The sequence below is a fragment of the Hemiscyllium ocellatum genome, chromosome 3 (genome assembly GCF_020745735.1).
Source record: "Hemiscyllium ocellatum isolate sHemOce1 chromosome 3, sHemOce1.pat.X.cur, whole genome shotgun sequence".
Lineage (NCBI taxonomy): Eukaryota > Metazoa > Chordata > Chondrichthyes > Orectolobiformes > Hemiscylliidae > Hemiscyllium > Hemiscyllium ocellatum.
In genome coordinates, this window is record NC_083403.1 from 34,925,206 (window position 1) to 35,069,384 (window position 144,179).

The window sequence follows — 144,179 nt, forward strand, 5'->3', positions numbered from 1 at the left end:
AAATTAGTGACTCCTCAAAGTTTGAATGAAAATAACAAGGGAAAAGTACCAAGAGTTGAAAATTACCAGAAAATAATTCTGATACAGCTACTCCCTAATTTACTGGCTCTCCCATTTCTAATTTTATCTTCAGACACTAAGGAAAATCAAGATTAATGCCATTTGACAACGTTCAGACATAACATTAGTCATATAATAGCAAAAAAACAGCTAAATACTCCTTGATTAGGTTTGTGCTTTGATTCTCAAGTGGTTAGTATAGTTAGTTATCTCCTGTCTTTTTTACTTCTTTCTGTTTCACTTTTTATGTTTTTCCCGCTTTCCCTGCTTCTGACTTTCAACAAAGGGTTCTGGGTAATCCAAGATGGAGGAGTGGAAAAATTTCTGATTGTAACAGCTGCTCCTTTTTTGAGGTATTTTAGGTGCTGGAGGTGATTTCCTCGAATTCCAGGGGTAGCAATTACTGTTCCATATGCTGTTGCATTGTTTTGGAACTTTGGAAGAAAAAAGTCAAAACAACAGCAGTTTTAAAAGGGAGAAGAACAAACAAAAGAAATACATGGTGAGGTCATTGCAGGAGAGAGAGGGAACTGGCACAGTTACTGCCTTTGCTGTTTGAATTCCTGTATTGTTGAACATCGGAGTGCATCTTGGAAAATTAACAAACAGTGAAATTCACAACTGATCTTGGAGGAACTGTTGGGTGAAGTTCACAGCACATAATCAGGTAAGTTAATCATTGTTTTAAGTGTGGCCTACAGCGAATCTGCAGTAGTGAGTAGAGTGGGTTCTTTCCTGATTATATATTTTTGGAGATATGTCTCTTGATTAAACTTAAAATAAATGCCATAACTATTAACTTAACCTGGGGCAGTGTTTGTAGAGGAATAAGACAGTATTAATTTCTGGGTTTGTAGATTGTGAAGGAGCAAAAATGGCATTTAGTACTTCTTGTTGGATGTGGGAGTTTAAAAAGAGTTTAAGTGTTACTGCGGATTATTTCTGCCATAAATGCTGTTGGCTGCAAATCTTATCAGATCAAATGGATTGGTTGGAGACACTGATAGAAGCAAGGAGGAATTTGCAACAGCAACATCAACAGATTGTGATGGATGGCAGTTATAGGAAGGGGGGAAGTCTCAGACACAGTCACATAGATAGGTTAACTCCAGGAAAGGCAAGAGAGGTAGGCAGCTAGTGCAGGAGTCTTTTGTGGATATATCCATTTCAAACAGATATGCTGTTTTGGAAAATGTAGGGGGTTGATGGATTCTCAGGGGAATGTAGCATGAACAGCCAAGTTTCTGGGATTGAGACTGGCTCTAATGCAATGAGCCGTATGTTGGGTTCCAAGAGATCAATTGTGTTAGGGGATTCTCTAGTCTGAGGTACGCACAGATGTTTCTGTGGCCAGCAGCAAAAAAAAATGGTGTTTTGCTTCCCTGTTGCCAAGATCAAGGCTGTCTCAGAGAGGGTGCAGAATGTTCTCACGGGGGAGAGGAGCCAGCAAGACGTCATTGTCCACATTGGAACCAATGACATAGGAAGGGAAGAGGTTGAGATTCTGAAGGGAGATTATAGAGATTCAAAGTTTGTGAGAAGATTTGTAGCTCGGGTGCTTGTTGTGGTTCTGTTTGCCGAGCTGGGAGTTTTTCTTGCAAACATTTCGTCCCCTTTCTAGGTGACATCTTCACCTGAAGATGTCACCTAGAAAGGGGACAAAACGTTTGCAAGAAAAACTCCCAGCTCGGCGAACAGAACCACAACAGATTATAGAGAGTTAGGCAGGAATTAAGAAAGGAGGTCCTTGAGAGTAGTAATATCTGGATTACTCCCAGTGCTATGAGGTAGTGAGGGCAGGAATAAGAAGAGAGAGCAGCCGAATCCATGGCTGAGGAGATTGTGTATGTGAGAAGGATTCACATTTTTGGATCATTGGGCTCTCTTTTCGGGTAGAAGTGACCTGTATAAGAAGGACGTATTGCACCTAAATTGGAAAGGGACCAATATATTGGCAGAGAAATTTGCGAGAGCTGCTTGGGAGGATTTAAACTAGTAAGGTTGGTGGAGGGTGGGGTGGGGGGTAGATGTGGGATCCAGGGAGATAGTGAGGAAAGAGATCAATCTGAGACTGGTACAGTTGAGAACAGAAGTGAGTCAAACAGTCAGGGCAGGCAGGGACAAGGTAGGACTAATAAATTAAACTGCAATTATTTCAATGCAAGAAGCTAAACAGGGAAGGCAGATGAACTCAGGGCATGGTTAGGAACATGGGACTGGGATATCATAGCAATTACAGAAACTCAGGGATGGGCAGGACTGGCAGCTTAATGTCCCAGGATACAAATGCTACAGGAAGGATAGAAAGGGATGCAAGAGAGGAGGGGGAGTGGCATTTTTGATAAGGGATAGCATTACAGCTGTGCTGAGGAAGGATATTCCCGGAAATACATTCAGGGAAGTTATTTGGGTGGAACTGAGAAATAAGTAAGGGATAATCACCTTATTGAGATTGTGTTATAGACCCCCTAATAGTCATAGAGAAATTGAGAAACAAACTTATAAGGAGATCTCCGCTATCTGTAAGAATAATAGAGTGGTTATGGTAGGGGATTTTAACTTTCCAAACATCGACTGGGACTGCCATAGTGTTAAAGGTTTAGATGGAGAGGAATTTCTTAAGTGTCTACAAGACAATTTTCTGATTCAGTATGTGGATGTACCTATGAAAGAAGGTGCAAATCTTGACCTTCTCTTGGGAAATAATGCAGGGCAGGTGACTGAGGTGTCAGTGGGGGAGCACTTTGGGGCCAGCGACCATAATTGTATTCGTTTTAAAATATCTTGGAAAAGGATAGACCAGATCTAAAAGTTGAAGCTCTGAATTGGAGAAAGGCCAATTTTGACAGTATTATGCAAGAACTTTCGAAACCTGTTTGGAGGCAGGTTCTCGCAGGTAAAGGGACGGCTGGAAAATGGGAAGCCTTCAGAAATGAGATAACGAGAATCCAGAGAAAGTATATTCCTGTCAGGGTGAAAGGGAAGGCTGGTAGGTATAGGGAATGCTGGATGACTAAAGAAATTGAGGGTTTGGTTAAGAAAACGAAGGAAGCATATGTAAGGTATAGACAGGATAGATTGAGTGAATCCTTAGAAGAGTATAAAGGAAGTAGGAGTATACTTTAGAAGGAATTCAGGAGGGCAAAAAGGGGACATGAGATAGCTTTGGCAAATAGAATTAAGGAGAATCCATAGAGTTTTTACAAATACATTATGGACAAAAGGGTAACTAGAGAGAGAATAGGGCCCCTCAAAGGTCAGCAAGGTGGCCTTTGTGTGGAGCTGCAGAAAATGGGGGAGATACTAAATGAGTATTTTGCGTCAGTATTTACCGTGGAAAAGGATATGGAAGATATAGACTGTAGAGAAATAGATGGTGACATCTTGCATAATGTCTAAATTAAGAGGAGGAAGTGCTGGATGTCTTGAAACAGGTAAAGGTGGATAAATCTCTGGGACCTGATCAGGCATACCCTAGAACTCTGTGGGAAGCTAGAGAAGTGATTGCTGGGCCTCTTGCTGAGATATTTGTATCATCAATAGTCACAGGGGAGGTGCCTGAAGACTGGAAGTTGGCTAATGTGGTGCCACTGTTTAAGAAGGGTGGTAAGGTCAAGCCAGGGTACTATAGACCAGTGAGCCTGACCTCGGTGATGGGCAGGTTGTTGGAGGGAATCCTGAGGGACAGGATGTACAAGTATTTGGAAAGGCAAGGACTGATTCGGGATAATCAACATTGCTTTGTGCGTGGGAAGTCATATCTTACAAACTTGATTGAGCTTTTTGAGGAAGTAACAAAGAGGATTGATGAGGGCAGAGCGGTAGATGAGATCTATATGGACTTCAGTAAGGCGTTTGACAAGGTTCCCCATGGGCGACTGATTAGCAAGGTTAGATCTCACAGAATACAGGGAGAACTTGCCATTTGGATACAGAACTGGCTCAAAGGTAGAAAGTAGAGGGTTGTTTTTCAGACTGGAGGCCTGTGACCAGTGGAGTGCCACAAGGATTGGTGCTGGGTACTCTACTTTTTGTAATTTACATAAATGATTTGGATGCGAGCATTAGAGATATAGTTAGTAAGTTTGCAGATGACACCAAAATTGGAGGTGTCGTAGACAGCAGAGAAGATTACCTCAGATTACAACAGGATCTTGACCACATTGGCTGAGAAGTGGCAGATGGAATTTGAATCAGATAAATGTGAGGTGCTGCATTTTGGGAAAGCAAATGTTAGCAGGACTTATACACTTAATGGTAAGGTCCGAGGGAGTATTGTTGAACAAGAAAGACCTTGGAGTGCAGGTTCATAGCTCCTTGAAGGTAGATAGGATAGTGAAGAAGGCGTTTGGTATGCTTTCCTTTATTGGTTAAAGTATTGAGTACAGGAGTTGGGAGGTCATGTTACGGCTGTCCAGGACATTGGTTAGGCCACTGTTGGAATATTGTGTGCAATTCTGGTCTCCTTCCTATCAGAAAGATGTTGTGAAACTTGAAAGGGTTCAGAAAAGATTTACAAGGATGTTGCAAAAGTTGGAGGATTTGAGCTATAGGGAGAGGCTGAACAAGCTGGGGCTATTTTCCCTGGAGCGTCGGAGGCTGAGTGGTGACCTTATAGAGGTTTAGAAAATTGAGGGGCATGGATAGCGCAAATAGGCAAAGTCTTTTCCCAGGGGTTGGGGAATCCAGAACGAGAAGACATATGTTTAGGGTGAGAGGGGAAAGATACAAAAGAGACCTACGGGGCAACATTTTCACACAGAGGGTGGTACATGTATGGAATAAGCTGCCAGAGGAAGTGGTGGAGGCTGGTACAATTGCAACATTTAAGAGGCATTTGGATGGATATATGAATAGGAAGGGTTTGGAGGGATATGGACTGCGTGCTGGCAGGTTGGACTAGAATGGGTTGGGAGTTCTGGTCGGCAGGGACGTGTTGGACTGAAGGGTCTGTTTCCATGCTGTACATCTCTATGACTCTATGACTTTTTTCTCCATTTAATTGTGGCCATTTACTTAAAAGCCCAGATATTAGAAATCGCACAATAATATCAAGACTTGGAGACTGAAAAAGAACTGATTTCAGAAGATTTCCAAAACTCCTGCCCATTCAAGTTGCCACCCACTTCATTCTTGCACTCCCCAGATAACAGTATGGGGGCACATCTATCTTATGTGTCCTGAAGAGAGCTGAGAATGCTGTCCCATATGAACATACAAAATAAAAACAGAAATAGACCATTTGGTATCTTGAGCCTGCTCTGCCATTCAATAAAATAATGGCTCATCTTTCATAATCACAAATTTCCCTGATAACATTTGATTCCTTTGTTTAACAAGAATCCATTCCCCTTTGCCTTAAAAAGATTTCATGATCTTGCCTGCACTGCCTTCCAAGGCAGAGAACTCCAAATCAACACTCTGAGAGAAAAAAAACCTTCTCTTCAACTCTATCCCAAAGGGTGACCTCTAATGTCACGACAGTGCCTTACAGTTCTGGACTGACCCACAAGAGGAAATATCATTTTCACATTCAGTTTGTCAAAATGAGGCAGAATCTTATATGCTTCCGTCATGCCAATCCCTACGCTTGTCAAGTGCTGTGGGAACAAGCCTAGACTGTTCAACCTATCCACATCATACAGCTCCCTTATTCCCTCATTCATCTATTACACCTTTTCTGACCTCGTTTCATCGTTAGTGTAGTGATTAGTATCCCTGCATGTCATGCGGGAGACTGGGGTTCAATTCCCCGACAGAACAACTTTTAAATGGCTGGTGTGGTGGCTCAGTGGTTAGCACTGCAGCCTCACAGCACCAGAGACCTGGGTTTGATTCCAGCCTTGGGCAACTGTTAGTGTGGAGTTTGCACATTTTTCCTCCGGGTGCTCCGGTTTCCTCCCACAGTCCAAAGATGTGCAGGTTAGATAGATTGGCCATGCTAAATTGCCCATAGTGTTGGGTGCATTAGTCAGAGGGAAATGGGTCTGGGTGGGCTACTCTTCAAGTAAGTTAAACAAGAACCACTGCTACTTGTAAGTTCCCTTCCAAGCTACTCACCGTCCTGAGTGGAAATAGGTTGCTGTACCTTCAGTGTCATTGACTCAAAATCCTGGAATTCTTTCCTGAATGGCATTGTGGGTCAACCCACAGCAGGTAGTCTGCAATTCATGAAGGCAGCTCACATTCACCTTCTCAAGGGGAACTAGGATCGGCAATAAACTCTGGCCAGCCAGTAATGTTCACATCCCGTAAATGAATTAAAAAAGAAGCCTGTTAATACAGTACTCATTTGCAAGAATGTAGACCTCATCTTCCTAATTTAACAAACAGTAATTTCTACCTCTAAGGCATTTTTACCTCTGAGGGAACTTCATCACTAATGCTGTTTGAAGCAAGCTCACCTTGTTCATTGTGTGGGTGAAGTTATGGTTATACAGGAGTACAAATTCAACTAGGACATCCATTTCTTTAAAATGGGAGATAAAAGAAAGTACTTTAAATATGAGAAATGTACAGCAGGTGTATTAAGTTCTCGAAAAAAAGATTAGTTAAGCTGCCAAAGTCAAGGGGCAGGAGGAAGGGGTTTACTGATTTTAACTCAACCAGTGATATCTGATCAGGCAGTTGTTTCACACCACTGCCCACAATTATGTCCCAGTGAAGGAAATAAAATACAAAATTGTCAGATTTTTCATTCCAGCCAATGTGTAAACTTCAGCAGTGTGCAAAACTTCAATGTACGAAACCAATCAGTATGCAATATTGTGCAGTACCTCCAGCCTTGACCACCTTTCAGAAGCTGGTGGGGAAGTGCCTTCATGAGTCGCTGCAGTAGTGTGTTACATGTACACTTATAATACTGTTCCTTAAACCTAACTTCAAAGTGAAATAACAGTGATAAACATCAGAATTTTGTGTGACTTGGAGGGGAACTTTCAGGCAATGATGTTCCCATAAGTCTGTGCCCTTGTTTTAATTGGTAGGTAAAGTTGCCACAGCCACAGGATACCATAGGGCTGCCCTCTCACTAGAGAGACGACTGGTGGTCATTTTAACCTGAGGGTCAAAGTGTCTCAGGTGAGAGGTGAGGTTGAGAAGGGAAAACCTTCCTGGTAGATATGAAACATTTGGAAGGTACTGTCTGATAATCTTTGATGAGCAGCTACAGTTCATTGTGTAGATGGTAAACATTGCTGCAGCTGTGTGCTAGTTGAAGAAGGATAGCATATTTAAGATGATAATTTAATTAGCAGATTGCATTGTCTTCAATGGTGCTGAACTTCTCGAGAGTTGTTGGATTGCACTCATCCAGGCAAATGGGCAATATTTCATCACACTCTGATCTTGGCTGTGTAGATGGCGGATAGGATTTTTCAAGTTAGGAGTTGAGTATTTGTCATTTAGTACTCAAGTTCTAACCTGTTACTGTGGACAGTATTCATGTGGCTGATCCAGTTAAGTTTCTATTTAATGGTGGCTGTCATTGACGATGGGCTATTTAATGATGGTGATATTGTTGAAGTGCAGAGGGTTAGATATGCTCTTGTTTCAGGCAGTCATTGCCTGACACCTGTGTGGTGTGAATATTGTAGCCCAAGCTGGGATGTTACCTGGCTCTTCCTGCAAATGGTTTCAGTATCTGAGGAGTTGTGAATGAAACTCAACATTATATGTCATCAGTGAAATCTCCCACCTTATTGCTGGAGGGAAGGTCATTGATGAAACAGCTGAAGATAGTTGGACCTAGAGAAAAATGTAGAACTCCAAAAATGATATCCAGTTGCTGAGATGATTGGCCTTCAGCTATCAAGGCAATCTTCCTTTGAGTTTGGGAAGACTCAAACCAGTGCAGAGAATTCAACTGGTTCCATGGTCTTTAATTGTACTAGTCTTGCTTGTTTCCACAAGTAGTCCATCAGCAAATACCTCTTGTGACCAGTTTTTCCAACGGTGTTTTTGAGCACAGTGCACTGGACACAGAGTTACTCTCAGTGCCTCATACCAGGAATATGAAGGGTTTTCATCAAAATGTCACAGCAATCCCAATCTAAAGGGAAGCTTGATTGTGCCTTTTACGAAGGCTGAAAAAGTACACCTTTTTGCTGGCATACATCATGTGGCTTTTCTTAGCTAAGTTTGGATGAATCTTCATGGAATTATGTCTTGTATTGTGTCCAAACACATTTCACTTCCATTGGTTTTTAAGATTAAGCTTGATGTTTCCTCTAAGACAGGGATATAAATGAATGGTTGAGAAAGGAAGGACACATTGGATTGTCTTTCATTGACACAGTGTTTCAGATGGCTGACAATTCGGTTATTCACGTGCAAACAACTTTTTTGTTTAGAATTCATGATTGCATTCTCCGTTGATAGTGTGCCATTATTGAATGTTAACTCACTCCACACTTAGAAATGCAAAGGGGACCACACTTGAATTTGTTGAATGTCATGTTTATTTGATAAGTGCAGGAGGCAGATCTGCAAGTGAATAATGAGTGCGGTGTTCGACAGCTTCATTTGCAGCACTTTTTATAACGTGCATCATAAGGAAAGCATGTTGAGACAAGAGCTTGGGCTGGCTTTGATCCTTTCTGTTTTGCACTGTGTGAAGTCACCTTAAAATGGATAGGGTTTAATATCACTCAGTGAAAATATGAGCTGGCTGTTCCCAGAGGGAAGGACACTGCATATGATGTTGATTTGATTTTGTTTAGGTTCTGTTTTACCTAAGGTTCTTTGTAAGCTTGTTTTGATTTCTTTGTGCATCATCTTTGCAGTGCTGGAAAGGTATGTTTAGTTTTACTGAGCTCCAGAACACTTGAGGGTTGTCATGGTGAAGGGGTTGCCAAGGTTACCACTGTGTATTGATGATGAGATCAAGCACAAGGCTACTTGACTTGTTTTTAAGTTCTCAGCCCTCTGTAAATGTGAAAAAAAAACACACATTTCACCTGTTCTTGGCCATGCTTTGTAAATAGCTTTTGCTCATTTGCCCTCCTTGATTTTATTCTATCCGTGTATCTGGTTATTATGTGCAGGATTTATAAATAGCTAACACCTCGGAGTATGACACTCATAGCAGTGCAAAGAGTGCAATTTGTCATCTTAGTGCCTGCTAAAAGAATTGTTTGATTGGTGGCAGTCTTTCTTTTCAAGTGTTAATCCATCAGATGGTACCTTCTTACAGTGTTCATGATGTGTCCATGTATAAATAACAGCTTGGTTTAGTGGGGCATGCTTACTTCTGTGTCAGATAAGGCCAGCGCCTCAATGTGTTACTCAGGGAATGCAGCATTTCAGGATGGGTGACCTTGTGAGACAGAAGTGAAACCAGGACTCTAGCTATCGGTTCAGTTGGATGTGAAAAATCCCATGACACATGTTGAAGATACGCAGGGGAGCTGCAATGGCCAACATGCAGATTGGTGACGATTTTTACATTTAAGCAATAGCAAATTGACAACCAGCTTTACACTTTATTCATAGATATCAATGAACAAAACTACCTAGCAAAATGTAAAATAGTTGCTGCATTCCATTTGTCCATTCTTCATCCTATTGTAAAATAGAGTCAAAGAGTCATAAAGATATACAGCATGGAAACAGAACTGAAAATGTGTTGCTTGAAAAGTGGAGCAGGTCAGGCAGCATCCAAAAAGCAGGAGAATCGACGTTTCGGGCATGAGCCCTTCTTCAGAAATGAGGAGAGTGTGTGCCAACCAGGTTAAGATAAAAGGTAGGGAGGAGGGACTTGGGGGAGTCCCTCCTCCCTACCTTTTATCTTAGCCTGCTTGGCACACTCTCCTCATTCCTGAAGAAGGGCTCATACCCGAAACATCGATTCTCCTGCTCCTTGGATGCTGCCTGACCTGCTGTGCTTTTCCAGCAACACATTTTCAGCTCTGATCTCCAGCATCTGCAGTCCTCACTTTCAGCTTGGAAACAGACCCTTCTTCAACCCGTCCTTGCTGACCAGATATGCCAAACAATCTAGTCCCACTTGCCAGCACCCGGCCCATATCCCTCCAAATCCTTCCTATTCATATTGCCATCCAAATGCCTCTAAAATGTTGCAATTGTACCAGCCTCCACCACATCCTCTGACAGCTCATTCCATACACGTACCACCCTCTGCATGAAAAAAGTTGCCCCTTAGGTTTCTTTTATATCTTTCCCCTCTCACTCTAAACCTATACCCTATAGTTCTGGACTCCCCAAACAGGGAAGAGACTTTGTTGATTTATCTTATCCATCCCCCTTATGATTTTATAAACCTCGATAAGATCACTCCTCAGCCTCTGATGCTAAGTTAATATAAACTTCATGAATTAGACATCAAGATGGGTCCAGGGTTTTAGTCCTTTGAATCTTTACCTCTGATCAGTGAGATATTCACCACCCTGTGACAAATTCAATTATCTTCAATACCTTTGAATAAAAATCTATCAATCTCAGATTTAGAAATCATAATTGAAACAGCACCATATGCTGTTTTTAGGAAACAGTTCCTAATTTCTACCATTCTTTTTGGGCAGCAGCATTTCCTAATTTCACTCCTGAAAGACCTTGTTTTAATGTTTAGGTTATTTTCCTTCATCCTAACTCCCCAACCAGCAAAAATAGTTTCTTTCCATCAGTCCTGATTCTTTCTCTTAATATCTTGAAAACTTCAATCATACTACTCCTTAGTCATTTAAATTCCCAGGAGTGCAACTCCAACATGGGCGATTTTTCCTTGTATTTCAATTATTATTTTCCATGTGTCATCCTAATAGATGCCTATTGTGTTCCCTGAATGGCCAGAATCTCCTCTGTATGGGTAGTTAAATGTGAAATGCTGCATTTTGGAAAGGTAAGTCAGGGCAGGACGATTATACTTAATGGTAAAGTTCTGGGTAGAATTGCTGAAAAAGGAAGGCTTTGGAGTGCAAGTTCATAGCTTCTTGAGAGTGGGCAGACAGGTTAGTGAAGAAGGCCTTTAGTATGGTTTCCTTTATTGATCAGAGCATTGAGTACAAGAGTTGGGCAGTCAAGTTGTGACTGTACAGGACACCGGTTAGGCCACTTTTGGAATACTGTGTGCAATTCTGGTCTTCCTGCTTTAGACAGGATATTGTGAAACTTGAAAGGGTTCAGAAGAGATTTACAAGGCAAGGCTGTTGCTAGGGTTGGTAAGTTTGAGCTATAGGGAGATGCTGAATAGATTGGGATTGTTTTCCCTGGAGCATCAGAGGCTGAGGGGTGACCTTACAGAATTTTATAAAATCATGAGGGGCATGGATAGGGTAAATAAACAAGTCTTTTCCCTGTGGTGAGGAGTCAAAAACTAGAGGGGATAAGTTTAAGGTGAGAGGGAAAAGATTTTAAAGGACATAAGGGGCAACATTTTTCATGCAGAGGGTGGTGCATGTACGAATTGAGCTGCCAGAGGAAGTGGTGGAGGCTGGTACAATTACAACGTTTAAAAGGCATCTGGATGAGCATATGAACAGGAAGGGTTTAGAGGATTATGGGTCAAATGCTTGCAAAAGGGACTAGATTAATTTAGGATCTCTGGTCAGCATAGTCGAGTTGGATTGAAGAATCTGTTTCTATGCTCCATATCGCTCTGACTCTATGTCATATCCAGAACAAGATATGTTTATCTCTTTGCTGTTCTCAAAACCTTGTTCTGCATGAGTCAACTACCATGTTTGTCAATGTAATACCAGTGAATGCATTGGTTCCTTGGCTGTGAATCTGTCTGAAACACCCTAAAGATGTGCAATGTGTTGTATGGGTGCCACTTTTTTCTATAGTTCTGCAGTTAAGCTAGAGTGCACATTGAAGAATTTTAACACATTTTACATTCTGGAGCAGTGAATCATCCCAGTGCCATGGAGAAAAAAACATTCTTTTGAAATGTTAATACCATGTTGGATTTCTCAAAAGACATGTTTAATAAATTCAATGTCCAACCTAGTCAGATAGATGTATCACCCCATCAGTTATTCTAATTTCCTCTTTAAACTTTGATTATTTTTGAGTTATGATGCTCATTTTCGGGTGGAATAATAATTCTTTTGTCAACAGTAAAAAAATGTTGGTCCTTTGACACAACATATAGGGAAGTTTCCCTCATAAAATATAATTCTGAATAAAGTCAAAACCCAGATTATTTAGCACCCACATATTTTTGCTGCTTTTTCCTCTTGTCCAATATTAATTATTCCTGTTGTTCAGTTTACTATTAAGAGTCTGACACATATGAGTAGACTCCACATGTATCAGTGGGCCAAACTCTTATTATAGTAACAATACTGTTACAACTGGCAATTAATGGCGTAGATGCAATAGTTGAGGAATGCACTTCTTTGATATGAGGATTAAGGATAGGAAATCCATTCACGCGTTCACAGCAATTTTTGTTTTGTTATTTAACCTGTCTTCACCTGTACTTCTTGAAGTTTAACGCCCAGTATGAGAGTGGGTTATGTTTGGTAATAGATAACATGAGAAGGTACTTAGATGAATGAGGCTATTCCATGATTATATTGAAAGGCAGGAGGAGAACGCTGTGCTTTCGTTTGGAGACAAGAACAGTTTGCAGCTTCCAGAACGTCAGCACATTTGATACAACCATGTCCACGCATACAGCTTGATCATTCTAGAAAACATCTAATGGTCTGAATCACAACACTACAGCAACCATGATGTGTAGTGCCTTTAAGATATTACAAAATGCTGAGCCATTTGCAAATTATCAGCTGTGGCTCAGTGGGAGGTACTTGTGCCTCTGGGGATGAAAGTTGTGGGTTTTAGCCCACTTTACGGACTTAATAATAAAATATAGACTTGCATTGCAATACTGTGGGAGTCCAGCAATTAGAATTAGAATTCCTATAGTGTGGAAACAGACCCTTCAGCCCAACAAGTCCATATCGCCCCTACGAAGAGTATCACACTCAGACTCATTACCTGACATTTTCTCTGACTAATACACCTAACCCATGCATCCCTGAACACTGTGGACAATTTAGCATTGCCAATTCACCTAACCTGCACAATTTTGGATTGTGGGAGGAAACCGGAGCACCCGATGAAAACCCAAGCAGACACGGGGAGAATGCGCAAACTCCACACAAGCAGTTGCCTGAGGTTTGAATTGAAGCCGGCTCCCTGAGGCAGCATGCTAACCACCGAGCCACCATATCACCTCAAATATTGGAGGACCTAACTTTTGCATGAAATGTTAATTTGCCTTTTCAGCAAAAATTCCCATGGCATGATTATGTTGAAGATTAAGGGAGATTTGATTGGCATCCTGGACAGTATTGATCCATTGTGCAACAGCTGGAAATGGATTACCTAGCTATTTTCAGTATTATTATTGTTTGTGGAATTTTGATGTGCTCATTTTGGATGCCACGTTTCTACTTTGTGCTGGAGGGACTATACTTGGCTGTAAAGCCGTTCCGATCAATCTGCGGGTGTGAAAGGTCCTGTACAAATGCACGTATTTCTTTATCTTTATAATTTGAGAGTGTTGCATTGGAAAAGCACAGCAGGTCAGGCAGCATCAGAGGAGCAGGAGAATCGACGTTTCGGGCATAAGCTGAATGACATCACAGGCTTTGAAAAGAGACAGTGCAAAGTAGCAGACAATGACATATCCCCATCAGAGCATCTCAACGCCTTCTGTCTTCGCCTTTGAGCAGAATTTTGGAGAGGTAACACCTATTCCGACAAGTCCTGATGAACCTCTCCCAACAGTCACTGCATCAGAGGTCAGTTCAGTTTTCCTTCATGTGAATCCAAAGAAAGCGATGCGACCAGACAGAGTACCAGGCTGTGCACTCAGACCAACAGATCCATGTCAGATGCCATATCACTTGCCCTTCACTCCTCCCTAGAACATCTTGACACCAAGAACAGCTACGTAAACTGTTCATTGACTACAGTTCAGCCTTCAACACTATTATCCCCTCAAGACTGATTACTAAACTTAGTGACCTCGGGCTAAGCCCCATTCTCTGCAACTGGATCCTCAGTTTCCTGACCCACAGGCCACAATCAGTGAAGAGTGGGGACAATATTTCATCCTCACTAACACTCAACACTGGAGCCCCCCCCAGGGTGCATACTCAGCCTCCTATGGTACTCACTGTCTCCCCATTACTGTGTTGCCAAATACCAGACTAATGCCCTTTACAAGTTTGCTGATGATACCATCGTAATTAGTTGAATTTCAGTTGGTGATGAAACATATTACAGATGGGAGGTGGAAGACCTGGAAAAATGGTGCACTGAGAACAACCAAGCTCTCAATGCCGGCAAAACCAAGGAACTCATTATTGACTTTTGGCGGGATGTTACTTATGCCCCCCAACACATTAATAGCACAGAGGTGGAATGAATGGAGGATGTCAAGCTCCTGGGAGTGGTCATTCACAACAAGCTTTCTTGGACTCTTCATGTGAATGCACTGGTTACAAAAGACCAACAATGCCTCTTCTACGTCAGGCAGCTGACAAAATTTGGCATGACCGCAAATACCCTGGCCAACTTTTATCGGTGCACTATCGAGAGCATTCTGTCAGGATGTTTTACTACCTGGTATGGCAACTGTACCATTTAAGATCAGAGATGGTTACAGAAAGCAGTGAACTTGGCCCAGATAATCCCAAAGGCCAATCTCCCATCTATGGAATCCATCTACCAGGCCCACTGTCAAGGAAAGGCCACCAGCATTCTCAAAGATCTGTCCCACCCTGGTAATGTTTTTCTACAATGTCTACCATTGGAGAGAAGGTACGGAAGCCTGAACACACGCACCAGCTGGTTTTGTAACAGTTTCTACCCTACTGTTGTTAGAATACTGAATGAACTCACAAGCTCTTAATATTTGTCTGTACCTATGTTTTTGTTTTTGCTGCTGTTATTTACTCATCTATTATTTACTCACCTATGATACTTAACCATGTGATCTGCCTGTATTGCTCGCAAGACAAAACTTTTCACTGTACCTTGATACACGTGACAATAAATTCAATTCATTTCAATTCAATTCAATTCAATTCAATTCAAGCCCGAGATCTTCCTTTATCTTTATAAGAACAGGATAGGTGACCAAAGCCTTGCCAAACAAACACTGCAAAAGGAGAGCAACATGTTAAGGAGAACATTTCAGCACTTCGGCAGTAGAAGGTATATTGACCAAGGGTAACACAATGAAAATTGAGAATGTTGATCCAGCGGTAGCAGATACTGATCTCTTTCACTTTTTCCTGATCTTTGCATCTGAAGAAATGAATGTTTTCCTGGTGATGATGGGGTGGGATTTCACTAGGGTTTCCTGTTCTAAATCTGGTGAGTTTTACCTGTAATACAATAGGGCTGCAGTGGAAATTTCAATCACTTCTCTCAATAATCAGCTCCTATCACTCCACAATAAATGAAGAGTTAGACTGCGCAGTTTCCATAGTTTAGCCACCAAGTGTCTTCTTATGCTCCTAATATAGGAGGCAAGAAGAGCACAGCTATGATAAGTGAGATTGACCTGTCATAAAATAAGTATCTACATCCATGCCTGAAATCTGCAAAATGCTCTTTGCATTTTCAAATAAGTGGCCTTACATTTCTTTGAGGCCTCCCTCTGGGTTGGCTGCATTCAGGTAAATCAGTTTGTGATTGGATTTAACTCAAGAGTCACTGCCATTGTTTCTATAGTCATCCAGCTATACCATAAACAAGCATGTTTATTAAAAGCGCAGGCTACAGCAACAAAACCATAAGTGTTCCTATGAGGATCTGTCTTCATCATTGAACATTGAACATCTGACATAAAGCAAAGTACTGTGAATGGCTGGAGATCCAGAAATTGGTCCTATTGAACTAGAACCGTTTGTTCTGTTCCTCTTTTCACAGATGCCGCCAGACCTGCTGAGATAATAGAATCCCTACAGTGTGGAAAGAGGCCATTCAGCCCATCATGTCTGCACCAACCCTTCGAACAACATCCCACCTCGACCCACGGCCTATCCTATCCCTGTAGACCTGCACTTCCCATGGCTAACCCACCTAGCCTGCGCATCCCTGGGCACTATTTACACGACCAATTTACCTAACCTGCACAACTTTGGACTGTGGAAGGAAACTGGAATGCCCACAGGAAATCCATGCAGACACAAGGAGAACATTCAAACTCCACACAGTCACCCAAGGCTGGAGTCAAACCCATGTTCCAGGCACTGTGAGGCAACAGTGCTAATCACTGAGCCACCGTGCCATCCTACAGATTTTGCAGCATTTCTTGTTTTCATTATAAACATCTGAGACTCATTTCCTAACACGGTCTCTTTGAAATTCAACCTACCACCACCCTGTTCTTGATCAGCATTGAGACAAACAGGAGATGGAAATTCACTGCAAATATCATGCTCAGAATTGATGCACATTTGTGTTTATATTCTTACCTGGAAAAGTGGTGACAAAAAGTTCAAACAGTGACTCTCAAAAGGAAACTGATTCATTGAGGGAATGAAGAAATTTGCTGTGTTGTGACGGAAGGACAGTGAAACAGAAAAAAAACTGTTATTCTTTCAAAGACCTGGTAAAGGCACAATAAGCCAGTTGCTCTTCTTGGCAAAGCTATGATAAAATGGGTACCTGTTTTGTTAATGTAAATTCATCCTGTGTTGGCAGATGCACAGAGGAGTGTGACCATTTCAGTCTATAGATCTGGGTAATGACTGCTGTAATGAGGCATCCATGTGAAGAAAGTATCAGTGACCAACGAATAAATCTGCATATTTCCAACTGACTGCAATTTCTTTGCTGTGATTCTGAGATTTCTTGGCAATCTTGCAAGTGAGAACAGCAGTAACTTTGAAAAATAAGGTGTAATTAGTTTAACGCTGGCAACCTGTATCTTCTTGCAACCATGCAAAATCAGCAGAAATAAAAAGACAAATACCTCATTCCATCCCTCCTTCCATCATGCTGCAGAATACAATCAAATCCAGAAACTGAAACTTTTACACCAGTTTTTATTAATGTATTTTATTCTAGTTGAACCATTAAATGTCTGAAATATGATCATGTTGATTGGACGAAGGTATAGAGATAGATTATGAAAGGGCCCTGTATGATGCTTTTCCATTCTGCAGCAGGACAATGTTGCACACCATGTGGGCAAAAGTGTTCTGGAGACAGGCAGGCCATCACACTAATATTCAGTCATGACTGATGGCCGTATACACCATTGGAGCCGTGGTCAGTGTTCTTGGACAACACAACCAGCAGCCCTTAGAAGTACAACCACTAAAGGCAGGGTGAGAAAAGACTTATTTGAATGTCAAGTTCATAGATTGATTCATCTGCCCCTTCCTATTAGGCATGGCTCATGTGCTATCACTTTTGCTATGGTCTGACCTGGGGAATTGTATGTTCAAGTCCCACTCCTGACGCTTCAGCACAAAGATAGTGGCCAACAATCTACTGGAATATTGAGGGCACATGGCAGTGACCATCAGAGGTGCTTTTCTTCAGGTGCGGCTTTCAAAAGAGGCCCAGTTTAATTGTTTAGCTGGATCGAAAAGAGCTCAAGGTGATATGTTGAAGAAGGACAAACAGAAGTTATTCCTGGAGTGCTGGTCAATAATTTTTTCCTAAAATTATCTTCACTAAAACAGTTTATTATTACATTACTGTGTGTAAATTTGCTGCTTGGATTCCTGTATTACATAGTGAGTACACATTAAATACTGCTTCATTGACTGTAAAGGACTTCTGGATTTGCTGAAGGCATTATGGGTGCTATATAAATGCACTTTTAAAAACTTCTTAAGACCCTCCCATCACCAATCCCATTACCAGAACTTGGAGTTCAGTACCAATGCTTGTGTTGGTTAACTTTCACTCTCTTGCCTTGAGACACACTGCCTCTTGGACCTTCACTTGCTTGATCAGTACAGCAGTTATTATTCTGTTAATATGATCACTTGAGTCAGTTTGGCAAACCGATTTTGTCATAGTGTACCTTCCATGAAATATTGTCCATAAAGAGCTGCCCTTGACATGATGGCTGCAATCAGCCCAACGTGGTATCAATGAGAATCAGGATATAGCTCTCTGCTACTTGGAGTCATACTGGCTCATTGAAAGATGGCTGTGACTGTTGAAAGTCAGTCATCTCAGCTCCATGATGTCTCGACAGGAATTCCTTAAAGTAGTGTCCTAGGCCCAGCCATCTTCAGAGGCTCAATTCATTGCTTTCTCTCATCATAACGTCCGAAGTGGGGATGTTTGCCAAAGTTTGCACAACATTCAGCATCACACATGACTCCACCGATACTGAGGCAGTCCATGTCCAAATGCAATAAGACCTAGTCAACATCCAGGTTTTGGCTGACAAGTGTCAATAACATTTGCACAACACAAGCGTCAAACAATGGCTATTTCCAACAACAGAGAATGTAACCATTAGCCCTGACCCTGCAATGGTGATACCATCACTGTATCCCAATATCAGCATTCCTGGGGATTACCATTGACCAGAAACTGAACTGGACAAGCCATATAACCACTATGGCTACAAAAGCAGGGAGACGCTCAGAATGCTGTGGCAAGTCATTCACCTCTCAACTACCCAAAGCCTGTCCACCACCTGGAAGGCCTAAGTCAGGAGTATGATGGAATACTTCCACTTACCCAGATGGGTGCTGTTAAAATGACACTCAAGAAAATTGACACCATGCAAGACAAAGTGGCCTGCTTGGTTTGTACCACACCTACAAATATTCACTCCCTCCATCATTGACATTCAATAGCAGCAGTGTGTACTATCCACAAGCTTCATGCAAAAATTCACTATTGCTCTTTAGATAACATTTCCAAACTCATAACCATTGGCAACAAATACATTGGAACAACTGCAAGTTCCACTCCAAGCCATTCACCTCCTGACCACATCAGCAATAGAGAATATATTAGAACCTATTATAAAGGACAGGATGAAGACACACTTGGTTGATAATGATCTAATTGGGTGTAGTCAATGCAAATTTGCAAATGGGGGATCATGTTTGACAACTTATTGGAGTTTTTGAAGATTTTATGAACAAAGCATAAAGGAGAGCTGATGAATGTAGTATCTTTAGGTTTTCAGAAGGTTCTTGATGCAATTCCCCACAGAAGGATAGTTAGAAAGATTAAAGCACATGACAGGAGATAATGTATATGATTGGCCAATAGAAAACAGAGAGTAGGAATAAATGGGTCATTATCACGTTGGTAGGCTGTGATTAATATGATCAGTAATTGGACTCCAGCTGTTCACAATATACATCACTGATATGGAGTTGGGGATCAAAGTAATATTTCCAATTTGCAGATGATGAGGTGAAAGTTCACCAGACTTGTTTCTGGGATGCCAAGACTAGCCTGTGAGGGGATATTAGACAAACTAGGCCTGCATACCCTAGAGTTTCAAAGAATGAGAGGTTATTTCATAGAAACTTGAAAAGGATAACCAGAGTAAATACAGGCAAGACACTTCTCCTGTTTGTGGATCTAGTATCAAGTGGCACAACTTAAAAAGGGAGATTCCACTTGGTCTGAGATGAGGAGTTCTTTTTAATTCAATGTGTCCTGAACCTTCAGAATTCTCTGCTGTGGAATCTCAGTCTTTGAGAATGTTTAAGGTAGAGATTGATAGGTTTATGGTTAGCAGTGGCATGCAGGTTTATGGTGTGGGTAAAAAGCATTGATTGCAATTATATCACTGTTCCTTCTGTGTCCTCATGTATAAAATATTTGAACTCCCTGTCCGATAGCATTCAAGGTCTACTCACAGCACATGGACTACAGTGATTCAAGAAGGTTGCTCACCACTACCTTCTCAAGGGCATCTAGGGATGGGTAATAAATGTTGGCTCAGCAAATGATAACCACATTAAATGAATAAATAAAAACAAATGTAAAAGACCTTGGGGAACAATAACAGAATCTGATGAGTATTACAGGAGATCAGTAAAGTTATCCCCAAGTCTTGGATGTAATGCCTACATAACATGCATGAGCAATTAAATGTAATTATTCAGTTTTATGTTCAGCTCAGCTGGCAGAAGTCCAAAATGGCAGAAAGGGCAAAGCAGATTCAGAAAGATAGCTGAAGAACAACTTCCTGAGGGAAATTCTGACCTCTTTGCTTCAGAGATTTTTAAGAGCAAAGCTAAATCTACATTGCCCCATAAGTTGTCAACAAAATTACTACCTTTTCTGTCAGATGTGTCGTGAGGCTTCGTTGGCTGTGATGTAAGTTGCTGAGTATAAATTCAGTCACACATCCACGGGAAAATCAAAGTTGCAATGCCAACCAGGCCATTAATATAAGCATTACACACTCTCACCCTATCTGTACAATGTAGTATGTAGTGTCTGAATAAGTGGACAGCAGAACTTTTCATGTCAAGGAAAATGTTTAAATGAAATATCTGATTAACCATAATGACAGATTGTGCATCTTTTTAAAGCAAAGAGCTGGAGTGTATTTAATTTTAAGGCAGACATACATCAGCAGAGATTGCATAAACTAACCAAACAGAATGACTTTTATTCTTAATAAGTGGCATTCAACGGGTTTTGGGTCACTTCTTTCACCAATACTCCAGCTTCCCCAGTGAAATGAAAATTACATGCGAGGAATTTCTCTGGTGGCTGAATTGTACATTCATTCACAATGATTTCCTCTGGACGGTACTTCCCAGTGATTACTAACACAGCAGAGGCAGAGGCTATTGGGCTCAATTTGTCTACGCCAGTGTTTCCATTCCAAATGTGACTTCTTCAGGCATACTTTCAAAACTGAAAATGATACAAAGGTTTAAAGTGTTATGAACTGTAAGGAGGATACTGATCACATTAAAAAGAGCTAAACATGTTGATGGACAAGCGATGGATGAAATTTAATGTCAAGAAGTGTGAAGTGATTCATTTTGGAGGAAGAAAGAGGAGACAAAATTTAAATAAAAGGGTAGAATTTGAAAGTGATTGTCAGAGAAGAGGGAACAAGTGATATATGTATAAATGGCATGGCAGGTTCAAAAGGAGGATAATACAAAGATAGAATCCTTGATTTTATCATAGCTGCATAGGGTATAAAATTAAGGAAATTATAATTATATAGGAACAAAGGAGTATGAGTGGGTCATTCAGTCCATTGAGCCTGCCCCACAGCTCAGTTAGATCACACCTCACTATTTACCTCATTGCCATTTTCCTGTGCTAGCACAATATCTTTTGATGCTATTACACTCTAGAAATCTAACGATTTCTATCATGAACATTGTGAATGACTGAACTTCTATTGCCCTCTGGAATAGAGAATTGCCAGTCTCCTCAATCTCTCCTCACCAGAAAGTTCCACCACCCCAGCGATTAATCTGCATATAATACTTATGGTGAGCTCTCAACAAGGTTCTAAACAACCACAGTAAGGTTATCTTTACACCTGGCCTTGAATCCTTTTGCTTAGAATACTGACATCACCCTCGCCTTCCTAATTGTTTGATGCACCTGCACACGACCTTCAAATGACACAGCAACAAGGATACCTCAGTCCCTTTGGACACACACACTTCCCAAACTGTCACTGTTTAAGAAAAATTCTGCTTGTTTGTGTTTTTTGCCTCTTTATTTCCTTTATGCTCTAACAATTTGTAGCCCATTCACTTAGCCAGTCCAAATCGTCCTGAAACATCCTCATAATTTACATTCTCAGTTTGGTGTCATTGGGAAATTTGTAAATAACGCTATTTCTCTTCACATCATTTGTGTATATTATGGATACATTGACCCTGCTGGTACCCCTTTAGCAACAGTTTGCCATCCTAGGAATTATCAATATTCTCTATTATTTACTTGTTAACCAATTCTCAATCCAATGTAGTATAGTTTCCCCAATGCCAAGTGCTCTAATGGTATTTACCAAGCTCTTTTAAAAATTCATTTATGGGACTTGGGCATGGCTAGCTGGCCAGCATTGATAGCCCATCCCTATTTGCCTTCTTGTAGCACTGCAATCCACTTGCTGTGGGTTGACCCACAATGCTGGTAGGGAGGGAATTCCAGGATTTTGACCCAAAGACTGTGAAGGAACAACGGTATACTTCCAAGTCAGGGTGGTGAGTGGCTTGGAGAGGAACTTGCAGGTGGTGGTGTTCCCAAGTATCTGCTGCCCTTGTCCTTCTAGATGGAAGTGGCCATGGATTTGGAAGGTGCTGTCTAAGGATCTCCTGTGTGAGTCTGTATCTCCAGAAAATCTAAAAATCCTACATCCGTGGGTTCTTTTTCATTAATACTACATTAAGTAATATTCTCAAAAAATATAGATTTGTCAAATATGGTTTCTCTTTCATAATCCATGATCTGACCAATGTTATGATTCATTTCTAAATGTTTAGCTATCACTTTCTTTAAAATATTTTGTGAAGTTTTTTTTATTACTAATGTCAAACTGACAAGTCTGCAGTTCTCCATTCTTCATCTATCTCCCTTCTCAAATAGTACAGTTACATTTGCTACTTTCCAGTCAGTAGGAACCTTGCCATAGTCTATAGAATTTTGAAAGATAACTAGCAATGCATCCACTTTCTCTCTAGGCACCTCCTTGAACATTCTGGGATGAATCTTCTGATCTCCTGCAGTTCAGGAGATTTATCAGTCTCCAATCTAATTAATTTTTCAACCACTACTCCTTTACTAATACTAATTTTGTTTTAATTCCTCAGCTTCACAAGTCCCTTGGACATTTAATTTATTTAAGGGGAATTTATTTATCTTCGTCTATGAATCAATGTAGCTGTTTGCTTCCTCTGCAATTTATCTATTCTCTACTGTAAATACTCTTGTCCCTACGAGTAATAGACCAACATTTGCCCCAGTTTATCTTTTCCTTTTCACATATCTGAAGAAGATTTAACAATCCACCTTTATGTTCCTTGTTTGTTTGCTTTGATAGTCTTGTTTCACTTTCTGAATGAGCTTCTTAGACTTCCTTTGCTGCATTGTAAAATATGCTCAATACTCATCAGTTCTTTTGAGCATTCTAATATGCCATTTCCCTTGATCTCATGCAATATTTAACTTTGTTTTATTAACCAAGGTGGAGCTGCCTTTCTCTTTGAGCACTGGAACCCTGGAGAAAAGTATATTTGAAAACCCGTTAGCATTTCTTCCAATACGAACCCTAGCCTGTCAATTGTTAAATTTTTTAGTATATCGTTCCAAACTACTGTAGCTAACCCAACCCTTATACTTTCATAACTTCCTTTATTCTGATTAAAGACCATACTTATGTATTAAGCAATATCACATTCAAACCCAATGCAACGTTCGATAATATTCTGTTTATGATTTTCCAAGTGTCCTTGACACCAAGGCCCTTAGTTAGCCCCTTCTCATTGCACACCACTAAATCCAAAACTCCCTAATTAACTCCTCAAAATATTGCTCCAGAAACCAACTTTTATGCACTCCAGAAATTCATCCTCAACAGAATTTGTGCTGATATGGTTAACCCAGTTTCAGTATAACTTGAAGTTGCCCATTATCACCGTATTAACCATGCTACATGCATCTCTAATTTCCTGGCATACACCATGCCCAACATTACCACAACAGTGTGTTGCCTGAAAACAACACCCACCAATGTTTGCTGCTCAGTGCTGTTTCTAAGCTCAACTCAACCTGATTCTATATCTTGATCCTTGATCTGAGATCGTCACCCACTAAGATACTGATCTTGTCCTTCATTAACAGGGCTACCCCACCCTTTCTTTTTTCTTCCTATTCTTTCTAATTAGTAACTCTTAGGAAACCTAATAACTCTTAAACCTAATGAGCAACATTAACTTTATTTCTCTCCACTACTGCTGCCAGACCTACAGGCTTTTCCAGCGATTTCTATTTTTGTTGTTGTTCACAACTCTTAGATATTGGTTCATAACTTTGGTCACCTTGGAGTCACATCTATGTAAAGAAATTTAAAGCATGTCCATTAACCTTAATTTGCATATTGAAATAGTTAATTTTTTGGTGAATGCTATGGTTTTAACTTGACTTTCTTAACATTATTCCCTACTCTGGCCACATTTAATTATTTTTTCTGCAATTCTTCTGTCTTCTGTTCTTCTACAGTTCTGTTGCAATTGAAATTGTGCTCCCACTCAGGTTCCTATCCTCCTGCTAGTCTAGTTTAAATCATTTGCAAAGCTCTAGTGAATCTCTCTGTGATGTTGTCAGTTCTAGCCCTGCTCAGATGCAACCCACTCACCTTGTACACGTTCCAACTTCCTCAGAACCTATCCAAATGCCTCAGAATTCTGATGCCCTCCTTTCTATACCAGTTCTGAATCAGGCTCTGATTGCTCTGTTCTTAGGAACTAATGCTCTCACCAGCATTCAAAATGGAAAACTGATCAGTGAAAAGGACCCCAGGAGACTCCTGCACTGCCTGACTATTTCAGTCACATTGCTGCGAGTCACCCCTATTTATCCCAAAGTACCTATCCTGCAATGTAGCTACCTCTCTGAACATGTAGTCCACATAACTCTCAACCTTGCCCAAGTCCCACCATCACTCAAGCTCCCAAGACCCAAAACTAGTTTCTGTAGCTGGTGACACATCCTGCACGACTTCCCAAATGCTGAAGGACATACATTCCATGCTATCAAGTTATTCTTTTATGCCTTAAATTTACTTCACTTATATTAATGTTGTTTTACTTTGTTTTACTGCCAGTAATTTGCTTTACTTGACATTAATGTAATAAACAACAATAATACTTAACTTACTTTATTAGTTGCAATGAACCAGATAGGATTTTTCCCATTTTGCACTAAAGTCCCATGTGAATCTAATTCCCTACTTAGTCTGTCTACAGCTCCCTCTGGCTTAGTCTTGAAACTGTGTGCCCCTTAATAACCATGCTGTATAAGAAATTGTCTCTTACAGAAAGCTGCTGATGAGTCACTAGCTAGTTTATCTTCCTCCTACAGTAACTGAACTGATTGGCAGATAGATGCAACTTCTGGAAGTTCCTTGTTTTAACAATGTAATCTAACTTTCTTGAATTGTTATTTCTATGTCAGAGCCTGACTTTTAATCCATATGTTAATCTGAGAAAGACTTACCAGAAACAAACTGGTATGAAAAACAGGTTTAAAGCTCAACTGGATTATTGCATCCACTTCTAGGCATCATACAGAAGTGAAGACATTAGACATACTGTAGCAAAGATTCATAAGAATGTTTCCAGGGTTGGAGAAATTCAGGAACGAAGATTGGAAAAGTTGTTACTATTCCTTTTGGAGAAGGCACAGCTACGAAGATATCTGATACACGCTTCAAACCATGAGGAATCTGGACAGAGTGGATAGTATCTGTAGATTATAGACATGAAGCATTTGCAGTTAGCAGAAGGATTGAGAGCTGGAGTGCTCAGATTTCTGATGATTGGCAAAAGAAACAACGGAGGACTTATTTTTGTATAGCAAGTGGTTGGGATCTGGAATATATTGCTTGAATGTGTGGCTTGTGGTGATTTAGAGAGTGTAAATTGAGACCTTCAAAGGGGAATTGGAGGATTGTCTAAAGACATAATTGTCAGCACTGTTGACCTGTACCAGGAGGGTTACATTAGAAAAGAGTATACAGAAATATGATGGGTCAAATGTTATAATGACTCTATGAATCCCATCAATATCACCTTTTTCTTTTCCTTGTTATTGATTTGAATCCCTCTTAATTACATCCATACTATTCAATTCACTATTCAATGCGGTAGGTAGTACCACATTCTGAGCACTCTCTGTTAAATAATACTCTCAGCACTACGAGGAGCAGATGATAATTACAGCCTTACCATTGTCACTCATGTACGAAGATCAAATCAGTTTTGATAAAAAGATCCTGTTGACGAGGAGTTAGCTGGTCATAATTTAAAGTAGCCTCAGCAACCTTGTGCATGGAAATATACATTAAAATGTATCCAGTTGTTATGCCTCATTACTACCAGAATACCTGACAACAAAATAAGTGCCAGAAACTACCAAGCAAAGAATTGAGACACATGCATAATTTCTTTCCAACTTATATCTAAACATGATATTGTATGTTTCACAACTTGTATTGTATGTTTCACAACTTCACATAGCATTTTACAGTCAATTAAGTACTTTTTAAAGGACTGTTGTAATTTAGGAAACACAACAATCAACTCGTATGAAACGAATTTGCACAAGGAATAATGTCATAATGACCGATTACTGGTTTTAGTGATGCTGTTTGAAGGATCGCTATCGACAAGGACACTTGTTGGGGGTGTTTGGGATCTAGGGATTCTTTAATCCACTTAGGTCTATAATTTTATTTCTCATCTAATCAACAGTAAGCAACACACCTTCATGTTGCATTAGTGTGTCAGGCTAGACTTTTACAGTTACGTCTTTGAAAGGGACTTAAACTCAGAACCATATGATTAAATTATGGGGGCACTACCAACTATCAGAGATAACACATAACCTTAACAAAGATTGTAAGAGTCCAAAATAATCCAAGTGTTAAAAAAACTTATTGTTAAAGGTGGGAAGAATAGTTCGCAACAGATTTTTATTTTGGAGTGTTTCAAGAGTTTTAAAAATAATAGGTACAAATAGGTTTTATGGTAAGTTAAATCAAAAGAAAGAATAATTGTTTATTTACAAATCATCTGAAATGTAAATGCAACAAAAAAAATCCATTGCCTCAACCATACAGGTGTGTACATTCACAAGATGATGCATCACTTTGATTACTAAAGTATTAAAAGCAACAAACCATGCATTTTTAATGAACATTTCTTATATGAAATTATTGCCAGATGGAGGATCTTTCTTTCCTAATCCTCTGAACAGAAATTGAAGTTTCTAGGTTTTCAAATGCAATTGTGGCCTTGATTCTATAGAGATTAAATATAATCTTGCAGATTAATCTAAATTAGTCCCTCTTCTCACTGCCCAAATTGTCTGTCCGTTTAGGTAGGGTTTCTTTCTTGTTTTGGGGGGGAAATGATGATCCCTCTGTCCTGGTTGTTGTATTTCTGTTGTGGAGAAATATGGCTCAGACACCTCTCCAGTTAGTTTAAGTAAATGGGTTGGCAAATTTTGGTGCCTGAGATTATCCCAGTATCCACATTATTGGTTGGAGTCAAGGCCTTTGACAGAAAATGCAGGAATGATTGATAACCCCTCAACATATCAGTTATGATTAACTCTCTCAAAGGCTTTATTTGACATTCCATCCTCATGGCTTGGACGGTTCTTTTAAATTTCTTCCATTTAGCTAGTATTAGCAGTCATGGGAAAATGTTTTACATTGAAAAAACAAAAGTTTTTACACTTTTTAGTAAGTTCCCAGACATATTGGCTATGCTCATAAACCATAAAAAGAAGTCACAAGACTTTCTGACAGCCATTTTTAGAGAACATTGTTCATTATCCAATGTTACTACTTCATTTAGCGTCATAGAGGTGTACAGCACGGAAATAGACCCTTTGGTCCAACCTGTCCATGCTGACAAGGTATCCCAACCCAATCTAGTCCCACCTGCTAGCAGCCTGCCCCATATCCCTCCAAATCTTTCCTATTCATTTACCCATCCAGATGCCTTTTAAATGTTGCAATTGTACCAGCTTCCTCTGGCAGCTTATTTCATACACGTACCACCCTCTGCACGAAAACATTGCTCCTTCGGTCTCTCTTAGATCTTTCCCCTCTCTCCCTAAACCTATGCCCTCTAGACCTGGACTCCCCCACCCCAGGGAAAACACTTTGTTGATTTATCCTTTCCATGCCATTCATGATTTTATAAACCTCTACAAGGTCACCCCTCAGCTTTCGATGCTCCAGGGAAAAACAGCCCCAGCCTATATCTCAAATCCTCCAACCCTGGCAGCATCCTTGTATATCTTTTCTGAACTCTTTCAAGTCTCCAACAGGAAAGAGACCAGAATTGCATGCAATATTCCAACAGTGGCCTAACCGACGTCCTATACAGTCGCAACATGACCTCCCAACTCCTGTACTCAATACTCTGACCTATAAAAGAAAGCGTACCAAACGCCTTCTTCACTATCCTATCTACCTGCAACTCCACTTTCAAGGAGCTATGACCCTGCACTCCAAGGTCTCTTTGTTCAGCAACACTCCCTAGGACCTTACCATTAAGTGCATAAATCCTGCTAAGATTTGCTTTCCCAAAATGCAGCACCTCACATTTATCTAAATTAAACTCATCTGCCAGTTCTCAGCCCATTGGCCCATCTGATCAAGATACTGTTGTAATATGAGGTATCCTTCTTCACTGTCCACTGCACCTCCAATTTTGGTGTCATCTGCAAACTTACTAACTATACCTCTTAAGCTCACATCCAAATCATTTATGTAAATGACAAAGTAGAGGGCCCAGCACCGATCCTTGTGGCACTCCACTGGTCACAGGCCTCCAGTCTGAAAATCAACCCTCCGCTACCACCCTCTGTCTTCTACCTTTCAGCCAGTTCTGTATCCAAATGGCTAGTTCTCCCTGTATTCCATGAGATCCAACCTTGCTAACCAGTCTCCCATGGGAAACCTTGTCGAATGCCTTACTGAAGTCCATATAGATCACGTCCACTGCTCTGCCCTCATCAGTCCTTTTTGTTACTTTTTCAAAAAACTCAATCAAGTTTGTGAGACATGATTTCTCATGCATAAAACCATGTTGACTATCCCTGATCAGTTATTTTAAAAGAGGAAGAATCTACTGCCCAATTATCTTCATAAACATGACATGACTATTATATTGTAATGCAATTATGTAGACAGTTTATTTTTATTTTACTTTAAACACTTATTGACGGAAGTCATTGTGCTTGAATTGACAATCTCCTCTCATAAAAGAGGCAGAACAGTCCTTTCTCGCAATCAGATAAATTATGCCTATGGATGCATTGAGTATATTTTCTTATAACTTTTGCTCTATGTAGGTGAAGAATTAGACACATTGTACTGGAGTTGTGCATCTCTTGGGATTTAAATTGGTTTTGGTGTGATAAATATTTAGTTTTAGCTGATTCCTCCCTTGCATTTGTCATATACATGCAGGAACCTGTCTGTGGTCTCATACAATCTATGCTATTTCCTACTGAGCTCTTAGCTTTTCATGATGGTGGATAAATAGAAAATAGTGTTTTTTTGCTGACGATTAGCTTTTAACACAAGCACTTCATTACCTTTGAGACAGTTTTACCTCAAAGCGCCCTTTAATAAATGTTGTTAGCACTAAACATTTCTCCCATTAGGTGCAATTGTACACAATGGATCATTTTGCCAATGAAAATATGAAACTAAAAGAAATCATTCTCAAGCTACCCTGAAAGCTTGAAAAACTTCCAGTTCTGATGAAATGTCATTGGCGTGAAACATTAACTTTGACATATTGCTTTCCAGCATTCTCTGTTTTTATTACTTTGAAATTAATCTTTGTTGCAAAGATATTTTCGAATGTGGAGCAAAAGACAAGTTAAAAGTGAAAGGGTAAGGCTGCTTTGGTTAAAACTCACTTAAACTTGAAAAGTTATGACAATCAGATTTAATTTGCAAAGATGTCAGACCAGAGAATGAGTGACAGATGATTGACTGACGATTCAGCAAAGCTGAGAGACATGACTAGATATCTATGGCAAATAAAGATAAAATGTTAGACTGAGCTTGGCAGGAGAAAGCAAAACTTTGAAATTTGCTGCAAACTGCAAAGTTGCTGTGTTGGATTTAAAACTTACTTAAGGGAGACAGCACTGCTGGAGGCACAAGAGATATTTTCCAGGTGAAGCCAGAAAATCCTGATCTGCTGAGACAATTGCCCAGATCTTCCAATAGGAAGTTAATCATCACTGAAGCGTAGAGTGGAGTTTTGTATCAGGAACATGCTAATGTCCCAACATGGCTGACTCCATGAGGAAGTGCCCAGGAAATTAAAACTTTGATGGACAAATGCCTGGTGTTTGGAACCTTGATCTCAACTAAGAGTACGAGTCAGAGACTTTGGAGCATTCTAACTCACTTATCCGAATTGTTAACATGGAAAAGTTTTTGAGGAATTGAAACCTACTTTAACTCCTGACTAACTATTAAGTTACCACCAACTAACCCCTCCTGACCATCACCCCCACTTCAGGGACATGACTCCATCTTCAAGCATCTACTCCGAAACATACAAATTGATCAAAAAAGTCATGCTCTTGAGGATTGGTAACAGTTTAGATTCCAGCAAATACCTTTCCTTAAATGAAGGGAAACAAAACTGTTCTCAGTACTCCAAGTACAGGAAGGATGCTATTGATGACTAGAGGGTTCAGAGCCTACGGTCAGAGGGTAAGGATAAGGGGGTAGACCATTTAGGAATTTCTTCACCCAGAAACTGGGGAGCCTGTGGGATTCTCTGCCAATTCCAAGAAAGGTGCAGATATCATTCTCAGGACTAAAGGAATTAAAGAATTTGGGGCAATTGCAGGAATGATTTGGATGATTAGCCATGATCAGAGTGAATGGCAGAGCAGGCTCAAAGGGCTGAATGGCTTCCTCCTACTCCTATTTTCTATCTTTCTATGTCTGGACATGCTGATCAACATGTGGATGCATCATTTCCCATTCCAGAAGTCATTGCCACACACACATACCTCAGAGGTCACAGTCCTGGAGGAAAACATAAAGGGAATATAGCCACCCTCACCCTGACACAATGTCCAACCCCTCACAGAGCCTCTAGACTTGCCAAGTCCCGACTTTGACTCCACAGGCCCCAATATCACTTGAACTGATTTGAACCCAACCCTTCCCTTTTGAAGTCTCCGACCAGACACTGCCTCCCCCATCCACAATTACCCTCATCTGCCACCTTGCCCAAATCTCCATAGTCTCTCCACCTCTGACTTCACACTTCAACTACTCACCTCCGACTCCTACAACTCTGATCTCCAGCCTGCCCACCCTCACTGGGCCTACCACTGCACATTCCCTTGACCAAAGACTCCCTCTTGGTCCTCATTAGGGAACTGATCCACCTCCTGACTCCCCAAACCCCTGACGCTGACACTCCCGATGAAACAGTTCCCCAGGAACCACCTCCCAATCCAACACTCTGTGATTCCTTCACCCATCCTCCAAAGAACCAAACCATCCAGACCTGACCCTATGTCCTCTGACCCCTACAACTTCCTCATCCCCAACACCCTGGATTCCTATCCCTCAAACAATGACCACTTGCCGCAACATTTCCAAAACCTTCATCTATTTACTTGTCGTCCTATCCCACTACCCACCTGCCCACTTGGCACCTATTTCCCTCACCAAACTAACACTGTCATCTCCCAAATCACTTGGTAACCTGACACTAACCTTGCCTCCTCACTTATCTTACCTTCTCTCAACAGCTATCAAACTGGCAGGAGGGCCATGAAGCATCAGAATACAGAGCCTAATGCTGCAAAAGAGGAGTGTGATTTCAATGCTAATCCAGAGTGCTGCCTCTGGAGTCCTGGCCTGGACTGCTCTGGCCCCAGGCATTTGGCCATAAGTGTCCTCTAAAGTGGGCAACTTAACCTGGCCCTGGTTGGAAATAGTGCTGCCAATCCAAATCAGGGCAGTTTGGCCATTATTAGGTGCTTTATTGGTTAAAAATAAGCTTGCAAGAAAAGCTTCCGACATCGTAAGTGTAAAAATAAAACGTGCCACTATGTTTCGCAACAACTTTGAGGGGTCAGGTCAGTCCAATTCCTGGTACACAGCTGTGAGCAGGAATATTTTACAATGCATCTCGATCCAGCAGAGCATTCAACACGCTGAAACGACACTCCGAGCTGGAGGAGTATGCAGGGCTACATGAATTGCGGCTACTTTAAGTATTCTAATAAACCCAATTAAATCAGTCAGGCAAGAACAGGGCCCAGAGGAAATGACACTTCATCGCGGACCTACTCAACTCAAAGTCTTCTCCTGACTGTGAGGCTGCCTTACCAAACTGGGACAGTGAGCAACTTTAGGAGATTCTTAACAGAGAGTCAACCACATCAGTGTAAACTATCATCCATTGAGATGGAAAGCCACCATGTAATTAATATATTAGCTTCCATGGGGATAAGATGAGTCAACCTCATTATTCCTATTTCAAACAATACATCTGTAGAAAGCCCCAAAAGAGGTAAATTTTCACAACAGTTGCATAATCTATAAGATCCAAAAAGCAGCTTTGAAGAAAATCTCCAGGTTGCTGCATGAAAACTGCACTTTAGCAAATTTCCTGTTGTATATAAAACATAACATTAAAGTAAACAGGATGGTAATTGCATTTCTAATTAAACCAGCAGCTCACTTGAGAATGCTTTTACCTCAAGTTCCTGCACAGCTAATGATATGAGAAAGTAGCAACTAATTGATTGCTTTTAGCAGCCTTCAATCTCACCAGCACGTAAATCTCCTCGGCTGATAGCGACACCCTCCAATTCCAGTGGAAGGAAAAATGAAATTCCTGACAAAATGTTGATAAGTTGATGCTTTAGTTAAAACATTAATTGTCAGCTTCATTTGTCTGCTATGACTAGCAAGTGAGTGAAGCCAGAGGCGTGTATTAAAATAGGGCACAGTATAACAGTGCAGGTTTTGTTACAATGTGAGCAGGCCCTGTTTGTTATCAACATTTCCACAAAGTAGAACATTGCTGCAAAATGAACGACTGAGAAACCCCTTGCAAGTTCTTGTTCAAGCTTCATTTTCCTTTTTCAAAGTGACATTATTTTCTGTTCAACGCCAGACTCCCAGCTCTGCGATCGACTCTGAAATGGCCTAGCAAACTACTTAGACATATCGACTTCATTAGTTACCTAACCTTAATCACCTCATCTCATCCCAGATCCAACCCTCCAACTCAGCACCCCCTCATGACCTGTCCTACCTGTCCATCTTCCTTCCCACCTATCTGCTCCACCCTTCCCACCGACCTATCACTATCACCCCCCAACCAATACCTTCCCAGCTACCTTCACCCAATCTCCAACCCAACTTGTTTATTTATCTCTCAGCCCCTTCCCCCCAACATTCCTGCTGAAGGGCTTATGCCTGAAACGTCATCTCTCCTGCTCCTCGGATGCTGCCTGACCTGCTGTGCTTTTCCGGTGCCACACCGGAGTCATATCAAGCCGCTAAGTAGTCTACACAAAGAAAAGACAGACCACATGGCATCAAACTAGATGCCCAAATCCTGTATGTGACTTTTAAAAAGTCCTGGCAATGTGAAAAAGTGCCAGCTATGGTCCATTCATAGAAACAAGACACATTCAACCTGGCTGCCCCATTGGTCAACTGTTGGTCATCGGCAAGGTGGGGGATGGATTCAGCAACAGAGCAAAATGTTGATTCTCCTGGTCCAAGGATGTACGTGACCTGCTGTGCTTTTCCAGCACTCTTGACTCAGCAACAGAGTGATCAAGCAGCATCCTGCTCATTGATGCTTTGTTTGGATTGCACCAGAACCACTCAGCTGTTGGCTTCATTACAGCCTTGGTTCAAGTATGGACATAAGTGATGAGGTGACTTTGCCATGTCCTGCGCCTGAGCCGATGGTGGGTGGTCCCTGTGGTTTTTGATGCCGCTAGACACAAGTGACTGACATGTTTGACCATTTCTTATGCCTTCAGGTCCAGAGTCACAAGCAGGCCAGACTTGGTAGGAATGATAGATTTCCATCCCATTGGAACATCACTAATACAGATTTGTTCTTCAAGAATCAATTTGTTTCATGGTTTTCATTACTGATGTGCTTTGTGGGCTATTACTACTCATTGTTCATATGTTTCCGTAAGACCACAAGACCATAAGACATAGGAGTGGAAGTAAGGCCATTTGGTCCATCGAGTCACTCCTCCATTCAATCATGGCTGATGGGCATTTCAACTCCACTTACCAGCATTCTCCCCGTAGCCCTTAATTCCTTGTGACATCAAGAATTTATCAATCTCTGGCTTGAAGACATTTAGCATCCCGGCCTCCACTGCACACTGAATTCCACAGGCCCACCACTCTCTGGCTGAAGAAATGTCTCCGCATTTCTGTTCTGAATTTACTCCCTCTAATTCTAAGGCTGTGTCCACGGGTCCTCGCCTAACGGAACAATTTCCTAGCGTCCACCCTTTCCAAGCCATGTGTTACCTTGTAAGTTTCTATTAAATCTCCCCTTAATCTTCTAAACTCCAATAAATACAATCCCAGGATCCTCAGCCATTCCTCGTATGTTAGACTAGGGATCATCCGTGTGAATCTCCGTTGGACACGCTCCAATGTCAGTATGTCCTTCCTGAGGTGTGGGGACCAACACTGGACACAGTATTCTAAATGGGGCCTAACCAGAGCTTTATAAAGTCTCAGTAGCACAACGATGCTTTTATATTCCAACCCTCTTGAGATAAATGACAACATTGCATTTGCTTTCTTAATCACGGACTCAACCTGCATGTTTACCTTTAGAGAATTCTCGACTAGCACTCCCAGATCCCTTTGTACTTTGGCTTTACGAATGTTCTCACTGTTTAGAAAGTAGTCTATTCTTTTATTGTTTTTTCCAAAGTGCAAGACCTCGCATTTGCTCATGTCCCTCTGTGTATAACAATTCAATATACCAAAGTTACTTGATTTGGTGCTTCCCCAGTACTAACCCTACCAGCAGAAAGTGTGTACTGCAGATGCTGGAGATCAGAGTTAAGAAGCGTGATGCTGGAAAAGCACAGCCAGTCAGGCAGTATCTGAGGAACGGTAGAGTTGACTTTTTGACCAAAGAGTCTTCATCAGGAATGTGATGAAAAGGTAATGAAAAGCTCATTCCTGATGAAGAGCTTATGTTTTTTGACTCTAATCCTACAAGCATCATACTTGTAAAACCTCAAGAGTTGGTTGCTTGGATTATCTGAATGTCAAGTTGGAGTGGATGGTCAATTCTCTCCTAATTCAGACTCCAAGTAGCTGATCAGATTATGTCTTCCCCAGGTGCACCAACCATCATCTTTGGGCACATTCCTCTTTTATTATATTTTCACTCGTAAGATGTGGATGTTGCAGACTGGCCCAGCATTCATTGCCTGTCCCTAGTTTCCATTGAGAAGGTAGTGGTGAGCTGCCTTCTAGAACTGTTGCAGTCCCTGTGCTGTGGATAAACCTTCAATACCATTAGGCATGGTGTTCCAAGATTTTTGACCAAGTGACATTGAACGAATGCCTTAACTCCAGTTTCTGTAGGCAGTTTGCACGATTAAGTCCTTGATGGGTCGAACCCATTGTCTGGTTCTCAGTGATTGATTGCTTGTTCCTTGGTGAGTGTCACAAGTGTGCCATGTCCCGGTGTTGACCCATCTCCAATTACAACAACTCCCTGTTTTTGAGGAGTTTATCTCTCGGTTTCAATCACAATGATAGTGAGTTCCTTTGTTTTCTGTCTTTTGGAAAGGCAACTAGACATTATCTCACCTATTTCCACCTCCAGTCTCCCCGTAGCCATTTTGTCAATTATAAAAAATTGTTTGTAACATTTTCAGCAGTTCTTAAAAGTTATACACTGTAATTATTCTCACATTATGGTTTCCTTTAGATCTTGCCATTCAACTTGCTACCATCCCCAACTCCTTAGGCCAGTTCACATGCAGTTCATATCAATTAATTCGTACTATGGCTGCTTACAGCATTTTGTTGAAATGTTATTTAGCCAATCTTCAATTCTCCAACTGTTGGAGTGGGATCTGAACTCTGATTTCTGGATTACTAATGCAGACCTGTGAATTGCTTAAAAAAAATCACCTCGATGTTATCATACTCCATCCATTATTATCTGATAGTCTGCTGCACCATTGATATTTGAACTGTCACAAGATGCCAGTGTGTTGCTACTAGTGACAACTTTAATCCATTGACACAATGACCAATGAGATTGCCTGGCAAGCCACTCAGTTCAAGGGCAATTAGGAATGACCAACAAATGCTGACCTCACCAGAAATACTCATGTCCCATGAAAAGGTAAAAGAAAATCTCCCTCAGAACCGACTTGTGGCACATTACCTTTGGCAAACTCGATTGTATGTCGTTTACGAAAAAATACAAATAAAAGAAAGAACAAACTTGTGTCTATACAATATCTTTCACAATCTCAATGTGTTCCCAAAACCACTTTAAAGCTGATGAAATATTCAAAGTTTGTGAGAAGATTTGTAGCTCGGGTGCTCGTTGTTGTGGTTCTGTTCGCCGAGCTGGGAATATGTGTTGCAGACATTTCGCCCCCTATCTAGGTGACATCCTCAGTGCTTGGGAGCCTCCTGTGAAGCGCTTCTGTGATCTTTCCTCCGGCATTTGCAGTGGTTTGAATCTGTCACTTCCGGTTGTCAGTTCCAGTTGTCCATTATGGTGGCCGGTACATTGGGTCCAGATCGATGTGCTTATTGATTGAATCTGTGGATGAGTGCCATGCCTCTAGGAATTCCCTGATGAAATATTTTGACATGTAGTTACTGAGATCATGTAGGAAATATAACAGTAGACTTATGCACAGCAAAGTTCCACAAACAGCAATCAGTTAAATGACCAGATAAGCTTTTTTAGTTGTTAGTTGAGGGATAAATACTGGTCGGGAAAAGGGGAAAACTCACCACGTTTCAAAAATGCTGCATTTTTATATTTTATTTCCACGGACTTAAACCTGCATAATTACTCTCCGATGGCCTCTAACTGTAAGTGTTCAGTTTCTGTTCTGCTTTCTTGAGTCTGTTTTATTTGGCTAGACTATTCTCTTTAAGTCTTCTGCATCTCTGTCTTCATCCTTTCTAAGTGCAATACTCCCTTATTCCTAGTAAGTTCCATAAACTCTTTTAATTTGCGTTCTTATGTACAAAATACTAATTACACTGCTCAAGTACATTATCCTTCGCTTCCAGTCAAAATAGCAAGTCACTGTTAATTTCAGAGTTGCATCATCATCATCATGAACATATTCACTCCCATTATACTACCTTCCCCTCTAGGTTTATCTCTACTTCTTTGCTGATGTAATTCCAACAATTTCTTTAAAGTATTTAGTATCAGCAACTCACTTCCTGCTATCTCCACCACTCTAATATCAGTTCATTCTGTTTCCATATTTGTGTGTATGTATAAGATGTTGTGGAACTTTCATTGCTCACCTGAGTTAGTTCACTGGTTTGCTGAACAAAGGTGATGGTCTTTCCAATGATTAGTTCCTTTGGTGAGTATCTATTATTCTATTATTTCATGGAGTAGACCTATGACCTAATAATGTTAACTCCAAATCTGTGCATTTGGCCATTACTAACTCTGTGGTTAAGACTCCCCTCTCTGCTTCTCCATTTGCCTAAGAATTCAGTAGGGAACTTGTGATTTGGTAGATACTTGCCTCTAATATGAACTTTTTGTCCATTGCCTGAAACTATTTCATCTTGGACACTGAATAATGAAAATCCTCTTCTGTACACTGACTGAGTTTTGACAGGCTTTCCTAAGCCACCAAAAAGATGTGAAAATTCTTGATGACATCCTTTGCCATTTTCCTCTTGTGGCATTGCAACCACTTCCTGCAGGAGCCTTTATTGGTTGCATGCATTCCTGCTCATCAAGCCACAGAAAGCCTTGGGGATCTCTTGTCCCTTGTAGTTAAATATGATGGTACCCTGACCTTGTACTTGAAGATCTATGCCCTCTGGACCTTGTGGTTTAATGCCCATTGGAAAACGTCCACTGATTTTAACAAGGGAAAGCTGACAGCCAATATTGAAACAACTGTCACTGTAGCTAACATTGATATGGTGTTAAAATACTTGAAGATGTCAGCACAGACTTTACACTGGCTCCCTTTGTCTTCATCTAAAAGTATTGGCTTGCCTTGCAAATGCTTCATAGTGCGCAGAAGAGGCCATTTGCCACATCCAGCCTGGAACTAACCTAGGTGCCTCATGCTGAGGCAGCAGTGCTAACCACTGTGCCATTGTACCCCACCTAAATCATTTCTGTCCTTTATCTTTGATCATTTTGAATTTCTCTTTAGCAAGTGTTTTTCCTTTCTCAGGAATTTTCTTCTTAATGGAACTCCTTGATAGCTTCTAGACATTCTCTCTTAATGCGTTTAACTCTTCCAAATTGATAACAGTCAGCTCTCCATGTTGGGCACAGAAGGCATTATTTGTATTGCCTTGCAACACCCCTTGCACCTAATATGTACGATGAAGTTGTTTCCTGCTCTGTTGCCAATTTGTAAGTGTGACAATGCCATGTTGGGGCCGAGCCAACTGAACAAATCAGAGGAAGCCCCTTTGGTGTTGTCTTGAATGATTGCCTGGTCCAGTTCCTAATCTCAGTCTGTGACATATACTGAACTGTCAGGTCCAGTGTGTGCTCCTCCTTTGACCAGAGAGAGAATCTGATAAATTTTCATCCCGGATACACATGATGATGAACTCATCTTTTAGTGCTCTGTATCCACAGTACTCCACTAATCAGTCAAGGGTGATTCGAGATGGTCTTATTGATTTCCTTTGACTCTGAAACCTTTGGTTAAATCTTGCCTGTTGTGACTCCTCTGCAGATCTAATATCTTGACTATGAATTTGGAATCAACAGTACTTTCTTCTCAACACTACCTCATGAGAACTTTGTCAGCTACAGGCACAACTGCATATGAGAACTTACTGATTGGATGGCTTTTCACTTCCATAGGTAACCTTGGTGTTGTTCAGTGTCCCTGGAACAGTCATAATTCTGATTGCTAACCTCTTGGTGAACCTTCATCATTCTCAAACTCAAAGGGCAGTGTTTTGGGTCACGCTCCTAACCTTTTCGTTTTCTGCACCTCACTGACCTGGGTAAATATTGTGATTTTTTTTCTTGTTTATCTTTGAACTTTATTTTTTTCTGATCTGCAGATATCTCTTTTTTTTTGATTTTCTTCCTTGTGGACCTTGCTTTGTGGCTTCAGTTCACATTCTGAGATTGATGTTCTGTTCAGTCACTGTACGTGGTGTTGGTTCTGCTGTATCTATCCGGTGTGCTACTTGCATGGACTTAAACCTGCATCATTATCTTCTCATGGATGCTGCCCACCATGGATTTCCTGGGTATTGGGTGTCTGCACTGCACTTTTCAAACTGCTGTATCTATCTCAACTCTTCTTTTCCAGCATTTTCTGTGTCTCCATCACATCCTCTTACAAAGGTATTTTTTCTTTCTCTCTTAATAAGTTCCTGTAAACACTTCTACACAGAATATTGATTACAGTTTCTTAGTAAAGTGTTTCGATTTTTCTTTTCTTTGAGTCTCAATAATAGCCTGCTGACAATAGCCAAAGGTGAATATTGTTTTTGGGACCTGCGACCTTGGTATTTAGCATCACATTAGCACTGAAATTCATACACAACATTACTTATTTAGGGTGAGATACAGAGCATCCTTTTGGCTTGACAGCAGCTTTCTGTTGGTGACCCAAGGACGCGAGGGCACAGCCTCAGTGGAAGGATCACCATTAAGAACTGAAATGTGGAAGAATTCCTTCAGAGGTTGATAAATCTGTGGAACTCTTTGCTGCAGAAGGCTGTGAAAGCTAAATAAATGAGTGTACTTAAGACAGAGATAGTACAGGGATCAAGGGTTATGGGGAGAAGAGATTCAAGATTAGAGTGGTGCTGGAATAGCACAGCAGGTCAGGCAGCATCCGAGGAGCGGGAGAATGGGGTTGAGGAACATATCAGCCATATAGTATGGTGGAGTTTACTCAATGGATCAAATAGCCTAATTCTGCTCCTATATTTTATGATGTTAAGGACTAACCTGTGTTTGCAAATCTGCAAACATGGTGTCCAACATCATAATCTCCAGACTCTGGGACCGAGGACTCTGCTCTCCCCTCTACAACTGGTTCACCAACTTCCTGACCAGCAAATCACAACCAGTAAGGATAAGTGACAACACCACCTCCATGATAATCTTAAACACTAGGAACCTGCAAGGCTGCAAATCCAGTCCCTTATTATACTTCTTATACACTCACAACTGTGTGGCCAAATTCAGCTCAAGCTCCATTTAATGATTTGCTGATGCCATCACTATAGTGGGTCAGATTTCAAACAACTATGGGACAGAGCACAGGAAGGAAGTAGAGAGCTTACTGACACAGTGTAAAGACAACAATCTCTCCTGCAATGTCAGTAAAATGAAGGAACTGGTCATCAACCTCAGGAATTGGAGAAGAGGACATGTTCCTGTAAGCATCAATGGTGCTGAGGTGGAGGTTGTCATAAGTGTCATGTTTCTGGTAATAAATATCACCAACAATCTGTCCTGGTTCATCCACATCAATTTTACAGTCAAGAAAGCACACCAATGGCTGTACTTCCTCAGAATATTATTTGACTTGTCCACAATGACTCTTACCAATTTCAAAGATGCACCATAGAAAGCATCCTTTCCAAATGCATCACAACTTGGTATGGCAACTGCTCCACCCAAGAGTGCAAGAAAGTACAGAGAATTGTGAATGCAGCCAAGTCCATCATGCAAACCGGCCTTCCATGCATTGACTTTGTCTATACTTCCAGATGCCTTGGGAAAGCAGTCAACATAATCAAAATCCCCTCCCATCCCAGTTATACTCTCTTCCACCATTTTCTATTAGGCAGAAGGTACAAAAATTTGAAAACACTTACCAACAGATTCAAGAACAGCTTTTTTACCGCTGTTATCAGACTTATTAACTCTCGTATATTAGAGCTGATCGTTCTCTGCACCTGCTCTGTAGTTGTAAGACTATATTCTGTTCTATGACCCTGATGTACTTAAGTAGTATATGATTTGACTGGTTAGCACACGAGACAACACTTTTCACTGTATCTCGGTACAGGTGACAACAGTAAATCAAATCAAACTAAATCATGAGATGTAATTTTGCCTTCGGATACCATTTGCTAAATATTCTCAGGGTTGTGAAGAATCATACTGACCACTAATTTAAGATTGCTAGTCAGACTTATGAGTGGAAACAGCATAAATTAAGATTGTTATTTGCACACAGAATGAAAATACATGACTTTATGAACTCCCAAAAGAGAGGTGACAGTCATCTTCTGATGAATTTCTCACAGCAATGACGAGGCCAATCAGAGTCAACTTGCTTGGTTTAGAATTTAAACAAATCTCAGCTGTTAACTGTCAGAATTCATCTAACTAATGCATTCCCCAAGGCCCTACCTCTATCAATCAGACTCAACTTATCAACCAATCAGCATTCTTATCTCGTACAGTACAAATGTTGTTTTCCCTTTATATTGGTATTCTTGTGAATTGTCCTGAGTGCATGACAAGAACCTTCAACATAATGTATCTTTTCACCAGCAATACTCAACTGTCTGATGAACTGTACTACATTACTTTTATTCACATAGCCTATTAATTCTTTGCATTTTCACATGCAATATATACATAAGATAGAGTATCTCTTTATGACAGTCACCATGGATCAAGTGTTTAAGAAATTAATACTGCTAAGATTAAACAGGGTTTGGAATTATTCTTTCCACCACATTTATGAGGTTAATTGAAAAATTCATTTCATATATAATGTCTGATAAATCTGTACCACTATAAAAATTAGATTAGTACAGGAAATATGGTTCTGAAGAGAAAATGATCATTCAGCTTAGACTTCTATTTGTTGATAATCTAATTTTTATTTGTCATAAACCAATACATCTTTTGCCATGAAAAACAGCTTTGATTAATATTTCCATTCTCATGCAGGAGAATCAGATTATTATTCATTGCAAGTTAGTACGATCCTAGGATTAGACAGGGTTATATTTCATATCTGTGAATTTGCAACCTGCACATTATGATAGCGAATGTGCAGGGCACTAGAATAGAGTTGCATTTACATTTAATCAGCTATTTTTAGTTTCTTTGTTCAGTCAATTTCTAAAGAATTAGAGAGCAATGTAACATATTAATGAAGACTATGTTTAGAAACTGAATAGCAAGATGCAGTATTCTAACTCATTTGGTTCACATCAATAAGATAAAACATATGTCTGTTTAATGTTACTCAAATGCAAGTCAACCTTATCCATAGAGTATACATGTTTTAATCGTCCAGCTATATATTCTTCAATGCAAAAATGCATTGCAGTCACAATACTGGCATATATTACCATTTTATTATGGAGATGTGCAGGTATGAAATTTACCAGCTTCTATATTTATTTTAGCTACTGCATGGAACAGTCCAAGCTGATGACTGACTGCTTCAAGCAAGCCATGATCACAAGTTCCCAATGAGATATTTAATATTAATGCTATTTTATTTCAACATACGAGGTCTAATGGCTGGTCACTCATTATGATGTATGGTTTCTAAATCACCTTCAATGATTTGGTGTTACTTTGATTGAAAGTGTAGGCTGCGTCTGGTTTCAAACAAAATCACTTCTTGGCATGACATGTTGCATATTGTTGTGAGTATTCTTAATAATGTACAACCATCCATCATTTATGCTTTTTGCTCTCATTGTTGCTTACTCCATCCTTGGAATATTGTATTATGTGTGGCGGCCCTGTCAATCACTCTGTTACTGTTTTTACTTAAGTAATTTTTTTTTCTGTTTAACTTTTCAAGAATTGGAAAGTAAAATAATATTGCAAGGTTTACGAACTGCAGATGGGAATTTGAATGGCAATTATGTTTTGCCGTTTTGTATTTGTTTGCTCTGGAATTATGTTGGGAATGTTGAAGATGGAAGTGATGGTTCAGGTGAATTGCTTTGGATAAGTGCTCTGTGAACCTTGGCAGCAGGGCCACTGAGGGTCACTTGGCACTCCTGTCTATTGTCCTCTTCATCCTCCTCCTGTTGCTGTATGTATTGCTGTCTAGGTGGCAGCAATTGAGATTCCACATGATGTTAAAGTAATGGAGAGTACAGGAAACCACCACAAATCTGGGAACTCAGTCAGCTGTACAAAGTATATTGCCATTTAAACAGTCCTGGAAGTGGAATTAATACATATTGATACACCAATATTGATCCATGTGGTCATTCCACAACAGCTCAGGAGCTGCATCAAGATCCTGAAAGGAAGTATGAGACATGTTTGAAGAGGACAGCCCATATTTCCCATCTGTTGAGCATAAACTGGCAGCTTGCCAAAGGCAAAAGTGGGGCAGTGGACTGGCAGAGGATGAATGAGTTATGACCACTACTTGGTAAAAAGACATAATCTTTGCATGTATTGGTTTATGACAAATAAAAATTAGGTTATCAACAAATAGAAGTCTAAGCTGAATGATCATTTTCTCTTCAGAACCATATTTCCTGTACTAATCTAATTTTTATAGTGGTACAGATTTATCAGACATTATATATGAAATGAATTTTTCAATTAACTTCATAAATGTGGTGGAAAGAATAATTCCAAACCCTGTTTAATAATAGGTTATTAGATTGAAATAGAACAGATTGCTTTCAGTATTGAGTCATATTTCAAGTGATTCCTGGGTAAGGTGGAGTATGAGACCTTTATAGCCTCAGGTTACGTTTAGTGATACAGTGACAAAATCATGGATATTGACATATTACACAGTTAGACATAGCACAATACCCAGTTTCAGTGTTGTTCCCTTCACTATTTGCCCCCAAATCAGTTTTACTGACCTCTTTCAAGATTATTAAAATGTTTAGAAGGCAGATCAAAAACAGTAAAATGCCAGCAAAAATAAATCTTTTCTGTTGGAAATTGAGGTTCCCTTTAAAACAGAATTACTTTTCTCCACCAATGTTAGTATTTTGGGTAGGGTAGGAGGTCTAACTTAACTGTATTACGATAGTAATACACCTTCTACATTCCTGAGGAAGGCCTTTTGCCTGAAATGTTGATTTTCCTGCTCCCCGGATGCTGCCTGACCTGCTGTTTGTTTCTAGCACGACTCTAATCTTGACTCTAATCTCCAGCAACTGCAGTACCCACCTCCGCCCTATCTATATTACGTCATGAACCTCCAAAATCTAACATTCCGAAATCTAAACTAGGTTTTCTGAGTCAATGGACCAAAGCAGTGCCTAGAAATTAATCAAAGCAGGTCAGGCAGCATCCAATGATGACTTTCCTCATTCCTGAAGAAGGGCTTATGCCCGAAACGTCGAATCTCCTGTTCCTTGGATGCTGCCTGACCTGCTGCGCTTTTCCAGCAACACATTTTCAGCTCTGATCTCCAGCATCCGCAGACCTCACTTTCTCCTAGAAATTAATCAACATGTTTCAAAAATGTTTTTAAAAGTATTCAGGTTACTGAAGAAGTCCAGCATAAGAATAAAGTTTTTGAAAAGTACTCAAATTACCGTCCTTGTCACCAAGTCCCATGCTAGCATCTCATCTCCAGACCATACTGGGCCAAGTCTCCCAACCATGTTGGGCTTCAAAACCTGAGGCCTTGCTTCCAGCCCACAAGGGCCTCAGATTCCCTGTGACGGCCTCCAGTCTGGGATTCGCCTCCCCTGTAATGGACTCCAATCAGGGACTCACCTCCTGTCTTGGCCTGGTCTGGGATTCGCCTCCTGCACCAGCTTGGTCTGGGTCTTGCTTCCCATGCCAGCCTAGTCAGGAACTCACCTCCTGCTCTGGCCTAGTCTGGGACTCTGCAGCAATGTCCTCTCACCTGGGAGTCACTTGCTCCATTCCCTAAGTGTAAATTTAAGAAATTAAAAGCTTAGGAGAAAAGAAACTGTAGAAAAAGAAGAAAAAGAAGAAAAAGTAAAGGAAAAGAATGGGCAGGGCAGAGGAGCTGCAGCTGGAACATCCTACTCTCCCACCATCTTACCACGACCATAGGTCAGCTGCAAGGGAAATAGGAACACCTGATAGCAGCACAAATTGCTAGTTGAGTTTAACATGTTGCAAAACAGGCACTAGGACAGCCCAAATATGTGACGCCCCACTGTGATTCTTATATTTTAAGGAGCGGTTTAAATTTTGTGACACACGCCCAAGATGTCCTGAAGCAATCAGATATAGAAGGTGACACACTTCTAGTGTGTCGTGAGCATATTGAATGATTAGCCACTTATTTTATGTGTGAGAAATGGGTGCAATCTCATCAAATTCTAAGGCAGTAGATTTTATTTGAAAGTGATCTGGCTCTTCCCTCGATCTTGCAGCTTTGAAGCACAACATTGCAGAATTTATACTGAATTAAACTGGGGACATAATTTGGAGCAAAGCTAATGTCTAAACTGTTTCAGCATGGAAATAGAAGAGACAGCCCAAGCTAAAATGAGACAAAAAATCTTTTTTGTTAATATTGTGTTTGCCTCCTGTGGTCTGGAGTATTCTTGCACATGGCTTCCTGCTGATCATGCTGCTACTCCTCATCTTATAATCTGTCTTGAATTGACAAATTCATGGCAACACTCTGTTGCAGAAATCATCAAAAGAATCCCCACCTCATCAATACTTACTAATTTGGTTATCACCGTGAGCACATTCTGATGCTTTGATGTTGACTTTACATGAAAGAAATCACAGTGAGGAAGATAAGTAAATTATGAGCGTACAGAAATATGAAATTAACTGCTGGTTAGCATATAATTAACTGGTGACTTAAGTCGATCATTAGAGGGCAGTTTAACAATCAGCGATTTGTGAGATTGGGTCAAATAGGAAATTAAAATGTTTAGCTTTTGAGAGGATTGGCTGTCAAGTTATGAAAAGCGTTCAATGTATTCCAGAGTCTTTTCCTCTTCCTCCAACATGGGAGGTGTATTATTTGGCTAATGGAGCCTGAGTTAGTATCTGAATTTTGCTTTGACAAATTGTAATGACAGATTGGGCCTCCTATGTGCAGCATTAAAGAGATTGTGAGTGACTTTCTAAACTGGTGCAGTGCAGGTGATATGGCAAGTCATCTACCAACTGAAAATCATGAAGGTCTATATGGGTCAGTTTTGTCTTGACAAGAAGATAACTGAGGGAAAGGACTTCCATTCTGAAGAAGGGTCATTGGATCCAAATTGTTAACTCTGTTTACTTTCCACAGATGCTGCTAGACCTGCTGAGATTTTCCAGCAATTTCTATTTTGGTTTCTGATTTCCAGCATCCATAGTTGTTTGATTTATCTTTGGAAGTAAAAGAGTTATGTATTCAGACATTATTAAATACTGATACGAGAGGACAGTTGATCTTCAATGGAGTGAACAGCCACAGTCAGATGTAATGTAAACAGTATGGAGCAATCACATAGCTTGCTTGATAATGGTCCAAATTTTGAAGCTTTTTTTTAGGGTGTAGGTTTGCTCGCTGATCTGTAGATTTGATATCCAGATGTTTCATTACCTGGCTTCACTTCACTTGGAGGTCGCCACTGATGATGTTACCTAGCCAGGTAATGAAACGTCTGGATATCAAACCTACAGCTCAGCGAGCAAACCTACACCCTATACCACAACCTGAGCTATAAACCTTTGAAGCTTTCTGTTTCAGATCATCCTCTCATAACAATCAAAGCATCAAAGAATCATGAAGTTATTTCAGTATTATCAGAAAAATCACACTGTGGAAACTATTGCAAAACTTTCTTTTGTCCTGAAGAAGGAAAATCCTGACAGGCATTAGCTTGATTTGCCTACATTTTGTGGCTGAGGAAATTCTCCCAGAGATACAGCTTTAGGAAGAACTTTTGACAGTGTCTTGTAAGTCCAAGAAATACACTGAGAATGACACAACAGATTCTTCAATGCATTAATCAGCCTGAAGTATTGAACTAGTCCAAAAATTTGAATGTGCAAGATATTTCATCACAAAGACTGATATATGGGCTGAAATTTTGAAAGGGGCTATGGGATCAGGGCTTGGTTTTGTTAGGTTTTAAACATCCAGGCCCCAGAGATTATCTCAGCATCCCAAAACCTTGTGGACAGTTTTCAATTTTTAAATTGGGGGAGATGGACTTGTTGCTGGACAGAATAGGACACATATTTGCCACAAATCAACTGTTCATAAGCTCATTAAGGACTTTACTAAAAGGGCTGCTTGTTCCAAATCCGATGTTCAAATATTTTCCTGTGAGTTGGAACAATCTTCAACTCAGTGCACATCTACGCAGACAGATTCACTATGAGGACCTAATTAATTTCTATGAAGAAGATTTGTTGGGCTAGCCAGTGCCAGTACAAACACTGGATTTTAGCTTGTCACGCACAGCCACTGTCTGTCCTAATCCACCTGAATGGCCTTCCTAAGAGTTGCTTGCTCTAAGAAAGTGGCAGCCTCTTTTAGGGTGGCACGGTGGCACAGTGGTTAGCACTGCTGCCTCACAGCGCCAGGGACCTGGGTTCAATTCCCACCTCAGGCAACTGACTGTGTGGAGTTTGCACATTCTCCCCGTGTCTGCGTGGGTTTCCTCCGGGTGCTCCGGTTTCCTCCCACAGTCCAAAGATGTGCGGGTCAGGTGAATTGGCCATGCTAAATTGCCCGTAGTGTTAGGTTAGGGGTATGGGTGGGTTGCGCTTCGGCAGGTCGGTGTGGACTTGTTGCGCCGAAGGGCCTGTTTCCACACTGTAAGTAATCTAATCTAACATGGATGCCATCTGCTTTTGTCATTGAGATTGGGCAGACAGCTCCCACGTCCTGGAGGTGCTCACTCTTGTAAATCAGCCCACTTGTGGCCCAATTCAGCCATTTCATTTAGAAGTCACTTTGCAAGGACGAAATAACCCACATAGGACCAGGATATATCCAGGATTCATGTTCCAACCACAGACTGAAAACCTAGACCATCGAGTGACACAGAACACATCTGATAATCTTATGGCCGACTTTAAGTTTATTTGCACTTTTCACCAGCCAAAGTAATAGAAAAATGAATTACATAATCAAGGTTTTGAATTTTAATGAAGTAGATGAATTAACAATGATTTTTAATGAAAATCTCACAGCTTTAATTGAGATGATACAGCGGTAATTATTTTCACAATCTGTTGCGTAACTGGTTTTAATGAAAGTGATTGATTGAGTATGTAGTCAACAATATAATAAATAATTTAGGCCAGCATTTTCAGAAATAAGCAGAAGACATAATGAACTGGAGCTGGTTTGATCTTTAGAAAAAGTTCCAGAGGTTCAGCCAAAGTTGAAACAGAGCATGCAAGTTTATCCACCTATCTACCTGGACGTTGGGGCTAAAGGTAAAAACAGAATATAGAATAAATTTGGCTAAAAGGATCTATTTGTTGTAAGATATTTAAAATAAGTAACATGGACTGCATCAGCATTCTTTTCTCAGAACATTCGACAATTTGATAACTGGAGAGAAAGCTAGAGAAAGCAATACAGAGCAGCTCAGATTGGAATTTCAAAAATCATTCTGCTCCTGCCAAAAAAACTCAGTTAGAACCAGTTCTTTCATTTTCGAAAAAACCAACTTTCCTTATGGTTGACTGGTTAGTACTGAGTCATAAAGTGTGGCGCTAGAAAACACATCTGGTCAGGCAGCATCCAAGGAGCAGGAGAGTCAATATTTTGGGCATAAGCCCTTAATTAGGAATGTGGGAGGAGGAGCCCAAAGGGGCTGAGAGATAAATGGGATGGGGTGAGGATGGGGGATAAGGTAACTTAGAAGGAGATAGGTAGATGAAAGTGGGGATGATGGTGATAGGTCAGAGTGGAGGGTGGACTGGATATGTGGGAAGGAAGATGGACAGGTAGGACAGTTCAAGAGGGTGGTGCTGAGTTGGAGGTTGGATCTGGGATAAGGTTGGGGGAAGGAAGATGAGGAAATTGACGAAATTGACATTGATGCTGTGCGGTTTGACATGTCAAAGACATACAAATCCTGGGCCTCCCCTACCGCCAAATCCAAGCCACCCAATGCCTGTAGGAGGAACGCCTTATCTTCCACCTTGGGACCCACCAACCACACGGCATCAATGTCGATTTCATCAGTTTCTTTATCTCCCGTCCTCCTACCTTAACCTATTTTTTTGTCTGATCTTCAGCATCTGCAGTCCTCATTTTCTCCTGGTTAATACCGATCCCATCTTGATTGTCCAATTCAACCCAAGCTCTAACCTTATTGCAGCATAGCAACCACTCAGCACTGATTTGTCTAGTGTTCTTAGATTAATATTTATGTTGTTTTACTTTCCAGGCTAGTTCCCAATAGACATTAGCTACCTTTGTTCTCTTTGCCTTTAAAACAAGCAGCTGTTCAAAGTTCAACTCTTAACTTCAACTCAGCAGCAATCTCAAACAAATTGAGAAAAATGAAATAAAAGTATTAATGATCTTAGCTTCTAAAAGGGGGCAGAAGCAGAGAGACTAGTTATATATTCACAGATCAATGAAGGTGACAGGACAGGTGGAGAGACTAGTTAATAAAACATACAATGTTCTCTGCTTTATACATTGGGGCATAGATTACAAGAGCAAGGATGTGATGTTGAACTTGTACAAGACACTTGCTTGACCTCAGATGGGGTGTTACATAAAATTCTAGTTGCCATTGTGTCTAGCTGCTGTAGAAAAATGTGAATGGATTGGAGAGAGCACAGAAGAGATTTAAAAGAAACGACTCAGGGATGAGAAAATTCAAAGAGGAGTATAGAATGGAAATGTTGATACAGTTCACCTTGATAGTGGAAGGTGAGGGGAAATCTGATAGATTTTTCAAACCATGAGGGCGCAGGACAGAGAAGGTAGAGAGAAACTATTCTTGCTCCAAAAGAGATCAAATATCCGTGATGGAAGTGTGGAACAAATGCTTATTTTCTTTTCCTAACCTACACTAGATGCCCTGATAATCAAAGCATTCCAGCCGATCATTTTTTTAACTGATACATCAAAGCTGATTTTTTTCAGGTTTAAAGAATAAGGAATTAAAAGAAACCCTTCAGATTATGACACTGAAACTAATCTCAGCCCCTTTCAATACAGCATGCATTGACTTCATCAATTTTTGACTAAAACACTGATGTTCTTGTGACACACCAACTGGGAGCTACATGAACTCAGCACTAATTTCAAATTGTCCTTCTGAGCTCATGTAGTTCCACTACCTCCCACCCTGCACCTCCTCAACAGTTTCAAGAGACACAATGAAAGATTGGAGCTCTAAATCATGCAAGGTCTTTTCTTAACTTCCCAGCATCAAACCATGGTGCTCAGATCTCCCACTAGAAGGTATGTGATTACAGCATTGTCATGGAGACTGATGTTTTCGTTAATGTATCTGGTTGCAGAGGCAGCTGCTGTCGTCTTTGAGTGCGAGCAGCGGCTGAGTTTAAACGAACCCGGAAGACTACAGCTAAGGTAAGACAGTTTGTTTAAAATTACTTTCCAGTAGCGGGCAGCGGTGGTTTCTTTTTCTCTCTCTTCATAGAAAGAGCGGGAGACGTAGGGGGAAGTGATGATGATCAGAGGGGCAGCCGGGAAGGAAAGCAGTGAGTATATAAATCAAGAAGGCGGCTAAACCCGAGACTCTACAACTGTAGTATCTCCCATCCACCCTCCTCCTTAAGCACTCTGGTTTTTTAAGGTAAGGATTTTCTATTTCTTTACCAGTGACTGGTTAAAAATTTACTTTTTTTGTATATCTATTAATTCTTTTTCAGGAAAAGACTATAGCAGAAAGGTATCAGAAAGTATTTTAACTTAAACCTGTACAAAGTAACAAAGTAATTAACTAAGCAGAGATGGCTGGGCAGGTGATGTGCTGTAGCTGTATGATGTGGGAGCTGGCTGATCCCATTGTGAATGGCAATGACCACATCTGCAGCAAGTGTTGGTTGCTGGAAGAACCCCGGATCAGAGTTGATGATCTGGAATCTGAGCTTCAAACACTTCGGCACATCCGGGAGGGGGAGAGTTACCTGGACGCTTTGTTTCAGGAGGCAGTCACACCTGGGAGATTAAGTAATTCACATTCAGTTAGTGATCAGGGACATCAGAATGTGACTGTAAGTGAGGCAGGTAGGAAACCTGAGTTCAGAAGTGCAGGAGCCTCAGCCCTTGACCTTGTCCAACAGGTATGAGATTATTGTTCCCTATATGGATGAGGAAAAGGGCTCTGGACAGGATGAGCCAGCTGACACGGCACCATGGTGCAGAAGGCCATTCAAGAGGGGGGAGCAAATAGACAAAGTTGTTATAGGGGATTCTATAATTAAGGGGACAGATAGTATCCTTTGCAAGCCGGATCGGGAGTCTCGCATGGTGTGTTGCCTGCCCGGTGCCAGGGTGCGGGACATCTCCGACTGGCTTGAAAGGATATTGGAGCGGGATGGGGACGATCCAGTTGTTGTGGTCCACGTTGGGACTAATAACATAGGCAAAGCTAGGGTGGAGGACCTGTTTGGGGACTATGAAGCACTAGAAAGGAAATTGAAATACAGGTCGTCAAGGGTCATAATCTCCGGATTACTGCCCGAGCCACGTGCCAATTGGCATAGGGATAGGAAAATTAGGGAAGTAAACACGTGGCTAAGGGATTGGTGTGGGAAAGAGGGATTCCACTTCATGGGGCAATGGCATCAGTTTTGGAACAGGGGGGATCTGTACTGTTGGGACTGTCTCCACCTGAACCAATCAGGTACCAATGTTCAAGCGAAGAAGATAAATAGGGTGGTCAGTAGGACTTTAAACTTCTGAGTTGGGGGGAAGGGAAAGTGAAAGCGACAGGGAGTATGGAGTTAAATGGAAAGATAAGCAACAGGATAGCATATGTGCAGGCGGATTTAAACTCAAGGCAGACTGGGAATGCAGCAAAAAGGACTTCCAATATCTCTAATGATATCTTTACCTGAATGCTCATAGCATTCATAACAAAGCAGATGAACTAATGGTGCAGATCATAGTGAATGATTATGATGTTGTAGGCATCACAGAGACATGGTTACAGGGGCGTCAGGACTGGCAGTTAAACCTCCAAGGATTTTCAACTTATCAAAAAGACAGGGGGTGGGCAGAGGGGGTGGGTTGCCTTGTTAGTTAAGAACAAAATTACATCTATGACACTGAATGACATAGCGTCGGATGATGTGGAGCCTGTGTGGGTGGAATTGAAGAACCACAAAAGCAAAAATCCATAATGAGAGTTATGTACAGACCTCCTAACAGTGGTCAGGACCAGGGTTGCAACATGTACCGGGAAATAGAGAAGGCATGTCAGAAAGGCAAGGTCACGGTGATCATGGGAGACTTCAATATGCAGGTGGACTGGGTAAATAATGTTGCCAGTGCATCCAAAGAAAGGGAACTCATGGAATGCTTACAGGATGGCTTTTTGGAACAGCTTGTCATGGAGCCCATAAGCGAGCAGGCTATTCTGGACCTAATGCTATGTAATGATACAGACTTTATAAAAGATCTTAAAGTAAGGGAACCCTTAGGAAACAGCAATCATAATATGGTAGAGTTCAGTCTGCAGTTTGAAAGAGAGAAGGCGAAATAGGATGTAGTGGTGTTACAGTTAAATAAAGGTAATTATGAGGGCATGAGAGAGGAACTGACAAAAATAGACTTGAAGCAGAGCCTAGCAGGGAAGACAGTAGAGCAAAAATGGCTGGAATTTATGGGTATAATTGAGGACACTGTACAGAGGTTCATCCCCAAGAAAAGAAAGATTATCCGGGGAGGGATTAGATAGCCATGGCTGACAAAGGAAGTCAGGAAATGTATTAAAGAAAAAGAGAGAGCCTATAAAGTGGCCAAGAGCACTGGGAAATCAGAAGATTGGGAAGGCTACAAAAATAAACAGAGGATAACAAAGAGAGAAATAATGAAGGAGAGGATCAAATATGAAGGTAGGCTAGCCAGTAATATTAGAAATGATAGTAAAAGTCTTTTTCAATACAGAAGAAACAAACAACAGGCAAAAGTAGACATTGGGCCACTTCAAACTGATGCTGGAAGCCTAGTGATGGGAGATAAGGAAATAGCAGGAGAACTTAACAAGTACTTTGCATCAGTCTTCACAGTGGAAGACATGAGTAATCCCAACAATTAAAGGGAGTCAGGGGGCTGAGTTGAGTATGGTTGCCATTACAAAAGAGAAAGGGCTAGAAAAGCTAAAAGGTCTTAAAATTGACAAATCTCCTGGCCCCAATGGGATACACCCTAGAGTTCTGAGAGAGGTGGCTGAGGAAATAGCAGAGGCATTGGTTGAGATCTTTCAAAAGTCACTGGAGTCAGGGAAGGTTCTGGATGATTGGAAGATGGCTGTTGTAACCCCCTTGTTCAAGAAAGGATCAAGGCAAAAGATGGAAAATTATAGGCCAATTAGCCTAACCTCGGTTGTTTGTAAAATTCTAGAATCCATCATTAAGGATGAGGTTTCTAAATCCTTGGAAGAGCAGAATCTGATTAGAACAAGTCAACAAGGATTTAGTAAGGGGAGGTCATGCCTGACAAACCTGTTGGAATTCTTTGAAAAGGTGACAAGTAGGTTAGACCAGGGAAACCCAGTGGATGTGGTCTTTCAAGACTTCCAAAAGGCCTTTGATAAGGTGCCACACGGGAGGCTGCTGAGCAAGGTAAGGGCCCATGGTGTTCGAGGTGAGCTACTGGTATGGATTGAGGATTGGCTGTCTGACAGAAGGCAGAGAGTTGAGATAAAAGGTTCTTTTTCGGAATGGCAGCCGGTGACAAGCGGTGTCCCGCAGGGTTCAGTGTTGGGGCTGCAGCTGTTCACATTATATATTAATGATCTGTATGAAGGGACTGGGGGCATTCTAGCAAAGTTTGCCGATGATATGAAGTTAGGTGGACAGGCAGGTAGTACTGAGGAAGTGGGGAGGCTGCAGAAGGATCTGGAAAGTTTGGGAGAGTGGTCCAGGAAATGGCTGATGGAATTCAACGTGAGCAAATGCGAGGTCTTGCACTTTGGAAAAAAGAATAAAAGCATAGACTGCTTTCTAAACGGTGAGAAAATTCATAAAGCCAAAGTACAAAGGGATCTGGGAGTGCTAGTCAAGGATTCTCTAAAGGTAAACATGCAGGTTGAGTCCGTGATTAAGAAAGTGAATGCAATGTTGTCATTTATCTCAAGAGGGTTGAAATATAAAAGCACCGTTGTGCTACTGAGACTTTATAAAGCTCTGGTTAGGCCGCGTTTGGAAAATTGTGTCCAGTTTTGGTCCCCACACCTCAGGAAGGACATACTGACACTGGAGTGTGTCCAGTGGAGATTCACACAGATGATCCCTGGAGTGTTAGGTCTAACATATGAGGAACGGCTGAGGATCCTGGGATTGTATTCATTGGAGTTTAGAAGATTAAGGGGAAATTTAACAGAAACTTACAAGGTAACACATGGCTTGGAAAGGGTGGACGCTAGGAAATTATTTCCGTTAGGCGAGGAACTAGGACTCGTGGACACAGCCTTAGAATTAGAGGGGGTAAATTCAGAACAGAAATGCGGAGAAATTTCTTCAGCCAGAGAGTGGTGGGCCTGTGGAATTCATTGCTGCGGAGTGCAGTGGAGGCCGGGATGCTAAATGTCTTCAAGGCAGAGATTGGTAGATTCTTGATGTCACGAGGAATTAAGGGCTACGGGGAGAATGCTGGTAAGTGGAGTTGAAATGCCCATCAGCCATGATTGAATGGTGGATGCACTCGATGGGCCGAATGGCCTTACTTCCACTCCTGTGTCTTCATGTCACTACTGCTGCCCCTGAGGCAGTTAGGCCCAGTAATGTTGACTGACAGTCCCATTCACAGGCTGTACTGAATGGGATTGTGGAACCTGGCTACTCTGTCTGAATGGATGGTACACTTATTTCTGGGAAATTCCCTTCTGATGTCTCACCAAAGCTGCTTCTAGCCTCCTGAATTGGGAATGAGACTAAAGTTATTACTGTGACCTACACAGGCAAATCCAGTCCAATATAGCCAACACGACTCTGAGAAGTGAAGATAGCACAGATGGTGAGTACAAAGTAATTTATGGAATGCAATTCATATTGAAATTGATCTCATGTCTTAACTGTGTCATAAAATATGTGTTGATTGAATTTAAGTCCTCATAAACATTGTTTACTTGACCAATCTATAACAACTGCACAAACCTAGAAATTGTACAGAGCGACTGAATTGCTATAATACAACTGTAATACTACTCCATCAACCACTCATCATTTGTTCAACTTGTCAGTGAAACTGTCCCTTGTGCCACAGTGAAACCTGGCTGTTTACACTTCATCTAGAAAACTATGACAGCTAAAGTGAACTGACAAATTAGATTAAGGGTTAGGTCAAGTAGCGATACAGTCATTAAATTGATTCGGGTATTTCAGAATACTTTCCGAAGTGGGAGGACGGGCAAGATTTCAATGCAGCACCTGTAATCTCCTCCTGTATTTGTCTGACACAGCTGCTGCTGCATACTTCTGATTTAACATGTCAGAAGTCCAAATTGAGGCATAATCTGGCCCTCCCTTTTGGTGATCTCAATGTCTAACTGTATTTATGCTTCAAGTTTCACTTACGTATGTTGTAACTATTGACTGTTCACATTACCCACATCGGGTCATCAGAACCATCTTCAATGAATCCAACAACTGGAGGTGTTATCGTTGCTGCAGCCACTGTTGAGTGAAGGTGCAGGGAAGCTGACGAGGCGCAAAGGTGACAATAAGCTGGCCCAGGATGAGCAGCATCTTCCAGTGGCTCATGAACACCGTCCACATGAAGAAATGGCTGCAGTAAGTCCAGTCATGATTCAGGGGAGGTTCTGATGAGCAAGAATGTACTGGCCTCACAGTCATTTCTTCCAGATGAGCGAAACACAGTGTTGCTGCTGAATGAAGATATCCCAAGAGACCATAGCATAAATAATCTGTGTCATCTGCCAGAGCAGCACTTTCAACCTGAACTAGTGGGTGGTCATGTTATCCTGCAACATTGCTCATCAAGGCCATGGGGCCTCTCACAGCTGGCTGCTTCTAAGGATTCATTGGAAACCCGAGTGGGATTTCTCAATAATCAAATATATCAAGGTTGTTTACAAGGCAATTTCTGTCAGATCATACAGCTTATCTTGTTTCCTTTTGAGTGCAATTTTACAGCTTAAAGTGCAACAATTTAGAAGCTCACCACTACCATCTCATGGGCAACTAGGGATGGACAATAAATGTTTGCTCAGCCAATGTCACCCATGTCCCATGAGTATATTCAGGTACACTGGAAGATGGCATGAATCCTAAAGCCTTGAGAACTCTGAGGTTCTTACTTCATTCCAAGGGCTGGATGCCTTAAAGGATGGTTCCTGAGAGGAAAGGGCTGAGGCAAAGGGCTGATACAATTCTTTCACCAGAGCCATCATGGCGTAGACAATAAGCATACTCAAGATGATGTTCCAACTCTTGGTTTGATCTGGGGGTGCCTTGCAGAACATTCCAGATACAGTGTGCCACATAAGGCTAGCATGCTGTACTCTGCACAATGGGAGCAGGCAAAGAGGGGATGTGATGGAAACTAAAGACCTGCGAGTTTGGCACTAGAATTCTGAAGAGGAAGATGAGATTATTGAATGGGAGAAATGTTGGAATGCTGCAGATTTGGGCATAACAAGCCAGGCATAACATAATTGCTTCCAATAGATCGAAATTGGTGAAGGCTTCTTTCATTGATTGTAAATTTGTTGTTGCCTCAGTGATAAGCAACCCTGTTTAAGTTCCAAAAGTAAGCACTGATTTTTCATTTGTTCTTTCTTCACTTTTCCAAAACTGCCAACTATGTGAAGTATTCACGGCAGTGGTTGCTCTCACACTCAGCAATGACAACAAGGGCAGCCAGGAACAAAGTAGAGAACAAGGTGGGACTGATAAATTAAACTGCATTTATGTCAATGCAAGAGGCCTAACAGGGAAGGCAGATGAACTCAATGCAAGATTAGGAACATGGGACTGCAATTACAGAAACGTGGCTCAGGGATGGGCAGGATTGGCAGCTTAATGTTTCAGGATACAAATGTACAGGAAGGATAGAAATGGAGACAAGAGAGGAGAGGGAGTGGCATTTTTGATAAGGGATAGCATAATGACTGTACTGAGGGCGGATATTCTCAGAAATACATCCAAAGACGTTATTTGGGTGGAACTGAGTAGTAAGAAAGGGATGATCACTTCATTGGGATTATACTATAGATACCGTAATAGTCAGAGGGAAATTGAGAAACAAATTTGTAAGGAGATCTCAGTTATCTGTAATAGTAATGAGGTGGTTATGGTTGGGGATTTTAATTTTCCAAACACAGATTGGGACTGTCATAGTGTTAAAGGTTTAGATGGAGAGGAATTTAAGTGTGTACAAGAAAATTTTCTGAGTCAATATGTGGATGTGCCCACTAGAGAAGTTGCAAAACTTGACCTACTCTTGGGAAATAAGGCAGGGCAAGTGACTGAGGTGTCAGTGGAGGAGCACCTTTGGGCCAGTGGCCATAATTCTATTAGTTTTAAAATAGTGATGGAAAAGCATAGACCAGATCTAACAGTTGAAGTTCTAAATTGGAGGAAAGCTAATTTTGACAGTATTAGGCAAGAACTTGCAAAGGTGATTGGGTGCAGGGAAGGGACTTGTGCTACCTATTTGCCCTCAGAGGGCATATTTTTTCTTTGCTCTCCCTCAATATCTAGGTGGAGTCTGAGCATCTGCTCTATAATGGAGACTGTTGGCATTGAAGATTTGATCAGATAATCCTGGGTGGTTTTAGCTAGAGGTCCAAGACATGCTGAGAGTGTACTGCATAGATGCAGTCTTACACTCCTCAGCTTCAACTTCCACATTGTTAGGGGGCCACTGACATCATGGAGGTGTAGAGGCTGGCCACTCCTAAGAGATATATCTGGGAGGCCAATATTTAGCTCCTTCTCTGACTGTGTGCCAGCAAGCATCATCCTGTCTCCTTGAGAGAAAGGAGTAAGGTCAAGATCGCTCATCCACCCCTTCATCTTGCTGTTGATGCTGAGCACCACTGGCTAAGCCAAAGAAAGGAACCTCTGTGTGCATCTCCAGCAGCTACTGAGCACTCTGTAGGATCTACTTTTCTATGGCAGCCACCATATTCTCCATGGAGACAGTGGAGGATACAGGCCATGGCAGAGCCAGCTCAGAACTGATGGAAGTGGATTGGTAGTTTCCTCGAAACCTCAATCCAGACTCCTGAGAAACCTGTTTGCTCTTCCTGTGTCTGTGCATTCTTACAAAGGCATTTTTATTCCTTCACAGGGTGTTAGAGTCAGTGGCCAAGCCAGTATTTATTGCTTCTTCCTCTGTGCCCAGACGGGAAACAAGAATCAACAACATTGCTGTGGATCTGGAATACATGCTGGTCAGATCAAGTCAAGCTGGCTGATTTTCTTCCCTCAAGGACATGAATAAATTGGATCAGTTTTAAAGTAATAATAATAACATGGTTATAAAAACAAAATACTGCAGATGCTGGCAATCTGAAACAAACAAAGAGAGTACTGAAGAAACTCAGCAGGCATAATTATACAGTCACTAGATTTTTAAAGTTCCAAATTTTTATTGAATTCAAATTTCAGCATTTGTCCCGGTGGTCTGAACCAATGTTCCTAGTATACTAGCCTAAGGTTCTGGATTACTAGTCTAATGGTATTACCATAATATCATCATTTCCCCTAGTTATCAATGGGCTGCACCATTTCTTGACTGTCTCGAGTTGTACTCTGAGTGCCTGTTTTTTGGGGTGTGCCTTTCCTGGCCAGCTGGCAGTGATGTGCTCACTAGAATATACTTCCCAGTTGGACCATTCCGCGAAGCCATTTTGGCGCGAGCGATTTGGCACGGCCAGTTTGGCGCAGCCCATTTTGGCACAGATCCATTTAGGCACAAAACTATTTCGGCACAGCTCATATTTATTCCTTTTCAGGCTTAGTTAAAAGTATTAATGAAAGCAATAAAAAGAAAAATAATGTTTATGCTCTTTAGTAAAAATGTTGAAAAGAATATAAAAATAAAAAACTTCCCTATGTAGTTTCAGCAGCTTGTACTTTTATCTTTGAAATGACGGTATCTCTTTCAACCTTAGATGCCGAAGCTGCATGTGAATGTTTATTAATTTGTTTCACTAGGTCACCATTTATAATGTGAATTTGAGCTTTGCAAATGTCCTTCCTCTCACATCTCCAAAACTTTGTTATCTTATCAGCAGCATATCTATCAAATACGTATATATAGTGTCGTATGAGCAATTTTCCTTTCCACGTTTTGACAACAAAATTGTTGATGGCATTTTAATGGGTTATATTTTATTTTAATAATAACTACAAACTACTGAATAACTACAAAACAGTTCTGCGCCAAACCAGCTGCACCGAATTGCTTGCACCAAAATGGCTGTGCCGAATGGTCCCACTCCGTTCCCAGTCTATTTCAGCGCTGCAGTGACAATGTCTAAGTTGTTGGAGAGCACAGGATGCAGCCTTGAAAGTGCATCCTCTAAAAGGTCTGTAAGTTCTTCCCCAGCGGTGGAGGCGGAGCTGATGTTCAGTGGGGAGGGTCTCCTGTGGATGGAAGCTACGTGGCTGCTGCCACTACCTACAGGAGACAAGAGAGAGAGAATAAGTTGCAAAATAGAGGTGGAAGCTTAAACTTCTTAATAATATATTCACAGTGGTGGTATTGGGCAGAGCAGCAAGTCATCCTGCTTGGTTTCTGGGAAATGGAAGCCTTAGCAACCCCACATTAACAGTTATGATCTTCCCCTGTGCACTCATGGACTTTCTCCCAACACTGGGTGAGAATAAGAATGTCAACCCCTCTTCACTGGGGTGAACACCCCTATTGTGGGCTGTTTTCTCCTGAATGTAGTAAAGGGAGGGATTGAGTGAGTGAGTTGAAAGTGGCTAGAACACTGGTTAGCATTGTTGTGGGTGGAGAGATGCCCTGATTGAGTAGAAGGGTTAGCATTTTGGGGGAATGGCTGGTTTTGAGTGAGTGAGAAAAGGTGCTGCAGTTTGCAGTGAGAGAAGTGGACCATGTGTCTCATTGGGAGGTGGACGCAGTAACAGAGTTCGAGTGTGTGTGAGACAGCAGAGAAAAGATGGTCACACTTATCCTGCAGCATTATTGCATGTCCTCCATATCTGAGACACCTCACTGACCATGGAGGCTACTATGGAACAGGCAGACAGCATCTGACCCTGAGGTCTTCCCTGGCTATCTTGTGGAACAAGAATAACCCTCCTTTGCACCAGCCCGTCCACCAGGACCTCCAGGTCCATGACAGTGAAGCACGTGCCAACTTGCCTCTCTCAGCCACATCTTTAGGAATTGCAGGAAGGGCGAAGCGTGGATTACAGGGACTGGTACTATGAATGCTAAAACATCCTGGCAGAGAGAACATTCCCATTTATTCTGACTGCAAGATTGCACCGTCGAGTTAGGATGTGTAATTCAGGACAAAAACAGAATTTGCTGGAAAAGCTCAGCAGGCCTAGAAGTATCCATGAATAGAAATCAGAGTTAACATTTCAGGTCCAGTGAGCCTTCAGGAGGGCCAGCAGAGAATTGCATGAGACACATCACCAGGGTGCATCGATGGAAGCCAGCCATGACGTTCCCCGAAATTGACAGCCTCACATTTTGACTATTGTTTCAACATTGGTCTCCTTAGTAAAGAAAGGTTGTAAATGTATTGTTTATAGTTTAGAAGAGGTTTAGGAGATTGGCAGCTGGATAATGATTTACTTGACTTTTGAGGAAAGATTGGACAGGCTGGGATTGTTTTCAGTTTACAAGTGTGAGAGATGATTTGATTGAATTGTATAATATCCTGAATAGTCCTGAGAAGTTAGACATGGAAAGGATCCTTCTTAGATATACAAAGGGGGGTGGTGTGTGTGTGTGTGTGTGTGTGTCTTCCATTGTTGACAGCAGAAATACAAAAGGAAAAAAGCTATATTGTGATGAAGATTAGTGGGAAGCCAGAGTATTGGGAAACCTTTAAAAAAAACCAGCACTGGAAAACTAAAAAAGCAATAAGGGTGGAGAAGATGAAATATGAAAGTAAGCTAGCTAGTAATGTAAAAGAAATTTGCAACAGTATTTTACTAGATATATAAAAATGTAAGAGAGAGGCAAGACTGCTGGAAAATAAGGCCTAAGAATAGTCATGAGGAACAAAGAAATGTCAGAGGAAGTGAACAGGTACTTTGCAGCTGTCTTTATGATGGAAGACCTCAGCAGCATACCAGAGCTTCAAGAAAGACAGGGGGCAAAGGTGAGTGCAATGGCCATCACTAAAGAGAAGATGCTGGAGAAGTTAAAAGGTCTGGTAATGGATAAATCATCCAGAATGGATAGAGCTCAGAGTTCTGAAGGAGATAAGTGGTGATCTTTTAGCAATCACTGAAGTCAGGAAGAGTCCCAGAGGAATGAAAAACAGTGAATGTAACATCCAAGTTTAAGAAAGGCAGGATGTAGAAGATGGTAAGTTATAGACCAGTTAGCCTGATTTCTGTCACTGTAAGATTTTAAACTCTATTATTTAGGATAAGCTTGTGGGGTACTTGAAAGTGCATGGTAAAATAGAGTTGAGTCAGCACAGCTTCATCAAGGGGATGTCATGCCTGACAAATCTGTTGGAATTCTTCGAGGAGGTAATGAGAAAGTTAGACAAAAGAGAACTAGTGGGCATGATCTATTGGGATTTCCAGAAGGCCTTTGGCAAATTGCCACACGAGAGGCTGCTAAATAAGGTAGGAGTTCCATGGTGTTAGGTGCAAGGTATGGCATGGATTCAGAATTGGTTGACTGGCAGTAGCCAGAGTAGGGATAAGGGGGGTCATTTCCAGGAAGGCAGACAGTTAGTAACTAATGGTGTTCTGCAGGGGTCAACATTGGGCCCACAACCATTCACATGAAACATGGTCTGGTCAAAGGAACTGAGGGTAGATAACACAAAGATAGATGAAGGGACAAGGCAGTATTGAGGAAGTGGAGAACTGCAGAAAGACTTTGACAGGCTAGGGGAATGGGCAAAGAAATGGCAGAGAGAATATATTGTGAAGTTGTGTGCTTTGAAGGAAGAATAGAGAGGTAGACTATTTTCGAAATGGAGAAAGGTGTCAGAACTCTGAAGCACAAAGGGATTTAGGAGTTCTAGCTTAGGATTGTCTGTCCTCAGGTTAACATGCTGATTCAGTTGGCAGCTGGAAGGCAAATGTGATATTAGTGTTCATTGCAAGAGGGCGAGAAAAGTGGAGATGTATGCTGAGGCTATATAAGGCTCCAGTCAGACCACATTTGGATTATTGTTTGCTGTTTTGGCCCCGAGTCTAGGAAGGATGTGCAAACTTGGAAGGGATCTAGAAGTGCTTCACAGGAATGATTTCAGAGATGAAGAGCTTATCACATAAAGAGTGCTTTAGTACTTTAGGTCTGTATGTGATAGAGTTTAGAAGGATAAGGGGAATGTCAGAAGTGCGGATGTTTGCTGATAATTGCACAATATTCAGCATCATTGGTAACACCTTAACAACTGGAACAGTCCATGTTTATATACCATAAGATCTGAGCAAAATCTAGGCTTGAGCTGGTAGGTGGCAAGTAATATTCACACCATTCATGTGCCAGACAATAATTATCTTAAACTAGAGAGAATTTATCCATCACCCTTGACATTTAATGGCATCGTCATTATCAAAACATCATTACAAACTATGGGGGGATTACCATTGAACAGAAATTTAAGTTGACCAACAATATACAAGAGCAGATTAGAGTCTAGGAGTAATGCTACCAGGAAATCATCTTGAATCCCTAAACTTGTCTACCAGGTACAAGCCAGTAATGTTTTGACATCCTCTTCGATTGCCTGGATAGGTGGAGCTCCATCAACATTTAAGAAGCTAAAAATGATCCAGGACAAAGCAGCCAACATCCTATCCACAACCTTTAATATTTACTCCCTTCATAATGGGTGCACATTTGCAGCAGTGTGTACCATTTGTAAAATAGAACATAGAACATAGAAAAATACAGCGCAGTACAGGCCCTTCGGCCCTCGATGTTGCACTGACCGAAGCCTACCTAACCTACACTAGCCCAATAACCTCCATATGCTTATCCAATGCCCGCTTGAATGACCATAAAGAGGGAGCGTCCACCACTGATACTGGCAGTGTATTCCATGAACTCACAACCCGCTGAGTAAAGAATCTATCCCTAACATCTGTCCTATACCAACCCCCCCCTTAATTTAAAGCTGTGTCCCCTAGTAACAGCTGACTCCATACGCGGAAAAAGGTTCTCACTGTCAACCCTATCTAAACCCCTAATCATCTTGTACACCTCTATCAAATCTCCCCTAAACCTTCTTTTCTCCAATGAGAACAGCCCCAAGTGCCTCAGCCTTTCCTCATACGATCTTCCTACCATGCCAGGCAACATCCTGGTAAACCTCCTCTGCACACGTTCCAGTGCCTCCACATCCTTCCTATAGTATGGCGACCAAAACTGCACACAATACTCCAGATGCGCCCGCACCAGAGTCTTATACAACTGCAACATGACCTCAGGACTCCGGAACTCAATTCCTCTACCAATAAAGTCCAGTACGCCATATGCCTTCTTCACAGCACTATTTACCTGGGTGGCAACTTTCAGAGATCTGTGTACATGGACACCAAGATCCCTCTGCTCATCCACACTACCAAGTAGCCTACCATTAGCCCAGTAATCCATCTTCTTGTTACTCCTACCAAAGTGAATGACTTCACACTTAGCTACATTGAACTTCATTTGCCACCTTTCTGTCCAGCTCTGCAACTTATCTATATCCCGCTGTAACCTGCCACATCCTTCTTCACTGTCCACCACTCCACCAACTTTCGTATCATCCGCCATCTTGCTCACCCAGCCTTCAAGCCCCTCCTCCAGGTCATTTATAAAAATGACAAACAGCAATGGTCCCAAAACAGATCTTTGTGGAACACCGCTAGTAACTGCACTCCAAGATGAACCTTTACCATCAACAACTACCCTCTGTCTCCTTCCAGCCAGCCAATTCCTAATCCAAACCTCTAATGCACCCTCAATGCCATACCTCCGTAATTTTTGCAGTAGCCTACCATGGGGTACCTTATCGAACGCCTTGCTAAAATCCATATAAACCACATCTACTGCTTTACCCTCGTCCACTCCCTTGGTCACCTTCTCAAAGAACTCAATAAGGTTTGTGAGGCATGACCTGCCCTTCACAAAACCATGCTGACTATCCTTGATTACATTATTCCTATCCAGATGTTCATAAATCCTATCCCTTACAATTCTCTCTAAGACTTTGCCCACAACAGAAGTGAGACTCACCGGCCTATAGTTACTAGGGCTGTCCCTATTCCCCTTCGTGAACAAGGGGACCACATTCGCTATCCTCCAGTCTTCTGGCACTATTCCTGTAGACAACGATGACATAAAAATCAAGGCCAATGGCTCCGCTATCTCCTCCCTAGCTTCCCAGAGGATCCTAGGATGCATGCCATCAGGCCCAGGGGACTTATCTATTTTCACCCTTTCCAGTATTCCCCGGACCTCTTCCCTACATACCTCAAAGCCATCCATTCTAATCACTTGTGACTCAATATTCACATCAGCAACAATGTCCTGCTCCTGAGTGAATACTGACGAAAAGTATTGATTTAGTGTCTCTCCAATCTCCTCCGCCTCCACGCACAACTTCCCACTACTATCCTTGACTGGACCGATACCTACCCTAGTCATCCTTTTATTCCTGACATACCTATAGAAAGCCTTAGGGTTTTCTCTAATCCTACCAACCAAGGACTTTTCATGTCCCCTTCTCGCTGCTCTTAGCTCTCTCTTTAGATCCTTCCTGGCTACCTTATAACTCTCAATCGCCCCAACTGAACCTTCACGCCTCATCTTTACATAGGCCACCCTCTTCCCTTTTACAAGAGATTCCAATTCCTTATTAAACCACGGCTCCCTCACAAGACCCTTTCCTCCCTGCTTGACTGGTACATACTTATCAAGGACAACCAATAGCTGCTCCTTGAACAAGCTCCACATATCATTTGTGTCCTTCCCTTGAAGCCTATTTTTCCAATCCACACATCCTAAGTCATGCCTCACTGCATCATAATTTCCCTGCCCCCAGCTATAACTCCTGCACTGCAGTGCACACTTATCCCTCTCTATCACTAGAGTAAAAGTTACCGAATTGTGGTCACTGTCCCCGAAGTGCTCACCTACCTCCAAGTCTAACACCTGGCCTGGTTCATTACCTAGAACCAAATCCAGTATGGCCTCACCTCTTGTTGGCCTGTCTACATATTGTGTCAGGAAACCCTCCTGCACACATTGGCCAAACACCGACCCATCTAACGAACTCGAGCTATAGCTTTCCCAGTCAATATCTGGGAAGTTAAAGTCCCCCATAACAACCACCCTACTACTTTCACTCTTCTCCTGAATCATCCTTGCAATACTTTCCTCTACGTCTCTCGGACTATTAGGAGGCCTGTAGAAAACTCCTAACAGGGTGACCTCACCTTTCCTATTTCTAACCTCAGCCCAAACTACCTCAGATGGCAAGTCTTCCTCCATCGTCCTTTCCACCGCTGTAATACTATCCTTGACAAGCAATGCCACACATCCCCCTCTTTTACCCCCACCTCTGACCCTACTAAAACATTTAAACCCTGGAACCTGCAATAGCCATTCCTGTCCCTGTTCTACCCACGTCTCAGTAATGGCCACAACATCGAAGTCCCAGGTACCAACCCAAGCTGCAAGTTCACCGACCTTATTTCGTATACTTCTGGCATTGAAGTATACACACTTCAAGCCACCTTCCTGCTTACCGGCACCCTCCTTCAAGATCGCTGCCTTGTTCCTAACCTTCCTACACTCAAGGTCCTGTACCCTAAAGCTACAGTGCAGGTTCCCATGCCCCTGCAGAGTTAGTTTAAACCCCCCGAAAGAGCACTAGCAAACCCCCCCCCCCCAAGGATGCTGGTGCCCCTCAGGTTAAGGTGGAGACCATCCTGTTTATAGAGGTCCCACCTTCCCCAGAAAGAACCCCAGTTGTCCAGAAACCGGAATCCCTCCCTCCTGCACCATCCCTGTAGCCACGCATTTAACTGTTCTCTCTCCCTATTCCTTGACTCTCTATCACGTGGCACGTGTAACAAACCAGAGACAACAACTCTGTTCGTTCTAGCTCTGAGCTTCCAACCTAGCTCCCTGAAAGCCTGCCTAACATCCTCACCCCTCTTCCTACCTATGTCGTTGGTGCCAACGTGGACCACGACCTGGGGCTGCTCCCCCTCCCCCTTAAGGACCCGGAAAACACGATCAGAGACATCACGTACTCTTGCACCTGGGAGGCAACATACCAAACGTGAGTCTCTGTCGCCCCCGCAAAACCGCCTATCTGTGCCCCTCACTATTGAGTCCCCAATAACTATCGCTCGACCTTTCTCCACCCTTCCCTTCTGAGCAACGGGGACAGGCTCCGTACCAAAGGCCTGAACCTCGTTGCTTACCCCGGTAAGTCGTCCCCCCCACATGTATCCAAAGCGGTATACTTGTTATTGAGGGGAACGACCGCAGGGGGTCCCTGCACTGGCTGCTTCCTCCCAGTTCCCCTCACTGTCACCCATAAATGTACTGCAATCACCCACCAAGGCTCCTTGGAAAGCACCTTCCAAAGCCACAAACTCTTCCACCAACAAGGACAAGGAGAACAAATACAAGGGAACACCACTGGCAAATTTCCCTCCAAGCTATGCACTATTCTGACTTGGAATAGTATCAGTAATCCTTAACTGTCGCTGTGTGAACAGCCTGGGACTCTCTCTCTAACAGCATGAACTGAAGTGGTTCAAGAAGGCAGGTCACCACTAACATCTGTAGGGCAGTTAAGAATGGGCACTTAATGCTATCTTATCCAATGAGACACACTTCCCTTGAATGAATAAAGGATAACATATTGGTGCGAAAAGAAAATTTGCTAATTAATAGGAAATGCAAGTTATGAATAAATGGGTCATTATCTGATGGGCAACATATAACTAGTAATTTGCCACAGGGATCAATGCTGGGGCGTCAATGCAATACGTTTAAATGGGTTCCATGAAAGGAAGGTCAGTACAATTGTTAAATTTGCTGATAAAACAAAGATTGGTAGGAAATTTAGTAGTGAAAGAGAACAAGGAGCCTACAAGGGCAAATATTGATGAACAAGGAATCTACAAAGGAATATAGTTAATGTGGGCAAACATTTAGTAAAAGGAGTATACTGTGGATAAATATGAAATTGTTCAGTTTGGCAGGAAGAATGAAAAAAAGAAGCATATCGTCTGAATGGTGAGAGGTTGCAGAGCTCTGAAATGCAGTGGGATCTGAGTGTCCTTGTGCATGTATTGCAAAAGATTGCTATGCTGGCACAGCAAGTAATTAGAAAAGCTAAAAAATATTCACAATCTTACTACAACAGAAAATGAAGGCAAATGTTAAGAGTTTATGCTGCAGTTATACAGAGCATTGGTGAGACCACATTTGGGATAATGTGCACTGTGTTGATCTTAATAATGGAAAGATGTAAACGCAATTCAGGAAATGTTTTCTAGCCTAATAGCTGAAATGGCCATTTATTACTCATCTCTAGCATATATACTGCATTCATTTTGTCCTCACACCTATTGATTTTCTTGAAGAATTTAATTAAATTAGTGAAACACATACTGAACTTTACAAGTTTTTGTCGACTGTCTGTGATCAGTTCATAACTTTCTAAGCATGACACCTTGTTATGCTTGCTACATGGCTCCCTAGAACAAAGGTAACACTGAGTGTTAAACCATTACGTGACTCATTGGAACTGGTCCAATTGTTCTGGTCCTGATTCTGCTTATAATTGTGTTGGAATAATCAAGACTCTAATAGCACCAATGATTCTAAATATTGATTTTCAGAATATGAAATCTATGTGACTTGATGCCTAATCGTTTTTGAGAAGGCTAAAACATATATAACATAAGTAATATCAATGAGTTTGACCTGGCACATTTGACTGGAACAAGGGTTGAACAGTGTCTGGGATTTACTTATGTAAACTTGAAAAACAAATCAAACTCTTTGGAGTACTAGGAACTAACAGCTTTCAACACTATTTCTCTTCTATCCTCCAACCCATCATCAAGATTCAAGTCAGCTGGGAACAAGAGTGACTTTTATTTCTGACATCAAACTCAATCTTTTTTGTCACTTTGATTCAAAGCACAGATAACTGTTGACTTTAGTAAATGAATGCATATTTATTACTTTAATTCTAGCCACATATATGTGAAACCTTGTTTATCAACTGAATAATTTCAGAAAATAAATGCATACATCTTGGTTAATCCATTTAAAAATTAGCAGCAAGTGTTTATTTTTGTAAAGGCGATGTCCAATGACCTTCAGTTGAAATAGGTCTGGGCAAAATGTTGAAATTGTCCAATTCCACACATTCCATTCAATCCTAATCATGATGTGCTATTTTATTTAAGTTTTTAAGCCCTTTATTCACATTTTGTGACTTCAATCTCATTTTATGAGCTCTATTGGGGTAAAATTTTAGATTTTATATTAACACATCAATATGCTGATGCAGATCATAATTCGTTTGTTTGAAACACACTGAAGTCACTACTTATTACAAAGGGCCTCAATTCAAAAATGATTTTCTGCCACTGTGTAGAACACATTGGTCAGGCTGCAGGGTTGCAAAGAAAATTCACTTCCCATGATTGCAATTTTATACCTGTCACCTGTTTGTTGCCCATCAATGATGAACAATCCTCAAAAACTTATAGTTTTAAACTTGTAGAAAAATGTAGCAATCAAAGATGAGAGAGATGGTAATGAAAATAATAACCCTGTGGCAATGGGAAATATGATTGTCATTAGAGGTTAAATTTAACTTCTTTGAGAATGGAAATTTCAGTCTTCAGTAAGTAAAATTAGATGAACTGAGTAATGGGTCAATCTGCTACTATGCATTTTCTACTCAAACTGGAGCTGAATTTGACCTTCTTTGTTTCCTTTATTCTTTTAACCCTAAGTCATTAATTATATTTAATCCATTTCTCTGGAACTGAGATGGGCAAACTGAGGCAATGAGTCACGTCCAGACTACTGAAACTTTTCATCTGGCTACATTGTGTAATATTAATGATTTAACTCCTGTCTACTAAATATCGTAAAATGTACAAACCCATCAAACTTACCGATGCCAATAGTTAATTTCGGTTCAAAGTGATATGTATTAACTCAAATTATTTTGTCGTGATCAATTTACTCAGTGTGCGTTATGGATTACCGAAACAAAGCATTTCTCAACACTTTACTTGAAATATTGAACATAAAACTCTATTTATCTATGGGTAAGAAAGCTTGAAAATCAATAAATTAATAAAAGGCTGGAAAATCTGCACAATCTTGAATTGTCAAGTGTGAATCATTGTAGTCCAAAAATGTAACTTGATATCACAAATACCATTGTAAAAAGAACTTTGGAGCCATTGTAAAGAAGGATAACAAACTGCGTTGTTCACATAAGCAAAGAAGACTTGAAAAATAAGGTATTATAATAAATAAAGCTTTGTTATTTCTACCAAGACTATAATTTAATCTTTTGTTTTCAGAGCTAAATTGATCAATTAAAACATACTCACCATCTTCTGGTACACTTTAAAGCTAAAATACTTTGTATAACATGTAGTCATTGCCATACTGCAAAACTAATCAATGTTTTAATGCTATCAGTAAGTGGGAAAATACCATTTTTTTAACACCAAAATGTTTTAAAGACATTAAAATTTAAGTTCTGACAGAGACAAGGCGCTTATGATCAAATTATCAAACAACTCAATGATGCAATAGTGCATTGTTAAGAGTTTCACTTGAACACACTGTTGACTTTTAAACAAAATTGTGTTAAACACTTTTGATTAATTGCTTGTACCTTGGTGATTTATGGCTCACCACAAAATTTCCATATGCAGGTGTAACCAGCAGGCTGTAAAGTTTGGCCACTCCTGCTAACAAATATTCTGTCTGCTTATCAGATATATGATCCTTCATAACACTGTCATTGGACCATATCAGTACAAATCCTGTCAGAAGAAAGAAAGAGGATGCATAGCCACATTCTCATGGCATCTAATGTCAATAATAAATACATTATGCTTACAACCGGACAGAATATTTATTTAAATCCCAGGAACTGCATCATTGATCACTTTTTGTTTAACTATTTTAAATGTCTATCTCCTAAATTTATGCGGCCATAAATATTAATGATGGAAGCAATAGCAATACCACTTTATCCTATTTGTATCAGTTATAATGATTAAATCATGCATCTGTTTTATTGAATTTAGCAATTATTAGATTTTTATTTAAAATTTCACTGACTGGCATGACAAAAAGTCTTGCAATATCAGCAGCATTGAAGGAGTCTTGTTGATTTTCTATACTATATTTCACATTATATGCTTTCAACCACTGATCATGCATTACATTATTAATTACCCTGAGCAACACAATAGGTACTTTTGGGACCATGGACAGGTTCGCACCCCACTCTATTATCGAACTGTACAAGAGGCAAACCTGAAATAAACTGGTTAAAGTTAGATAAATGCACCCCTACGTCTGGGAATCAGTTACTGGAAACAGTTTTGAGATTATGTTTTCTTCGTGAAGTAGCAAATTATATGACCATTAATGTCTGATTGGAGCCTAAATTTTACATATAATTTGTTTCTAGAAAATAACCTAAAAAATAAATAGTGATGTATGTTATCATGTCCTAACGGTTAAGAAAATGAGTTCTATATGTATTCAAAGGATAAAGAAAAAATAATGAATACCAATTAATGTCACATAAACATCAAATAAAGTTCATATATTCTTGTTATTATCAACAGAATAAAATTTTAAGAATATAATTATTTTGCAAAGTAGATGAGAGATGAATTGTGTGCTATTTAATGAGATTCTAAAGAACTTCCTTCAATACATTCTTAGAAGAATACCTTGCATGAGATGTGACATTGGTAGTGTATCTTATTTTATAAAGTAGAAATTTCATTCAAAGGTGGCTTTTGACAGTGAACATTCCAAGCAAAGTACATGACAAGGATTCTTGATGATATTTGCAGACAGCATTAAATAAATAGTTTGTTTAGCTCGATGCTGATGGAATTAACTTGTACTTTGGACAATCTGGACGAAGACATGATTTGTAAACTGCATTTTAGGTCAGAGCAAAGAGATAGAAAATACTAGGAAATTAGTATTGGGGTGGAAACAACAAATGAATATGATTTTTGCGTTTCTTACCTTCAACTGGAGTCTTTTTCACTCACAAACAGACAAAATCTAAAAATGCATTTAAAGAGGCTTTAAAGTGAGGAGAGCATTAAAAGATTTGAGGATCATGATACAGAGGTGGGTTATATTAATCTTTCAGTTTCTGGGGTAAGGGGTAGTACCTCAATTTTTTTCTCAAATTGTTTCAAACACCAGTTTGCGTCTTTAAGAAAGAAATAAATTTCAAATGCCCTTCACATGGAAGTGAAGCCATGGTGACCTTGCTTGATTAGATTATGATTTTCACAAAAGCTCTGCTATTATTTCCTTAATAACTGAATTCCAATATTTTTCCAACAATAAATGTTAGACTAATCACCTATAGTTACCTTCTTGAATAACGATGTCACATTGGCAGTTTTCCAACGTTCTCGTACTTCTCCAGAATCCAAAATTCATTGGAAAATTATAACCAATGCATCTCTACAGCTACCTTTTATGTAATCCTAATGTGCAAGCCATCAGAGTCAGGGATATTTTGAGATATTCAATAATTCAGAAGCCAGAGCTTATTCAAACATTTATTTGCATTCAATCAAAAATTCCCTACACTATCAAGTCCGACCACAACATTTTTGCATATACTTCTGGCATTAACTTCACAGAGTAACAAAATTGTTATGGCGCTGAGGGAAGCCATTTGGCCCATTGTGTCTGCATCAGCTCTTCAAACAAGCATCATGAGTTGCTGCCAATCTCCTACCTTTCCCCCAAACTATTGCACACAATTTCAATAATCCCTTGAATGCATCAATTCAACCTGCCCCACCATACTTCCAGCCACAGCATTCCGTACCCTAAATACTCCAAAAAAGATTTCTCTCGTATCCCCTTTTCTCCTTTCACAATTCTCTTTAAATTTGTGCCCTGTGCTTTTATTCCTTTAGTGAGTGGGAATAGCCTCTCCCTTCGAATCTACCCAGCCGGCTCATGATTTTGAGGATCTCTATCAGAACCCCTTCAGCTTTCCAAGGAGAACAGTCCCAATTACTTCAATCCATCCTCAAAATTAAACCTAGGACCCTTCTCAGTAATTTTGATGAAAAGTATGGACTATCTTATTTCATTCAGCCCAGTGAAACTGAAAATCCAGAAAAGATTTGAAAAACAGATAATTGAAACATTCCAAATGATTCTGCACTGATTTTCAATTGACTTATTGTCTGTTTTGAGCATTTTCTCTTCTTACTTTATACTCCTTGAGTTTCTTACCATCTTGGATCCCATTAATTTCCAAATAGTTTGTTGTGATAGTGCCTGATGTCTCCATCTCAGAATAACCACTTCACCCATTGGACTTTTATCTCCAAGACAAGGTCTGGCTCACTTTAGGGTCAGTTTTAGTTTCTTATCCTCAATCAGAGCGAGATGCTTGCTTAGCACAGTCAGGCACAACTCTAAATTGGAATTAATTAATTAGAGGGATATAGGTGTTGGCAAATGTTTTAGATTTGAAGAGATATTGCTTTCGTCACAAGTTCAAGAAAACCTGCAAGCTAAGAAAGTTGAATAATTCATCTAGATTTAAATCTGCACATATATTTCTTGTTATAAAGTGTGTTGGTTACAAATAATAAGACCATTTTAGAGAGAATTTCACAGGCTGGTTAAAAGTTCAGTGAAGAAACTTTGATACAGATATTTTATATAGAATATTCCTGGCACAAGTAGGTATTTTGCTCTGCTTTCTCAGGATAGATAATCATTGCATCCTGTAAGTAGTTGATAGTCTGGTCATACCTTCTTAGTGATGCAGTGGTTGACTTTTGACATATGGTAAAGCCATCCCTTTCCAGCTCACTGAACTGAATTGCACTAAACTGTAATGAGACTTTTCTGTGGTTCTCTGAACAGGGCTACAAAATTCACTCACTCGGCAGGTCTAAGCTTGATGGAACCTTGATAACTGCAATGGTGGCAAGCTGGATTGTGTTTCCTTAAAGATTCCATTACAAAACAGTCATTTCAGCCCCTTCTTTCACCGAGCTTAGCTTGAATTTGATTGCCAGCCTAAGAAAATAATTCTTCTGAAGATGAATAGAATACCATGGAGATATGGAAAACAGTTACTGTAACAATCTTTCTGCATGAAACTATTGCTAGAAATTTTATGGATTAGGTTGAATGGATTGAAGTAAGGGGAAGGATTTTTCTGATTTTCACACATGGATAAATGGAGTTGAAATGCAAATTCTTTCACAATCTTAAGGATGTCATCCTGGCCACCTTCCAAGGAAAAGTGCCCCAATTTGTCCTCTCAGGTCTTGGGCTACTTGCATAATTTTTTTTTGCTTTTACCGTGTCTCTATGTCCTCTTTATAAGATGGAGATTAGAACTGTGTGATCTAACTAGGCTCTGCGCAGGCTTAACATAAATTCTCTGCTTTTCAATCATTTGAGTGCAGATTTGGTTTCTGAAACACAGCTGGAGACAGCACTACAGAGGCATGCACCCCTTTGCTGATGCCAACTGAGAAAGATGCTCTTATGGACATCCCTGGCGTAGCAGCTAATTCAGTATGAGTGGAATGAAGCAAAAAAATAAGGTTTGCTACAATTGTACAGAGCGTGCACCCACACCTGGAGGACATTTTTGCTATTTTAAATTAAGAGAGAGTATAACTGCATTGGAAACAGTGTGCAAAGTTTTGTACAACAGATTCCTTATATGAAGAAATCATTTGAGGTAGGTTGGGCAGGTTGTGTCAATATCTAAAGGATTTTAGATGAATGAGAGTTGATCTTATTGAAATGCATAACATGCTTATCAGCTATGATCATAATGAATGGTGAAGCTGGCTTGTAGGACCAAATGGCTCCAAATCTTCTATATTTCTATGTTTAAATAGAGTAGATGCTCCATCTTGTGGGAGAGTCTAGTGTGATGGTGCTGCTCCTTGGTTTTTGTTTTCAGGAGGTTGTAAAAAACACAGGTTCTGGAAAGCCTGGGCTTAGATAGGTTCTAGGGTTTATTTGATTATAGCTAACAGATACTGTCTCCGCTAAAAGGCTTTCAAGTTTAAAAAATTGTACAATTTTGTACAGAGGTGTGACCAGTTCTCCCAGCTCAGCTTTTCTCAGGTTTGATTTGGTCTGGCTATTCATTGAAAGCAATCAAGCAGTTTTAAAGCTGCTGGACCCAAAGAAGCAGGTCCACGCTGATCCACCTCTCTCTGGCATCTCTTCTGTAAGACCCTGTGTATGATTTTACCTTTTGTACCAAGGGGTGTTTATGGGGATTATTGCAAGTATTTGGAACTCCATCAGTAAATTGGAATGACCTGTTGTGTTGTTGTATAGGCTAAGTTATTCAGTATTCTATTTTCTTTTGTTTGCATTTCGTTTGGTAATCTTGTAAATAAATTCTGTTTTGTTTAAAACTATGTGGTTTGACCAATTGCATCCCTCCTGGAATATCTGTGTTACACTTGCTTAACATAATTAGCAAAAGTCAGGTCTGGGCTGCATTCTTGGAATATTTTGAGGGGGTCTGGCCTACTCCATAACACAAACACTACAACTAGTTTAAAACATGCGGTGTCTCCCATTAAAATAGAGATGAGAACGTTTTTCCTCTGAAGTTCATTAGACCATAGAGCTCTCTTCCCATTAAAACACTGGGGGGAAGGTTATTTGAATAATTTTAAGGTTGAGATGGATAATTGCTTGATTTACAGGGGAGTCAAAAGATGCAGAGAGTGAACAGATCATCCATTGGCTCACTCCTGCTCCAAATATTTATGTTCTTATGTCATGACACGTAGCCCTACCAACTGAACTGATGTCCAACAATCAATTATGGATGATAATGATCCATTGAATAAATTCACGCATTGTTCAAAAAGATTGTGTTCAAAGGTAAGACATACCCTGCACCAATTCTATTATGAGGGCCATATAACAAGTTCCATGTGAGTTTTTTTTAGCTTACTTTTGTTCAGATTGTGTTTGTGGAAGAATTGCGTTGAGTGTCTTTTGATTTCTGATAGTTGGTATTCACAGTCAGGTAGAACAAAGGAATGCCTGACTCAGCGAAGGGGGCTGGGCTTGCAGTTGTTCTTTGTCTACAGTATGGCTAGGCCAAATTCTGCAGTGGTGGACGAAGGGAAAAATCCACAGAAGACTCAACACACTGACACCTTTCAGAGAACATTCCTCTTAATTTCAACTCATCCAGCAACAATGGCTAAGGCAACTCAAGTTTAACAAGGTGTTGGTTGATGAACTGTGACACATAACATGACATGGTGCCTCATATCAGGGCAAGGATAGCTCTGTCAGGAGCTGTGAAGTAAGGTCACCATTGTCAGGAAGGATCAGAAGGCGTTGTCAACATCTACATGTCATATATATTACAGATGTACACTAGATTAGATTAGATTAGATTCCCTGCAGTGTGAAAACATGCTCTTCAGCTAATAAGTCCACACTGACCCTCTGAAGAGTAACTCACTGAGACCCATTTCCTTTTGACGAATGCACCTAACACTATGGGCAATTTAGCATGGCCAATTCACCTGACCTGCACATCTTTGGACTGTTAGAGGAAACCGGAGCACCCGGAGGAAACCCACGCAGACACAGGGAGAATGTGCAAACCCCACGCAGACAATTGCCCGAGGCTAGAATTGAACCTGGGTCTCTAGTGCTGTAGGCAGCAGTGCTAACCACTGAGCCACCATGCAGCCCCCTAGATGGAGAAAGTTCATAATCAATGCATTCAATGGGGACAACCATAAAACATTTCCCTGCTTTGCTTGGAGGTCCTTGAGGCCAAACTTAAGACTGACCTTCCAGGCTACGTGCTTTCACTTCCCATGATGAATATATTCTCCTGCCTCGCAACCCCAACTTGACCCCTAACCCCACCAAGGCAATATGATCTCTTTCCTTTTATTTACTTTCATCAATAGTACCTCCAGAACAACATTGGTTAGTATCAGAGTCCTCTCCCTCATCTGGTACTCTGATTCATTTTACTTTGAGTACTACAGTTTCAATTGTTTTTAAGATTGAGTGTTTAGTATAGCTTGTCTTCAAAGAGACATACTGGGGGATCCAAGATGGCAGCAATCTAGGAGCTCAGCATGGCAGCACATGCGGGATGGATTTCTAACTGTCCAACCCAGACCATCGCGATGTCCTGGGACTCTAGAAAGATTGTGGAAACTGAGGAAACTGTGAAGAATTGACTTAGCTGTGTTTCTGCCGTCCAGAGATGCCGAAAAAGAGAGGAGTAGTGTCCGAGGCTGGGCCCGCAGCCCAGCCTGCAGGATCCTCAGACTCTATTACCCACCAGACTCTGGTGAACGAGCTTGCGAAATCTCGCGAGATGTTGGGTAAGCAGGTAGAGAAGAAGCTGGCCCTGATCTTTATCATACTGTAGAAGTATGGACAATAATTGGGAGACCTGGAAGAAAGGATAGATGAGCACAGAGTCACGGTGATGGAAGCTGATGCCAGTTCCTCCAAGGATAGAATCTAAGCTCTGGAGGTGCAGGTCAGTAGTTTCGCGTGACCAAGTGGATGATCTTGAGACAGGGGTAGGAGAAAGAATATTCGGATCATCGGTCTGCCTGAGGGTAAGTAAGGTCAGTGGTCTGCGGAATTTATTGAGGATTGGTTGCTGATATTCCTTAACATGGAGGCTGGCATGAGAGGCTTGAAGATCAAGAGGGTTCACTGGGGCACGGCGCAGAGATCGGGTCTAGGTCAACGTCCTTGTCATCTCGTGGTGTAGTTCCATCACTACATAGATAAGGAGAGAATTGTGGAAGCTTTCAGAATCCAAGGGAAGGATCCAAAAGTCTTAATTTATGAAGGCTCTAAGATTACGTTCTTCCAGGACTTCTCAGCAGCAGTGATCCAGAAAAGAAAATCTTATGACGGTGTCAAGAGAAGTCTGAAGGAGCTTGGGATCCAGAAGTCTCAGAGGTATCCGGTGGTACTTCGAATCATCTTAGATGGATCCGTACATCTCTTTGACACATCAGAAAAGGCAAGAGACTTTGTGGACAAATCAACATAATCTGAACAATTTAGTATGTACAAATAGTAGTGTTGCTTGTAGTACAAATAGTAGCATTTTGTATTTTTTTAAAAATAGAACAGAGGCAGTCAGTTGGAGCTTTTGTTTCCTTTTTGTTTTCAACTGGTAATAATTTAGTTTAAACCATGTTTGGCGGTGGTTAAGATGTGTACTTTTGATTTCAAAGTTAAGTTATGTCAGAAGATGGGTGGGATATTTACCTCTATTTTCTTTAAAAAAAAATCATTATCCAAATTGCTATTCCATGATGTATTTTCTTTATTTTCTGTTTGTGTTTGCAATGCGGTTCTAGCTAGGAGGAGGAAAAATGGTTGGGCTGGCTAGGTGCTTACTTATGGGCAATTTGAGATGGGTAGTTGCCCCCTTTGGACAGGGGGTGAGTTCCCTATTCAGTGCCATCGATGCTTTATATGTTTTTTTTTGGTTTTTGTTGTTTTTAATCATTGATAGTTTTATAGGTTTGATAAATGTAGTGGTTTGAGTTTATGTAGGTTTATGTTCGATGGATCATGTGACACCAAGACTCAGCGATTTGTGATTGGAGTTCCTCCTCTCTGGAATTTAAATGTGACTGCAGAAGGTTATGGCTAATGACTTGATTAAGTGATGTACCTGGAACATCAAGGGGAGTCACTCACTAGTTAAGAGGAAGAAGGCACTTTTGAGTCTTAGAAGGGAGAAGGTGGATACTGCTTTTTTACAGGAGACACACTTGGATGATAAAGAGCATCTGAAATTACAGCAGAATGGCTTTGATTGGGTTTACTTATCATCATTTAATACCAGAAGTAGAGGAGTGGCTACACTGGTTCGGAGGAATCTCCCATTTAAGTTACCAGAGTGTGTTAAAGACACACATGGGAGGTTTGTAATTCTTAGAGCCCTGATAAATGGGGAAGAATGTGGTGTTTTAAATGCTTATTGCTCTCCAGCTATCCCCTCAAATATTTGGTAGATGCGTTTTCCAAACTGATCAGTCTCGAGTCCTGGCATATCATTACAAGCAGAGTTTTTAACTGCCTCATGGATCCCACAGAAGACAGGTTGCCTAAAGCCCCTTGATACCCACTGTACAAACTAAACAATTAGTGGAATTGTGTGTGGAGTTTGAGTTGGTGGACGTCTGGAGAGGTCTTCACCCTACAAGCAGCGATTTTATGTTTGTTTCCAATCCACACAGGTGTCTTTTTCTGACCCCTGTGGCAATCCTGGACTTGGTGGCATCTTGTATGATTGGTAATATTACCATCTCCAATCACACTCCAGTGTACCTGTTGGTTAAGATTAAGGACGTTACAGTGGGTTTGAGGCACTGGTGAATGGATCCCTTTATCCTGAAGGATAATAAGTGTATGGTGTATTTCTCTAGGGAATTTTGGGTGTTCTTACACATTAACTCAGGCTCGGTTAGTAGCCCATCCATCCTTTTGGAAACTGCTAAAGCCTTTGCCAAGTTATGTGTCTCCAGTAGGAAATGACAGAAGGGCAAGCAACAGTGTCTCCTCGAAGCATGATTGAAGACAGCCAAGAAGGCTTACTTTGACAGGCCCTCTTTGGTCAAGCTACATAGGATTATGGCACTGCGGTCTGCATTGAATTCCATGCTCACGCAGACAGCAAAGAATGAGCTTACTTTTGCAAAGTAAAGGTTATGTGAGCATGGTGTCAGGCCAGGCAAATACTTGGCATATCTTGCCAGGAAAAGGACTGCCCCACAAGCTATTACGGTGATTCGGGAAGGGTCTGGGAACCTAACATGTGACTCCAAAAAGATTGATGTGGCATTCCAGAGATTTTATTCTTAGTTTTCCCAATCTGAGGGTTGTGAGGAGGGGCAGGCCAAAATGGAATTTTTTTTAAGGATCTGGAGCTCTCGGGTGTGATCCTCGAACAAGAGTCTTTTCTCAATGCCCCCTTATCAGAACAAGAGGTGCAGGAATCTGCGAAGCAGTTTCAGAATGGAAAGGTGCCCGGTCCTGACGGACCTCCCAGTGAATTCTATAAGGAATTAATAAACATCCTGTCAGGCCCAATGCTTAATATGTTTAATGTCTCATAAAGCCATGACTGTCTCCTGCCATCTCAGAGAGGCCAATATTTCACTTATTCTTAAAAAAGGAAAGGTCCCTGGGGACTGTGCTTCATACAGGCCCATTTCACTCTTAAATGTGGACTTTAAAATCCTTTCTAAGACTCTCACATGAAGGCTGGAGTCTGTGTTACTTCATATTTTTAAAGAGGATCAGATGGGCTTCATAAAGGGCTGATATCCTCCAATAATATTCGGAGGCTGTTTAATGTAATTCAAGCGTTTTAACAACAGTCAATATAGGGATTCGTGATTTCTCTCAAGAAGACATTTGACCGAATTGAGTGGCCATACCTTTTCTATACTCTGGAGTGGTTTAGTTTGGGCGAAGTTTTAATAACTTGGGTAAATGTTCTCTACAGTGACCCTCTCGCTGTGGTCATCACCAATGGGGTACGATCAAACAATTTTAACATTTTTATGAGCAGCCGGCAGGTCTGTCCCCTTTCGCCACTGCTTTTTACATTGGTGATTGAACCGTTGGCGTAGGGATCCTCATATATCAGCCCCAGAAGTGGGGTCATTAGTACATAAAATTTCATTGTCTGAGGATGATGTCCTAATTTTTTTTTCCAAATACAGCAGTTTCAGTGCCTTGCCTGATACAATGCATCTGCCAGTTTGGTGCCTTTTCGGGCAACAAGATTAATCTTGCAAAATCAGAGCCCATGCCATTGGGTGGTCTTACAAAAGAGCTAGGTCTTGACAGCGAATATCAACTCCCATTTAAGTGGCACGTGCAGTGTATTTTGGGCATATTTGTTACTCCAGTTCTGGATTGGTTGTTCAAAGCCAATTTTGTTCAATTATTTGACAAAATCAAACAAGACCTTCAAAGATGGGAGGTGCTTCCGGTCTCATAGTTGGGTCAGATGGCGCTTATTAAGATGAATATTCTCCTCCATTTGTTATACCCTATACAGATGCTCCCCCTGATTTTCAATAAACAAACTTTCAGGAGGCTGAATGGCTGGTTCAACTCCTTTATTTGGCATTGTAAGTGATCCCTCATTAAATTAGCTAAACTGCAACTGCCTCACAGATTGGGGGGAGTGGACCTTCCAGACGTTAAAAGCTATCAATTAAGCTTGCTTTTACCCAATGTTAGTGATTGGGCCTGTGGGGACTATCTTTCAATATGGTTAGATATTGAAGCCTCGCAGGCAAGGTGACCCATAGAACATAGAAAAATACAATGCAGTGCAGGCCCTTTGGCCCTCGATGTTGCGCCGACCCAAGACCACCTAACCTACACTAGTCCACTATCCTCCATATGCCTATCCAATGCCCTTTTAAGTGCCCACAAAGAGGGAGAGTCCACCACTGTTACTGGCAAGGCATTCCATGAACTCACGACTCACTGAGTAAAGAATCTACCCCTAACATCTGTCCTATACCTACCTCCCCTTAATTTAAAGCTTTGCCCCCTCGTAATAGCTGACTCCATACGTGGGAAAAGGTTCTCATTGTCAACCCTATCTAAACCCCTAGTCATCTTGTACACCTCTATCAAGTCACCCCTAAACCTTCTTTTCTCCAATGAAAACAGCACCAAGTGTCTCAGCCTTTCCTCATACGATCTTCCCACCATACAGGCAACATCCTGGTAAACCTCCTCTGCACCCGTTCCAGTGCCTTCCTATAGTATGCAAATGTGTTGCTGGTCAAAGCACAGCAGGTTAGGCAGCATCTCAGGAATAGAGAATTCGACGTTTCGAGCATAAGCCCTTCATCAGGAATAAGAGAGAGAGAGCCAAGCAGGCTGAGATAAAAGGTAGGGAGGAGGGACTAGGGGGAGGGGCGATGGAGGTGGGATAGGTGGAAGGAGGTCAAGGTGAGGGTGATAGGCCGGAGTGGGGTGGGGGCGGAGAGGTCAGGAAGAGGATTGCAGGTTAGGAGGGCGGTGCTGAGTTGAGGGAACCGACTGAGACAAGGTGGGGGGGAGGGGAAATGAGGAAGCTGGAGAAATCTGAATTCATACCTTGTGGTTGGAGGGTTCCCAGGCGTAAGATGAGACGCTCCTCCTCCAGCCGTCGTGTAGTTGTGTTCTGCCGGTGGAGGAGTCCAAGGACCTGCATGTCCTCGGTGGAGTGGGAGGGGGAGTTAAAGTGTTGAGCCACGGGGTGATTGGGTTGGTTGGTTCGGGCGGCCCAGAGGTGTTCTCTGAAGCGTTCCGCAAGTAAGCGGCCTGTCTCACCAATATAGAGGAGGCCACATCGGGTGCAGCGGATGCAATAGATGATGTGTGTGGAGGTACAGGTGAACTTGTGGCGGATATGGAAGGATCCCTTGGGGCCTTGGAGGGAAGTGAGTGTGGAGGTGTGGGCGCAAGTTTTACATTTCCTGCGGTTGCAGGGGAAGGTGCCGGGGGTGGAGGTTGGGTTGGTGGGGGGTGTGGATCTGACAAGGGAGTCACGAAGGGAGTGGTCCTTGCGGAACGCTGATAGGGGAGGGGAGGGAAATATATCCTTGGTGGTGGGGTCCGTTTGGAGGTGGCGGAAATGGCGGCGGATAATACGTTGTATGCGCAGGTTGGTGGGGTGGTAGGTGAGAACGCAGGTTGGTGGGGTGGTAGGTGAGAATGCAGGTTGGTGGGGTGGTAGGTGAGAACGCAGGTTCCCACTCCCCCTCCCACTCCACCGAGGACATGCAGGTCCTTGGACTCCTCCACCGGCAGAACACAACTACACGACGGCTGGAGGAGGAGCGCCTCATCTTCCGCCTGGGAACCCTCCAACCACAAGGTATGAATTCAGATTTCTCCAGCTTCCTCATTTCCCCTCCCCCCCACCTTGTCTCAGTCGGTTCCCTCAACTCAGCACCGCCCTCCTAATCTGCAATCCTCTTCCTGACCTCTCCGCCCCCACCCCACTCCGGCCTATCACCCTCACCTTGACCTCCTTCCACCTATCCCACCTCCATCGCCCCTCCCCCTAGTCCCTCCTCCCTACCTTTTATCTCAGCCTGCTTGGCTCTCTCTCTCTTATTCCTGATGAAGGGCTTATGCTCGAAACGTCGAATTCTCTATTCCTGAGATGCTGCCTAACCTGCTGTGCTTTGACCAGCAACACATTTGCAGCTGTGATCTCCAGCATCTGCAGACCTCATTTTTTACCCTTCCTATAGTATGGCAACCAAAACTGCACACAATACTCCAGATGCAACCGCACCAGAGTCTTATACAACTGCAACATGACCCCTTACTAGCTTGCTATTTCTGGACAAAATGAGGACAGTTAGGGAATATTGCCATAATCCAATAGTTATCAATACTGTTAAAGCATGGAGGGCAATTCAGCAGAGTGAAGGCAATATTGGCAAAACATCTTCTTTAACACACACAATGGGTATGCCAGGTTTTCAACTTGGGATGATAGATTTAGGATTCAAACATTGGGCAGCTGGGATGCTCAGTGCTAAGAGTACACTTTCTTTTAGCACTTTATATCATCAATTGGGGTGTGCTGCGTCAGATGAGTTTGATCAACTCTGCAGGGTGTGGGAGAGAGAGCTAGGTGTTGAAGTCTCCTCAGAGGCATGGGAAGATACTTGGGAAAATGCGAGAGAGAGATCAATTTGCTATAGGACCCATGTTTTATAGTTGAAGATTCTCCACAGGGTCCACTTGGCTCCAGATGTTCAACATGTCCCAAGTGCAAGGTCTGTTTCTGTACTCTTACTCATTATCTCTGGTCTTCTGATAGGCTTCAAACATATCGGAGCACTGTGGCGGGTTCAATGGAACAGATTTTGGGTGTAAAGGTGGAGAAGGCAATTTTTCTTCTTTTGGGCCTGTCCAGTGTGTTCCCCACATACGCGTTTAAGAAAAAAACTTTTCAATATCCACACTCTTTGTGCGAGAAAGATTATCGTGCCAGGTTGGGTATCCGAAAAACCCCTGGGCCTGTTGGGTTGGTGGAAGATTGTTGTGGAGCATATTCCCTTGGATTTTCTCACAAATATGGTACACCATAAAACTGAGAATTTTTATAAGGCACCTTTTTTGGAATACCCGGACACAGATTTATCTGCGACACTAATAGTGGCTTTTATATAGCGGTAACAATTGTGTTTATGAGTCCAGTATTCGGGGAGGAGGAACTGTGAATGTATGAGTGTCTTGTTTGGCTGTGTTGCTAGACAATGTAGAATGAAAGGGTTAGGGTTAGGGATAATTTATCAGCTTGGATAGAGGATTAGCCAACTGAGAGAAAGCAGAGAATTTGTGTAAATGGGTCTTTTTTGGGTTGGCAAACTATAACTAGTCATAGAATCCCTATAGTGTGGAAGTAGGCTATTTGGCCCATCGAACCCACATCAACCTTCCAAAGAGCATTCAATCCAGACTCACTCCCCTAACCTATCCCTGTAATCCTGCATTTCTGATGGCTAGCCTGCGCATCCCCCAACACTATGGACAATTTTAGCACGGCCAGTTTACCTGACCTGCATATCTTTGGACTGTGGGAGGAAGCAAGAGCAACTGAAGGAAACCCCCACAGACATGGGGAGAATGTGCAAACTCCACACAGACAGTCACCTGAGGCGGGAATTGAATCCCAGTCCCTGGGATGCCAAGGTCTTATGTTCTGGGTTTCAACTATTTATGATCTATATTCATGCCTTAGATGCAGGGATAGAATGTACTGTAGCTAAATTTGCAGTGGGCACTTAAATAGGTGGGAAATAAATTGTACTGTAATTTGCAAATGGATAAATATAAGTGAGATGAATGCCCAACATTTGGCTGATGGAGCTAATGTAAAAGGTTCGCCATTTTGTTCGGAGGAATAGAAAGGCAGCTTATTAACGAAGTGGAGACAAATTTCAGAGTGTTTCAGTGCAGAGGGATCTGGGTATCCTCATGCATGTTCACAGAAAAAACAGTCTGCAGATACAGCAGACAATAAGGAAGGTGAATGTAATTTTAACATTTATTGCTAAAGGAAAGGAATATAAAAGTGGGGAAGTATTGTAGCAATTATACAAGACAATTTTGAAAATGCATCTGGAGTATTGCGTACAATTTGATCCCCTCACTTGTGGACGGATGTTTTTGCATTGACGGCAGTTCAGAGAAGGTTCGCTAAATTCATTCCAAAGCTGAAAGGCTCAATTTATGAAAAGAGATCGAGCAGTTTAGTCTGACACTTGCCATGGTTTAGAAGGACAAGAGGAGATCTAATTGAGGTATATATGATACCAAAGTGGATTGACAAATGAGTTGTAGACTGAATATTTCCCTTGTAGGGCAATCTAGAATGAGAGATTTTAGTTTTAGGCTGAGGGGTGGCAAATTTGAAACAGATGTGAGGAGGAATTACTTCTCTCAAAGGGTCGTGAATCTTTGCTGTTCATTATCCTAGAGTCAGGTCGATGCCAGAACGTAGAATACATTTAAGGAGGAGATGGATAGATTTTTAAATTGGTAATGTATTGAAGGATTATGGGGAACATGAAGAAATAGAGATGAGGCTGAGAAGATTAGATTAGATTCCCTACAGTGTTGAAACAGGCCCTTAAGGCCCAACCAGTCCACATTGACCATCTGAAGACTAACCCACCCAGACCCATCTCCCTCTGACTAATGCACCTAACATTACAGGCAATTTAGCATGGCCAATTCACCTGACCTGCACAACTTTGGACTGTGGGAGGAAACCAGAGCACCCGAAGGAAACCCACACAGACACGGGGAGAATGTGAAAACTCCATACAGACAATCACCCAAGGCTGGAATCGCACCTGGGATCCTGCTGTTGTGAGGCAGCAGTGCTGACTACTGAACCACCATGCAGATCAGTCATGAGCATATCAAATGATGGATCAGTGTCAAGGGGCTGAATTGCCTATTTGTGTTCATGGTTTTTATTAGCTTTAATGCTAGAGTGCATCATCGGCAGTGTCATATGACTTCAGACCACACGGAACTGAGACCTGAGAGAAGAAGATTCTGAAGGAACCCAGCTAAATTATGTCTCTGCAAAGTGTAAATAGTCAATAAATGCTTATTCGTTTGCACCTGTATAATTTCCAGCCCTCATTTATCAGAAACATCCAGAATGTAGACTTGAGCTCTGTGCAGGCAGCAACGAAGGTCGCTGGTCAAGGATCACTGAACTCAAAATATTAACTTTTCCTCCTTTCCACAGGTGCTACCACACTTGCTGAGTTTCTCCAGCAATTTCTGTTTATGTTTCAGATTCTCAGCATCCAAAATTCCTTGTTTTAATGTAACAAGGCTAATGCTGGGCTCAGTGTAGATATCAGGGTTCTGAAGAGGCAGCAAAAAGGTTACTGTGATGGAACTGGTGTGCTAATCCCAACTAATTGTGTACATTGTGTTATTTTAGCTCCATATCTCTAGAAAAGAAGCTGGATACATTGAATGTACTTTTCACGTTTCTGCACTTTTCAATTCCCCCAATCCTTTCCTTGTATTAAGCTCTCATTTTCCAAGGTTTATGTGGCATCTGCCTGACTAAAATGCATCAAGTGATATTTATCAATATTACATGCTCAAGGGTATAAATTTAATCATCGTGTATTCTTTTAATTTGTCACAGTTTCCTCAGTTGTGACAATACCTTCCCTCTTGGTGTTATCTGCAAAACTAGAAATTATATGTTCGATTCCTGAGTCCAGATCACTTGTATAGATTATGAACAATAGTAGCCTCAGTACCAAACCTCATAGAAAATACCTTTTGTCAGTTGGAGCAATTAGCTTTACCCTCAACTCTATTGTCTGTTTTGTAGCCAGACAGCTATCCTCTCTTCAATCCAGGAGCTGTAATCTGTTTATGCACAGCCGATGTGAAACTATTATATTCCATTTGATTCCAGGATATTGACTTTAGTTGAAGCTCCACTTAGTTTATCATTTATTTATTTCTGAATTCTGCTCAGTTGATCCTTAAATTTTCTAGTTTATGTGCAGCTGATTCATGTGAGGCAGGTTTCTTTTCTGTGATTCTGTCCCAAATGAGAAGACAGTGAGGAAAACTCTGAAAAGTGAAGACACCTCTTTGGTGCTGTAGTATTAATTTATGGGGCTGGCATAATGTTGGGCTCATTGTTTCAACAGACAGTATATTAATTGTTATAAGTCAGTGCAATCATTTGTCTTGTCAGGGGCACAAACCATGGCCTCAGGAGTAGGAGTTCTGGTGTGGCAGGGCTTCCACAGTCCTTAAAAGACAACCATAGCTGATTTCCCTGGACTGGGATCTTGCTGTGAATGCCTGATGGGACCCCTGTTATCAAGAGGTGCCTGTGCAATGATTAGCTCCAAATCCAGTCAGGACTCAGCATTCTGGTGCTAATGATATGTCTAAACAGTTATAGAAGCAGACTTACTCACTGATGGATATAACAAGTAGTCCTCAGAGTGAACCATTTTGGAGGTAGTGTGGACCATTTCATCTTCCATGTGGTAAGTTGCACAGGCAGTGGGCAAACTCACTGGGCACTGGTTGCATGTGTCAACAACGAACAGCTACCATTGGTTACAGGTTGTGGTAAAATATAAGTTGGGACATTGATGCGATGGTAGGCCTCACTGTTCAAATTTTCCCTTGTTCTCCTCTGACTGACAGCTGAATTAGTGAAAGAATCAGTCCCAAGAATCAGTTAGGCTGAGTTCTGCAAATTCAAGGATGAACTGAGCAGAATTGAGAAAAATTAAATAATAAGCTAGGTAGAACTTCCACTAATGTCGTTACCTTGAAATCAAATCAAATAAAATAATTTTAGCTCTAGTACCACAATCGATTATGCACATAGTTTTAAGCATGGAGGAAGTTGAATTATTTACTTATTTATTGGTACATCATACCTGTACCATATTAATTACAATAAAGTATATTTCAAAATATAATCTGAACTTCACTATTAAAGAAAAATAATGGATGTTAGCTGCAAAATGGTAAATCTACCACAATCATCACAAATTTGTATAAAATAAAATATCTTGACAAGTTAAAACTTACTCATTCAAATTGCTTCACCTAATGTGATTAATGCTGAATGTGTCAACATCACACATTTTAAAATTGCTGGTACAATGCAAGAATATTTTCAGATACTTTCAGAAAAACCTTAAGCAATGTGGCGTAATACTTTTATAAAACTTGACATAGGAAAATACACAAGATTCTCATCCATGTTAGTACTTCAGGATTTCATCAAGTCCAGTTTTACACATTTATATTCGTGATGGGAATCTTCACCCACAAGGGAAAATGTTTAGAAAATGTGAGAATGTTTAGGAAATGCATTCTGAGATCATAATTTTCCAAACCTGGCTCTGTTGAGTGAACATCAGTTGATATAAATACATTTGTTCAAGCTCCCTTTCCTTGCTTATATTTTTCTGTTTCAAGTTTCGATCCAATTATTCTTAAAAGTTGGGACTGAATTAGCATCAAATGGCCAATCTTGGCACAACGGCAGGACTCAAGCCTCGGTGTTAAAAAATGTTCACTCAACTCCACTCCAGAGAGTTACACAGGTTAAATTTCTGTACATAGATTTGCGTGGTTTTTGAACTTATGTCCAGGAATAATGTTGCTATTCAAGATTCAAACAGATAGGTACATGAATAAATAAGAAAATAACTATTTATATGGGTGGTTGAATTGAATGGTCTGTTTCTGTTTTCTAACTTCTTTGTATCTCTGTGTCTTGAATAATAAGTGATCAATGAAAACAAACAATATTAGTTGATTATTCTTTCAATGAGCCTTGGCTTTGACATTACAGTTTATTCAATCTGTGCCTCAGGCCAGCACCAATGTTGACATTCTAGACTTCATAATTTGATAAACTTTTCCTTCCAATTGATTGTTTCTTCCTATTTTAAAGGTCAATGAGTTGTTTCCACATGATAAAAAGAATACTTGTGCTGAGGTGCTGTTAAATGAAGCATCATATTAAAAGAATTTCGTAGTCCTTTTCTTTTCCTGTGTTGTCTACGTGGAAGCACAGATCATTTTCCTTTGTTAACACCAATCCAGTCACAAAACTCACAGGAATGGATGATGCTGCAAAGTGGGATTTTGTATGGTGCACTCTAATTAGCACCAATGTAAAGCATTATTCACAAAGTAACTTTTTATTGGTTCATTGTGGGCGATGTCACCAATGTTGACAAAGCCAACATTTATTGCCCATCTTTGATTGCTCTTGAGAAAGTAGTTATGAGCTGGCTTCTGAAACGAAAATTAAGCTTGTCTACACTGTGACCTGACTACTCAATCACCCACCAAACAACATCACCCACATTTGCAATTACTCACTTAAACACTATTTATCACCCACTCACCCACTGACAAGTTCATGCTTGCTGGATTTACTTTGGAGTGCCTGTGTTGCCCAATTCTGTTTCAGCTGGGATTTTAAGTCTCAGCTAAAGATGGACTCCCTCACCCTGGAGAAAACACCTTGTCTATTTACTCTATCCGCCACTTCCTCAGGCAGCTTATCCCATACATGCACCACCCTCTGCATGAAAAAGTTGCCCCTTAGGTCCTTTTTATATCTTTCTCTTGTCAATTTAAAACCATCCTCTCTAGTTTTGAACTCCCAGACTCCAGGTCTAATTACTCTATCCATGCCCCTCATGATTTTCTGAACCTCTGTAAGTTCACCCCTCAGCCTCTGATGCTCCAGGGAAAATAGCCCCAGCCTATTCAGTCTCTCCTTATAGCTCAAACCCTCCAATTCTGGCAACATCCTTGTAAATCTTTTCTGAACGCTTTCAAGTTTCACAACATCCTTCCTATAGGAAGGAGACCAGAATTGTACACAGTATTCTAAAAGTGGCTTCACCAATGTCCTATAAAACTGCCACATGACTTCCCAACTCCAATACTCAATGCACTGATCAATGAAGGCAAGCATACCAATGCCTTCTTCACTATCCTATCTAAATGCGATTCCACTTTCAAGGAACTTTAGAACAAATTGCAATTTACAATGTTTGAATTAAGTATTTGCACTCCAAGAATCTTAAAAATCTGTACTCCAAGATCTCTTTGTTCAACAACACTCCCCAGAACTTTACCATTAAGTGTACAAGTCCTGCCCTGATTTGCATTTCTAAAATGCAACACCTCTGATTTATCTATATTAAATTCCATTGGCCCATCCAATCAAGATCCCATTGTACTCTGAGGTAACCTTCTTTGTTGTCCACTTCACCTCCAATTTTGGTGTCATCAACAAAGTTACTAACTATACCTCCTATGTTCAACATCCAAATCATTTATATAAATGACAAAAAAAACACCAATCTTTGTGGCACACCACTGGTCACAGGCCTCCAGTCTGAAAAGTCATCCTCCACCACCATCCTCTGCCTTCTACCTTCGAGCCAGTTCTGTATCCAAATGGCTAGTTCTCCATGTTTCCATGTGATCTAACCTTGCTAACCAGTCTACCAAAAGAATACTGTCAAATGCCTTACTGAAGTACATATGTCCACTACTCTGCCCTCATCAATTCTCTTCGTTACTTCTTCAAAAAGCTCAACCAAGTTAGTGAGTCAGGATTTCCCATGCACAAAGCCTTGTTGACTATTCCTAAGCAGTCCTTGCCTTTCCAAATACATGTAAATCCTAACCCTCAGAATTTCCACCAAAAACGTGTCCGCCACTGATGCCAGGTTCACTTGTGTGGAGTTCCCTGGCTTTTCCTCATGGCCTTTCTTAAATAGTGGCACCACATTAGCCAACCTCCTGTCTTCCGGCACCTCTCCTGTGGCTTTCGATGATACAACTGTTTTGGATAATTTTGAACCAGTTAACAAAGACTTGTACAATTTGGTGCACTTCATGAAATGATATAGTTAGAAAACATTGGAATTGTGTTGGTGAGTGTTGCTATTTAAAATCAAATCCAAACTCCAAACAATTAACTGAGGGAATTATTCCATAAAATGTCGTGTTTTTAAACTGAACAAAAACAAACTTTACCGTATATGAAAAAGATTTAACAATAAACACTATCAACACTATAATTTTAAACAATGTGCAGTACAAATTCTATTTTAATTTTTCCTCTTCCCCAATAATTTATTTATATGTTCCAACAAACATGAAGGTACATTGATTTGTTTAGAGATAGAATCAAACACAAGAGGACAGCTGAAAAACATGTCCTTCATAATTCACTTCAATTCTTGTTAGTTTTTCAGCTGTCCTCTGACCTAAGATGGTGGACCTTCCCATAGCTTTTTGGTGACAGCACCCTCCACCTTTTCATTACAGACTTCAAGCCTATGGATGCCTCAACGTTTTTTTTCCTATTATGCCTTCCCTCAACTTTCCAAGCTAACATTGTTGTCTGTTTTCTGCTACAAAATCCTGTGTGGACTCCACTGTAGATTCTTTCCGCTAGCCTCAGACAGGAGCAAGACCACAGAAACTGTTCCCTCATAAAATCCAAACTGAGGTACAGGCCCATCCACACCTCATGCTATGAACAATTAAATTAGTGCAGGTCCCGCAGACTCTTATTTTCTATTGATTCTCACAATCCAGAAAGATATGTTCTACACCAAAACAAAGCTCCAATTATCCTGATTTTGACAGCAACCACCCAGACAGCAATCCAAAAACCTGCTGAACCTCTGACAGGACCAGGCTGGCTCCTACTGGGTTACATGACAGAGCCATTTAAAAGTATTACCAGGAAGATTTTGCTTTCTCTCACAGCATAAATATTTTTAACATCCGTACATTGAATGCACTTCTATTGTTCTTCTGCATTTGATTTCTTTGATTACAACAAAGATTTCAAACGGTGCTGAAATTAATAAAGAAAGGTGCTTCAATACGAATTATTGAAATTGCAATTATTTTTAGAGACTTCTGCACACGGTGCAAAATTACTATTCAAAAGAGCTCTATGAGATTCTAACTAGCAACATAGAAAATAGGAGCAGATATAGGCTATTTAACACCATAAATCTGCTCCACAATTCATTGTGATCATGGCTGAACCCATCAATTTCTCCTACAACTAATAACGCTAATTTCTGTCAGTTCTTCCCTTTCACTAGATCCTGTGATCTTCAACATTTCTGAGACATTATTTGTTTCTTCCTTTGTGAAGACTGAAGTTAAGTATATTTTGAATTAGTTTGCCATCTTTTTGGTCCTCGTTATAATGGCATCTTTTTTGACAGTGGGGTATCTACATTTTTCTCCACTTCTGCTTCGCATACATGTAATGGACCAGACCAAATCCCCTCAAAATATATCAAGGAGATAGACTAGACCCACACTTTTATCTTATATAATAGCCTGTGAAAGGTGCTGTGCTCCAGATGTGATTCAATTGCTCAAACTGCTAGGTTTTAAACAAAACACTTTATTTTCACTTCACAGTTTAAATACAAGCAACAAAAAAAATGGCAGAACTTTAACTCTATCAAAATACTTAAGTAAAATGATATATTATTTAACTATTACTCATCAACTGTTCCAATAATAGCAGCATCCCATGAACACACCCTTGGCAAAGTCAAATTCAGCAAAGCAGTGTTATTCACATGTGCAGGCTTCTAACTCTAGTCCAGTAGAATGAAATAGTGAAAGAAATAGTCTGGCAGCACAGACAGAACTGAAGCTTTTTGATACAGCAGACAGAGAGAAGTGTATCTATCAGCTTCAACTCCAAAATCCTCAACTTCTTCAACTGGCAGCAAAACTAAAATCCTGGGTCTGTGTGATCCTGCCTCCACCCATTCATGCTTCTTTTGTCTGATTTAAATTTAAAAAATACTCAAAGCTATTTATTCTGCTTTCCATGGTGCAGACACCTCAGCAACAGATTGATAACACCACTCCTCAAGAAAAACAAAACAAAACAAATACCTCTCAAAGGCACATACCATAACATTCCTATGAAAGCTTTTGCAATCAATCTGTATATTCTTGTCTAGCTTGGTCTCATACTCTATTTCCCCTGGTATAGTCATGCCTCTGTTCTCCTTTGCTTCAATCTAAATTGCCCCCAATCTTCAGGTCTGCTTTTCCTTTTGGACAATTTTTATGCCCTTCCTTGGATCTAATACTCACCCACATAAGCCACTGATGGGAGGTTTTTCTTATTTATTTTGTGCCAAACAGGAATGAGAAATTATTGCAGATCCTATAATGTTCTTTAAATGTTTATCATTGCCTATCAACAATCAACCTTTTCAGTAAAATACCCCAATTTATTAAAGCCAGCTTATGCCCAATACCACTGTAGTTTCCTTTATTTAGATTCAGGAGCCTGGTCTCAGAAGCAAATAGGTCTTAATGAATAATTCTATCATATTATGGTCATTCTTTCCCAAGAGGCCTTGCACAGCGAGATTGCCAATTATTCATTTCTCGTTACATAATTAACTAATTAATTATTTAGTTATTACGCTTGCTGGCAAAGCCTTGGGCAATGAGGTAAAACCAGTCCTGTGGAAATGCATATCTGGCCGATAAGCTTCTTTCTTAGTTTCAGATATAATCAGAGACCAGTGTTACCCAGTTGAAGGTTGTTACCCAGTTGAAGGTTGTTACCTAGTGGAAGGCTGTTACCCAGTGGGAGGCTGTTACCCAGTGGAAGGCTGTTACCTAGTCGAAGGCTGTTACCCTGAGGGTTGAATTCATCTTGAACAGCAAATCAAAAAAGGATGAAAGCAAACTATTGACTTGCTTTACAAATGGTCTAGATTTCCTTTCAGTGGTAATGGGCTACTGATTTTTTATTGCCTATTCTGGCCTGCTTTTGAAGAATTTCTTCCCCAGCGTGTTTTAAACATGTTTCACTCGTGATTTATTTAGTTGGAAAATCTCTCTTAATAGCATTTACAATGAGGCTGCATGCAATTTCTTGCACTGTTCTACAGTCTTTGTTAGAATAACATGTGCTTCCATTAAAAATGCCATTAATCTTTGCAACAATTCTAATCAATATTTTTCATCAGTGAAGAATTATTGCACAAACCATTTTACAAAATCATCCTATTTGTGACTTATTCAAACGTCCACATGCTATTTCTTTTTACATGATCAAAATTCAGTCCATTACAAAGCTAATATAACAACCCTATTTTTAGCTGGAAAATCAAACTAATGTGTTTTTTTCTCAGGAGAAGACTTGCTGGTCACTTGTTTTATGGCCTAGTTGGTGCTTTCTACTATATGACATGCTATTCATGGAAGTTCAGTGTTTTCAGTACATTAATCTAAGAAATTTTTTAAAATGACCACATTTAAGGAAGTTGATACGATTTTAAAATATAAGTACTTTATATTTTCCTAAAATAACAATCTTAAATAGAGTATATCATTAAATAATGACTTTGTTGTGGAATACGTCATTCAGGTTTTGGACGTGTGGTTTCACAATACATTGAAAAACGTAAAGCTACCACATCTGACTGAATCATTTCACTCAGGTTATGTCTCACATGAAAATACAGGATGAAGTTAATATCTTCCGTTCAAGGTAGTACCAGTTATGGTTTAAAAGCAGAACAATAAGAGGCCCTCAGCCCTCATACCTACTGTGCCATTCAGTAAGATCATGGCTGATCTGCTTTTAACCTCAACTCTACATTCCTGCATGTCCCCCATAATCTTCCATCCCATTGGTAATCAAGAATCCATTTTTCTCCCAGCTAAAGAGCATCTATAGATTCTGAACCCATTGCTTTTTGAGGAAGAGAATTCTAAAGACTTATAACCCATAGTTGGAATAATGTTTTTTCATCTTTGTTTTACAAGGATGGCCCCTAATTTTTCTATAGTGATCCCTAGTGCTGGATTCTCCCTTAAGAGGAAAACATCTTATCAGTATCCATCTGGTCAAGTCCCCTTGGGATCTTTTGTTTCAATTGAGTCTTCCAAATCTCAGTGGCTACAGGCTTAACTTTTCCTCATAAGGCAGTCCACTGTTAGTCTGTTGTGATGGTTAAGTAAGCAGTTAGAAAGCAAGGTGGGCGCAGATTCAATCATAACTTTCAATAGGAAATTGGATATATAATTGAAAGGGAAAAGATAGGGAAAAGGTAGAACAATGGGACCAATTAGATCTTCCAAAGAGGCCAGGCACTGTGGGCCAAATGGCTTCTTTCTATGCTGTATCATTTTTGAATTCTATGGAGTTAAATGTGTATAATGAAAAAAGTGATATTCCAGATCAATAGTTCCTTCAATTTACTGCACTTCATATAAAAGAAAGAACAGTCAATCATATTCCTGAGTAGTAGAAATGATTTAAATCTTTGTGGTACGGAAAGTTCTTCAATTACTCCAGTCACATACTACCTCAGCAGCTTCCTCCCCCTCCAGAAAAAAATCATCACACTCACTCTACTACAGTATTTATGTGCAATGGTTCAGAAAGGTTCTGTAAACAGAATGTTTCAGCTCAGAATTCCCAAAGTGTCAGTCTGGTGAACATACCCAAGGTATCGAGAAACACATTTCTGTTATTATGGTCCAGTGAGTTCCCAGTCTTGCTGTGGTTATGACCTATTTCATACCTAGTTATGAACGATCACCAAATCTTCCCAACAACAAACGGTTACGATCCCCATGGAGAATACAAGCTAAAAGATCTGAATTTATTGAATGAGCCCAATGAGAAACCAATGGACAACATTTCACTCTTTATAGCTTTTACTTCAACAATTCAGTTATGAAGATAATTTGAAGAAGTTTGGATTGTTTACATCTTTGGAGAAAGAAAGGCTGAGAGTGATTTTGATAGAAGTATTTGTAACGTTATGGAGCCTTGCACAAAATGGGTAGGAGATAACATTTCGAGTTGTGAAAGGATTGAGAATGAGAAAGCACAGACTTAAAGGAGTCGATGAAGGACTCAAAAGCAACATGCAGGAAATCCTTTACATTCAGTGAGTGGCAAAGGTCTGGGATCCATTGCCTGAGGTCAACTGAATCATTCAAAAGGGAATTAGTTTGTTCTCTGAAAAGGAACAATATGCAGGATTCTCGGATGAAGGTTGGAAATGTAAATTGTTCATTTGGAGAGCCAATGCAAACACTGGGTTAAATTGCCTCACTCTGTGCTGTAACAATTATGTGATTCTGAATCAAACCAAAAGCAGCATAAATTGAATATGAATTGTGGTCAACATTAATTACTTATTAAATAACAAATACAACAAAGATGAATTTTGTGGACTTACTAGGTATTCCAGTTAGCAATTTTAGCCTTTAAGTCCTTCAAATTTGATTTTTACATTTTATTAACACATTCAGAGGATGTAGGTTTTGCTAGCATGAGCAGCAATTATTGCCTGACCTTAGTTACCTTTAAGCTGCCTGTTTGAATTATTGCAGCTCATTTGGTATCAATACATCCACAATGCTGTGAAGGTGGGAGTTCCAGAACTTAGATTTAATGACACAAGGAATTAATGATGATATAGTTCTAATGCAGACTGGTGAATGGCTTGGAGAGGAACTTACAGCTGGTGGCGTCCCTATATATCTGCCATCCTTGTCGTCGAGATGGGAGTGGTTTTGGGTTTAGAAGGTGCAATCTGTAATTGCCTTATTTTCCATTATTAATTCTCCAGTCTAACTTTTTATAGAACCAATGCTTATCTTTCTAATTCTTTCCTTTTTCAGTATTTATTTTTGAATATTTACCATCTGATTTTTATATTTCAATCCAGCTTTCTCTCATTTTATAATCCTTCCACTTTTTTTTGGTCATTTTTTAAAATATATTCTGTTCAATCACCTGACCTGTCACCTGTCTTTGCACAATTATATGTTTTGTCCCTTGGAATTTTTCTCAGTGGCCAGAATGTATCTAATCTGTAAATTCTGAAACATTCCCTTAATGTCTGGTCTGCATCTCTTTTAATCTATTCTTTAACACAAATCACTTTAGTCAGCTCTGCTATCATGCCTTTATTTAAATTTAAGAAGTAATCACAGATTCACCCCCCTTTCCCTCAAAGTGAATGTAAAATTCAGTCATATTATGGTCACCGCTCCCTAAACTGTTTCAGGAAATCAATACGTGGAGTTTAAGTCTTCCCAATTCATTGTGCTAAAACTATCAATAACTAACCAAGCCACCCTACCAAAATGAAATAAACAAATGCACATGCTGGAGATCTGAAACACGCAAAAACAGAAACTGCTCAAGAAACTTAGCAGAAGAAGCATACGAGGTTGAGAGGCGACCTGATAAGAGTTTATAAGATAATGAGAGGTATAGCTAGAATAAATGGTAGTTGTCTTTTCCCTAGGTTGGGGAATTTCAAGACTAGGGGGCTCATTTTCAAGGTGAGAGGAGAGAGATTTTAAAAAGCTGCGGCAAATTGTTTACACAGAGGGTGATAGGCATGTAGAATGAACTTGTTGAGGAAGTGATGGATGTGGACATTTGGATAGATAACTGAATAGGAAAGGTTTGGGATTATGTTTGGCATGGACTGGTTGGACCAAAGGGTCTGCTTCCATGCTGTATGGCTCTAAGAAGTGTCACTGGACTTGAAACGTTAGCTCTGTTTCACTCTCCAGATGCTGCCAGACACCGGCTGAGATTTCTGATGAATTTCATCTGAAGGTCTGAAAAGAAGTGACTAGTGAGATAGTTGATGCATTGGTTTTAATTTCACAAAACTCCTTAGCAGAAGAAACCTTGTTCTGAATAAAGGTCACTGGAATTGAAACGTTAGCTCTGTTTTTCTCTCTAGATGCTGCCTGACTGGTTATCATTCACAATTTTATTCATTACTAACGTTCTCATCAGATAAAGGTGGGCTACTATTTCACACACATCACAATGAAACTACTTGAAGAGGCTGGAGAGCTGCCTTCATTTAAAAACCCAACATTTGTGGTCTACCACAACAACAATTTATAAAGTAGAAACAAAAGTGAAAATGCTTTTACATTTGATTTTTGAGTGCTTCATCGAGACCCACAGGTTGCCTTTGGCAACTGCTGGCCTGTCATTTCCAATGTACTTTAGCCCTTGCTCAGGCATCACACCAACTACCCCACCACCCCAAATTGTGACAGATGGCTAGCTGTACTGATTCCTACCCCCAAGTTGAAGTTGGGCTCTATGGTAAATCATTGGATTTTAATTTGTATCACTTATGATAGTGGCAGAGGTAGCGACAGTATAAATGAGGCTGTGAGGTGGTCAGTAATGGGTCTGAGGTGTCTGGCAGGATAATGGCAGATTCAGCATCTGTCAGAAACATTCGAAGAGATGCTTGCATATTTGCATGGAATGGTTAGCATCTTGACATTAGTGAAACAGTTTCAGTTCTTGATTTTCAAACTTCAATTGTTCTTGTTGACGATAAGGTTTAACTGTAGTAACAGACCTAGCATAAAAGTTTTCTTCAAATTAAATACTAATTATGATTTTATGAATGTGGTTCACTAAGGGGATGACACAGTGTTGCCAGGGACCCAGGTTTGATTCTAGCCTTGGATCAAGGCTTTGTAGAGTTTGTGTGTTCTCCCAGTGTCTGAGTAGGTTTCCTCCGGCTGCTCCGGTTTCCTCCCACAGTCCAAAGATGTGCAGGTTAAGTGAATTGGCCATTCCTGATGAAGGGGTTTTGCCCGAAACATCGATTTCGCTGCTCCTTGGATGTTGCCTGAACTGCTGTGCTCTTCCATCACCACTAATCCAGAATCTGGTTTCCAGCATCTGCAGTCATTGTTTTTACCATACTAAATTGCCCATACTAAGTTCCAGGGATGTGCAAGCTAGATGGATTAGCTTTGGATAAATGTGGGGTTATGGTAATTGGACGGGATGCTCTTTGGAGGATTGGTGCACTCAATGGGCTGAATGGCCTCTTTACAAACTATAGGAATTTCATGATTCTATTCTATACTTCTCACAAATGACTCAGACTATAATTCACACAAACCTTATGTTAATGAGTACACCATGAGAACATACATGGGCTAAGTTTGTCACATTGAAGTCTTCCACCTCTTCAGTTTTCTTAACTTTCAACATGAGTAAGTGCGAGGTTTTATACTTTGGACCAAAGAATACAGGCATGGACTATTTTTTAAATGGTGAGAAAATTCATAAAGCCAAAGTACAAAGGGATCTGGGAGTGCTCATCCAGGATTCTCTCAAGGTTCATTTGCAGGTTGAGTCTGTGATTAAGAAAGCAAATGTAATGTTGTTGTTTATCTCAAGAGGGTTGGAATATAAAAGCAGCAATGTGTTTCTGAGACATTATAAAGTTCTAGCTAGGCCCCATTTAGAATACTGTGTCCAATTTTGGACCCCACACCTCGGGAAGGACATACTGGCACAGGAGCATGTCCAGCAGAGATTCACACGGATGATCCCTGGAATGGTAGGCCTTAACATGTGATGATTGGCTGAGGATCATGGGATTGTATTCATTTGGTTGAGGGGAGATCTAGTGGAAACTTACAAGATAATGCATAGCTTAGAAAGGGTGAGTGCTGGGAAATTGTTTCCGTTAGGTGGGGAGACTAAGACCTGTGGGCGTAGCCTTAAAATTAGAGGGTGCCAATTTAGAATGGAAATGAGAAGACATTTCTTCAGCCAGAGCATGGTGGGCCTGTGGAATTCTTTGCCGTGGAATGCATGAGAGGCCGGGATGTTGGGTGTCTTCAAAGCAGAGATTGATAAATTCTTGATCTCGCAAGGAATTAAGGGCTAAGGGGAGAGTGCGAGTAAGTGGAATTGAAACGTCCATTAGCCATGATTAAATGGCAGAGTGGACTCAATGTGTTGAATGGCCTTGCTTCCACTCCTATGTCTTATGGTCTTATAGACTTCTTTATGAGCAACTTCTCCCATTGTTTACAATTTTATGATTAATCTTATTTTAAATGCTTCCATTAACTGGAAAAGGAGCAGTAGTGTTCTGAAAATGGCATTAAGTCTCTTATTTCCTCATTTACATTGCTGCTGGCTCTGCCACTATCCTCAGTAAAGTCCAGGGATGGGTGGCTACCACTACTACCTCAAGTAACTATTTAATTTGAGTTTTTCACTGATGTTTATATAAAATGACATTGAACTGCACAGGAACAGATGATTGAGTCAAATGATCTGCGCCAGTATATACATTTGGCATAACCTTCTTTCACCCCTTTCCACCCAAATCCATTAACATAACCTTCCATCTTACTCGTTTCTTGTTTGTGTTTATCTAGCTTTACCTCAACTGCAGCAATGTGAATAGACTCATCTACTCGACACAGTGGTGAGTATCATATTCTAATTATTCTTTGATGAAGAGATTTATTCTGGATTTCCTATTGGATTTAATACTGATTATGTTGTACTCATGACCTCTAGTTCAGCTTTTCTCTAGTTCAGCTTTTCTCTACTTCAACCTTACCAAACTCTTCCCTAACTTTAAAGAGATCTACAGATCAGCCCTCAGCCTCCCCTTTTCTAGAAAATAGAGTTCTAGTCAGTTCAATTCTTCCCAATGGTTCTAATCTTTCAGTCCTGACACCCTGTAGCAACATTGGATGAGTCTCTAAGGAAATCATTTGGATAGTCCAACAAACGACCATAGGCAATTGTCCACCATCCAAGCAACAGCAAGGAAAATCACAACTGGGTCATTGACAGTCTGGTCAACAGTCTATTGCTATCAACAGACACATTTTTAGATATGCCAGACAAAGACAGAGGTGCTATTGCTCGAATAGATGGGCACAAGGTATGCCATCGCAATTTGAATTGTTTTGCACATATTTCATGTCCAACAAAAAGATTCAATGCACATTTGTTTATACCCCATGGTTTCTTAATGATTTCCACAATAGTTTTCAACACCATCTGTTCAGAATACAGTTATAAAAGTTTGATAGAAGAGTTTATGGACTACAAGTGACTTGATACAGCAGAGAGTTTAGTGCCATATTGGAATTTTATCTGACTGAACCAGGCTGTCATTACATTGCTATCTTTCCAAGCTTCTCATATCACATTAGGATGTTATCTAAGTGTATACTGGAAGACCTAACACATCTAATCGTGCAACTTGCTGCAGAATGACAGTGCAGTGGCGGATAATCTGACAAATCCAACCCTATCAGTTTCTAGTAATGGAAAGAAATATAAAAAAAGAGAGAAGAAGCGTTGTACCTGTAGTAAAGTGTTGAATATCACCTCGGCTAAAGAGGATTGCATGGAGTCATAGGATTCTACAAGCACAGGCCCTTTGGTCCAAACTGGTCCATGCCAGCCAAAATATCTGTTCACGCAAACTCCATTTCCCTGCACTTGGCCCATATCTTTCTAAACCTTTCCTATCCATGTATTTGTGCAAATGTCTTTTAAATGTTGTTAATGTGTCTGTGTCAACCATTTCCGCTGGCAGCTCATTCCATATGTGTATCACCCTGTATTTAAAAGGGTTGCCCCGCAGGTTCCCTTTTATTCTTTCCCCTCTAACCTTAAATTGATACCTTCTAGTCCTCGATTCCCCATCCCTGGGATATAGACTGAGTGCATTCACCCTATTCATGCCTCTCATGATCTTTTACACTTCTCTAAGATCCTCCCTCAGTCCCCGATGCTCTAAAGAAAGAGGTCCTAACTCATTCAACCTCTCCTTACAACTCAGTCTCTTGTGTCCTGGCAACATCCTTGTAAAATTCTTCTGCACTCTTTCCAGTTTAATAACATCCTTCCTATAGCAATGTGACCAAAACTGAACACAATACTCCAAGTGCGACCTCACCAACATCCGGTACAACTGCAACATAACTTCGCAATGTCTACACTTAATGCCCTGACTGATGAAAGCCAATGTGCCAAAAGCCTTTTTCACTGTCCTGTCTAACCTTGACTCCACTTTCAGAGAACTGTGCACCTGAATTCCAGGGTCCGTCTTTCTCTAATGCACTCCTTAAGGCTCTATCATTCTCCCAGCTACCTTCTCCCCACCCCACCCTCTCCCATTTATCTCTCATCCCCTTTGGGCCACAAGTCTCATTCCTGATGAATGACCTATGCTTGAAGCATCGATTTTCCTGCTCCTCGGACGCTGCCTGACCAGCTGTGCTTTTCCAGCATCACATTCTTCGACTCTGATCTCCAGCATTTGGCAATCCTCACTTGCTCCACCATGAAACTCCTGCCTTAATTTGCCTTTCCAAAATGCAATACCTCACACTTATCTATATTCAACTCTGTTTACCATTTCTCAGCCCATTTCCAAGTCTGATTAAGCTCCTGCTGCAATTTCTGTTAACCTTCCTCACTGTGTATTTTAGTGTTGTCTGCACACTTACTAATCATAACTTGGACATTCTCATCCAAATCATTGATATAAATAATGAACAGCAATGGGCCCAACACCGACTCCGAGACAAACTACTAGTCACAGGCCTCCAGTCTGACAAGCATTCTTCCACTAACACCCTCTGCTTCCTACTATCAAGCCAACTGTGTGTCCAATTAGATTAGGTTAGATTAGATTCCCCACGCTGTGGAAACAGGCCCTTCGGCCCAACCAGTCCATACCGACCCTCTGAAGAGTAAGCCACCCAGACCCATTTCCCTCTGACTAATGCACCTAACACTATGGGCAATTTAACATGGCCAATTCACCTGACCTGCACATCTTTGGACTGTGGGAGGAAACCGGAGCAGCCGGAGGAAACCCATGCAGACACGGGGAGAATGTGCAAACTCCACACTGACAGTCGCCCAAGGCTGGAATCGAACCTGGGACCCTGGTGCTGTGAGGCTGAGCCATTGTGCCACCCCAATTTGCCAGCTCTCCCTGGATTCCATGTGATCTAACCTTCCTGAGCAGCCTATCATGTGGAATCTTATCAAAGATAGTACTGAAATCGACATAGACTACCTCTACCTCCCTGCCCTCATCAACATTCCTGATCACTTCACCAATGGACTCTAACAAATTTGTGAGGCAAGATCTCCTACGCACAAAGCCATGCTGACTACTCCTAATCAAACTCCACTCCTGATGAAGGGCTTATGCCCGAAACGTCGATTCTCCTGCTCCTCGGATGCTCCCTGATCTGCTGTGCTTTTCCAGCACCACACTCTTGACTCCTAATCAAATCTTGTCTTTCCAAATGTATGTATGTCTTATTCCTCAGATTTTTCTTAAGAAAATTCCCCGCCACAGATGTTAGGCTTACATGGTTCCCAGGTTTCCTTTGCATGATGAGGTAAGTACTCCACTTCATTCATGCTGTAAGGAGTACCTGTATTTTTGTAAAGTAAATATTAGACTTATACTGAATTTCTCAAACAGGGTCACAAAAATTGATAGGTGGCAAATGAATGCTCTTTTACCCTCTGTTCCTCTTCATCCAGCATTAAGAAAGCTTTTATGGTTTTAGCAAACTGATTCAAGTCCGAGATAGGTAAGATTAACTGGGCACTGCCAGCATTTTATGGAAATTGTTGCATATTGTACTGAGAGAAGGTTCATAATGTAGATTTACTGTAAGCAGCAATTATTGAATAATATACGACGATCCCTTCTAACAGTAAAAAAATGTAAACGTTAAACTGTTCATGTAATCTTCACTAAAACATAAATATGGCTAATATTACTAGAGTAATTCATCTGCTAAAACATTATTTTAATATGAGCAGCTGTTTAATGGAAAAATCATCTGCCAAGAAGAATAAGGGAAGAACAACATTTTTTCCTTCCTTTCTATATTCAGCCATTGAGTCATAGAGATGTACAACACAGAAACAGGCGCTTCGGTCAACTTAGCCATGCTGATCAAATATCCTAAATTAATCTAGTCCCATTTACCAGCATTTCTCCCATATCCCTCTAAACCCTTCCTATTCATAAACCCATCCAGATGCCTCTTAAATGTTATAATTTTACCAGCCTCCACCGCTTTCTCTGGTAGCTCCTTCCATACACTCACCACCCTCTGCGTGAAAAAGTTGCCCTTTAGGTCCCTTTTAAATCTTTCCCTTGTCACCTTAAACCTATTCTCTGTAGTTTTGGACTCCCCCACCCCAGGGAAAAGACCTTGTCTATTTTATCCTATCCATGCCCCTCATGATTTTATTAAACCTCTATAAGGCCACCCCTCAGCCTCCCTCGCTCCAGGGATAACAGCCCCAGCCTATTCAGCCTTTCCCTTTAGCTCAAACCCTGGCAACATCCTTGCAAATCTTTTCAGAATGCTTTCAAGTTTCACTACATCCTTCCAGTAGGAAAGAGACCAGAATTGCACGCAATATTCCAAAAGTGACCTCACCAAAGTTCTGTCCAGCCACATCATGATTTCCTAACTCCTATACTCAATGCACTGACTAATAAAAGCAAGCATACCAAACATGTAGTTTGAATTAATCTATTTGGTTTCTTTCTCCATCTGTCCGGGTATATTTTTATATTTCCAATTGCTTGCCTTTGCCTTCCCGACACTCTGACTGTGCTAATCCTGAACATTAACTTTGACTCAGTAAGAAGTGGGTTAGTCATCAAAGAAGAGACAACGTGGATTTGAAGCATTAACTCTGTTTTTCTCTTCACAGATGCTGCCAGACCTGTTGAGTTGGTCCAGCATTTTCTGTTTTTATTTTAGATTTCCTTTGTCTGCAATATTTTGCTTTTAATTACCCACTTGTTGCAGCTACAATCTGAACAAAATACTCCTTCACTTGTGATTCAAGAAATGAACATGTACTTATTCCCATGGTTTCCCTGGGGATGGAATGAAAGGAAACTTAACTAGATCTTTTCACATTTTGAGGTACCCTTCACAATACTTCACTAACTTTTTGATATCTCTATTGGAGTAATAAGAGGGAGACTAATATTTCACGATTGAGCTATTTTGTTCTAATATGCAATTGCAGTATATCCATTGATCAATTTAATGTTATTTCATTTAACTAGTACAGCAAATGCAGATCTTGATATTGTAAAATCATATGACTTAGCATAGCTTCATTTGACAAAGCAATGCACCATGGAATTGAAAACAGAGTGAAGATGATAACTTAACATTTTAGAGTTACCATTGTAAAGAAGATGTGTCCCTATTTAACTCATGTGCCCAGACTTTCAAAGTTGAATAAGACAGAGATAGTGAGCTCCTGACTTGTTAGCCTTATTTAGAAATCATAATTAGAGCTATTTCTTTATATTGATGTGTTAGAAATATGTTAACTGACTAAATGTAATTGAGTAAACATTGTAACAACATGTTAAAGTTTGTAATTGTATATTTCTTCAAACTTTAACATATTCTGTGTAACAATTTGAAGAGATTAATATATTTTCTGTTTTATCCGGAAAGTAAATTGAAGGTCCCGTCAGTTCCTGACCCCATTATAGCTTTGGTATAAATATGGACAAAAGGTGAATTCCAGAGGTGAGATTAGACTGACTGCTCTTCACATTAAGGCCACGTTTGACTGCGTGTGGCAACGAGAAGTCTGAGCAAAACTAGACTCAATGGGAATCAGAGTGAAAACTCTTTGCTGGTTGGAGTCATACCTGGCACAAAGATTGATAGTTGTGGTATTTGGAGGAAAATCATTTCATGAGTTCCTCAGAGTAGAGGCCTTGCCTCAACTATCATCAGTTGCTTCATCAATGGCCTTCACTCCACCATAAGGTCAGAAGTGGGGATGTTCGCTAATGGTTGCATAATATTCAGCACCATTTGCGACTCCTCCAATACTGAGGCAGATCATGGCCAAATACAACAAGACCTGGGTAATATCTAGGCTTGGGCTGACAAGTAGCAAACAGCATTTGTGTCATACAATTGCCAGGCAATCAACAACTTTGACAAGACAGAATGTAACCATCGTGATATTCAATGGCATCAACCATCACTTAATCTCCCACTATTAACATCATGAAGATTATCATTGAGCAGAAATTGAACTGAATGAGTCAGATGTCCAGAAGAGCAGGTCAGAAAGTAGGAGGCTAGAAATTTTACAGTTAGTAATTCAAGTTCTAACTCCCCAAAGCCTGTCCACCATCCACAAGGTACAGGAGTGTGATGGAATACTTCCCACTTGCCTGGATGGGTGCATCTCAAGCAACATTCAAAAAGCTTGACATGATTCAGGATAAAGCAGCTAACTTATTTTGTACCATCTCGACAAACATTCAGTCATTGATACTCAGTAGCAGCAGTACGTGCCATCTACAAGATGCACAGCAGAAATTCACCAAGGTTTCTTAGGCAGCACCTTCCAAACCCACAACCACTTCCATCTAGAAGAGCAAGGGCAGCAAATACATGGGAACACCACCACCTGTAAGTCCTTTCTAAGCCACTTGCTCCTGACTTGGAAATATGTTGTGTTCCTTCAGTGTGGCTGTGTCACAATCCTGGAACTCCCTCTCTAACAGCATTGTGAAATTCCCCACACCAAATGGATCATAGCAGTTACTAAGGCAGCTCACCACTACCTTGTCAGGGACAACTAGGGATGGGAAATAAGTGTTGGCTCAGTCCAGCAATGCCCATTACCCATGAGTGAATATGACAATAAATACAAAGATCAGTCATTTCTTCGGATCATAACTGATCAAAGCAGCATTACCAGTCAGTACTTTCTTCACTTCATCAAATCCTTCCTGACAATTCCCAGACTATTTGCAATGTATTCTATCATTGAGCAGTTGATAGTAGTAGCAATTGAGTAGTGCAAAAGTATTAGCTAACTCAGGGCTGAACTGGATTCTGGGTAATCCAAGATGGATGATGGGAAAAAATTATGCCTGTCATTGCTTTCCTTTTTTTTGTGGGACTTTCAGTGTTGGAGCTGATTTTGTTGAATTCTAGGAGCAGTAATTACTGTTTTATAAGCTGTTGATTGTTTTGGAACTTTGGGGAAAAATTGAAACATCGGCACTTTTAAAAGGAGGAAGAGAGACAAGGGCAGAGACAACATTGAAAAGACATCTGGATGGGTATATATGAGTAGGAAGGGTTTAGAGGGATATGGGTCAGGTGCTGGCAAATGGGACTAAATTAATTTAGGATATCTGATCGGTATGGATGAGTTGGACTAAAGGGTCTGTTTCCAGGCTGTACATCTATATGGCTTTATAACTCTAAAGGAAATTCACAATTATTCCCACAAATATTGCTTTCAAAATATGCTTCTCCTCCCAATATATCAGGTAAACACTCAAGAATGTTATACTTGGCACCATGAAGTGACAATGATCAAGAAGCAAAGTTACTTTTCGAGGGCGGCATGGTGGATCAGTGGTTAACACTGCTGCCTCACAGGGACCCGGGTTCAACTCCTGCCTCGCATGACTGGCTATGTGGAGTTAGCATATTCTCCCTGTGTCTGCGTGGGCTTTCTCCGGGTACTCCGGCTTCCTCCCACCACCCAAAGATGTGAAGTTCAGGTGAATTGGCCATGATAAATTGCCTGTAGTGTTAGGTGCATTATTCAGGGGTAAATATAGGGTAGGGGAATGAGTCTGGGTGGGTTACTCTTGAGGGTCGGTAGACTTGTTGGGTCGAAGGGCCTGTTTCCATACTGTAGGGAATCTGATCTAAACTACCTTGAACTTTGATTATTTTTCTAATTTCTTCGTGAGATGTGACAATTGCTGTCTAGGCCAGCATCTATTACCTATTCCTAGTTTCCTCGAGGGCAACTAAGAGTCTGCCACATTACTGTGTGAATGGAGTCTCATGTAGGCCAGAGCAACCAATGACAGCAAACTTCATTCCTTAAAGACTATTAGTGAACCTGATGCATTCTTATAAAAACTGACAGTGGTTACATGGTCACCATTGTTGGTTAGCTCGGTTTGTGATGCCAACGGCATGGGGTCAGTTTCTACACTGGCTAAGGGGGTTGCCATGAAGGACTCCCCTTCTCAATCTCTCCTGAGGCATGGTGATCCTTTGGTTTTTAGATTAGATTACTTACAGTGTGGAAACAGGCCCTTCGGCCCAACAAGTCCACACCGACCCGCCGAAGCGCAACCCACCCATACCCATACCCTTATATTTACCCCTTACCTAACCCTACGGGCAATTTAGCATGGCCAATTCACCTGACCCGCACATCTTTGGACTGTGGGAGGAAACCGGAGCACCCGGAGGAAACCCACGCAGACACGGGGAGAATGTGCAAACTCCACACAGTCAGTCGCCTGAGTCGGGAATTGAACCCGGGTCTTCAGGCGCTGTGAGGCAGCAGTGCTAACCACTGTGCCACCGTGCCGCCCACGGTTAAATGACAGCAGTCATTTCTCTCTAATGGGAGAGCAGCCCTATGGTCTGGTATGACTATTTCAGTGTTACCTTGTTTTTTTTTGCCCCTTAATTCTATTGAATTCAAATTAGGTGATCTGCCATCATGGAATTTAAATCCCTGCTCTCAGAACGTTGGGCTGAGATTCTGGATTACTTTGACTGTAAAGGAGCTATAACCCCTGTTCTATCTCAGACAATGAACAATAACTTTTAGCAAAGAGCATAGAAACTGATCTTGTTAAATTAACTAACGTTTGCAGGATACTGTCAAATGGCCTCAAGTCCACTGGTCTCTGAAGGATTTAATGATTAGTTATGGACCCATTTGCCTTTGTCTGCCGTTACAATTTAGCCCAAGAAATATTCAACCAACTGGTAACACAACAACCAGATTCCAGATTTATAGCTAAGCCTGCCTCAAGTCCAAATAAATGTGCTCAAATTCGATTTCCCACAATTCGCTTAGCAACCTTGTTTCTCTGAAAAAAATTGTATTACCTGCAAAGTGGGCAAATTTCCTGTCTCCAAACTTCATCTTGCTCCATCATCACCAACTTGAAAGAAATTCTGTAGTAGGTTTTGCCCTCAGCTAACCACAGCATAGCTTCTTTGACTTGACAATTGTGTGAATTAGTATCCCCAGCTTTGGCTTTTTTCTTACGGTGTGTCCTTAAATGTGTATATATTACAGTTATCATTCCTCAGATTTCATCCATCAATAAACCATACTTGTGTTTTAACAGAGAGAGTTTTTGCTGGTCCCTTGAGAGAGAGAGCGACTACAGTCTGTTGAACAGACTACAGTCTCTTTCAAGAGACCATGAGACAGAACAATAAAGTATATCTGCTTCTGAATAGACGACAAGAAAAATAGAAAGGATTATCAGATAAGCCATGATCTCATTGGATGGCAGTTCAGTTTTGATAGGGTAAATGGCTTACTTCTGCTCCTGTGTCTTATATGTTATAGTGTTGCTGAAAAAGACCACATTTTTTTTTAAGAGGTTGCTGTCTTGCGCTCAACCGACAAGTCACAAGAATATCAGTAAAAGGGAACGCAAACATTTATTTAGTAAGAGAGAGAACACGGATTGGTTGCCAGATAGATTCTGATTAGCAGAGGTGTTGCAATGGAGAATGCAGCAATTTGTGATGATTGACAGTTAACTACCAGACTTTGCTCAAATGTATAGCAAGCAGATCGATTTTGATTGGTTAAGGCAGTTCCTTGAGAAATGAGCAAACAAATGACTGTTGCTTATTTTGTTGTGCTGTAATAGGTGGAATGCACCCACATGTTGTTTTCTGTCTGCAAAGGGTCCTGTGAGGAAATGGATGTGCGCAGTTGAAGAGCTGAAGCTGACCAGACCTCTGTGAGCCAGAGTGTCCCCAAAGACATGGATGGAATGGCGACGTAGAAAGGCCCCAATCCAGGCAGATACACTGAAAGGAAAACCAATTCTTACTCCTGCTTAATAAACAGGCATTGCAGCTGGCCTGTATGTTCTTTTTATATTTAGATGGAGGCAAAGGAAGTTGCCAGATAGACATACAGAGAGTGACGGAGTTGCCTCATCTAATTGAAAAGCAACAGGGCAGTGCAGCAGGAACAGGACAGCCATCTGAGGGCAGTTGTGTCACAAAAGAAATGCAAGGGGAACAATCCCTCCACAAAGTAACATTGTAGAGGAAATTAATCTGTCACTCAGCCTACGTCAGCAATAATAAATCTTTTAACAAGGTGGGCACTGATTTCCATGACAGCCAGAGCAAGAGAAATCTAGCCATTGCCATCCCAGGTGGTCTATATCAGAGTAAGGTACTAAATGTCTCGCCTTGAAAATGTCCCCAATAACCTTTCAAAGGTTGACAAAGCAGGTAGTGGCTGCACTCAACAATGGCACAGTGTATCTGTGGTGCTGGTGTTCGACTGGGGTGGACAAAGTTAAAAATCACACAAACACCAGGTTATAGTCCAACAGGTTTATTTGGAAGCACTAATTTTTGAAGTGCTGCTTCTTCACAAACACGACAACCACGGTGTATCTGGATGATTTAATTTACAGTGATATCTGGAATGAATTTAGACCACAACCGTCATAGATATCTGGAGAGTTCAATGCCACTAACACCAGGTTGATCCATTGGAGGGGGCTGGTGTAGCTGTGAATGCTTGAAAATGTTGTCACTGGCATTTCAGGAAAGAATAATGTCGTCACTGATGTTTTGACACTGCATGAACTTGCAGAACGTAATTTACCTCTCTCCCTTCCTGTAACATTTTAAACTGCTCTTCAAAGTCAACTCTGATTTCCAAAAAAATGTGTGTTACAATATTATTTAATCCCTAATTTTTCACATTAACTGCAAAATGGGATTAATTCCATCCTCATTATCAACTTTCAATCAAAAGTTGCACTGAGGAGGGACTAGCATTCAGCCACATTTGAACAAACTTTATTTACACATCCCCAACAGACATAGTGGGGGCAGCAGAGAGACTGCTGTGCAATGCACTTTAAACCACAGTGTGAGTTATGCAAAAATAATCAAGATTCTGCCACATATACTACCATTAACATAGCAGGTAACAGGTTGTTTGAATAACAAGATATTGCCAGCCAACAAAACACTGATAGGTGATGTTTGGATCTGTAGCTGGTAACTACAGTTTCCAGTAATCTCAATTAGTGAGGGAAAAAACAGTATGGACTGAACACGCACATTTTAAATCTTTCATACAAACAACCCAAAATGCCTCATCTCTTCTCAGTGCAGAGTGCAAACCAACAATGCTACTGAGTAATTGAGAATTTTCAGCCGCATTCAGAGAAGGTCTTTAAAATCTGATGAATTTCCTAAATAATCCATGCCCAATGCTGACTCATACAGATTTCTGAACAAAAATATTTCTCTAGAAGTCTTCCTGGGCAATGTCCAATGAGCAGATTTGGATGATGCTGGGGAGAAAGGAGAGAAGATACTTGCTGAACGTTTCCTGCTAAGGGACAGACTTGAATGAAAGACAGAACTGTGAGGCTGTTTGAGATCTTCGTGTTGGCAAAGCATAAATGTGGATTCAACTGACTGCCCAAAGTATTGTTGAGTTATTCACACTGATGTTGGATTTTGTTTATCCTGTACCTGTTCCAATACCATATAGCAATGGCCAGGCAGCAGTGATTGCAGCCATCACACCTTATTAACAGTGGTGCAGTTCATGTCTTCTGGTGATGATGCTGCAGCATACAAAACAGTACAATCTTGCATCTACTTGAGGCAGTGCCTTCTCTTTTCTACACACAATCAAACAAGTAAAGGGCATGACAGAGTTCAGCAGCACTGCTGTTCCTTCACAATGGAATTTCAATCCCTCCACTTTGGCTTCACTTTTTGCTATTTTTTCCTTCTATCCTGCGATCCTTACAATTTAAAGTAAAATGTTTAGAATTCAAGTTTTGTTCTAATATATAACCCATAGAAGATCAACAAACATTGAGCTACCATGCCTTTAAGATTTTATATAATTTCTCACTCTTTGCTATATGTTCTTGAAGTAGAATTTAACCTAGCAAGCTGATGTGCTTGCTCTTTGTCCTCCTCTGCTTTCCCAAGTCATGTTGGACACAAAATGGTCTGGTCACCAAAGCTGTATTGAAAAGGTTCAGTGCGATGCTCTTCAAACTCATTATCTGCTGATTCACTTCCTGTGGACCTGCGTGTTCGCGAAGTTAGCCCCAGACCCCACCTTTATTTTTTTCTCATTGACTTGCTTAGCCTGATCACTCTGTTTTTCCCACTATATAGGAGTGTTACATAAGAGTAGTATCCATACTTATTGTTAACTGTGGGAAGTTTGTGCCTATTTCCCTGTAGATATGAGAATGAGGTGTAGTTGCAAACTGCATTTGCCTTTATGCTATGTAACCAGTGGTTGTACTTGAGATTCTGGCTGAGGCCTGATTTGCCATTCTGTGGATCTCCGCTATTATTGAACACACTTACCCTGGTCCCTACAGAAAATACATCTCTGTTTGAGCTTTACATCATGTGTTCACTATAAATCAAAGTGAGCAGGTAGCTAATGATGTTGAATTACAGAATTTAAGGTAGCTAATGAAATAGAATTGTAGAATTTTCAGCATGTAGACAGATTGCTTTGCACAATCGATTCAATACTTATCCTCTACAAAAAAAAACTAATTCAGCATCACTCAAGTATGTTCACAATATCCTTGTTCAGTGGCAAGTGCCATTTAATTCACATTTTCCTTCTTTTCTTTTGTCTTAGTATATGTAAAGAAAATTGATTGCAGAATATAACTACGAAAGAAATGTTCACAATTTACTTCAACTCCCCTTAAATAGATGAAGTCCATTTTCCTTTTCAGTTAGAATTTCCTGAATGTTCCCTATGTTTTCCCTATAGGATTGCTGTTGCAGTAAGAGAATGTGCAGAATTATTGTTGCAAAATAACAGGGAGACTAATGGTACTGATGATAAGTTGAAGATAGAAACAGTGACCATATAGAAAATGGCGCCCGGCATGTCGGGTAAAATGGTCAATGTTTGTGGGGCATTGGCTGTATTGACCGACATGCTGAGCGAGACACAAACTGCTAACACTGCAACTTCATATAAACTGCTAACACTGCAACTTGTAAGGTTCCCTGAAAGAAGTCCGAATAAACAAGTCCATAGTACACCCACCAAGTCAAGGGGCAGTCACCAGAACAATGCTGATATCTGAATGTTTAACTTGAGAGCAGTACAAGAATGCTGATGTCTTAAGTAAAGAAAATGTTGATAGCTTATCTTCAGAAAAATGCTAATGTCTTAACTTGAGGTAATGCTGGCGTTTGTATGTTAGAACATTCCTGATGTGTATGTTTACATTTAAGTATAACTTGATTAACATACTTTGTGATAACCCCATGACACGGGATTCTGCCTTGCGTGAGAAGTTATGTATAAATATGACAACGTTCCCAATTGAGAGCGAGAGATCACTGTCTAGTATCCGGCGTGGGCTAGAGTGGATCTGCTCCCAAGCTTGTTTGTATACGTGTATACTGGCAATCTTGAATAAAGACAGTACTGTTGACTCTATTAATGAAGTGGTGGTTCTCTGTTCTCGGACAGGCGTTCACAAGAAGCCAGCAAGCTCGGGCTGAGCTTCCACATTTTGGTGGCAGCGGTGGGATCCCAACGGAAGGCGGCTCCTGGTGACGGTTGAACAGGATACGGTCTTGCCGAGGCGAAGTGGACACGGGCCCAACTAGGACGTGAGTATACCGTTTGGGACTCGCGACTAGTGTCTCCCCAAGCCAGGGGCGGACCTGGATCCAACTCACCGCAGCAGGAACTGCTACCGGACGGGATCCAGAACGAACACGTGAACAGCTTTTGAAAGGAACCACCACCCAAGCGCTGGGAGCGCTATAGAAGGTAGGAAACTTTAAAAAGCGCTGGGAGCGCGGGTAGAAATAAGAATAGTTAGATACGTACGGGTTTAAAGTCCCATGAGGTTAGAGTCCTCATAAAAGCACCAAAGTACGTCTGTGTGAGAGGGTTTAAAGTCCCTTGAGCAGGATCTCATAAAAGCACAGCTCACAAGTGTAGTTAGGGTAGTTAGATACGTACGGGTTTAAAGTCCCATGAGGTTAGAGTCCTCATAAAAGCACCAAAGTACGTCTGTGTGGGAAGGTTTAAAGTCCTTTGAGCAGAATCTCATAAAAGCACCACCCACAAGGTTTAGGGAAAGTTTAGGGAACATTATGGGACAGTTCATGGATAAATGTGAGGATCCGGGATCATTAATTGTAACAGTCTGCGCAGAATATCCTGAGGATGCGCAGTCACTCAGGAAATTGTCAGGATGGCTAACAGAAAAATTGGGACCCGACGAATGGCCTGTAGGAGGTACGTGGAAATTGGAGATTGTAGAAAGAGCTACGGAGTTAGTATGGAAAAAGGGAACAGGAGGAAAGAAGGGTAAGAAAATTATGGCCAAACTAAGAAATGCATGCTTAAGAAAGAAAGAGGAAGCTAAAAAACAACACGAGCAGGTTTACAACAGTTGGTTACATAATGCTACCAAAAGGGGGTTAAGTGTCACCAAGGATGGGCTTCCTTTGACCCTCCATGAGCTCAAGGTTGCATGTGCAAAATTTGATGAGAATGCTAACGAGAACAAACGGTTGGCCAACCAAGTGGTGGAGACGGCATTGTCAGACCTGAGGCTGGGTGCAGGATGGGAAGATAAGGGAAGTAGTTCCAAGAACATGGAATCCCATCCCCAACCCCCTTCACCAGGCACAACACCCCCGAAGGCACGTAGTGAAAGAAGTTTTACCCCAAGCACAGGGAAAAAGGGATATCAGCCTCCACCTCACTATGAACCCGAACGGCAATTGCCCTACCCTTGGACAGAGGAGGCTGACGATGACAGTTCAGAGACAGAAGAACCCTCAGGCCACATGTTCCCTATGCGTACTGTTCCTAATCCTCAAGCTGGATGGGTAATAGTCCCCGCCCAGCCGAACGCTAACCCTCCTGTCGCTGCGGTTCGTCTCCCCCCTACCTTAGAAATTTTTACGCCATGGAAACCGCAGGAAATTTTGGCACTGACTATGAATCTCCCTGACAAAGATAGGGACCCACAAAAATGGTGTGAATCAGTGGAAAGTATTTGGCAGGCTTACGGGGCAGTGGGAGAAGATATCTGGAACTTTTTGAGGGTTGTGTTTATTGGCTCTAAGTGGACAAAATTTTTGGAAATTTTAAATATGCCCCCTAGTGCCAACAGTTGGACTGCCTTTACAGCACAACACCCGAACCAACCACAGCAGGAGCAGGAACTTAAGGGAGCAATGCGGCAGGTCCTCAGAAAACCGGTTGACTTAGCAAAAATCATTGATCTAAAACCAAAAAAGGGGGAGGGCGCTGATGAATACCTACAAAGGTTTAATGAAATTTATGGCACATATTCTGGGGACCTTCTTTTCCCCTTGGGAGCGGGGGCGGTCTCACAACAGTATAATAGTCTCTTGATGAGCACTCTGCCTAAACCCACACAAGATAGATGGAAAACTAACAACTTAAATTGGATCAATTCCTCACAGGGTGATACAGCTAGGGCAATTAAAGCATTATGGGGTGAGGGTGACGGTCCCAAGGCTGAGAAACCTATTAAATCTGAATTTGCTGCACGGGAAAGTGATCAAAATACCATGGCCCCCTTGCGGCAACCTCCCGCCCCTCCCCAGCAGATCCAGCAGCAAGGGCTGTGGAGATTACCCGGTCCCCAGCTGCACTCTGACAATAGAGGCTATCAGCTGGAACCGGATTTTTATGTCCCAGGCTGGCAAAACCAACAGGGCGAGTTCCACGCGATGCAGCACCCAAATGGTCCAGCTAGGAGTGGTCCTTATACACCATGTTCCCCTGACTGGCGTGACCAGGCATGGACTCCTAACTTCTGGAACTCGGGTTATCCTGGTAAGCCCCAGGCAATTCAGTTCACAAATAACTCTAGAGGGGAGGGTTGCTTTAACTGTGGACATCCTAGCCATTGGAGACGAGATTGCCCTAGACAGCAAAGAGGTCGAGGCATCAGAGGAGGAAGGGGCTGGGGTGCTATAGGCACATACAGAGGTGGGTATGGCAATCACAATCCATTCCGTGACATACCACCACCCCAACTGCCCCCACAACAATGACCTACTGAGATATTGCCTGTCTTCTCCCAACACCCCCTACCAGAGCCCGTTGTAACTCTATTAATTGAAGGTACCCCTGAACGCTTTTTGGTTGACACAGGGGCATGCGCATCCTCACTAGTAAGGACCCACTATCCTTGCGGCGACAAGATTCAACATTTGAAAGGTTTTGAGGGCAAGTCTGTGCCTTACCAAATTACCAAACCATTGAAAGTTAGCTGGGAAAACGAGGAATGGGAGCATGAATTTGTGATTAACCCCCACATTGGCATCAATATCTTGGGACGAGACATTCTGGGTGGTCTTGGGGTAGTCATCACCTGCACCCCAGAGGAAATCCGCTTGACACAGAAAGGCCAATACTCCCTCCTAAATCCGGCACGCTTTTAAGCGCTCTTCCCTGAATCTGACAGTGAATTCCAGACCCCTTATCGTTATCCCCCTCATGTAACGCTCTGTTATGATAAGTCAGGAGTTGACCAGAGAAAGGAGGAGAAGTTTGAATCCTTGCTAGGCAATCAGTGTACATTTACGCGATTGGCTAAAGTTAATGGGTAACAGGGTATGGCTTGGTACGTTTGGGTGCCACCAGAACTTTGGAACCAAGAGCCCGGTATTGCCCCACATCAAGCTATCTTAGTTCATAAGGGATATGCAGCAAAAGACTTAGGACCCATGGTAGCACAGGCTGTAGCCTTGTCAGATCCGAATGTAATTGGGTATCAGGACTTAAGAGACGGCCTTTCTATCATCTACCTCGACCATCCCGAACCGGTATTGTCCACGCTACGGCAGCATGAAGGTGGTTACAGCCAGGTCGAGATTGACCCTGCGGTTTGGGCCACCGACAAGTACCGTGTGGGTTTGGCGAAGGGAGTTGCCCCTGTCAGTGTCATGTTAAGGCCAGGAGCACGGATCCCCAGTGTCAAGCAATACCCTATCAAGAGTCAAGCCGTGGCCCCTCTACGTGGCCTGATTGATCATCTACTGGCTCAGGGAGTTTTGGTCGAGTGTCAATCGCAAGCCAATACCCCTATCCTTCCCGTGGCTAAACCAGGTAAACCTGGCGAGTATCGCTTAGTTCAGGATCTCCGTGAAATTAACAAAATCGTGGTGCCCTTGCACCCTATCGTCCCTAATCCTGCCACCATACTTGCGGCAATCCCTCCAGAGGCCTGTGTGTTCTCCTTGATAGACCTACAAAATGCTTATTTTGCTATTCCCCTAGCCCCTGACAGCCAATATTTGTTTGCCTTTACCTTTTTAGGCAAGCAATATACATGGACGAGACTACCACAGGGATTTTGTGATTCCCCCACAATATTTTCTCAGATTCTCCAAAGGCAATTAGACCAGATCCAGTTGCCTTGTCGATCCACCCTGGTACAATACGTGGACGACCTTTTACTTGCCAGCTCTAATGCCCTGTCTAATGAAAAGGACACTAAGCATCTCCTCAACAAACTGGCTGAATTGGGTTATGTAGTTAACTATGGCAAGGTCGTCATCGGCCAACGTAAAATTAAGTTCCTGGGGGTGGAAATTTCAGCACATGAGCGTAGGTTGGCCCCGGATAGAATTGGTCCGATTGTCAATACTCTGGCCCCTACCACGGCTAAGCAGATGAGACGATTTTTGGGATTAATTAACTTCTGCAGACAATGGATTTCTAACATTGTCCCCTTAGCAAAGGTTCTCACCCCCTTTACCACTGAGCAACAGCCTTTCACTCTATTCGACGATGTGCTTGAGGCATTTAACCAGTTGAAACAGGCGCTAACCAATGCTCCTGCTTTAGGGAGACCCCTCTACGATAGGCCTTTTCAGCTTTTTGTGACCACTACCGCGGGCTGCGCGGTCACGGTTTTGACGCAGGACCATGGAGGTTCCCGCAGACCGGTGGCATATTTTTCTACTAAGTTGGATTCCGTGATTAGTGGTCAGCCTCATTGTATTCAACAACTGGCTGCCACGTATTTGATGGTGTTGGCTGCAGCAAACACCACACTCCAACAACCGGTCACTGTTTTTAGTCCTCATGCAGTATTTTCTATGTTGGGACAAATGCAGATGCAACACCTGACATCTGCCCGCCAGTCTCGCTATGAAATCTTCCTTTTAGGGAACCCCTTGTTGACCTTCAAATATTGCGCAAGTATCAACCCGGCAACTTTTATGTCTGACATTCCTGCTGAGACTCCTGTCCCCGTTCACGATTGCGCCCACAAAATCATGCTAGACACTAGGCCCAGACTTGACTTGACTGACCGCCCCCTCCCGCATCCTGATATTACTTTGTTCGTGGATGGTAGCTCCTCCGTAAACAAGAATGGAGAACGGGTGGCTGGATATGGTATAGTGGATGCGGGGGGCAGGATTGTGGAGCAGCGTCGCCTTCTACCCGCGGTATCCGCTCAAAAAGCTGAATTAATTGCATTAACTAGGGCATGTGAGCTAGTGTCCGGACTTACAGCTAATATTTATACTGACTCTAGATATGCCTTCGGGGTCGCCCATGATTTTGGGACACTATGGGAAAATCAAGGTTTCCTCACCTCATCTGGGACGCCCATCGCACACAGGGAGGAGATTATTAATTTGTTACAGGCCATTCAAAGTCCTCGCGAATTGGCCATTATTAAATGTTCCGCGCACCCTGCCGGAACGGATCCAGTTTCTATGGGAAACAAACAGGCAGATGAAGTTGCTAAACAGGCTATGGAGCTCCCTGGCTCCTTTATGATGGTTCAGAGAAAATCTATTAGGGCCTCGGTTCCTGACAAGCAGCCTCCCTCCACCGCTGATATTGTTGCCTTACAGGGGGACGCCCCTGACAATTTACTTCATGAATGGACTGATCTGGGATGTTTCAAAGATGTTGACGGTCTTTGGAAAACCCCAGCAGGCCAGGTGTGTATGACTGATGTTTTAGCCGTCTGGGTGGTTGATGTCGTCCATCACTTAACGCACTGTGGGGCTAGACAAACTGCAGATTTAGTCTGGGAATCTTGGTGGCATCCCAGGGTCTTGCAATTGGCTAGAGCACAAAGCAAAAAATGCTTGACATGTATGCAGCATAACCCCGGCAAGGGGGTCCCCTGTGAACAGGGTAGAACCCCGCTGCCTGAAGGCCCCTTCGACACGTTGCAAATGGACTTCATTGAGCTACCCAGAATGGCCAAGTGTAAATATGTTTTAGTTATTGTCGATGTTTTTAGTAAATGGATTGAAGCTTATCCTGCAGCCGATAACAAGGCTGACACTGTTGTTAAGACTTTACTCAAGGAGATTATCCCTAGATTTGGTGTGCCGCGGACACTCAGTTCCGATAAAGGCCCTCACTTTGTGGCCCTTGTTAGTCAAGAACTTTGTAAAGTTCTAAATATCAAACAGCAGTTCCACTGTGCTTACCACCCTCAGAGCGCGGGTTTGGTTGAACGTGCTAATCAAACCTTGAAATCTAAATTGGCCAAACTGTCAGCTGACAACGGTCTCTCGTGGCTTCAAAATTTGCCCATTGCCTTGTTTCAACTCCGGGTGTCCCCGGCAGGGGCCCACCGTCTCTCCCCCGCCGAGATTTTGTATGGGCGGCCCCTCCGCACTCCCTTTAGCTCTGACTTCTCTGATTCTCCTGTTGACATCCATCAGATGTCAGATGGGATGATCTCCTATGTTTTATCCTTAACTGATGCCTTACGCATGAACCATGCGATGGTTAAAGCTGCCAGGCCTCTGCAGTCGGATTTGCCTTTGCCTCCAAATATCCGGCCTGGCACCTTTGTATTGATCAAAAACTTTGCCAGAAAGCACGGCCTGGAGCCCCGGTGGGACGGCCCTTTCCAAGTCCTCCTTATCACCCCTACTGCTGTTAAGGTTGAAGGTCGTAAAGCCTGGATTAGCCTACACCATTGCAAGCTTGTTGGGGAGGAATGATAATAAGGGGCAGCTACTGCTGTATGTGTTTTCTCTTCCCTTGACATAGGTGCCACTAAGTAAGGAAGACTAAAGGAAAGTTGAAACGATGAAAACCACCATCTTCCTCTCTGGCCTCTGCCTAACTGTGGCATGGACATCAACGCAGACCAGTAACACCACCAGCGGTGCACCTCCTACTCTCCAAGGGCCTACAAGCAACTCTAGTGCAGTCACCGCTGATACTTCAACAAGAGCAGGCACCCCTGCGACATCTTCAAACTCTACAGATGTTACTACTAATATGACTAATGGTTTTGTGAGTATGGCATCAAGCATTGTTTCTGGTGACCCCAATGGTGCAGTAATAGCCCTTAGTGGCCTCGTGAGTACTATGAGTGACAATATGACTACCAGCACCCACCCAATGAGTTTACCACCACCCAGAGTGACAGATACCCAGTTTAATAATATAAGTGAGTCCAGTCAGGCCCTAGCTATCTGGGGATTGGTGGGTATGGAAACAGGAGAATAGCATAACGCTGAATAACACAGGCCCCACTAGAATAGTTCAGGTCAGATTGAACATCACGTGTGATCATCATGGCTCAGATAACAGTGGTTTTAACCAGACAATTTGTCCCTTGGTCGGCTTTCCCGACTACTCCAATGCCACTTCTAATTATAGCAGCATAGTCATCCAAAATATTGCATAGTCGCAGGATTGCGTAAAGCATTTACAAAACCTAACAGGACTTAGACAGTGGTGCCCTGAATATAATATCACAACTCTGGATGCCAGGACAGAATGTCCCCGTAATATAATAATTCATAACACTGGCACCTGCCAGGAAGTAATGTATGTATGCCTACGCGGAAATGGCACCAAATCCGGTGATACCTATACGCACCTAAATGATACACGCACGTGTTGCCATGCCTTTGTGAATAATACCGCAGCGGACCCCAGAGAGTATTTGTTTAACTTTTCCGGTTGCTTAAAATCCAAAAACCTCGTCCGCCTACCGCACCGTTTCCTTGAGATCCACCGAAAGAAACGAAGCAATCCACTGGAAGCAACGAGTCTTATCGGCAACACCTTTACTGGCTTCCTTGAAAAATGAAAAAGTCATCTTGACAATCAGACTAATGAAGGAAAGAATACCAAAATAGTCTGCGTCCCAGGCCCACACTCGGTAGGGTCCGGATTCCTCATGATGGCAGTCCCTACGAGTCAGGATGAACTCTGCAGTCTTACCTATAGACGTACCCAACAAATCCCAAAACTTATTCCCTATAGAGACATTTCTGACCAGTATCCGATCCATTATGGTTACCTCAGGAGTTGTTATAACACCTAGCAAGTGATACCGAAAAGTTTTGCAGTGGCGGTGGTGCTAGAATTTAAATGGTGCATTCGCAGTGCTACAGGAACGCATGACATGGGGGACTTAGAAGACAACAGATGCCAGGAAATAATATATCAGGATGAAACCAAGTCAGACCCCTTTGAGGGCTTCCCAGAAGACGATTGGGACCAGTGTGTTAACGAAAAGCCTCATCCCGATGCACCTACAAGTCGCATGGGTGCTGTCCTCTTTCATGCTAAACACTGCATTACACCTGCACTTAACGGGACATTTTGGTTATGCAATCACACAGCCTATGAATACCTACCCATTGAGTTTAAGGGCACCTGTGCGCTGATATATTACCTCCCAGCATTCCGGTTATTGAATTCAACCCCAGAAGTTAACAGCGAGTGGAAGAAGTGGCACGACCTTAATTCAAATTACAAACCTCATACTCGAGGCCAGAGAGACCTGTTCCACCAACAGTCATTTTGGAGCAGATTCTTTGGCGCCCTTCTGCCCAATTATGGGGTTATGCAAGCCCTGGACCAGATCCGCGATCTCAGCCACGAACTTGAGGCAATGGCCAGAGCTGCTGCGGATGCCCTGGGTCATTTGGCACACGAACAGGTTGCCATACGAATGGTGGTCTTACAGAATAGGATGGCTTTAGATTATCTCCTAGCAAGCCAAGGGGGAGCATGTGCAATTATTGGCCCTGAATGCTGTACCTATATTGAGGATGAGAGCTTGGCTGTATATAATGACACTTCACTAATTAACGACGTTGCCACTAAGGCATATGATCTGGACCACACAGTCTCAGATGAGGCCTGTGCCTGGTGGAATCTACTGTGTCAGCTGCTGGGATGGCTAAAGTCTATTGGGTTGGACATTCTCTCCATTCTGGCCATCATTCTTGGCATCTGTATTTGTATCCGAATCGTTGGGCCCTTATCAAAAGAAGTTGTCAGACTTGTCCCACACGACGCCGACGTGAAAAAGAGTCAAGCCCGATATGGACACAGAAGGAAGGGTTGACATCTACACTTTTGGCTGATGACGGTTCAGATGTAGAAACAGGCAGGGAGTTTGCCCGAATTCAACGTATTAATATCTGAGTTTTATCATAAAATGATAAAAAGGGAGGAATGATAAGTTGAAGATAGAAACAGTGACCATATAGAAAATGGCGCCCGGCATGTCGGGTAAAATGGTCAATGTTTGTGGGGCATTGGCTGTATTGACCGACATGCTGAGCGAGACACAAACTGCTAACACTGCAACTTCATATAAACTGCTAACACTGCAACTTGTAAGGTTCCCTGAAAGAAGTCCGAATAAACAAGTCCATAGTACACCCACCAAGTCAAGGGGCAGTCACCAGAACAATGCTGATATCTGAATGTTTAACTTGAGAGCAGTACAAGAATGCTGATGTCTTAAGTAAAGAAAGTGTTGATAGCTTATCTTCAGAAAAATGCTAATGTCTTAACTTGAGGTAATGCTGGCGTTTGTATGTTAGAACATTCCTGATGTGTATGTTTACATTTAAGTATAACTTGATTAACATACTTTGTGATAACCCCATGACACGGGATTCTGCCTTGCGTGAGAAGTTATGTATAAATATGACAACGTTCCCAATTGAGAGCGAGAGATCACTGTCTAGTATCCGGCGTGGGCTAGAGTGGATCTGCTCCCAAGCTTGTTTGTATACGTGTATACTGGCAATCTTGAATAAAGACAGTACTGTTGACTCTATTAATGAAGTGGTGGTTCTCTGTTCTCGGACAGGCGTTCACAAGAAGCCAGCAAGCTCAGGCTGAGCTTCCACACTGAGATACTTTATAAGATGTTACAGGTCAAGAATCTCTTGGATATTCATATTTTCCCTTTCTAAACCCTGCCCACACTGGTGGTGGATTTTCAGCAAAGCAGCCATTTTGCTTGTGCCAAGAGCCCAGCCATGTTGTCTGTGGTCAGGATAATAATCATTATCTTTTATAGCCTCCAGATGGTATACGCCACTGTTAGTTCCTGCTCATGAAATGGAGGTGGTAAAGTGAGTACTTGTTTGTTCAACTGCCATTGTTTTAGCTTGGCAACCAGTATTGGTTGCAGATAAAACATTTTTAAAAGCTCAGTTTTCTTTTCAAACTTCCAGCATTGCCAAATTAAATAAATAGTTCGCCATTTGGTTGATTTTGTAAAAGTTTTCTCTCAAAGTTTTACTTTTATTCTTCTGCACTGCCCATGGAATCATCAAGTGTCAACGTTCCTTCTACTGTGTTGTTAAGATGAAAATGAAGAGAAAGTGATAATCCTATTATTTGTATCTCATTACGATATTTCGATTCATCTTTGAGTAAGAAAGACAAACTAATTTTTAATCGATCCTTTCGCAACCTCAGGTCTTTCTTAAAGTTCTTTACACACTATACTTTTGAAAACAAGATTGTACAATGAAGAAAACATAGCAACAAATTTACAGACAGGAATCTTCCTTTACCAACAGTAAGGTAAATGACTAGAAGACCTGCTCTGATGATACTAGTTAAGACATAAACATTGGTTTTCCATGAGGGAGCACTAACCTGCTACTCTTTGTAGTAGTACCACCAAGTGATTTTTTTCCTTCAGTATAATACCTCATTCCAAACTACGACACTTCTGACAATGCAGCATTTTGTGAGTACTGCAGTGAACTGTCAAACTAGGGTAAGCACTCAAGTCTGGAGGTACTATATGTTAAGAACTCTTTTGGCTGTAAGATGTTGGAATTAGAATTGGCAATAGGGAACTGGCAGAGTGATTTTCTTTTGCCAGGGAAATTTAGCCTATTTTTGAAAATTATGTTTTTCCAAAGAACTTTTAGGTGCCATACGTGTTACTAAACTTTCCAGCAGGCCAAATTTAATTAGCAGTTATTATCTGGAGAAAGTATTTTAAACATTGTATAGCCTAGCTTGTCATTATCCATCTGATGAAGAAGCGGCACTCCAAAAGCTAGTGCTTCCAATTAAACCTGTTGGACTATAACCTGGTGTTGTGTGATTTGTAAGTTTGTACACCCCAGTCCAACACCAGTATCTCCAAATCTAGCCATTATCATGTGATTTCTACAAGAGTTGTTTTCCAACTAAGAATGAGTAGCCATTGAAACCTATTGCAGTATATGAAACATGGTAAGAAGAGTGCAACAGAATTGGCTGGATTTTGAGAGCTACAAGGGAGTCTGTTACTCAAAGAAACAGTCAGAACGAATTGGAACAGCAGTCTGCAACATTGAAGAGTCAGGTGAGTCGTGATAGCTATCAATTTTCCACTTCCTGAATTTCCAGGGATGAAAAGTGATGAGACAGATTTGGAATTCTTTTCTTGGCTCAGTGACAGATTTGAGAACTAGCTAGAGAATTAAATAATAAGTCTAAACAAATAACACTAGAAACTCTTATCAGTGCTGGGGATAAATGTTCCAAGTTGTAGCGTGAAAACTCCTAATGAGTGTACAAAATCCAGAATGGAGAAGTTTTTAAGGCTTTGATAACACATATTGAACCATCAACTAAACTTATTTTATGAAAGATATGTACTTACTATTAGAGTTCAAGGGCAGGGCAAAAATATTAAACAGTATGTAAAGGTATTGATGATTCTTGCTGAATTCTGGATCTTGGGCAACTGAAGTATGAATGTAGGAGGGTTGATACGTTTGTGAATGATATGAAATTGGTGGTGTGATAACTAGTGAAGAGGACAGCCTGAGATTAATGTATAATATAGATGGGCTGATCAGTGGCAAATGGAATTCAATGCAGACAAGTGTAAATTGATGCACTTGAGCAGGACAAACAAGGGAAGAGACTACATGAAGAACAGTAGGACTCTGGGAAGCACTGTGGATCAGAGGGACCTTGGTGCGTGTGTACACTGGTCACTGAAGGTTGTGAAATAGGTAGATGGTTAATAGCCAAACCATAGTTTAAAATTAAAGAGGTTATGATGGAACCGTATGCTCCACACTGATTTGAGGCCAAAGATGTTGGGCCCATATATTGCTATGGTGGCTCTGAAGAAATCCTGGGTGTCATACCATGTCTGTTGCTCCTTAGCTTTCTCAGTCCCCTTGGAGCCGACGTCAGCACTTGTTCAGAAGAAACTGGAAGAAGCACAACACCCATCAGCAAAAGAAATTACAGAAGAGGAACCAGAGAAAGGAATACCAAGGACCTCAAAGCCACCTCCCAGAAACACCTGCCAAATGTGTGGTCGGTGATGTGGCTCCAGGATTGGGTTCATCAGAAACACAAGGACCCACAAAATCCATGATCAATGACACAGAATAACCTTGATGGATAATCTTCATCAGCAAGTGAATGCGAATTATGATGACGATATAAAGCATTGTTTCGGCCACAGCTACAGTATTATGTGAGGTCCTGGAATCCAGATTATAGGAGGGATGCAATAGCACTGGAGAGGGTACAGAGAGATTTACAAGGACACTAAGACTCATCAGAAACTGAACTGTTTTAGAGAAATCGGATCTCATGTCTACAGAGAGAAGGGAACTCTATTCTCAAGAAAGTTACCAACATGTGCAGCAGAGAGGTAATGTTCTGGAGACCTGGGTTTGAATCCTGGGGCTGCAGTAGATAGTGAGGAACCAACAAGAGGGAAACACATACTTGACGTCATCCTCACAAATCTGCCTGCCTCAGATGCAGTTGTCCATGACAGTATTGCTAAGAGTGACCACCGTGTAATCCATATGAAGACTAAATTTTATCTTCACCTGTCACATTGAAGATACCATCCATTTTGTTGTGTAAGACCATCATCATGCTAAATGGGGTACACTTCAAACAGTCAGGGTATCAGTGAGGCCTATGAGCAATCAGCAGTAGCAGACGCTAACATAATCTGCAATCTTACATCCCACCATATCTCCCACTCTACCATTATCAGTGGCTCAACTCTGGTTCAATGGAGATTGCAGGTGGGTATGCTAGGAGCAGCAGTAAGTGTACATAAAAAGAGGTGTCAGCCTGGTGAAGCTACCAAACTGGACTACTTGCATGCCAAACAGTAAGTGATAGACAGGAGCTAAGTGATTCCACAATCAATGGATCAGGTCTGAGCTCTGCAGTCCTGCCACATGAAATCAAGGACAATTAAATAAAACACTGAAGGAGGAGGCTCCATTAATATCTCCATCCTTAATGATGAGGAAGCCCAGCACATCAGTGCAAAAGATAGGATTGAAGCATTCACAATAATCATGAGCCACGTTCCAAATGGCTGATCCATCAGTGCCTCCTCCAATTGTCCATCGAATGAGCCTATCTTCAGCTAATTTGATTCACTTAATGTTAGAGGCACAGGATCCTCAAAAGGCTATGGGCCCTGACAACATTCCAGCAAAAATACTGAAAACTTGTGCACTAGAACTTGCTGGCCCAAGTACATCTACAACACTGGCTTCTAACTGACACGGTGGAAAATTGCTCATATATGCCCTGTGAACAAAAAGCCAATTACTGTCCTATTGGGGTTGCAATCATCATTAAACTGACACGTTTGCAGAAAATGCTGGGGAAACTCAGTAGGTTTGGCTTTTCGAGAGAGATACAAGGAAGAAGCTATACTACTTAGATATTGCTGGGACTGTAGAGTTTGAGCTATAGGGAGAGGCTGAATAGGCTGGGACATTTATCCCTGGGGGTTGGAGACTCAGGGGTGACGTTACGAAGGCTTATAAAATCATGAGGAGCATGGATAGGGTAAATAGGCAAGGTCTTTTTCCTAGGGTGGGAGAGTCCAAAACTAAAGGGCATAGGTTAAAGGTGAGAGAGGAAAGATTTAAAAAGCACCTGAGGAGTTACTTTTTCACGCAGAGGGAGTTCCCTGAGGAAATGATGGAAGCAGATATAAATACAGCATTTAAAAAGTATCTGAATGGGTATATGAATAAGAAGGGTTTAGAGTGATAGGAGACAAATGTTGGCAAATGGGACTAGTTCAGAGTAGGATGTCTGGTCAGCAAAGATGAGCTGGACTGAATGGGCTGTTTCCTTTATGATAGTATGACTGTGACTCTTAGTGGAATTCTCCACCACAGAAAGCAGTTGGGGCTAAAACATTGAATGTTTTTAGGAAGGAGATAGATGTAGTTGTTGGGTCTAAATGAATCAAAGGGTAAGGGTGAAGGTGGGAACAGGGTTCTAAGTTGGCAGATCAGTCATGCTGATATTGAATGATGGAACAGTCTTGAAAGTCCAAATTGCCTACTCCTGTTCCTACTTTCAAAGTTTCTATGGTCACATTACATGCAAGTGTTTAGTAGGTAAAAGTAAGGCAACCAGATAAGGAAAGCTGCTGCGGACTGACCAGACAAGTTCTCCACACTGTACAATTGATTAGCATCTTCAGGTCCAAAAGTGACAAATAGTTTGTAACAGTTAGAAAGATGGCGGCAGAAGGAGAACATCAAATATGTGTGAAGTGCCAGAGAAGCGCCAACACTTTGTGTAACACCATGAGTTTCATAGACTTGTATGAAGTGGCTCAAGGTGTTGACCTGAAGATGAAGCTCTTGAAAGCAATGTTGAGGCTACATGATGGAATGACACTCATCTCTAGAGGACAAATAATACTGAGGGCACAATGCATTGGAGAGAACAAAAATCTGCAGTTCTCAGAAAAAGTTAAGCAAAGTGTACTTCTCTCATTTGAAGCAAGTCTAACGCTTGGATGTCTACATACATGTGCCAGAAGAGATTTACAGTTTTTTTGTGGGCAATTAATCCATTGACTGTTGATCAAAGTCCAGAATATGTTCTCACTAATCTTGGATGAATATTATCTTCATGTAAATCCAACTCGGCATGTGCTGAGTCAAGTCAAATCTGAAAAACAAGGTAGAGGAGCTGAAAATGAAGGAACTAATGAATAAAAAAAAGATAACTTTTACAGAATGGGTTGGCAGCATGGTAGCAGGGAAACAAATCTGGAAAACTGGCAACATATTAGATCCAAAGGATGTCAATAAAGCTTTTAGGATATGTACTGACAATCTCAATAGACTGTGAATCTATGTTCAAAGCTTACCATGGCAGATGGTGAAATTTGAATTTAACTTTAAAAAAAAGCTTGCCTAATGATGACAATTAGGCATTGACTGAACACTGTCAATTATCATAAAATCCAATCTGATTCATTCATGTCCCTTTGGGAAAGAAATCTACTCTCCAATTCTGGTTGATGTGTGACAGCAATGTGATTGGGTAATTAGAGGTGAACAAGAAATGCTCGTCCAGCCAATGATACATAAATCCCATGAATTAATTGAAAAAAACTTCTCATGCCAACCATTGAAGAAATCTTGCCAAGGCTGATTACTTTACTATTCTAGATGTGAAGGATGTTTTCTGGCAAGTGAAGCTGGATGAATGCAGCAGTTATAAAACTCTGGATGTCAATTGGAAGGTACTGATGGTTGTGCATGCCAGATGGCAGTGCCATTGCTCCAGGAGAGTATCAATCAGCATGAGATAGTCAGTTATCTTTCCAGAGTGAAAACTAACACGGGCAATATTCTAGTCTCAGGATGATGAAAGGCAATGAGAGTGAAATCATTGCAGAACATCATCAGACCATGATTGAGAGCTTGCCAGACGAACTTGAAACTGACATGAGAAAGATGCAATTGAAGATGCTTGCAGGCAAGTGCAGATCATATGCTAACAGAGGAAAGGACTTCTCCTGGTTTGTGACAAGGTGAGAGCTATCACAGAGATGGCCAATATTTATAGTGTCATAAACATGTGCAGAACAGAAACAAACCCTTCCTTCCTACTCATTCATGCCAACAAGATAACATAAATTAACCTTGTCCCATTTGCCAGCATTTGGCCCACATCCCTCAAAGTCCTTCTTATTCATGTACCCATCCAGCTGCCTTTTAAATATTGTGATTGCCTCTATCACTTCCTCATTCTATACAAGCACCATCCTCTGAAAAAGTTATCTCTCAGGTTCCTTTTAAATTTTTCCCCGCCTACCTTAAAGTGAAAGATCTAACAATTTGTTCATGTTTTGAGCTATCTTGGCAAGAGCAAAACAAAATGACAGAAAACTAAATTTCACGTTATATGTCTGTCAAGTCATTGCCAGAGCTGAGCATTGGAGAGCCAGTCAAAATGTGATCAATCAATGCTCTCAGCAAGGGTCCACCCACATTGAACCCTGAGGTGCAATTTGCCACTTCAGTCACATGTGGTCATTGTAAGTGAACAGTTACACCATCATAACCACACACTTATGCATACAAGTACACAACTTTCACTTGTATGTATCCTTCACTTTTTGTTTTACTTCAGCCAGTTGATGAGGAATAGGTGATGCCAATAATTGCATTGAATACAGAACAACAATTTAGGACTCTTGTGGTACTGTAGTAATGTCTTTACCTCTGATACAGGGGATACGGGTTCAAGTCCACCTGTCCAAGCACTGTGTAATAATATCTCTGCACAGGATGATTAGGGAAAAGAAAATTCTGGGCAAGGTCCCATCTGTACCAAAGGTGTGTTATAACGTCCCTGAGCAGGTTGGTTAGAATATGTCTACAGAATGACTCTCTGTCCCAGACATTCTTCAACAACAGAAATGGATCAGCAACAACAGTTATCACAGAAATAGAGCTGAGTATGGGAATGGCACTCAGTGGAGAATGGATATCACTCCAAGAATGAGCTGATACAGGAAAATAGTTGTTCTGGTTAGAGGATATGAGGAGCTTGATACTAAATTCAAAAGTGCACCTTAGCAATTGTAATCTGAATTACTTGAGCTGCTTGCAAATTGACATGGAATACATACATTAGAGAGTTGAATACGTGGCTCAAATCTTGGTATTGAAGAGGTGTGTTTGTGAAGCACTGGATCCAATAATGGGTTAAAAGGGGCTGTACCATTGACATGGTTTATACCTGGGATCAGTGTCCTTGTGAACTGAATAACTAGGGAAATGGAAAGTGTTTAATCTAAATAGTGGTAGAAAGAGGACAACTGTGGAAAGATGTGATGTATCAAAAACAAGAGATAAGGTAAGAGAGGAAAATTATACTTTGGGAAGTAAAAGTCCCAAAAAGCAGAGTTATTGCAATGAGAGGAAGCTAACTAGACCTGTGAAAGAGCATAGCAAATGTTACTAAGTGCATTTAAAAAAGAAAAGAACAAATAAAGTAAGTGTTCATGCCCTCGAGGGTGAAAATGGAGAGTTAGTTTTGAACAACAAGGACATGGCAGATGAAATGAAAAAACATTTCGTTTTGCCTTCACTATAGGTGATACAAAAGAAAACACAAGAAAGAGAAATCATCAGTGCTCCGTCCAGGGATGTAGGCCCGTATTGAGAGAGGCCAATGTACTGGGACATGGGTTTGAATCCCAACATTGCAGGTTGTAGAAGTTGAGTTCAGTAAAATCTGGAATAGACTGCTGGTCTCACATTGACCATGTATCTACTGTCAATTGTCGATAGAAACCATTTGATTCACTATTGTCCTTTAGGGAAGGAAATCTGCCATTCTTATCTGATTTAGCCTACATTTGTCTCCAGGATCACAACAATGTGGTTGATAGTAAACTGAGTACTTAGTGATGGTAAATAAATGCTGGCCTAGTTGGCAACATCCAAGTCTCATGAAGGAATAAAAGAAAATCATCTTTAACCAACGCATTGGAATTCTTTGACAATAGTACGCATAATGGATAAACAGAAGCTATTTTTGCACCCTACTTGGGTTTCCAGAGGCATTTAATAAGATTAAATCTTATGGTGTGGGGGCAACTGACTAGCATGGATAAAAGATTGGCTGGCAGACAACAGAGTCAGTGTAGCCAGTTGGGTTTTTTTTACTGATTGTCAGGATATACGAATGGAGTCCCAAAAGGATCTGTACTGTGGCCTAATTTTTATCCATTTTACATCAATGTTGTGGTTTTGTTCGCCAAGCTGGGAATTTGTGTTGCAGACATTTCGTCCCCTGTCTAGGTGACATCCTCAGTGCTTGGGAGCCTCCTGTGAAACACTTCTGTGATCTTTCCTCCGGCATTTGTAGTGGTTTGAATCTGCCGCTTCCGGTTGTCAGTTCCAGCTGTCCATTGCAGTGGCCGGTATATTGGGTCCAGATCGATGTACTTATTGATTGAATCTGTGGATGAGTGCCATGCCTCTAGGAATTCCCTGGCTGTTTTCTGTTTGGCTTGTCCTATAATAGTAGTGTTGTCCCAGTCGAACTCATGTTGCTTGCCATTTGCATGTGTAGCTACTAAGGACAGCTGGTTGTGTCGTTTCGTGGCTAGTTGGTGTTCATGGATGTGGATTGTTAGCTGTCTTCCTGTTTGTCCTATGTAGTGTTTTGTGCAGTCCTTGCGTGGGATTTTGTACACTACATTGGTTTTGCTCATGCTGGGTATCGGGTCCTTTGTCCTGGTGAGTTGTTGTCTAAGAGTGGCTGTTGGTTTGTGTGCTGTTATGAGTGCTAGTGGTCACAGTAGCCTGGCTATCAGTTCAGAAATGTCCTTGATGTATGGTAACATGGCTAGTTCTTTGGGTTGTGGCATGTCCTCATTCTGTTGTCTTTCCCTTAGGCATCTGTTGATGAAATTGCGGGGGTATCTGTTTTTGACGAAGTGTGGAAACAGGCCTGTCGGCCCAACAAGTCCACATCGACCTTCCAAATAGTAACCCATCCAGATCCATTCCTCTACCATCTATTAACCCCTGTCTCATGCATTTAATCTACATATCCCTAAACACTATGGGCAATTTAGCATAGCCAGTTAACCTAACCTGCACATCCTTGCACTGTGGGAGGAAACCAGAGCATCTGGAGGAAACCCACGCAAACACAGGGAGAATGTGCAAAATTCACGCAGACAGTCGCTCGAGGCTGGAATTGAACCCGGGTCCCTGGAGCTGTGGGGCAGCAGTGCTGACCTCCAATTTATTGCAATCCACAAGATATTGTTATTTTTCGTTCTAGATATTAGATAATTCCTTACAGAAAAACAAAAACACTTACTTCATTACTAGCATTCATTAATTTTGGTTGTTTCATTTTCTAACATTGACAATGTTGCTTCAGGGATCCCATTCATATTCCAGGTTTCCAAGTCCATTGGAAGAGCATTGTTATCAAGACAAACTTAATAAATTTCAAGAATCAAAAAAAAAAGTTGAGCAGATGCTATGACAAGGAAGGATTAGGAACATGGAAATAGCTACTGAGCGGATAAAAATAGGGTGCTACTTCATAGGATAAGGCTTTGATCTGAACAATAAAGGAAACGATTCAGATTAGTATGCATGACATTGTGTGAATGGATTATCTTATGAAATTTATAATAGATCTGTGACACAGCATCTGTATGTAATCCTGTAAGAAGATCGAACAAAAGTAAAGTAAACAAATATTTTACAGTAATTCAGTTAACCCATGAACTCCTTGTCTGTGATCCTCACTTCTTTTGTCCTTCAGTATTAAAGTTTATTTTCATTTCTTAGATTTTGATCTGAGGGTGTTGTGTAATGTCACACAGTCATTATGTCAGTTTACACTTAATGATATCATCACACTATCATAGTATGTGACCTGAGGCTAAAAAGATCTCAGACTCATCTTATTCTGGAATTGATTGAAGCATGACATGCCATTGGCAACATGATCAGTTGTGATCTAAAGTTTAAGCATAACGTGTAGCTGTAATACCCATCTGTTTGATTCTTCAACACTGTAGTGTCAATGTTCGGCTTCTTAAGTTATGGGAGATAACATAAGCATTATTGCACTAGATAAAATATCCTGCTGGAGGCTAAATCATATCAGAGGAAGGGTATAATTCCAAAATGATCAGCATCAATATTTCCTCTTTGCAGTTGTTGGTTGAGTTTTGGGGTGTTTCCAGCATTTTCTGGTTTTATTTTGGATTGAATCATTTGCAGCTTTCTGTTTTATTATTTTGATGTACAAATAATATCTTCCTTGTCTAATAATACAGCATGTCCCTAAGTCATGACTTTAAAGGACAAGGATAGAGAAACATGGCAACCCCATCACTATTTGCCACCTAAACAACAAAAACCGCTGCCTGATCCCATCCACTAAAGTGCTGCAATGAGTAGCTGATATTGGGTGCAGTCGGGTCTAGTTCAATGGAATGATAGTTCAGGATCACATCATGCCAACATGTTGAGTAGAAGAAAAACAACCTTGTAAAGGTATCAGTAGAGGTAGCAAAACCTGTACTCATCCTGTTACCAGGAGCTTGCTTTGGGTATTGTGTTAAGTTTCTGAAACATTGAATGTCTCCACTGGACTGAAGTTAAGTGAGTTGGGGAGGTCAATTTGAGTGAGTAGATAATTAGTGAAATGCAAATGTGTGTATAAAGGTTTCTCATCATCTGATGGTGTGAAAGTCACCTAACCATCTAAGGATGGAGGACTTAATTACAAACCTTTGATGAAAGCCTTACATCAGTGAATGGGAAATGATTGGAGAAGATTCTTCAATACATGATTTACTCACATTGGAAAATAATGGACTTATGAGGGACAGTTAATATGGCCTTGTGCAAGGGAGGTTTTGTCTCAAAAATTTGATTGAGTTTTTTGAGGAAGTGACAAAGATGATCCATGCAGGTGGGATGTTGTCTACACAGACTTTATTAAAGCATTTGACAAGGTCCTTCACAGTAGACTGGTCCAGAGGATTAAGCATATGGGATCCACTGTGAGTTAGTAGGTTAGATGCCAAACTGGCTTGGTCATAAAAGACTGATATGGATGTTAAATATTATTGAACATATATCATTCATGAAAAATAGAATAGGAAGGAAAGGGGATGGGTAACAGTATAGATTAAAGAGAGTATTGAAGTGCTGGAAAAGGAAGATATCTCAGAGGTCTTAAGGACAGAGTCAATTTTGCCAGAACTATGAAATAAAAAGGAGACAATGTTATCGCCTTGTGTAGTCTATAGATCACTAACTGGCGGAGATGATGTAAAGGAACAAATCAACAGGGAAATTGCAAAGAAATGCCAACCTTCTGAAGTAGTTATAATGGATGATTTCATTTATTCAAATGCAGCCTGGGATACTGGTAATGTAAGAGACAGCTGGGATAAGTGTTCTTAGATTGTACGTAGGAATGTTCCCTTCAGTAATACATGTCCAGTCCACAAGGAAGAATGCCTTGTCAGACTTGGTCCTTGGAAATTAGGTGGGCCCAGTGGTTCAAATGTCAGTGGGGTAACGCTTAGGAAAGTGATCACCATATCATAAGGTTCATGATGATGGTAGAAAAGGGCATATAACAAAACAAAGTTAGAATACTCAGTTGGTAGAAAGTTGGCTTTAAAGGGGCAAGAATGAGCTGATAGCAGGATTGATTGGAATAGGAGTTTTGTGGGAAAAATAATAAATGAACAATGGTTCAGGAACAGTAAAGCTTTTTTCCCTTTAAACAAACCTAGAAGTCTCTGGATGACTAAGAACGTAGAAATCAACATTAGAAAGATAAAATTGTGTTTATGGCAAGTGTAAGCCAGAAATACCATTGAGAATCAACAGGAAAATTATTGGTAAATTATTGGTAGAATGCCCTTTTGATATAAAACAACAGCTGTTTTGGGACATTGAAAGCAATATTGGCCAACCGAATGGCATGCTGGGAAAACTGGCTAACTGAACAGCATGCTGGGAATTAGATCATGACAGACAGATATTCAAACCCGTTACCTTGATTGATTATATTGAATAGGTGTTAATGAGACTGTGGAACTGGCATATTAAGTGGCTCAGTGGTTAGCACTGCTGCCTCACAGCAACAGGGTCCCAGGTTTGATTCCAGCCTTGGGTGACTGTCTGTGTGGAGTTTGCACATTCTCCCCGTGTCTGTGTGAGTTTCCTCCCACAGTCTAAAGATGTGCCAGTCAGGTGAATTAGCCATGCTATATTGCCCATAGTGATAGGAGCATTAGTCAGAAGGAAGTGGGTCTGGGTGGATTACTCTTTGGAGGGGCAGTGTGGACTGGTTGGGCCGAAGGGCCTGTTTCCACACCGTAGAGAATCTCATCTATTCTAATATTAAGCCAGGAAGCTTGCTGCATTCACTGTCAAATTGAATGAAACCAGACAGATCTGCAAGCCATTCACCCTGATTGATTATTGAAAGGGTTGTTGATGAGGCAGTGCTGCAAGGTTTCGGATGGAACCAAAGATTGGAGTTTCAGTCAAACTTATTTTGAGACATCCAGTTCCTAGCAGTAGCCTCAAGTAATAGGGGAAATTACAATATCCAATATTGTCTTTTGTAACACCCTTCCTGAGATTGAAGCTCAATTTAAATTATACTATTTATATTGTTACATCAAACTAGTGCTAAGCCATGTACTCAGAAATGACCTGAATAACTAGTTAAAGGAGGCCACTCCAATCAGAGTGGTCTCAAACACTCCAAAGTTGTATATCTATCTATCTTGCGCTTCAACAATAATAAATCACGTTTCATGGTAAACCATGTCTCATTTTTAGTACAAAGTAAGTCCCACTAAGTTAATAAGTAGATCAGACCACAATGAAATGAAACATAGTATAGATGTTTAGAAAGGCGGTAAGAAAGCAAATAAGTTAAGTAAAATGGAACTATGAGAAAAGATTAGCAGCTCACACAAAGGGAAATCAAAACGTCTTCTGTAGACATATAAATAGTAAGTGAAATAACTCCACAGAGGGTGGTACCCTATCACCAAGTCACCTTTTATTTACACGTGGGAAGTCCTCAACATGGGTCCAGAACCCAAGGACCCAGCTGTCAGTGTCAGAATGTCTGACACTCCTGTTCTTATCTGTTAGCTAGGGCTCCCTGATTGGGCCAGATTAATAGATCCAACAAAGGAACTCATATTCTATGATGTCCACTTGGCTGACCTCATTACAGTCACTATAGTGAAAGTTGTTAAAAGAAAAATAGGGCTGATCTGAGACAAAAAAAATGGAGATTTACAAATGGTGGCAGTGGGCATAGCTGAAGTGTTAAATGAATATTTTATCATTGTCTTTACAAAAGTGGAGCATGCTGCCTTGGTCATGACTACAGAGGTGGAAACTCTTTTACCAGAAGTTTTCAAAATGAATAAGGAAGAAGTCTCAGATAGATTGTTGGCACTTAAAATTGATAAGACACCAGAATGGATGAGATACAAGGATTTTGAAGGAAGTGAGGGTATAACTTATGTGGGAAATGGCCATAATCCTTCAGTTTTCCCTGGACTTTGGGCAAGTGCTAGAAGGCTGGAGGTTGAAAACACTGTAGCTTTGTTTAAGAATGTTTGTAAGGATAATCCCAGCAATTGCAGACCAGTTAGTTTAACTTTAGTGGTGGAGAAACTTCAGCCAGCCTACAGTGTTCTCAGCTTTACTAATAGAGGCATAGAGCTCAAGAGCAGGGAGGTGATGTTTGCATTTGTAGAAGACACTTGTTAGACCTCAGCTGGAATATTGTGAACAGTTATGGGTGCCACATTATAGGAAAGATATGAATACAGTGGATAGACTGCAGAAACAATTTACAAGAATAGTTCCAGGAATGAGAAGCTTCAACCATGAGGGTAGATTGAAGAATTTGGGACTGTTCGCTCTGGAGAGAGGAAGGCTGAGGGGAGGTTTGATAGAGGTTTTCAAATCATGAATGTGTTGGACAAAGTAGAGAGGGAGAAGCTGTTACTATTGTAACAGAAGAAAAGAACAAGTGGGCATAGATTTTTCAAAAAGAGGCCTGAATAATCTCCAATTACTCCATGATAGATTTAAAGTGCTCTGCAAACAAAACAAAAGTGATATATGAAAAATCTTTTTCACATAGCAAGTATGAATGTGTGATGCCGGGAAATGTGGTGGAGGTATTTTCAACTGAAGCATTCAGGAGGGCATTTGATAATCATTTGGAGAGAAATGATGCACAGGATATGGGGTAAAAGCAAGAGATTAGTACTATATAATCAAATCAGTGTCAGCAAAATGGGCCGAAAGTCCTCCTTCTGCGTCATTAAAATTCTGTGGTTCTGCGATGAATGTTGTACGTGCTTATATTAAATTCTTTTTAATAACAGGTTAATGATCTTTTAAAATAATTGAGAAATACTCTCATCTTAAGTGTGCGTATACAATAACACAGCAGATAGCATTTTGAAGAGGGAGAACAGTTCATAATAACAGGTCAATTTGAGTAAGAATCTTACCTGGTTCCAGCCTTAGAATCCTTTATTTGATAGTAAGCTTGTGACCAGCTGCGTCAGGAATTTAATTAAAACTTTGTTGTGCAGACGCTTAAATATCATCATTTTCTCTCCAGCAAATTTTAGTCAATTTATCTGGCACAGTTCCATTCCATGTGCTATTTGAGGGGAATGTTTGTCTGCAGAGTTGGAAGGCAAATGGCTATTTTTGTACATAAACCTTTGAACAGACCTTTTCTTCAGGAGCTTGAAGGAGAATTACTGTATCTGATATCACTTTGTAAACACCATAACACAATTTCCTTTGTGGCCAGATCATTCTCCCTTGTCTGTCTCCTGTGTACAGTTTTCAATGCTCTTCAGCAATCTCGGTTTCTGTCATGCTTTGTTTGTCATACCGCTTTACCAGCTTATATTTCTGGCTTGTTTTCTTTTTAATTCTGCTAAGCTTAATAAAACGTCTGCTTGATCCTTATGTGCACCCTATATACCTTTACTTATTCTGTTACCGTCCTATACAACATGCGGAAAGGCATTGAATTGTTCGCTGCATCTTAGAGAACAAAATCTCACACTAAATTCTATGTTACAAAAATAAAGGTTCATTCATCCATAGAGAAGGAAAAGAAAAGTAACAGAAAATGCTGGAAATCTGAAATCAATTCAAAGAACATTCTAGAAACACAGCAGGCTTGCCAGTAGCTGTCCTAAAAAAGGAATGGTCTCCATTGCCAAATTTTCCTGCTACAGATTTAATGATTCTTAAGTTGCTTTCAAATCCCTTCTTGATCCTTCTCCACCCATCGTATTCCCAGCTCTACACTTGTGGGTGCATCCACTGCTTCTTATGTTGTTGGACTCCTTCTTTCTCCTGCACCATCCATGTCACCACCAGTCATTATTCTTTCACAGTTTCACTACCCAAACTCCCTCCCCAAATGTCATCTTTGCCATCTCTTGTATGACTTCTAAATGTCTCTTGGAAACCCTCCTCTTTGACTAGGACTTTAGACTCAAATCCTTCTTGTTGCTGTTTCCTCTTTTGTTATCCAGCATGTGGAATCATAAACATGGACAAGGCTCCAATAAAGAAGGGAAGACAGATTCTTTTGAAAATGCTTGTGGTGATTATCTTTGCCATTTAGGAAATTGCCTCAAGCTTAGGTAAGGGTCTGGGGTTCTCTGTTGCAGTCTGTGATCCATGGCAGAACCAATTGGTTTTCGGTGGTGATGACAGAAAAGTGAAAAACCAAGGGATGGCAGTTGCTTTCAAGTAGAGAATCATTTTGGGAAATTGTCTTGTGTTTCCTCAATACAGACATAATGAAGACTAGGAGAAACTAACTTCAGTAATTTTTTCCTTGTCCATGCTGCCCATTGAAATTGAAAATGGAAGTCTCCAACATGCAATTGAAAAGAAGAATGCAAGTCCTGTCTTTAGGTAGATCAGACATTTCGATAGAGTTAGATGTGTCTGAGTGGAATGAGGATTAGGAGGGAGATTAACACTGGCTGAGATCAGCTGGGCTTTCATTTTGCTATATTTTTATGTGATTCAATGCCTCCACAAATTTCCACCATTCTGTTCTACACATTTGAGACAATTTTTCTACATGCGAGGAATATTATGGTAATGTTCATTGTGAATTTTCTAAGAGTGATGTTTGCTCCACCTTTCAATAGTTGATTGGGGCAGAGGGAGGTGGGGGTGGGGTGGGTGGATGTTTGCAGGTAAAGGGCTGGAAAAATGGGAAGCTTTCAAAAATGAGATAGTGAAAATCCAGAGACAGTATGTTCCTGTCAGGGTGAAAGGCAAGGCTGGTAGGTATAAGGAATGCTGAATGGCTACAAAAAATTGAGGTTTTTGTCAAGAAAAAGAAGGAAACATATCGGGTATAGACAGCAGACATTGAGTCAATCCTTAGAAGTGATTAAAGACAGTAGGAGTATACTTAAGAGGGAAATCAGGAGGGCAAAACAGGGACACAGGAAAGCAGTGGCAAGTAGGGTTAAGGAAAATTCAAAGGGATTTTGTAACTACTTTAAGGAGAAAAGGGGAACTAGGAAAAGAATAGGACCCTTCAAAGATCAGCAAAGCGATCTTTGTATGGAGCCACACAAGATGGGGGAAGATGCTAAATGAGTATTTTGTATCAGTGTTTACTGTGGAGAAGGACATGGAAGGTATAGAATGTAGGGAAATAAATGGTGACATCTTGAAAAATGTCCATTTTGCTGGAGGAGAATGTGCTGCATGTCTTAAAATGCATAAAAGTGGATAAATCCCCAGTGCCTGATTAGGTGCACCCTAGAGCTCTATGGAAAGCTAGAGAAATCATTGCTGGGCCTCTTACTGAAATATTTGGATCATCAATAGTCACAGATGAGGTGCTGGAAGACTGGAAGTTGTTTAACGTGGTGCCACTATTTAAGAAAGGTGGGAAGGAAAAGCTAGGGAATTATAGACTGGTGGGCCTGGCATTGGATGGTCTCCTGAGAGATAGGATTTACATGTATTTGTAAATACAAGGACTGATTAAGGATAATCAACTCGTCTTTGTGCTTGGGAAATCATGTCTAATTAACTTGATCAAGTTTTTTGAAGAAGTAATGAAGAGGATTGATGAGGGCAGAGTGGTGGACTAGATCTATGTGGACTTCAATAAGGCATTCAACAAGTTTTCTTGTGATAGATTGGTAAGCAAGGTTAGATCACATGGAATTGAGGGAGAACATTTGGATACATAACTGACTAGAAGGCAGAAGATGGAGAGTGGTGATGGAGGGTTGCTTTTCAGATTGGAGGCCAGAGGTGTGCCACAAGGATTGGTGCTGGGTCCACTGCTTTTTGTTATTTATATAAATGATATAGATGTGAACATTGGAGGTACAGTTAGTAAGTTTGCAGATGATACCAAAATTGGAGGTATAGTGGACAGCAAAGAAGCTTACCTCAGAGTACAAAAGGATCTTGGAGATGGGACAATGGGCCAAGGAATGGCAGATGGAGTTTAATTTAGAAAAATGTGAGGTGCTGCATTTTGGAAAGACAAAACAGGGCAGGACTTATTCACTTAATGGTAAGGTTCTGGGGAGTGTTGCTCAACAAAGAGACCTTGAAGTGCAGAATCACCATTTCTTGAAAGTGGAGTCACGGGTAGATTGGATAGTGAAGGAGGCATTTTGTATGTTTTTCTTTATTGCTCACTGCACTGAGCATTGGAATTAGGAGGTGATGATGCAGCTGTACAAGACATTGGTGAGGCCACTTTTGGAATATTGTGCAAATCTGGTCTCCCTCCTATCTGAAGGATGTTGTGAAACTTGTAAGGGTTCAGAAAAGACTTACAAGGATGTTGCCAGTATTAGAAGGCTTGAGCTACAGGGAGAGGCTGAATAGATTGGGATTGTTTTCTCTGGAGCTTTGGAGGTTGAGGGTGACCTTGTAGAGGTTTATAAAATCATGAGGGGCATGAAAAGGTAAATAAACAAAGTCTTTCCCCTGGGTTGGGGATGTCCATAACTGGAAGACATAAGTTCAGGGTGAGAGGGGAAAAATTTAAAAGAGACCTGAAAAGCAAGATTTTCACGCAGAGGGTGATGCGTGAATGGAATGAGTTGCTAAAGGAAGTGGTAGAGGCTGGTACAATTACAACATTCAAAAGGCACCTGGGTGGGTATGTGAATAGGAAAGGTTTAAAGGGATATGGGCCAAGTGCTGGCAAATGGGACTATATTAGGTTAAAAATCACACAACACCAGGTTATAGTCCAACAGGTTTAATTGGAAGCACACTAGCTTTCGGAGCGACACTCCATCAGGTGATTGATCAACCACCTGATGAAGGAGCTGTTTCTATGCTGTACGTCTCTATGACTATATGATATTGACATTCGTAACCTCTTTGTTGCTGTAGATTATGAGGTGGACCCTTCATGGGGTTGATTACCCCAGCTGAATAGGAGGACAGAATTTAAAACACAAGAGGCAGATGTATCATAAAGGATTAGTGAAATAGAACAACATATGAACACATCCTTTTCAACGCTGGAGAATGACAACATCCATAGAACATGTCAGATGATGCACAAAGGTCATTGCCATCAGACTGGTGAATAAAGCAGCAACATAAAGATTATAAAGGGCAATTTGACTGGTTGAAAGTAGTATAAAAATAGAAGAACCAGCTGAAGTTGCTAAAGATTAATGTACATGACAGAAAGCTGCAGAGGAACCAGAAAGAAACTGATTTTGTTCATGTTCTTCACATTGGTTGGAATAGCACTTGGAATTTGAAGTAATATAGAATGTAAGAAAAAGGCCAGCTATGTAAATAATTGCAACACTTCCTGCGACCACTAATTAAATTCTCCAGATTAATGTGATGAAACACATCTCCTCTTAGGCTGCAATTAGTTTCACACAGAGATGGAAACAGACAGACACATGTAATGTTACTGGACCCGGAATTCAGGGGCTCAGGCTAATGCTAAGGTGATATGTGTTCAAGTTCCACACTGGCAGCTGATATAATTTTAATTCAATTACTAAATCTGAAATTGATAGCTACTCTCAATAATGTTGACTGTGATTCTAGATCAACCATAACATCTCTTTTAGCCACCCTTTAAATTGGTCTAGCAAACTAATTAAGAATGGGAAATAAATGTAACACTTACATTGCATACACTGAATGTTGAATGATATAATTGAGGGAGTGAGTTGTGGATGATCTTGCAGCTATTTTTGTATTTCTCCTGCGTACACTTCTGCTATTGAGAGGTGCTAAGAAGGTTGACATAACACAGTAAAACCTGGAAATGGTGATGCTGTCCACTTAAGTTCCATATACAATTGTACAAGATGCCTTCAGACCAGTTCCACCCTTACCCTAATGTAGGTTTCAATAGATTTTCCGATATGTAATCCAATTCTTTATCTGTCATTGGCTGTTCATACAAATTGGGGCACGGTTAGTCCCTGTTCCAACACAGCATAGATTCCCATCCAGATAGGCCACTGACTTTTAGGACAGCTAAATGACATCATAACATGTGACACTCTGTTATAAAGGTACTCTACACACTTTCAGCTATTCTCTCAGAGTATTGGAGTCAGTGTAGTATTTGTTTGGTCAATTGTGTGTACATAGTGTACAGCATAAGTCCGCGACATTATAGCAAAGTCTATCTCAATTTTATGGTATATTTAATGTGCACTCAAAAAGGGCAGCACTCAGAGCATAATAGAATGGCAGTGATTTTGGATCAAGGACACTGCTTCATGCTGGCACAAGATGGTGGCAGCAATGGGCACTAAAAGCTAATAGTGACACACAGTGCCAGCTGGTTGGTACTAAAGGCTGAAAAGGCGTAATGTAAAATGTACAGTTGCCAATTCTCACTCTATCATTAGAGAGGGAGAGAGGTAGGTGTTGGTATAACCTGAGGGTCACCACACCACAGGTGAGGAGTGAGGTCAAGAAGGAGTCTTCATGGTAACCTCTGCCTGCATAGGAATTAAACCAATGCTATTGGCATTGCTGTGCATAGCAAACCAGCTCTCCAGTCAACTGAACTATGAAGAAAAGATAGCAACTCTGAATAAATCTTTTACCAACAGTCATTCATCATCACCTGCCTCATTCCAAATAGAAGTTACCATCCAAGACTAAAGTAATAACAACCAAGACTAATGTACTGCAAACTTTTACTGAAGCGTAGCAAGGTCAATAGAGAAGAAACAATTGCAAGTGCTCTCTTTGATAAAAGCACAGCTGATTTAATTTAAAAAGCAACAGTTTTAAAAGGTGCCAAAGGACAGCAATAACCTACCATATTCATCCTAGAATGAAATACAAAAGAAAAAAAAACTAAATAAATCCTACTAATTAAATAGACCTTACGTGTGTCTAGATATTGGTCAATTCCACTTTCTTATTTCTTAGACAATGTATGAAACCAAAGAAAAGAGCATCACCATTCTCTTTGTAGGCACAAACAATACTTAGAGATATAACTGTGACTTTAAAAATAGACCAATAAGAACAAAAAGAGTGGAGTCAATCATTAAAATAAAATGAAAAACACTAAACTACAATACAGTTTCTTGTACTGATATTTTTAACGGGTATAAAGAGTTCAGTAAAGATGGAAGCAAACATCTGAGGGCGGATTGCCATGCCGTTGATATTATGTCAGAATTTTACTTATTCAAATAAACTTTACTTTCTATACCAAGACATAGTTAATTAATATGTATAAACAGTCAAACTCTTTATTGGTTTGAGGAAGCAAAGGGTTACTAAGAGTCAAATTCTCTAGCAGTCAAATTCACAAACATTCTGACAAAAGTTTCCAGATTTCAGAAGATCAACTCAAAGATTAAGTAAATTCAGGGTGCAAGACTTGAATTCTTTGGTGGTAATATATTGGCATGAATTGAGAATAAGGAGAAAATGAAGACTGCAGATGCTGGAGATCAGAGTCGAGTGTGTGGTGCTGGAAAAGCACAGCAGGTCAGACAGCGTCCAAGGAGTTTGGGAATTGATGTTTCGTTCACAAGCCCTTCATTGGGAATTGAGAATTGGTTAACAGGCAGAAAACAGAAGAATAAATGAGTCTTTTCTGGATGGAAGGCGAGTGGAATACTCAAAGGATCAGTTCTTTGACCATAGCTGTTCAAATTGCTAATGATGCAAAACTAGGTGGGATAGTGAGTGGTAAGGAGGCTGTAAGGAGCTTCAAGACGACTTAGATAAGCTGAATAACTGAACAAATACTTGGCAGGTGCAGTATACTGTGGATAAGTTTGAAATTGTCCACGTTGGTGGGAAAAACAGAATCGCAGGATTTTATTTAAATGGGGCTGGATTGG